The sequence below is a fragment of the Anas platyrhynchos genome, chromosome W, assembly GCF_047663525.1.
Source record: "Anas platyrhynchos isolate ZD024472 breed Pekin duck chromosome W, IASCAAS_PekinDuck_T2T, whole genome shotgun sequence".
Classification (NCBI taxonomy): Eukaryota; Metazoa; Chordata; class Aves; order Anseriformes; family Anatidae; genus Anas; species Anas platyrhynchos.
This window is the reverse complement of record NC_092620.1, coordinates 15,821,488-15,965,666: the sequence shown is the minus strand read 5'-3', so window position 1 is coordinate 15,965,666 and position 144,179 is coordinate 15,821,488. Positions and strand designations below refer to the sequence as shown.

The 144,179-nt window shown below is 41.2% G+C and overlaps 3 protein-coding genes and 1 long non-coding RNA gene across 13 annotated transcripts; 1 reads left to right on the top strand and 3 right to left on the bottom strand.

Annotated features, from left to right (window-relative positions):
- The first annotated feature begins 26,729 nt into the window (after window positions 1-26,729).
- Window positions 26,730-38,043, top strand: LOC119715137 (coiled-coil domain-containing protein 138). 2 transcript variants are annotated; one of them, XM_072030576.1, is made up of 7 exons: window positions 26,730-26,845; window positions 28,360-28,539; window positions 29,710-29,865; window positions 30,662-30,778; window positions 31,713-31,905; window positions 33,893-34,075; window positions 37,886-38,043. In XM_072030576.1, the coding sequence occupies exons 1-7, from the start codon at window positions 26,741-26,743 to the stop codon at window positions 38,026-38,028; spliced, it is 1,077 nt and encodes a 358-aa protein (XP_071886677.1). In that variant the 5' UTR covers window positions 26,730-26,740; the 3' UTR covers window positions 38,029-38,043. The 2 variants fall into 2 exon arrangements, with proteins under 2 accessions (XP_071886677.1, XP_071886676.1); XM_072030575.1 differs by having other exon boundaries at window positions 28,357-28,539.
- Window positions 38,044-54,226: 16,183 nt separating this feature from the next.
- Window positions 54,227-56,781, bottom strand: LOC140000532 (cysteine protease ATG4A-like). Its single transcript, XM_072030494.1, has 4 exons — window positions 56,624-56,781; window positions 56,436-56,514; window positions 55,405-55,550; window positions 54,227-54,324 (listed from the first exon to the last, which is right to left on the bottom strand). Exons 2-4 carry the CDS (start codon window positions 56,500-56,502, stop codon window positions 54,250-54,252), a joined length of 288 nt encoding a protein of 95 aa, XP_071886595.1. The 5' UTR covers window positions 56,503-56,514; window positions 56,624-56,781; the 3' UTR covers window positions 54,227-54,249.
- Window positions 56,782-57,323: 542 nt separating this feature from the next.
- LOC140000600 (uncharacterized) lies at window positions 57,324-60,691 on the bottom strand. The gene is made up of 4 exons (XR_011805654.1): window positions 60,289-60,691; window positions 59,394-59,495; window positions 58,766-58,838; window positions 57,324-57,429 (listed from the first exon to the last, which is right to left on the bottom strand). It is a non-coding gene; the product is annotated as an uncharacterized lncRNA (long non-coding RNA).
- A 6,130-nt stretch (window positions 60,692-66,821) lies between these two features.
- LOC140000536 (ubiquitin carboxyl-terminal hydrolase 42-like) lies at window positions 66,822-93,779 on the bottom strand. 9 transcript variants are annotated; one of them, XM_072030499.1, is made up of 21 exons: window positions 93,417-93,779; window positions 92,913-93,018; window positions 83,439-83,593; window positions 81,730-83,357; window positions 79,908-80,145; window positions 78,964-79,164; window positions 78,259-78,369; window positions 77,997-78,099; window positions 77,725-77,792; window positions 77,498-77,568; window positions 76,883-76,965; window positions 75,854-75,965; window positions 75,336-75,476; window positions 75,041-75,141; window positions 74,436-74,577; window positions 73,474-73,755; window positions 72,586-72,674; window positions 70,740-71,698; window positions 69,733-70,043; window positions 68,424-68,578; window positions 66,822-68,342 (listed from the first exon to the last, which is right to left on the bottom strand). In XM_072030499.1, exons 4-19 carry the CDS (start codon window positions 81,895-81,897, stop codon window positions 69,931-69,933), a joined length of 2,982 nt encoding a protein of 993 aa, XP_071886600.1. In that variant the 5' UTR covers window positions 81,898-83,357; window positions 83,439-83,593; window positions 92,913-93,018; window positions 93,417-93,779; the 3' UTR covers window positions 66,822-68,342; window positions 68,424-68,578; window positions 69,733-69,930. The 9 variants fall into 9 exon arrangements, with proteins under 9 accessions (XP_071886600.1, XP_071886604.1, XP_071886606.1 ...); XM_072030503.1 differs by having other exon boundaries at window positions 70,740-71,471; window positions 71,553-71,698; window positions 81,730-83,593; window positions 93,417-93,775; XM_072030505.1 differs by having other exon boundaries at window positions 81,747-81,846; window positions 82,976-83,593; window positions 93,417-93,773.
- Between the last annotated feature and the right edge of the window lie 50,400 nt (window positions 93,780-144,179).

Here is a 144,179-nt window from a genome sequence, read left to right as displayed (position 1 = left end):
GATTCAAAAAAGGGAGAATTGGGCATATTTGTGGTTAAAATGGATGCTAAAAAAAAAAAAGAGCTAAGTGTAAACAAAAGCTTTGACATTTGTTTTCATTCACAATTCTTTCCCACACCTGACTTAACTGAGGAATGTACAAGAGGATCAATGAGAAGATCTAGGTATTTTCTGGAAAAAAAAAAAAAAAGATCCATAGGCTGTACACCATGGCTCCCATTTTCTTTATATTTCTTCTTAATATGTGGTGTGGATGTTGCTTTCTTCACTACTGGTGGTATGTGCAGATTGGACCATGAAGAATTACAAATTTGATCTTTGAAAGTTTGTCCTGTTTTTTAACACTGAAATGGAACTTAGTTGGGAATTATTTCTAAAAAGACTCTTGTTAATCACGTTTTAAAATTTGATATTTCTCTAGCAGCATGAGACAAAAATGAGCCAACTGAGAGAAACCTTGAGAAAAATGACTGATGAAAATAACGAACTGAGGTCATCGCTTAACTCTCTGAGGGAAAATAACGAATTGCTAAAAACCCAGGCAAGATTAATTATTTCCTGTTACTAGCTTTACGAGTTACAGTCAAGTAGTCAAGCAGTACAGTCAAGTTTATAAGTAGCTTTGCAAGTTACAGTCAACAATTTTAAATGTTTGAACAAGTTGTTTGCAAAATTGCTGATTTTGTTTCTTTAAGACAAGAATTGTGTGAATGGTTGTAAATACTTTCTGCTTCGTTTTCTAGTACATGAAATTTAGTCTCTCAGAGCTTTTGCAGTATTAAAGACTTTAGAGTTAGTTATTTTTGAAAGTGTTAATTAAAGGAGTATTTTCTCTGTTCTTAAAGGCACGCTGAGACAGTGGTTCACAAGAATACAACGTTAAAGTTTTCTTCTCACTTGACTTAAATCTGACCTAAATGCTGACAAGCAAATTGCTGCCTAAACTCTTTTGACCGTTGCTCCTTCAGTGAATTGCAGTTCTGATGGTCTTGAGTATGATTAAAATCATCTGCTTCCTAGTCTCAGTAAAATCTTTCTTTCTCTTTCTCTTTTGTGCAAACTGAAGTATTCATAGAGGACTTACATGATGATCAGGATGCTTGTTGTATCCATAGAGTATGCTACTTATATCTAAATGGCGGTTATAGTTTGCCCCATATTGTTTTCTCACAGGTCATGCTCAGTAACAGTGTTATTTTCTGAAAACATTTGTTTTATACTCAGCTTCAAAGCCTCAGTGTTGTTTTTTTTTTCAGAATCTGCTGGAAAATATTTAATTATATTTCAAATTTCCAGTGAAGGGGAAAAAAGACACATTCCTTGGTTTCTTTTTCAAGGCACGCAGGTTTTTGACTGTTACAAGTAATTGTCGCTTCAATTTTCCTTTGTTGCAGTTTCTTTTGTCTGTTTTTGCTTATATTTTAATGGTATGTACTGGTATTAAATTATACTGTGGACTAATAATAACAACAAATATTAAAAGATTACTATCTTGAGTTTCACAATTATTTTTTTCCAATTCGATGAAATGTAGCACGTATTGGATACATTGCTGGACATTGCAGGACAGGTGTTTAAGTACAGGTGAACTAAAGCGTCTTAACTATCAGCAGTGAATAGTTAGAATATTTGAAAGATTCAAAAAAGGGAGAATTGGGCATATTTGTGGTTAAAATGGATGCTAAAAAAAAAAAAGAGCTAAGTGTAAACAAAAGCTTTGACATTTGTTTTCATTCACAATTCTTTCCCACACCTGACTTAACTGAGGAATGTACAAGAGGATCAATGAGAAGATCTAGGTATTTTCTGGAAAAAAAAAAAAAAGATCCATAGGCTGTACACCATGGCTCCCATTTTCTTTATATTTCTTCTTAATATGTGGTGTGGATGTTGCTTTCTTCACTACTGGTAGTATGTGCAGATTGGACCATGAAGAATTACAAATTTGATCTTTGAAAGTTTGTCCTGTTTTTTAACACTGAAATGGAACTTAGTTGGGAATTATTTCTAAAAAGACTCTCTTGTTAATCACGTTTTAAAATTTGATATTTCTCTAGCAGCATGAGACAAAAATGAGCCAACTGAGAGAAGCCTTGAGAAAAATGACTGATGAAAATAAGCAGCATGAGACAAAAATGAGCCAACTGAGAGAAACCTTGAGAAAAATGACTGATGAAAATAACGAACTGAGGTCATCGCTTAACTCTCTGAGGGAAAATAACGAATTGCTAAAAACCCAGGCAAGATTAATTATTTCCTGTTACTAGCTTTACGAGTTACAGTCAAGTAGTCAAGCAGTACAGTCAAGTTTATAAGTAGCTTTGCAAGTTACAGTCAACAATTTTAAATGTTTGAACAAGTTGTTTGCAAAATTGCTGATTTTGTTTCTTTAAGACAAGAATTGTGTGAATGGTTGTAAATACTTTCTGCTTCGTTTTCTAGTACATGAAATTTAGTCTCTCAGAGCTTTTGCAGTATTAAAGACTTTAGAGTTAGTTATTTTTGAAAGTGTTAATTAAAGGAGTATTTTCTCTGTTCTTAAAGGCACGCTGAGACAGTGGTTCACAAGAATACAACGTTAAAGTTTTCTTCTCACTTGACTTAAATCTGACCTAAATGCTGACAAGCAAATTGCTGCCTAAACTCTTTTGACCGTTGCTCCTTCAGTGAATTGCAGTTCTGATGGTCTTGAGTATGATTAAAATCATCTGCTTCCTAGTCTCAGTAAAATCTTTCTTTCTCTTTCTCTTTTGTGCAAACTGAAGTATTCATAGAGGACTTACATGATGATCAGGATGCTTGTTGTATCCATAGAGTATGCTACTTATATCTAAATGGCGGTTATAGTTTGCCCCATATTGTTTTCTCACAGGTCATGCTCAGTAACAGTGTTATTTTCTGAAAACATTTGTTTTATACTCAGCTTCAAAGCCTCAGTGTTGTTTTTTTTTTCAGAATCTGCTGGAAAATATTTAATTATATTTCAAATTTCCAGTGAAGGGGAAAAAAGACACATTCCTTGGTTTCTTTTTCAAGGCACGCAGGTTTTTGACTGTTACAAGTAATTGTCGCTTCAATTTTCCTTTGTTGCAGTTTCTTTTGTCTGTTTTTGCTTATATTTTAATGGTATGTACTGGTATTAAATTATACTGTGGACTAATAATAACAACAAATATTAAAAGATTACTATCTTGAGTTTCACAATTATTTTTTTCCAATTCGATGAAATGTAGCACGTATTGGATACATTGCTGGACATTGCAGGACAGGTGTTTAAGTACAGGTGAACTAAAGCGTCTTAACTATCAGCAGTGAATAGTTAGAATATTTGAAAGATTCAAAAAAGGGAGAATTGGGCATATTTGTGGTTAAAATGGATGCTAAAAAAAAAAAAAGAGCTAAGTGTAAACAAAAGCTTTGACATTTGTTTTCATTCACAATTCTTTCCCACACCTGACTTAACTGAGGAATGTACAAGAGGATCAATGAGAAGATCTAGGTATTTTCTGGAAAAAAAAAAAAAAAGATCCATAGGCTGTACACCATGGCTCCCATTTTCTTTATATTTCTTCTTAATATGTGGTGTGGATGTTGCTTTCTTCACTACTGGTAGTATGTGCAGATTGGACCATGAAGAATTACAAATTTGATCTTTGAAAGTTTGTCCTGTTTTTTAACACTGAAATGGAACTTAGTTGGGAATTATTTCTAAAAAGACTCTTGTTAATCACGTTTTAAAATTTGATATTTCTCTAGCAGCATGAGACAAAAATGAGCCAACTGAGAGAAACCTTGAGAAAAATGACTGATGAAAATAAGCAGCATGAGACAAAAATGAGCCAACTGAGAGAAACCTTGAGAAAAATGACTGATGAAAATAACGAACTGAGGTCATCGCTTAACTCTCTGAGGGAAAATAACGAATTGCTAAAAACCCAGGCAAGATTAATTATTTCCTGTTACTAGCTTTACGAGTTACAGTCAAGTAGTCAAGCAGTACAGTCAAGTTTATAAGTAGCTTTGCAAGTTACAGTCAACAATTTTAAATGTTTGAACAAGTTGTTTGCAAAATTGCTGATTTTGTTTCTTTAAGACAAGAATTGTGTGAATGGTTGTAAATACTTTCTGCTTCGTTTTCTAGTACATGAAATTTAGTCTCTCAGAGCTTTTGCAGTATTAAAGACTTTAGAGTTAGTTATTTTTGAAAGTGTTAATTAAAGGAGTATTTTCTCTGTTCTTAAAGGCACGCTGAGACAGTGGTTCACAAGAATACAACGTTAAAGTTTTCTTCTCACTTGACTTAAATCTGACCTAAATGCTGACAAGCAAATTGCTGCCTAAACTCTTTTGACCGTTGCTCCTTCAGTGAATTGCAGTTCTGATGGTCTTGAGTATGATTAAAATCATCTGCTTCCTAGTCTCAGTAAAATCTTTCTTTCTCTTTCTCTTTTGTGCAAACTGAAGTATTCATAGAGGACTTACATGATGATCAGGATGCTTGTTGTATCCATAGAGTATGCTACTTATATCTAAATGGCGGTTATAGTTTGCCCCATATTGTTTTCTCACAGGTCATGCTCAGTAACAGTGTTATTTTCTGAAAACATTTGTTTTATACTCAGCTTCAAAGCCTCAGTGTTGTTTTTTTTTTCAGAATCTGCTGGAAAATATTTAATTATATTTCAAATTTCCAGTGAAGGGGAAAAAAGACACATTCCTTGGTTTCTTTTTCAAGGCACGCAGGTTTTTGACTGTTACAAGTAATTGTCGCTTCAATTTTCCTTTGTTGCAGTTTCTTTTGTCTGTTTTTGCTTATATTTTAATGGTATGTACTGGTATTAAATTATACTGTGGACTAATAATAACAACAAATATTAAAAGATTACTATCTTGAGTTTCACAATTATTTTTTTCCAATTCGATGAAATGTAGCACGTATTGGATACATTGCTGGACATTGCAGGACAGGTGTTTAAGTACAGGTGAACTAAAGCGTCTTAACTATCAGCAGTGAATAGTTAGAATATTTGAAAGATTCAAAAAAGGGAGAATTGGGCATATTTGTGGTTAAAATGGATGCTAAAAAAAAAAAAAGAGCTAAGTGTAAACAAAAGCTTTGACATTTGTTTTCATTCACAATTCTTTCCCACACCTGACTTAACTGAGGAATGTACAAGAGGATCAATGAGAAGATCTAGGTATTTTCTGGAAAAAAAAAAAAAAAGATCCATAGGCTGTACACCATGGCTCCCATTTTCTTTATATTTCTTCTTAATATGTGGTGTGGATGTTGCTTTCTTCACTACTGGTAGTATGTGCAGATTGGACCATGAAGAATTACATATTTGATCTTTGAAAGTTTGTCCTGTTTTTTAACACTGAAATGGAACTTAGTTGGGAGTTATTTCTAAAAAGACTCTTGTTAATCACGTTTTAAAATTTGATATTTCTCTAGCAGCATGAGACAAAAATGAGCCAACTGAGAGAAACCTTGAGAAAAATGACTGATGAAAATAAGCAGCATGAGACAAAAATGAGCCAACTGAGAGAAACCTTGAGAAAAATGACTGATGAAAATAACGAACTGAGGTCATCGCTTAACTCTCTGAGGGAAAATAACGAATTGCTAAAAACCCAGGCAAGATTAATTATTTCCTGTTACTAGCTTTACGAGTTACAGTCAAGTAGTCAAGCAGTACAGTCAAGTTTATAAGTAGCTTTGCAAGTTACAGTCAACAATTTTAAATGTTTGAACAAGTTGTTTGCAAAATTGCTGATTTTGTTTCTTTAAGACAAGAATTGTGTGAATGGTTGTAAATACTTTCTGCTTCGTTTTCTAGTACATGAAATTTAGTCTCTCAGAGCTTTTGCAGTATTAAAGACTTTAGAGTTAGTTATTTTTGAAAGTGTTAATTAAAGGAGTATTTTCTCTGTTCTTAAAGGCACGCTGAGACAGTGGTTCACAAGAATACAACGTTAAAGTTTTCTTCTCACTTGACTTAAATCTGACCTAAATGCTGACAAGCAAATTGCTGCCTAAACTCTTTTGACCGTTGCTCCTTCAGTGAATTGCAGTTCTGATGGTCTTGAGTATGATTAAAATCATCTGCTTCCTAGTCTCAGTAAAATCTTTTTCTCTTTCTATTTTGTGCAAACTGAAGTATTCATAGAGGACTTACGTGATGATCAGGATGCTTGTTGTATCCATAGAGTATGCTACTTATATCTAAATGGCGGTTATAGTTTGCCCCATATTGTTTTCTCACAGGTCATGCTCAGTAACAGTGTTATTTTCTGAAAACATTTGTTTTATACTCAGCTTCAAAGCCTCAGTGTTGTTCTTTTTTTCAGAATCTGCTGGAAAATATTTAATTATATTTCAAATTTCCAGTGAAGGGGAAAAAAGACACATTCCTTGGTTTCTTTTTCAAGGCACGCAGGTTTTTGACTGTTACAAGTAATTGTCGCTTCAATTTTCCTTTGTTGCAGTTTCTTTTGTCTGTTTTTGCTTATATTTTAATGGTATGTACTGGTATTAAATTATACTGTGGACTAATAATAACAACAAATATTAAAAGATTACTATCTTGAGTTTCACAATTATTTTTTTCCAATTCGATGAAATGTAGCACGTATTGGATACATTGCTGGACATTGCAGGACAGGTGTTTAAGTACAGGTGAACTAAAGCGTCTTAACTATCAGCAGTGAATAGTTAGAATATTTGAAAGATTCAAAAAAGGGAGAATTGGGCATATTTGTGGTTAAAATGGATGCTAAAAAAAAAAAAGAGCTAAGTGTAAACAAAAGCTTTGACATTTGTTTTCATTCACAATTCTTTCCCACACCTGACTTAACTGAGGAATGTACAAGAGGATCAATGAGAAGATCTAGGTATTTTCTGGAAAAAAAAAAAAAAGATCCATAGGCTGTACACCATGGCTCCCATTTTCTTTATATTTCTTCTTAATATGTGGTGTGGATGTTGCTTTCTTCACTACTGGTGGTATGTGCAGATTGGACCATGAAGAATTACAAATTTGATCTTTGAAAGTTTGTCCTGTTTTTTAACACTGAAATGGAACTTAGTTGAGAATTATTTCTAAAAAGACTCTCTTGTTAATCACGTTTTAAAATTTGATATTTCTCTAGCAGCATGAGACAAAAATGAGCCAACTGAGAGAAGCCTTGAGAAAAATGACTGATGAAAATAAGCAGCATGAGACAAAAATGAGCCAACTGAGAGAAACCTTGAGAAAAATGACTGATGAAAATAACGAACTGAGGTCATCGCTTAACTCTCTGAGGGAAAATAACGAATTGCTAAAAACCCAGGCAAGATTAATTATTTCCTGTTACTAGCTTTACGAGTTACAGTCAAGTAGTCAAGCAGTACAGTCAAGTTTATAAGTAGCTTTGCAAGTTACAGTCAACAATTTTAAATGTTTGAACAAGTTGTTTGCAAAATTGCTGATTTTGTTTCTTTAAGACAAGAATTGTGTGAATGGTTGTAAATACTTTCTGCTTCGTTTTCTAGTACATGAAATTTAGTCTCTCAGAGCTTTTGCAGTATTAAAGACTTTAGAGTTAGTTATTTTTGAAAGTGTTAATTAAAGGAGTATTTTCTCTGTTCTTAAAGGCACGCTGAGACAGTGGTTCACAAGAATACAAAGTTAAAGTTTTCTTCTCACTTGACTTAAATCTGACCTAAATGCTGACAAGCAAATTGCTGCCTAAACTCTTTTGACCGTTGCTCCTTCGGTGAATTGCAGTTCTGATGCTCTTGAGTATGATTAAAATCATCTGCTTCCTAGTCTCAGTAAAATCTTTCTTTCTCTTTCTCTTTTGTGCAAACTGAAGTATTCATAGAGGACTTACATGATGATCAGGATGCTTGTTGTATCCATAGAGTATGCTACTTATATTTAAATGGCGGTTATAGTTTGCCCCATATTGTTTTCTCACAGGTCATGCTCAGTAACAGTGTTATTTTCTGAAAACATTTGTTTTATACTCAGCTTCAAAGCCTCAGTGTTGTTTTTTTTTTCAGAATCTGCTGGAAAATATTTAATTATATTTCAAATTTCCAGTGAAGGGGAAAAAAGACACATTCCTTGGTTTCTTTTTCAAGGCACGCAGGTTTTTGACTGTTACAAGTAATTGTCGCTTCAATTTTCCTTTGTTGCAGTTTCTTTTGTCTGTTTTTGCTTATATTTTAATGGTATGTACTGGTATTAAATTATATTGTGGACTAATAATAACAACAAATATTAAAAGATTACTATCTTGAGTTTCACAATTATTTTTTTCCAATTCGATGAAATGTAGCACGTATTGGATACATTGCTGGACATTGCAGGACAGGTGTTTAAGTACAGGTGAACTAAAGCGTCTTAACTATCAGCAGTGAATAGTTAGAATATTTGAAAGATTCAAAAAAGGGAGAATTGGGCATATTTGTGGTTAAAATGGATGCTAAAAAAAAAAAAAGAGCTAAGTGTAAACAAAAGCTTTGACATTTGTTTTCATTCACAATTCTTTCCCACACCTGACTTAACTGAGGAATGTACAAGAGGATCAATGAGAAGATCTAGGTATTTTCTGGAAAAAAAAAAAAAAGATCCATAGGCTGTACACCATGGCTCCCATTTTCTTTATATTTCTTCTTAATATGTGGTGTGGATGTTGCTTTCTTCACTACTGGTGGTATGTGCAGATTGGACCATGAAGAATTACAAATTTGATCTTTGAAAGTTTGTCCTGTTTTTTAACACTGAAATGGAACTTAGTTGAGAATTATTTCTAAAAAGACTCTCTTGTTAATCACGTTTTAAAATTTGATATTTCTCTAGCAGCATGAGACAAAAATGAGCCAACTGAGAGAAACCTTGAGAAAAATGACTGATGAAAATAAGCAGCATGAGACAAAAATGAGCCAACTGAGAGAAACCTTGAGAAAAATGACTGATGAAAATAACGAACTGAGGTCATCGCTTAACTCTCTGAGGGAAAATAACGAATTGCTAAAAACCCAGGCAAGATTAATTATTTCCTGTTACTAGCTTTACGAGTTACAGTCAAGTAGTCAAGCAGTACAGTCAAGTTTATAAGTAGCTTTGCAAGTTACAGTCAACAATTTTAAATGTTTGAACAAGTTGTTTTTAAAATTGCTGATTTTGTTTCCTTAAGACAAGAATTGTGTGAATGGTTGTAAATACTTTCTGCTTCGTTTTCTAGTACATGAAATTTAGTCTCTCAGAGCTTTTGCAGTATTAAAGACTTTAGAGTTAGTTATTTTTGAAAGTGTTAATTAAAGGAGTATTTTCTCTGTTCTTAAAGGCACGCTGAGACAGTGGTTCACAAGAATACAAAGTTAAAGTTTTCTTCTCACTTGACTTAAATCTGACCTAAATGCTGACAAGCAAATTGCTGCCTAAACTCTTTTGACCGTTGCTCCTTCAGTGAATTGCAGTTCTGATGGTCTTGAGTATGATTAAAATCATCTGCTTCCTAGTCTCAGTAAAATCTTTCTTTCTCTTTCTCTTTTGTGCAAACTGAAGTATTCATAGAGGACTTACGTGATGATCAGGATGCTTGTTGTATCCATAGAGTATGCTACTTATATCTAAATGGCGGTTATAGTTTGCCCCATATTGTTTTCTCACAGGTCATGCTCAGTAACAGTGTTATTTTCTGAAAACATTTGTTTTATACTCAGCTTCAAAGCCTCAGTGTTGTTTTTTTTTTCAGAATCTGCTGGAAAATATTTAATTATATTTCAAATTTCCAGTGAAGGGGAAAAAAGACACATTCCTTGGTTTCTTTTTCAAGGCACGCAGGTTTTTGACTGTTACAAGTAATTGTCGCTTCAATTTTCCTTTGTTGCAGTTTCTTTTGTCTGTTTTTGCTTATATTTTAATGGTATGTACTGGTATTAAATTATATTATGGACTAATAATAACAACAAATATTAAAAGATTACTATCTTGAGTTTCACAATTACTTTTTTCCAATTCGATGAAATGTAGCACGTATTGGATACATTGCTGGACATTGCAGGACAGGTGTTTAAGTACAGGTGAACTAAAGCGTCTTAACTATCAGCAGTGAATAGTTAGAATATTTGAAAGATTCAAAAAAGGGAGAATTGGGCATATTTGTGGTTAAAATGGATGCTAAAAAAAAAAAAGAGCTAAGTGTAAACAAAAGCTTTGACATTTGTTTTCATTCACAATTCTTTCCCACACCTGACTTAACTGAGGAATGTACAAGAGGATCAATGAGAAGATCTAGGTATTTTCTGGAAAAAAAAAAAAAAGATCCATAGGCTGTACACCATGGCTCCCATTTTCTTTATATTTCTTCTTAATATGTGGTGTGGATGTTGCTTTCTTCACTACTGGTGGTATGTGCAGATTGGACCATGAAGAATTACAAATTTGATCTTTGAAAGTTTGTCCTGTTTTTTAACACTGAAATGGAACTTAGTTGAGAATTATTTCTAAAAAGACTCTCTTGTTAATCACGTTTTAAAATTTGATATTTCTCTAGCAGCATGAGACAAAAATGAGCCAACTGAGAGAAACCTTGAGAAAAATGACTGATGAAAATAACGAACTGAGGTCATCGCTTAACTCTCTGAGGGAAAATAACGAATTGCTAAAAACCCAGGCAAGATTAATTATTTCCTGTTACTAGCTTTACGAGTTACAGTCAAGTAGTCAAGCAGTACAGTCAAGTTTATAAGTAGCTTTGCAAGTTACAGTCAACAATTTTAAATGTTTGAACAAGTTGTTTGCAAAATTGCTGATTTTGTTTCTTTAAGACAAGAATTGTGTGAATGGTTGTAAATACTTTCTGCTTCGTTTTCTAGTACATGAAATTTAGTCTCTCAGAGCTTTTGCAGTATTAAAGACTTTAGAGTTAGTTATTTTTGAAAGTGTTAATTAAAGGAGTATTTTCTCTGTTCTTAAAGGCACGCTGAGACAGTGGTTCACAAGAATACAAAGTTAAAGTTTTCTTCTCACTTGACTTAAATCTGACCTAAATGCTGACAAGCAAATTGCTGCCTAAACTCTTTTGACCGTTGCTCCTTCAGTGAATTGCAGTTCTGATGCTCTTGAGTATGATTAAAATCATCTGCTTCCTAGTCTCAGTAAAATCTTTCTTTCTCTTTCTCTTTTGTGCAAACTGAAGTATTCATAGAGGACTTACATGATGATCAGGATGCTTGTTGTATCCATAGAGTATGCTACTTATATTTAAATGGCGGTTATAGTTTGCCCCATATTGTTTTCTCACAGGTCATGCTCAGTAACAGTGTTATTTTCTGAAAACATTTGTTTTATACTCAGCTTCAAAGCCTCAGTGTTGTTTTTTTTTTCAGAATCTGCTGGAAAATATTTAATTATATTTCAAATTTCCAGTGAAGGGGAAAAAAGACACATTCCTTGGTTTCTTTTTCAAGGCACGCAGGTTTTTGACTGTTACAAGTAATTGTCGCTTCAATTTTCCTTTGTTGCAGTTTCTTTTGTCTGTTTTTGCTTATATTTTAATGGTATGTACTGGTATTAAATTATATTGTGGACTAATAATAACAACAAATATTAAAAGATTACTATCTTGAGTTTCACAATTATTTTTTTCCAATTCGATGAAATGTAGCACGTATTGGATACATTGCTGGACATTGCAAGACAGGTGTTTAAGTACAGGTGAACTAAAGCGTCTTAACTATCAGCAGTGAATAGTTAGAATATTTGAAAGATTCAAAAAAGGGAGAATTGGGCATATTTGTGGTTAAAATGGATGCTAAAAAAAAAAAAAGAGCTAAGTGTAAACAAAAGCTTTGACATTTGTTTTCATTCACAATTCTTTCCCACACCTGACTTAACTGAGGAATGTACAAGAGGATCAATGAGAAGATCTAGGTATTTTCTGGAAAAAAAAAAAAAAGATCCATAGGCTGTACACCATGGCTCCCATTTTCTTTATATTTCTTCTTAATATGTGGTGTGGATGTTGCTTTCTTCACTACTGGTGGTATGTGCAGATTGGACCATGAAGAATTACAAATTTGATCTTTGAAAGTTTGTCCTGTTTTTTAACACTGAAATGGAACTTAGTTGAGAATTGTTTCTAAAAAGACTCTCTTGTTAATCACGTTTTAAAATTTGATATTTCTCTAGCAGCATGAGACAAAAATGAGCCAACTGAGAGAAACCTTGAGAAAAATGACTGATGAAAATAAGCAGCATGAGACAAAAATGAGCCAACTGAGAGAAACCTTGAGAAAAATGACTGATGAAAATAACGAACTGAGGTCATCGCTTAACTCTCTGAGGGAAAATAACGAATTGCTAAAAACCCAGGCAAGATTAATTATTTCCTGTTACTAGCTTTACGAGTTACAGTCAAGTAGTCAAGCAGTACAGTCAAGTTTATAAGTAGCTTTGCAAGTTACAGTCAACAATTTTAAATGTTTGAACAAGTTGTTTTTAAAATTGCTGATTTTGTTTCCTTAAGACAAGAATTGTGTGAATGGTTGTAAATACTTTCTGCTTCGTTTTCTAGTACATGAAATTTAGTCTCTCAGAGCTTTTGCAGTATTAAAGACTTTAGAGTTAGTTATTTTTGAAAGTGTTAATTAAAGGAGTATTTTCTCTGTTCTTAAAGGCACGCTGAGACAGTGGTTCACAAGAATACAAAGTTAAAGTTTTCTTCTCACTTGACTTAAATCTGACCTAAATGCTGACAAGCAAATTGCTGCCTAAACTCTTTTGACCGTTGCTCCTTCAGTGAATTGCAGTTCTGATGGTCTTGAGTATGATTAAAATCATCTGCTTCCTAGTCTCAGTAAAATCTTTCTTTCTCTTTCTCTTTTGTGCAAACTGAAGTATTCATAGAGGACTTACGTGATGATCAGGATGCTTGTTGTATCCATAGAGTATGCTACTTATATCTAAATGGCGGTTATAGTTTGCCCCATATTGTTTTCTCACAGGTCATGCTCAGTAACAGTGTTATTTTCTGAAAACATTTGTTTTATACTCAGCTTCAAAGCCTCAGTGTTGTTTTTTTTTTCAGAATCTGCTGGAAAATATTTAATTATATTTCAAATTTCCAGTGAAGGGGAAAAAAGACACATTCCTTGGTTTCTTTTTCAAGGCACGCAGGTTTTTGACTGTTACAAGTAATTGTCGCTTCAATTTTCCTTTGTTGCAGTTTCTTTTGTCTGTTTTTGCTTATATTTTAATGGTATGTACTGGTATTAAATTATATTGTGGACTAATAATAACAACAAATATTAAAAGATTACTATCTTGAGTTTCACAATTATTTTTTTCCAATTCAATGAAATGTAGCACGTATTGGATACATTGCTGGACACTGCAGGACAGGTGTTTAAGTACAGGTGAACTAAAGCATCTTAACTATCAGCAGTGAATAGTTAGAATATTTGAAAGATTCAAAAAAGGGAGAATTGGGCATATTTGTGGTTAAAATGGATGCTAAAAAAAAAAAAGAGCTAAGTGTAAACAAAAGCTTTGACATTTGTTTTCATTCACAATTCTTTCCCACACCTGACTTAACTGAGGAATGTACAAGAGGATCAATGAGAAGATCTAGGTATTTTCTGGAAAAAAAAAAAAAAAGATCCATAGGCTGTACACCATGGCTCCCATTTTCTTTATATTTCTTCTTAATATGTGGTGTGGATGTTGCTTTCTTCACTACTGGTGGTATGTGCAGATTGGACCATGAAGAATTACAAATTTGATCTTTGAAAGTTTGTCCTGTTTTTTAACACTGAAATGGAACTTAGTTGGGAATTATTTCTAAAAAGACTCTCTTGTTAATCACGTTTTAAAATTTGATATTTCTCTAGCAGCATGGGACAAAAAGGAGCCAACTGAGACAACCCTTTAGAAAAATGACTGATGAAAATAATGAACTGAGGTCATCGCTTAACTCTCTGAGGGAAAATAACGAATTGCTAAAAACCCAGGCAAGATTAATTATTTCCTGTTACTAGCTTTACGAGTTACAGTCAAGTAGTCAAGCAGTACAGTCAAGTTTATAAGTAGCTTTGCAAGTTACAGTCAACAATTTTAAATGTTTGAACAAGTTGTTTGCAAAATTGCTGATTTTGTTTCTTTAAGACAAGAATTGTGTGAATGGTTGTAAATACTTTCTGCTTCGTTTTCTAGTACATGAAATTTAGTCTCTCAGAGCTTTTGCAGTATTAAAGACTTTAGAGTTAGTTATTTTTGAAAGTGTTAATTAAAGGAGTATTTTCTCTGTTCTTAAAGGCACGCTGAGACAGTGGTTCACAAGAATACAACGTTAAAGTTTTCTTCTCACTTGACTTAAATCTGACCTAAATGCTGACAAGCAAATTGCTGCCTAAACTCTTTTGACCGTTGCTCCTTCAGTGAATTGCAGTTCTGATGGTCTTGAGTATGATTAAAATCATCTGCTTCCTAGTCTCAGTAAAATCTTTCTTTCTCTTTCTCTTTTGTGCAAACTGAAGTATTCATAGAGGACTTACATGATGATCAGGATGCTTGTTGTATCCATAGAGTATGCTACTTATATCTAAATGGCGGTTATAGTTTGCCCCATATTGTTTTCTCACAGGTCATGCTCAGTAACAGTGTTATTTTCTGAAAACATTTGTTTTATACTCAGCTTCAAAGCCTCAGTGTTGGTTTTTTTTTCAGAATCTGCTGGAAAATATTTAATTATATTTCAAATTTCCAGTGAAGGGGAAAAAAGACACATTCCTTGGTTTCTTTTTCAAGGCACGCAGGTTTTTGACTGTTACAAGTAATTGTCGCTTCAATTTTCCTTTGTTGCAGTTTCTTTTGTCTGTTTTTGCTTATATTTTAATGGTATGTACTGGTATTAAATTATATTGTGGACTAATAATAATAACAAATATTAAAAGATTACTATCTTGAGTTTCACAATTATTTTTTTCCAATTCGATGAAATGTAGCACGTATTGGATACATTGCTGGACATTGCAGGACAGGTGTTTAAGTACAGGTGAACTAAAGCGTCTTAACTATCAGCAGTGAATAGTTAGAATATTTGAAAGATTCAAAAAAGGGAGAATTGGGCATATTTGTGGTTAAAATGGATGCTAAAAAGAAAAAAGAGCTAAGTGTAAACAAAAGCTTTGACATTTGTTTTCATTCACAATTCTTTCCCACACCTGATTTAACTGAGGAATGTACAAGAGGATCAATGAGAAGATCTAGGTATTTTCTGGAAAAAAAAAAAAAAGATCCATAGGCTGTACACCATGGCTCCCATTTTCTTTATATTTCTTCTTAATATGTGGTGTGGATGTTGCTTTCTTCACTACTGGTGGTATGTGCAGATTGGACCATGAAGAATTACAAATTTGATCTTTGAAAGTTTGTCCTGTTTTTTAACACTGAAATGGAACTTAGTTGAGAATTATTTCTAAAAAGACTCTCTTGTTAATCACGTTTTAAAATTTGATATTTCTCTAGCAGCATGAGACAAAAATGAGCCAACTGAGAGAAACCTTGAGAAAAATGACTGATGAAAATAAGCAGCATGAGACAAAAATGAGCCAACTGAGAGAAACCTTGAGAAAAATGACTGATGAAAATAACGAACTGAGGTCATCGCTTAACTCTCTGAGGGAAAATATCGAATTGCTAAAATCCCAGGCAAGATTAATTATTTCCTGTTACTAGCTTTACGAGTTACAGTCAAGTAGTCAAGCAGTACAGTCAAGTTTATAAGTAGCTTTGCAAGTTACAGTCAACAATTTTAAATGTTTGAACAAGTTGTTTGCAAAATTGCTGATTTTGTTTCTTTAAGACAAGAATTGTGTGAATGGTTGTAAATACTTTCTGCTTCGTTTTCTAGTACATGAAATTTAGTCTCTCAGAGCTTTTGCAGTATTAAAGACTTTAGAGTTAGTTATTTTTGAAAGTGTTAATTAGAGTATTTTCTCTGTTCTTAAAGGCACGCTGAGACAGTGGTTCACAAGAATACAACGTTAAAGTTTTCTTCTCACTTGACTTAAATCTGACCTAAATGCTGACAAGCAAATTGCTGCCTAAACTCTTTTGACCGTTGCTCCTTCAGTGAATTGCAGTTCTGATGGTCTTGAGTATGATTAAAATCATCTGCTTCCTAGTCTCAGTAAAATCTTTCTTTCTCTTTCTCTTTTGTGCAAACTGAAGTATTCATAGAGGACTTACATGATGATCAGGATGCTTGTTGTATCCATAGAGTATGCTACTTATATTTAAATGGCGGTTATAGTTTGCCCCATATTGTTTTCTCACAGGTCATGCTCAGTAACAGTGTTATTTTCTGAAAACATTTGTTTTATGCTCAGCTTCAAAGCCTCAGTGTTGGTTTTTTTTTCAGAATCTGCTGGAAAATATTTAATTATATTTCAAATTTCCAGTGAAGGGGAAAAAAGACACATTCCTTTGGTTCTTTTTCAAGGCACGCAGGTTTTTGACTGTTACAAGTAATTGTCGCTTCAATTTTCCTTTGTTGCAGTTTCTTTTGTCTGTTTTTGCTTATATTTTAATGGTATGTACTGGTATTAAATTATATTGTGGACTAATAATAACAACAAATATTAAAAGATTACTATCTTGAGTTTCACAATTTTTTTCCAATTCGATGAAATGTAGCACGTATTGGATACATTGCTGGACATTGCAGGACAGGTGTTTAAGTACAGGTGAACTAAAGCGTCTTAACTATCAGCAGTGAATAGTTAGAATATTTGAAAGATTCAAAAAAGGGAGAATTGGGCATATTTGTGGTTAAAATGGATGCTAAAAGAAAAAAGAGCTAAGTGTAAACAAAAGCTTTGACATTTGTTTTCATTCACAATTCTTTCCCACACCTGACTTAACTGAGGAATGTACAAGAGGATCAATGAGAAGATCTAGGTATTTTCTGGAAAAAAAAAAAAAGATCCATAGGCTGTACACCATGGCTCCCATTTTCTTTATATTTCTTCTTAATATGTGGTGTGGATGTTGCTTTCTTCACTACTGGTGGTATGTGCAGATTGGACCATGAAGAATTACAAATTTGATCTTTGAAAGTTTGTCCTGTTTTTTAACACTGAAATGGAACTTAGTTGAGAATTATTTCTAAAAAGACTCTCTTGTTAATCACGTTTTAAAATTTGATATTTCTCTAGCAGCATGAGACAAAAATGAGCCAACTGAGAGAAACCTTGAGAAAAATGACTGATGAAAATAAGCAGCATGAGACAAAAATGAGCCAACTGAGAGAAACCTTGAGAAAAATGACTGATGAAAATAACGAACTGAGGTCATCGCTTAACTCTCTGAGGGAAAATAACGAATTGCTAAAAACCCAGGCAAGATTAATTATTTCCTGTTACTAGCTTTACGAGTTACAGTCAAGTAGTCAAGCAGTACAGTCAAGTTTATAAGTAGCTTTGCAAGTTGATTCAAAGATCGAAGCTGAAATTCCTTTAAGTGGTATATTCTTTATTGCAGCGCTGGATGCACGGGGGATCTCTCCACCTATCGTGCATACCCAAAGCGGAAAGCAGTCTTGAATTTATACAATCAATCTATCAATATTCTACAAGCGCCTATACATATGCATTACCTATCCCCGCCTTCCCTCGCTTCTCATGCTAATTAGCCTTTTGGCACCTTGCGCCTGCGTAGAGCCTCCCAAGAATTGTGGGCAGGGGTCTTTGGGAGGAAGACCCCGAGTCTTCCTCACAGTGTACTTTTCACCTTTGGTCAGGAATCTGCTGAATTGGCACGTTTCTTAATTGCGAGAGCTGGTTGTTGCCAATTCTTCCGTTTGTTGTATCTTTATAATGAATTCCAATGTCCAATTTTGAGATTTATAGTCCTTACATTTGTTTCTCTGTCCGTCTGCCGCTTCCTTATCATGAGTTCCAGTGTCTTGTTTTGAGATATACTGTCCATGTCTGGGGATTGTCCTTGCCTCCCCAATGCCTCCCCAATACCTCCTTAATCAATCCCCCCTTTTCTTTTCCCATGCAAATTCTTTTGCATCAGATACTTTCATTATTTACAGTAACACAATAAAGCAGGCATCTAAACAACATGCACACAAATATTCCTAACACTACTAATGTGATAAGAGCAATGAACACTTGTTCCAACCATTGGAAGTTGGGCAACCAGGAGGTTAACTTATTCCATATTTCACTAAAACTCCATGAAAGATCATCTTTACTGATCTCATGTAGGACCCTTGTCTGCTTCCATATTTCTTCCAGGTCGGTAGAGATCCTTCCACTCTGATCTACATACATACAACAACTTGTATTTATTACTGTACAGACTCCCCCTTGAGCGGCCAGTAACAAGTCTAGGGCCATCCGATTTTGTAATACTACCTGTGATAAACTAGATATCTCTTCTTGTTGAGCCTTTATAGCATCCAGAGTTTTGTTTTCTAACTTCTCTATAATTGCAGAAATATTAACTATTGCCTTTTCCAATTCATTCACTCCTAACCATGGGATAAACCATCGAACAAAACTATGAAAAGCGGTGTGTCTCTCTATCAATGGATTGTTAATTTTTCGTCTAATTCTCCAGATATGATTTCTCAAGTAACCTCGAGGCACTACATCATGTACTGTCATACTGGGGACTACTGCTCCAAGAGTGCAAGTTCCCTTCCAGTTCTCGGGCAAGACCTTACGAGCTGTATCATTGCATAGCCAATACCACCCTTTTCCTTCTGGAACTGGCCAGCTGGTTGAATTTGCCCAACTGCTAGTTGTACTAATATCAATTGTTTGATTACAAGATGTCTGATTTCCCACATAAGTAGTACCCGTATTTATACAATCCTGTTTTCCCATACCCTTAGGCGGGTTACACCTTTGTACACATACATAGTAAGATTCCAATGGCACGAAGCTACTAACTTCTAGTTCCAAAACTTCTTCATATTTTTGACCCCAAGATGTGTTTTCCCACAAATTAGTCCAAGGTAAGTTTGCAGGCAAGGGAATCCTGATTAACGATACACCCTTATTCCCATGCTGTGGCAGATGGGTGCATACCCAACAGTTCGTCTTATTAATTACTTGAGAAATTGTTTGTATCAGGGACAGGTGTAAGTTCTCATCCCAAACTGCCCACCCCGAATCTGAGAACCACACCCCTGCAATCATTAGGATCTGGAAAACCATAATTTTGTTGGTCCAATTGGGGTCATGGTCCATATCCTTGCCAGGGCCTTCTTCACCCTTGAATCGTGGATCCAAGCTGCTTGCTCCTTAATCTTAATGGCGGTGCGTGTTGTCAGTAATACCTGGTATGGTCCCGTCCACTTTCCTTCCGTTTTTCCTCTAGGGGTTGTCCTGAAAAAGTCTTTATATATATAATCCCTGAGCTTAAAAGGGTGGATTGGTTGATCCAACCATCTAGCCCAGGTCCTGAGAACAAATTTATGTACTTTATTTAATTATTTCTGAAGTTCAGTTATATATGCATATAAATATTCTAATCCTAGCTGCATTAGATCCTCTCCACTAAATATAAATTGATATGGCCTTCCATATAAAATTTCAAAGGGACTCAAATTCCCTTATATTCTAGGTTTAACTCAAATTCTAAGTAATGCTAAAGGGAGGGATTGAGGTCATGACAAATTAGATTCTTGTCCAATTTTAGCTATTTGTTGTTTAATTAAATGTTTCATTTTTTCTACCTGTCCACTTGCCTGCGGTCTATAAAGAGTATGCAGTTGTCTTTAGAATATCTTTAGAATCTTATTTATCTGTTGTACCACTTGCACACAAAAATGTGAAACTCTATCAGAAGACATTGCTACTAGAATCCCAAAGCATGGTATTATTTCATTTAACAAGACTTTAACCACTTCTTCTTGCTTTGTTTGTTTGACAGGGAAAGGCTTCAGGCCTTCCTGAAATCATGTCAGTCAGAACCAGTAAATAACAATACCCCCCTTTTCTAGGGAGTTCTGAAAAATCAATTTGCCACAGTTGCCCCGAATAATTCCCTTTATCAATGACACCAAATGTCACCCTATTTCCTGTATTGGGATTATGACGCATACAGGTGTCACATTGTTGGGTTACCTGCCTTATTGTGGTATACAGATTTCTTGCTACCAAGACTCGATTTAATAGTTTATACAGGGCATCGGCTCCCCAGTGGGTTTTGTTGTGTTCCCCCAAAACCATAGGCCACACCAAATTAGAGGGCATAACAACCCTGTTGTCCTTCAAATGAGCCCACCCATCAACATTCAGCTTCCCTTTTAGATCCTCGATCAACTTTAAATCTTCTTTTGAATATTTAGGAGCCTGTCCTTTCTCTAATGTCTGAATTTTACCGTCTGGTATTAAAGCAAGCACTTCCACTTGACCTCTTTCCGGCTCCCTTCTTGCCTCTTTATCAGCCAATCTGTTCCCAATCTCGAAGTCAGTGGATCCTCTTTGATGCCCTCGGCAATGCATAATAGCCACTTTTTCTGGTTGTTTTACAGCCTCTAACAATTTTAAAATTTCTTCAGCATGTTTTATCTGTTTTCCCTGAGCAGTCAGTAATCCACGTTCTTTCCAAATCGCTCCATGAGCATGTACCATGCCGAATGCATATTTAGAATCTGTCCAAATATTTACCCTTCTTTTTCCAGCTGCCAGTTCCAATGCTCTCGTGAGAGCAACTATCTCCGCCTTTTGAGCTGATGTTCCAGGGGGTAAAGGCTTAGACTCAATTACCTGCTGAGTAGTTGTTATAGCATATCCAGCTTTACGTTGTCCTTGTGTAACAAAACTGCTCCCATCCGTGAACCAAGTTTCTTCTGCATCTTCCATGGGCTCCTCCTTAAGGTCTGGTTGGCTGGAATACACAGTCTCCATAGTTTCTAAACAATCGTGAATCACAGGTTCCGCCGGAGCATCACTAAGAAAAGAGGCTGGATTCACAATATTAGTTATCACAATTTCCACATCGTCCTGTTCTACCAATATTGCTTGATATTTCAAAAATCTCTGAGGAGATAACCAATGAGCCCCCTTTTGTTCTAAAACTGCTGACACAGTGTGTGAGACAAACACTGTTATCTTCTGCCCCATTGTAAATTTCCGGGCTTCTTGTATATTCATAATTACGGCTGCCACTGCTCGCAGGCAGCCTGGCCATCCTTTACTTACTTCATCCAATTGTTTAGAGAAATAAGCCACTGCCCTTTTGTAAGGTCCCAACTTTTGTGCTAGTACCCCTAAGGCCATACCCTGTCTTTCATAGGAGTATAACCAAAAGGGTTTAGACAAATCTGGTAAACCAAGAGCTGGGGCTCGCATCAACTCCATCTTAAACTTCTTAAAGGCTGCTCGGGCTTCTCCTGTCCATATTAGTCTTATGCAGTTATCTTTAATTAAATCATACAAAGGCCTTACAATTAATCCATAATTGTTGATCCATAATCTGCACCAACCTGTCATTCCTAGGAAAGTTCGTAATTCTTTAACAGTCTGTGGTTCTGGGGTACGACAGATTGCTTCCTTGCGTTCCGTCCCCAGTTCACGTTGTCCTCCTGAGATCTCAAATCCTAGGTATGTCACGTGGGTTTGAACCAATTGTGCCTTCTGTTGTGAAACCCGGTATCCATTCATTCCTAGGAAATTAAGGAGGCTCACCGTCCACTGTATGCAGCTTCCCCTGTCTTCGGTAGCAATCAAGAGATCATCAACATATTGCAGCAGGACCCCTGCAGAATTGGGGGCTTCCCAGGATTCAAGTTCCTTTGCAAGTTGATTACCAAAAATCGTAGGGCTATTTTTAAACCCCTGAGGAAGCACTGTCCATGTCAACTGGACTTTTCGTCCTGAGTCAGGATTTTCCCATTCAAAGGCAAAGAGGTTTCGGCTTTCTGGGGCCAAGGTTAAACAAAAGAAGGCATCCTTTAAATCCAGTACGGTAAACCAGACCAACTTGTCCCTTAACTTGGTCAATAGCGTATAAGGGTTTGCTACCACAGGGTGTATGTCTTCAGTGATCCTGTTTATTGCTCTCAAGTCCTGTACTAACCTATAACTCTTCCCATCCGGTTTCTTAATTGGTAAGATGGGAGTATTATATTCTGATTCACACTCGACCAGTAACCCATATTTCAAAAACTTATCTATTGTATCTTTTATTCCTCTTCTATCTTCTATTCTAAGGGGGTACTGCTTAACCTTTACTGGCTTCTCTCCTGGTTTTAATTTTACCATTATTGGTGCAGCATTCTTTGCTTTCCCAGGGACATCAGATTCCCACACCCCTGGATAAACCTGATCCTGGATTTCCGGAAGGGTTTCATTAAAAGAATCAGTTTGGATCAATACCAAACTTAGTGCACTTATAAGTCGGTCTTCTTTTACTCTTAACTCTACCCTTCCCTTTTCAAAAACAATTTCAGCTTCTAATTGCTCTAATAAATCCCGTCCCAATAAAGATCTAGGAGATCCCGGCAAATACAAAAACCTATGTATTCCCATTTGCTTCCCCAATTCATATTCTAATGGCTTTAAAAAGAAAGCTTTTTCGTGTCTACCCATTGCCCCCACCACTGTCACAAAATCTTTATCTTCTGGCATCAACTTCTGATTTAACACTGAATATGTAGCTCCTGTATCTACTAAAAATTCTACTTCCCGACCCAATTTCCCTAGCTTAATTTTAACCAGTGGATCTGCTAGGGTAGAGTCCCCCGGTCTCCTTCATTGTTTTGTAGCCATTAATAGCTTATTTTCCTCTTGCCGCTTCGGGCATTCCCTTTTCCAGTGTCCTATCTCTTTACAATAGGCACACTGTTCAGCCCGCAAGGGGAGTCGAATTACCTTCCCCCCCCCTTCTCCTGCCTCGAAAAGATTCTTCCTGCTTTCGCAGGGCTGCCACAGTGGCTGCTGCAATCGTCTCACCTAACTTTTGCCTTTCATTCCCCTCACGATTTCTAAACACTCTCCAGGCTTCTTCTACTAATCTTTCCAAATCCCTTACGTCTGGTTCTTTCATTTTCTGAAGTTTTCGTCTAATATCTTCCGCCGATTGACCCAAAAATAGAGATACTAATTGAAGTCTACCCCCCCTCAGAGGAAGGGTCTATAGTGGTAAACTTCTGCATTGCTGCCCTCAGCCTTTCAAGAAATTCGGATGGGGTTTCTTTTAGACCTTGTTGGAAGCATATTCTCAATTCCCAATTCATCCAGATTTTAGTATTTACTTAGCCGTTCATAATTTTAGGGATGATTAGGGTCTCAGTGGGGTCGGTCAGGGGAATGCAGTTGTCCACAGTTCCCTGAGCGGTCCCATCGGTAATCTGAGCTCACACATGAATTCAGGTTGTTTTAAGAGTTAACTGTTTTTCTGTTTCCATAACAACTCTCTCTCGGACCCATCATGATCCATTTGCCCCAAAGGGCTAACACCCATGATTTTAAGATCTCTGCCTAGAGCAGAGACAGAACTATTAACATTCCTACATCCTCTTTCCCTGCTCATTCAACTTCAAACACCTTTAACACTTTCAACAACCCTTTTAACACTTCCTTTATCTTTCTCCAGCCTGTACTTCTCTAATGCCAACATCAAAGGCTCAGTCAGGGGCCAACTTAATTCCGTACCTTTTCCCACCAAGATGCTGAAACAACATCAGTATACAACATTTCATCCTATTCTCCTTCTCAAAACCAACATTAACTGTAGCAAAACATTAGAGTTTAAAGTTCCATTTAGGGGCCACTTTTCTCCACATTCCAGCTTACAAAGCGGCCACCATTGATTACAATATTTTATCAATGTTTTCCTGTTCACACTTCCACCGGCAGATCCTCCAATATCCTTCCAGTGACTCAAAACACATCCTAACGCACTTTTCTTAGGAATTTCACTGCTTACTCGCCCCCCCATTTTCCAGTTTACACTTTCAGAATACACGTGTTACTTACAAAAGCGTATCACAAAAACGTATCACTCACAAAATTACAGGCACGCAATATCTTTCAGTAGCGATGTCACAAAGCTACTATTACCAGCAATATTGCTAAAATCACAATAACAATAGTCAGAGTCAAATTCCACATGCGATAAGTCAGAAAACCGAACTGTGTAACACCATAACGATATCTTTCTTATAACAATGCCACGAACCTACTATTACCACCAGAAAAATAGCCAAAATCACAGTAACAATAACCAGAGTTAAATACCGTACTCCATGAGTCAGAAAACCGAAATAAACAACACAATTCCAGATGGACCTTAAAGCGAGCTCTTTCCTTAAGGTCCCCAAATATACTTATGGTGCTTACCACAAAGTATATACCAAACACTGCCTCGCAGAAGATCACCTTCTGACTTACAGACAGTTCCAGATACAGATGGACCTCAAGGTCCCCAGATATACTTGTGGTACTAACCACAAAGTATATACCAAATACTGTCCTGCAGAAGTCACCTTCCGACTTACTGGACAGTCCCAGATGACCGGTCTACCAGAAAACCAAACCAGAATAAAGAATATACTCACTCACAATGATGGGGTCCTTGTCTGCCTCCGCAGTGATCCGGTGAGTCGAGGAGTCCCTCCGGGAAATCCCGGGGGTACCCTAGGGAGTCCTGTCCCCAGCGGGTCCTGCGGACCGGCAGAGAGGTAGTCCCATCTGGGGTGCCAGATTGATTCAAAGATCGAAGCCGAAATTCCTTTAAGTGGTATATTCTTTATTGCAGCGCTGGATGCACGGGGGATCTCTCCACCTATCGTGCATACCCAAAGCGGAAAGCAGTCTTGAATTTATACAATCAATCTATCAATATTCTACAAGCGCCTATACATATGCATTACCTATCCCCGCCTTCCCTCGCTTCTCATGCTAATTAGCCTTTTGGCACCTTGCGCCTGCGTAGAGCCTCCCAAGAATTGTGGGCAGGGGTCTTTGGGACGTGGGCAGGGGTCTTTGGGAGGAAGACCCCGAGTCTTCCTCACAGTGTACTTTTCACCTTTGGTCAGGAATCTGCTGAATTGGCACGTTTCTTAATTGCGAGAGCTGGTTGTTGCCAATTCTTCCGTTTGTTGTATCTTTATAATGAATTCCAATGTCCAATTTTGAGATTTATAGTCCTTACATTTGTTTCTCTGTCCATCTGCCGCTTCCTTATCATGAGTTCCAGTGTCTTGTTTTGAGATATACTGTCCATGTCTGGGGATTGTCCTTGCCTCCCCAATACCTCCCCAATACCTCCTTAATCAAAGTTACAGTCAACAATTTTAAATGTTTGAACAAATTGTTTGCAAAATTGCTGATTTTGTTTCTTTAAGACAAGAATTGTGTGAATGGTTGTAAATACTTTCTGCTTCGTTTTCTAGTACATGAAATTTAGTCTCTCAGAGCTTTTGCAGTATTAAAGACTTTAGAGTTAGTTATTTTTGAAAGTGTTAATTAAAGGAGTTTTTTCTCTGTTCTTAAAGGCACGCTGAGACAGTGGTTCACAAGAATACAAAGTTAAAGTTTTCTTCTCACTTGACTTAAATCTGACCTAAATGCTGACAAGCAAATTGCTGCCTAAACTCTTTTGACCGTTGCTCCTTCAGTGAATTGCAGTTCTGATGGTCTTGAGTATGATTAAAATCATCTGCTTCCTAGTCTCAGTAAAATCTTTCTTTCTCTTTCGTGCAAACTGAAGTATTCATAGAGGACTTACATGATGATCAGGATGCTTGTTGTATCCATAGAGTATGCTACTTATATTTAAATGGCGGTTATAGTTTGCCCCATATTGTTTTCTCACAGGTCATGCTCAGTAACAGTGTTATTTTCTGAAAACATTTGTTTTATGCTCAGCTTCAAAGCCTCAGTGTTGGTTTTTTTTTCAGAATCTGCTGGAAAATATTTAATTATATTACAAATTTCCAGTGAAGGGGAAAAAAGACACATTCCTTTGGTTCTTTTTCAAGGCAGAGAGGTTTTTGACTGTTACAAGTAATTGTCGCTTCAATTTTCCTTTGTTGCAGTTTCTTTTGTCTGTTTTTGCTTATATTTTAATGGTATGTACTGGTATTAAATTATATTATGGACTAATAATAACAACAAATATTAAAAGATTACTATCTTGAGTTTCACAATTATTTTTTTCCAATTCAATGAAATGTAGCACGTATTGGATACATTGCTGGACATTGCAGGGACAGGTGTTTAAGTACAGGTGAACTAAAGCGTCTTAACTATCAGCAGTGAATAGTTAGAATATTTGAAAGATTCAAAAAAGGGAGAATTGGGCATATTTGTGGTTAAAATGGATGCTAAAAAAAAAAAGAGCTAAGTGTAAACAAAAGCTTTGACATTTGTTTTCATTCACAATTCTTTCCCACACCTGACTTAACTGAGGAATGTACAAGAGGATCAATGAGAAGATCTAGGTATTTTCTGGAAAAAAAAAAAAGATCCATAGGCTGTACACCATGGCTCCCATTTTCTTTATATTTCTTCTTAATATGTGGTGTGGATGTTGCTTTCTTCACTACTGGTGGTATGTGCAGATTGGACCATGAAGAATTACAAATTTGATCTTTGAAAGTTTGTCCTATTTTTTAACACTGAAATGGAACTTAGTTGAGAATTATTTCTAAAAAGACTCTCTTGTTAATCACGTTTTAAAATTTGATATTTCTCTAGCAGCATGAGACAAAAATGAGCCAACTGAGAGAAACCTTGAGAAAAATGACTGATGAAACTAACGAACTGAGGTCATCGCTTAACTCTCTGAGGGAAAATATCGAATTGCTAAAAACCCAGGCAAGATTAATTATTTCCTGTTACTAGCTTTACGAGTTACAGTCAAGTAGTCAAGCAGTACAGTCAAGTTTATAAGTAGCTTTGCAAGTTACAGTCAACAATTTTAAATGTTTGAACAAGTTGTTTGCAAAATTGCTGATTTTGTTTCCTTAAGACAAGAATTGTGTGAATGGTTGTAAATACTTTCTGCTTCGTTTTCTAGTACATGAAATTTAGTCTCTCAGAGCTTTTGCAGTATTAAAGACTTTAGAGTTAGTTATTTTTGAAAGTGTTAATTAAAGGAGTTTTTTCTCTGTTCTTAAAGGCACGCTGAGACAGTGGTTCACAAGAATACAAAGTTAAAGTTTTCTTCTCACTTGACTTAAATCTGACCTAAATGCTGACAAGCAAATTGCTGCCTAAACTCTTTTGACCATTGCTCCTTCAGTGAATTGCAGTTCTGATGCTCTTGAGTATGATTAAAATCATCTGCTTCCTAGTCTCAGTAAAATCCTTCTTTCTCTTTTGTGCAAACTGAAGTATTCATAGAGGACTTACATGATGATCAGGATGCTTGTTGTATCCATAGAGTATGCTACTTATATTTAAATGGCGGTTATAGTTTGCCCCATATTGTTTTCTCACAGATCATGCTCAGTAACAGTGTTATTTTCTGAAAACATTTGTTTTATGCTCAGCTTCAAAGCCTCAGTGTTGGCTTTTTTTTTCAGAATCTGCTGGAAAATATTTAATTATATTACAAATTTCCAGTGAAGGGGAAAAAAGACACATTCCTTTGGTTCTTTTTCAAGGCACGCAGGTTTTTGACTGTTACAAGTAATTGTCGCTTCAATTTTCCTTTGTTGCAGTTTCTTTTGTCCGTTTTTGCTTATATTTCAATGGTATGTACTGGTATTAAATTATATTGTGGACTAATAATAATAACAAATATTAAAAGATTACTATCTTGAGTTTCACAATTATTTTTTTCCAATTCGATGAAATGTAGCACGTATTGGATACATTGCTGGACATTGCAGGACAGGTGTTTAAGTACAGGTGAACTAAAGCGTCTTAACTATCAGCAGTGAATAGTTAGAATATTTGAAAGATTCAAAAAAGGGAGAATTGGGCATATTTGTGGTTAAAATGGATGCTAAAAAAAAAAAAAGAGCTAAGTGTAAACAAAAGCTTTGACATTTGTTTTCATTCACAATTCTTTCCCACACCTGACTTAACTGAGGAATGTACAAGAGGATCAATGAGAAGATCTAGGTATTTTCTGGAAAAAAAAAAAAAGATCCATAGGCTGTACACCATGGCTCCCATTTTCTTTATATTTCTTCTTAATATGTGGTGTGGATGTTGCTTTCTTCACTACTGGTGGTATGTGCAGATTGGACCATGAAGAATTACAAATTTGATCTTTGAAAGTTTGTCCTGTTTTTTAACACTGAAATGGAACTTAGTTGAGAATTATTTCTAAAAAGACTCTCTTGTTAATCACGTTTTAAAATTTGATATTTCTCTAGCAGCATGAGACAAAAATGAGCCAACTGAGAGAAACCTTGAGAAAAATGACTGATGAAAATAAGCAGCATGAGACAAAAATGAGCCAACTGAGAGAAACCTTGAGAAAAATGACTGATGAAAATAACGAACTGAGGTCATCGCTTAACTCTCTGAGGGAAAATAACGAATTGCTAAAAACCCAGGCAAGATTAATTATTTCCTGTTACTAGCTTTACGAGTTACAGTCAAGTAGTCAAGCAGTACAGTCAAGTTTATAAGTAGCTTTGCAAGTTACAGTCAACAATTTTAAATGTTTGAACAAGTTGTTTTTAAAATTGCTGATTTTGTTTCTTTAAGACAAGAATTGTGTGAATGGTTGTAAATACTTTCTGCTTCGTTTTCTAGTACATGAAATTTAGTCTCTCAGAGCTTTTGCAGTATTAAAGACTTTAGAGTTAGTTATTTTTGAAAGTGTTAATTAAAGGAGTATTTTCTCTGTTCTTAAAGGCACGCTGAGACAGTGGTTCACACGAATACAAAGTTAAAGTTTTCTTCTCACTTGACTTAAATCTGACCTAAATGCTGACAAGCAAATTGCTGCCTAAACTCTTTTGACCGTTGCTCCTTCAGTGAATTGCAGTTCTGATGCTCTTGAGTATGATTAAAATCATCTGCTTCCTAGTCTCAGTAAAATCTTTCTTTCTCTTTCTCTTTTGTGCAAACTGAAGTATTCATAGAGGACTTACATGATGATCAGGATGCTTGTTGTATCCATAGAGTATGCTACTTATATTTAAATGGCGGTTATAGTTTGCCCCATATTCTTTTCTCACAGTCGCAAGTGATATATGAGCAGTATCAGTAGTTAGAATTCTGAGTGAAGAGAAGAACAGTTGTCTGAAGGTAGATACAAGAAAACTTGTGAAGGTTTTAGAGAGATGTTCGTGTAGTTTGTCTTCAGGAACGTCTGGATACCTTTCACAGAGCTTTTCTGTACAGTTGTAGCAGAGGGACAGAATGACAATTTCACGAAATCTTTATTCTTCCAACAATGCTAGTTACACAGTTAAAATTTAGCCTAAGTAGATTGTATGAAATAAAGCAAAGGAGTGTATTAAATGTATTAAAATGAGGATCATGCACAGATCATTAAATATTTTCTTTCTCCTATGATCCATTTAGTTAGAATTATAAAATAGAGTGATTTTGTATGTGAAAATCTCTTCCCAAGGCTTTCATAAACATTTGTTTAAGCACAAAATAAAGCATGTGCGTATTACTAATGTACTCGTATATTTTAGTCTATTGGTATTGTGGTTTAGAAAATCATAGACTTGAAAACTGAAATAACTGATGTTGTGGATGTGTTACAGTTACTACGGATTTCAAAAGTTTACGACCCCTTAACTATTCTTATGGACTGGATCTCAGACCAACACCTTAGCAAAATAGAAATACAAGAAGAGAGAGAGGGCAGTGAGAAAGCTCAGTGTGCTAAAGAAAACTACACTCTAGAAAATTGTATCAAGGTAAAGGCATTTGAATTTGTTTAGGTTGAAATGTTAAGATTCTTTGTATTATTTCTGAGTGTAACAGGTCTGCCTGTTTTACACACGCTTTGAATACATGAATTAAAAGAAAACAGCAGTTAATCCTTCAGTATTAATTCCAACAGTGAGATGTAATAGATAATTTTTCATACAGATATTTATACAGATCATTTTTAAGGAAATGTGTAGTGTGCAGTCTGACCTTGAGATTCCACCTGTCTTTCTATTTTAAGTCACTTTTCTCAGCTGATAATTTATCTCGTGTTTTATCTGTAATACTGTATGTAATTCCTTTTTCCTAAGGAGATACACACGTCTAATTTAAAGTATTTTAGTGCTGATACTAGGTATTAAAAGTTCAAGTTATGTCTTATAAAAGATGATACCGTGCTATACTTGTAACGCTTTTTTGGGATACCGAGGCTTGGAAATCAGTGAAGCGTTCAGGAAATCTGCTTTTTCTGTTTGTTTGTTTGTTTGTTTAATTATTATTCTATCTAAAATTTGTAGCCCTTGGTATTAGACTTCAGAGCTTGAGCTCACACAATGTCTTTCCACTTTTTGTGTAAACCTGTGTAAAATGTAAATTCAGTATATAATTCTGTTACCTGTACCAGATCTGCCCAGTGAGTATTTGTACATGTAGTCTGTTAAACTCCGGGAATACGTTGATTTTAGTTTGGTTTAGTTTTGCTTAGTTTGCTTTTTACTTGTGGTTAGCTTGTACTGTAAGTTCGTATACTGCACGTAACTTTGCCATTCTGTATTTTTACAGCTTTTGCCTATGGTCACTGGACAGCTCCAGTGGATGCCATTTGTGGATCCTAAACTACATATGTCTGTGATTCAATTTATCTACTGGTCTCTAAGGCAGATAGACACTGGTAGTCAGGTAAATTCCCAAGAGATATTTTGTATTATAAATGAGTATGAAAAGTAGATATTTTCAGGGAGTATATATAAAAGAAACTTTGCTGTCTTTGCAAAGCATACATGCCTACCACAGATACATAGCAAATGAAAAACTAATTCTCACCAAATTAACTTTCTCACATTCGTTGTAATATTTTGCACTGTGTCTGTAAACATATTTTTGCACACATATGTGATCTTTGTTGCAGTAGTGTGTAGCATCTCAGAAATGGTATTTTCCATATGTGCTTACAAAACTTGTGAACTAGGAAAAGAAATATATTTTTGTTCGCTTTATGCATGAGATTTGTTGAAATTGATGGCAACGTGTGGCAAAGTAGCAAAGGTATTTTGATTTCTTTGTTCTCTACTCAGTGTCTAACTGAATAGAACTAAGCTGGTGGTTCCAGTGCTAATGAGAAGGTATTTTAAATGAGCTTGTTATTAAGTTTGATTCTGAAGTAATATTTCTGCACCGGTTTTTGAAAAGTCCAATACATCTTACCTGTACAGTATTCTTAAGGGTCATGTTTAGACCTTAGTTCTGTAAACGCTTTTGTAGGACCTAGCTTCAGGCATCTTCACAAAAGAGGGTAGTGTAGTAGGCAGCACTGATTAAAGCTGAGTTTGAACTGACTTTATTCTGGAACCAGAGGCAAATTAAATAATGTCAGCATATCAGGGGCCCTGACTACCTTGTTTCTTTGTGAAGTGTGTGTTGACTAGGCCCTGTGCTAATGTTGTTCAACTGCTTGTGGAACGCAAAGTAGTATCCCATGTACAGACTATATTGCAATACACGGTCACGACATCTGCTATTTAATATTTAATCCTTAGGGGAACATACGTACTTAGCAGACAGGATTTTCATGTATTTTAATGTTTACGCTAAATGTGCACGTTGTTTGAAACAGGATGCAAGCATGACAGCAACAATGGAGAGACTTGCAGAAGTTATTCTCAAAGGCGCAGTACAAAAGGGAAGCATGCAAAAATGGACTAAAAAGTCTACACGGAGTAAACCAAAAGCTGCACATTTCTTTAAAAGCTCCTCTATGCCTTTGAGGTTTCTGTCAACTTTAGTTGTGCTTAGAACAGCAAAACGAAGTAAGTTCTGGTTTTTATTATGTCTTTTTTAAATTATCTTTTTCTTTTTCTTTTTTTTTTTTTTTTTTAAATCTTATTTTCAGGTATGTGCCCAGACAAAAAAACAAATGTACAAAATGCAGCAGTTCAATGATACTGTAGCATCTGTAATGCTTTAGTAGTAAAGGATGTTTTATTTGAATTTTACCACCTGATGAAGCATAATATAGGGAAGCAAGTATGAACCTTGCTATTATTCATGTCATAATTTGTGTGGTCATTTTAATATGCTTTATTTATGTCAGTGAGATCAACGTATTTTGTGACAAAGGGGAAAAGAGATGTTGGTAATTCTCTCAAGCAATCACCGTAGCAGTGATTTGTTTGTCAAGATCTGCACTGCATATAATGGTACAGCTAATTGCTCCTCAGTAAACTGAAATCAGTAGCAAATTCAGAACAGTTCTAGAATTTCATTGCTTTGTCAAAGTTTAATGTAAAGCTCATACTCTATCTAGCTCTTACCTCTCTGCTGTCTCCCCTTTTCTCCTACCAAGTCTGTCACTGCAAGTGGCTACCCATAAACATTATCAGCATTGAAGAATGCTACCATATGCTGATGCAGTATAGTAATGTATTTTGTTAACAGGCAAAAGCAAATGAGGTCGTACTTGTCTGGAGATATCGCAGTTCTTAGTGACTTTTGCTTCAGTTCATGAGAGTTACTCCGCTTGTGCAATTTCCAGGATGCCGTAGTATCTCTTCTCAGCAGCAGTTTCTTTAAAAACAAACAGGGCCTGAAAAGACAAAAAACGTTTTCTTTGAAGTGATGACAAAAATACTGACCTGTGCAGTATTTATACTGGTAGTACTTAGAATAAGTAGGATTTAAACATTCTGGAAGACCACCCTGTCACCATTAATAAACAAATACAGTATTTCAGCTGTTGGAGGGAAGAATCAGTGTATTTTCAATTTCAGTATCATATAGTTTCAGTCAGAATATTTTGGTGAAGCATGATTACCCTGAAATTGAAACTCACATTTCTAGAAATGTTTGATGAAAATGATGCAAATGAATTACAATACAAAAAAAGTACTTATTGCAGAGATTAACTATAAGCAGATGAAAGCTGTTGATCAGAATGAATCAGTTTAGCTTCTCATGGTCGGTTTTTACTGCGAGCCTATAGAACATGGAAAAAAATTACCTGTTAAATTTATGTTGAAACTTACCGTGTATGAATTTTCATCACTGACCACATGTCTAATGATCTAGCGATGACAAAGCAGCACATTCAGTTTAAACATATATATCCTGTTCCCTTCAAGATGCTAATATCCAGCAGATGGCACTGTAATTAAACTTTTGCTATGTGATAAATTTTTCCCTTACTCTTAATTTTCTGTGCTCCAGATGATCAATGCTATTCCAAGATATTGAGGAAGATTTGACATCATGAAATTAAGAAAACTGAATTGATTCACTTAATCTAAATTCTCTGAATAATTTAGTGTTCTCCAAAATGGATGCATATATAACGTGGATGCATATATAACTTAAACTACAGCTTTTTATGGAAAGGAATGTGAATAGTTGCTGTCATGGCAGTAATTGCAGTTATTCAGATGAATGAGCCTTTTACTCCTTTATTAGAGGCTTCCCAGATGTTGAAACCAATATAGTCCCAAACTATGCAGCTTGTGATTTCTTTTCTCTCTTAAGGAAGCGATTAGAAAGGTGTTATATTTGCAAATATATTTTGCTCAATTTGTGAGTTGTAACTTGTCTTTTTTTCCACTCACAACAATTTTTGTAAGGAATAAAAATAGGCAGAAGATGCATTTAAACAAATAAGTAAATTAATATTTTCAGCCATTTAATTTTTTTTTTTAATTAGTATATATCTGCAACAGTAACTCTTAGGATAAATATTCATGTATTTGTGATCATCTAATGGAACTGTGATTACATAATTTTTATTCCCTGTTTTCTGTTATCTTTCAGTGGATTACCTGACTCAGGCATTTCATTCCCTTTGCGTGGACTTGAAGACAGATGAAGGAAAGATCTTATTTTTGCAATACCGATGTGTGCCTATCATACTAAGCCACTTAACTATATCCAAAAAATGTCTCCTTTTTATTGCACTTAATACATTAGTTGAGATGGCCATGAACAACGATAAAAGTGAGTAATTGAAAAAAATACATACAAAGTTATGATGAAAGTAGGTGAGGTAAGCATAAATACCAAATCAAAAATAACGTGCTGCTTCTCTATAAATAACCTGATCTAGCATTAGCATTCATTTGTGTCATTTAAATTCATTAGAGATATAAAGTATGTTTCTGAATTGTCCGTCTCTTCTCACTGTCAGCATCCAAGCTTTACATCTTGTCCTGGTTGCTTTCTTAGTGGTGTGATTTTTTTTGATGTTTAGTTTAGCTTTTCTGTTTATTCCACTGGTTTACCTTGCTGATGTTTTGCCAATGAGTAATTTTCTTTTGAAGTAAGGCTGTGCCAGGGCAGCCATTTCATGAAATCCTGTTAGCAGGTGGAGATAAAATAAATAAATAAATAAATAAATAAACTTTTATCTTTTTTTACCCCCCTAATGTGAACAGCTCACCCGTAGCCATTTTTCACTTTAAAGTAATTGGAAATGGCACATCTGTAAGGGATGGTTATGTTTCAATGAGTTGTACTGTGGTGTGGTCCTATAAAAGGGTTAATAGTCTCCTTCACAGTGGTTTTCCAGGTGACACAGGCAAAGAATCAGTTGATAACAATCTGGATGAACACACAAGTAGTGAGCCATTCCAGTGTCATGTGGAACAATCCTTGTTAATTTTCTTAAAATAAAAAGTATTCATTGTTTTTTGGAACAGAAAAGGGAAGGAGAAGGGACTGCTGCTATTTGTGAAATGTATATTGTTGGCTTGGGGTATTTTGTTACCATGTACTATAGGGGCAAAAACAGAAAGCGTGTTTGACTTGGGATGGAACAACGTTGAGTTAGAAGGCATTTTGTAGTGAGATAAGTGGCAGAAAGATTTACCTGATGTTGTTTTCATCCTTTTTAAGACCGTGTGGTTAGTTTATCTATTTATTTTTTTTACACTAAAGTATTTCTAATCATCATAATTTTGATCGGTATAGTAACTGGGAAAGAAAAACCTAAGCAGGGTTGATGGTATCTGACATTACTTTGAAGAAAAATTCCACTAACAGTACATGTTCTGTTATCTAGTAGTAGTCATTTCGATCTGCTGGATGCCTAGATTTGGAAGAATAATGGAGATAAATTGTGACAAGTTCACATTTTGCCATGTTGCTTGTAACCTTGTTGCATGTCAAATGTAACCGTTCAGGTATTGGTACCATCTGTTTCCTATCTATACGTAGTATCTTAATGACAAATTAGAATTAATAGTCTTATTGCTGTTCATCTTTACTGGCACGCAGCTTTTCATGTACCACATCCCTGTTTGGTTCAGGTGTTTCACATCCAGAATCCTGTCAATCTGTCTTGTTATAAAGGTAGTTCCTGGCTTCCAAGGTGTAGGTTTTTGTTCTGGTCTTTTCTGATCTTTGTAAACTTCTGTTCAGTCCAACTTACTTCTGTGACATAAGGAATCCTGTTCTGTTTTTAACCTTTTTTATTGCTTTTTTTTGTGTGTGTATGTTTGTGATGGTCATTTAAGAATGATGGTGGCCTCCCGTACATCCTGTGTCATAGCTGCGTGAAGGTCTTGCACATCTAGGAAGCTGAAGAACAATTGATACCATCCTGAGGTCAACATGTACTGGGTGATGGGCTGGACCTGTCCTTGGGCTCTCTTAACTCGGGGTCACCCACGAAGGCATCCACACTCGAGGGGCCTTGCACTGACTGTTACCTCGCCTGCCCTCCGTTGTGCTATAACCACTGGCTCTTACCAGGCCCAGCTGTTGACGACGAGAATCAGTTAAACTCAGCAAATGGTTCCAATCTTGCCAGTGACTGTGTAAGAGACAGCAGCTCATCAGCAAGCTGTTCAGTGTAGTTACTGGTTCTTTTTCTGTGGTCCTTATGTAACTTTTCCACGAGCTAACTCTCTATCACTCTGTTGGGTTGGTCCGCTCTCCTGGCAGATCCACATGCAATTAGAAACGAGGCAAAACCGTAATGGTTAATTTGTTAAAACATGAACTTCAAGCTGGTGTTCCTGACAGTCTTCATTTTCTGAGGTGACAGAGCTTTAGCTATAAAACAGAAATTTCTGAATGACAATAGCTGGTGAGACTTGATGCTGTGAGTGACTGATCACTTTGAGGGTAAATTTCAGATGAGTTCTGTCAACAGTGATAAATTGCTCATTGTTCATTACAGTCTACCAATGAAGTTAAGTTAATGTAACTACCAAATGCTGCAATTTTTTATGGCTCCTATGGGAGGCTTTTGCAGATTATTTAAAATTGTGTCAAATCCTGACCGGATAGATTCCAAGTTAGTTTTTCTACAGTAGTTAATAAAAACAAAATCTGTGCAGAGATGATGCAGAAAAATATGTAAAAATACACAGTTTTTATTCTTCTAGTTCATCAGATAGACAGGCATTTAAATTATATGCTTATTTTGTACATTTGTGATGATTTAAAATCTATTCTGCAAAAGCTTATTTGAAATGAATATATAAAATGAATAGATAAACAATGTAGGAAAAATCTCTTTAAATGCATGTCTTTATCAGTTTGCTTTCATGTGATTGAACTTTGTGAAACTTGAGGTATTATTTCCACTTTGGCTCTTCTGCTTTATGGTAAAATTCCCTCAGCGTATTTTTTATATTGTTTTATAAACCTCACAGTTAAAACATTTTACAGTGTATCTGTATGTATATGTGTGTGTATATATATTAATAAAGTTTTCTTCAGATACCTTAAGACCGGTATTTTTAATAATAAAATAATACAGTATTATTGAGACCAGTAAGAACAAGCCAGCAAAGAAATGCCCAAGTAAGCAGAATATGGTATTTGTTTACACCTACAAAAAGGAATTTAAGGCATTTTTAGATATTTATAGGAATAAATTGTAGGACCTCCTTCTTCTACAGTAAAAGTAGAATAATATTACAATAACTATTAATTTAATGGCATATTCTAAGTAACTATATCCTGGGGCATACCAAGTGTGTTTATACGCTAAGGGCAGAGTGCAGTGAATAGTGACTTGTTTTGTTGGATTCCTAACAAATGTGTTCAGTTCTGTGACCTATTAAATCGGTACTTATGTTCTTTATGGTGTTGCTCTAAATCAGTCTGTACTATTAGAATCAAGAGTGAAATAACACAAGGGAACAGATTTTACTTTATTCTGAATTGACTAAGCTTTGGGGAGCAGGATAAATAGAAAAGATTATACTATATGGCCATGTTTAAAAATTATCCAGCATTTTACAGGAATTGTTTTGATATTCAGGTGTTCTTATCCAACTCTGACCTCTCAATTACGATTCTGCCTGTCTTGAAACGGTACGGTGACAGTTTTGATAATGAAAAGCTGTCTAGTCATCAGTGTCTACATGTACTATTTCCGTACGTCATTTTGCAGCAGCTTAAAATATTTCCTTGTCAGTTTTTTTAGCATAGCTTAGTGTTCTCCTCATGTCATCATAAGAAAAGGAGCATTGAATAAACATGTTGAAGATGAGATTTTTTTATCTGAGTTTAAAATTGCTCAGTGTCCTGTTTTCCTTTGTTCTCAAGGGAATAGGCCTTGTTTTAATACCACAAGTGCTGGTAATATCAGAATTCTTAGGAACTTGGGTGAGTTTTGTTCGCGGTTTTACCTGATTTTTGCATCACATGCCTAGAATATACCCAGTTAGTACATTGTTCTCATGGTTGCACAGCATGAGGCGCATATAAAACCCTCAAAAGCTATAAATCAATGATTTAGTTTTCCATGAGCCAAGTGCTGTGATTAAACTTTTTAACTATTTTCTTTTACAGTTTACTTAAAGATTTTCCTGGAAGACTGCAGTAATGAACGCTTTTTCCATACTTTGGCTGCATTGCTTCAGAATCGCGACCTAGACATTTCGATTTTGGAAAGGATTTGTTTTATATTACAGAAAGTCTCTGAAATAAAGTAATCCTTTACTACCGTTTTTCTGTTAATTGCCATTAGATCACTGAACTTGGGGACCTTTCTCTTTTTTTAAAAGCGCATCTCTGTTTTGACGTTCATTTGCTCCAATACAAATAATGCTGGACTTTCATTGTTAGCAATTATGTTTAAAATGTTTGTCACAGATATGTAAGATGAATCTCTCAATTTGCCTATATATCTGTGTAGTTCAGAATATGAACTAAAAAATAACTAGCCTAAAGAACATATATTCCTCATTTATTTAGATGACGAGAATGCTTAGAAGAAAACCCTTCTTTTCTTCCCCCGACCTTCGGTTTTACTGAGTTACTTGGTAAAAATGTCCTCTGAAAATTGTTTTGTATGTGACTTAAATTTCAGTTTTGTCAATTTTCATCTCTATCAAAACAAACAAACAAAACAAACAAAAAAACAACACACGGTTTAAAGTCTTGAGCCATTTAAGACTTTGGGGGAATGTTAACCTTTACAGAATAGGTTTCTGTTGCTTACTGGTTACTAATTTATTATAACAAAGACCTTCAGCATGTCAGTGGTAGAATGCTGCTGAGTTCCGTTGATGTGCATTATTTAATGGGATTGTTTCATTTATAAAAGCAGGTATTTACACTAAACTGTTGCTTACATTAGAGTTAGTTATTTACAAAACTGAGGGTTTTGTTTGATTTTTCTTAGGAACAAAATTGAACTCTGGGGGAAAAAAAAAAAAAACTTCCTGTAAAATACTCTAATTTAAATCATATTTTTCATCGGAAATAAACTAAAAGTGTATTCAGAAATCCAGATTTTTTAATTTGTTTAATTAAAAGACAACCTCACAGGTGGTGCCATAAATCTTAAGAAATGAACCTTGAAATATTCTTTAATTTTTTTATCCTTGGTTTTGTAGTAGTTCATTACTGTATTTGCCTCGATGTTATTGTGGATTTTCTGTACACATCCTGTTTCTGAAATCTTGCTTCTCACTGGGGAAATCCTTTTACAGGTTTTCCTTGATCTTCCACTGTACTACATGTAAATACCATTTAGTCAAGAGAAAGCATAGTTCTTGATGTGAGGAATGTTTTAAGAACTCCAATTCGTGTCCATAAATTCGTGTCCATAAAGAATAATTCTGTTTGAATCCTGTCTGCCTCTGGGCCCTGCACTGGCAATTTAGTTCTTGAACCACAGATGCAGTGTGTCCCAGTCTCCCCCTCATTCCAGTCAATTTATCACGTCTTCAGAAAACACTCCTTAAATTTATGAACCTGTTTGCTTTTGTTATTCCTGACTTCTAGTTCTAACAGTTACAGTTTTTTTTTTCTGTCTTCTTCGAGATTGATTTAACACTGCTATAGATGTTATGTAGATGACTGTAAATAGCTGGGAAAGAATGTTTTAATTGCTCGTGAGTCGTCAACCTGTTTGGGAGTTTCAGAACAACTGATAATAACTGGTGACTGCTGGTGACTGTTATGAGATCCTTGGTATCTGGCCAGGGGGGCCAAGAGATTAAGAGGAAGAGAAAAGAAGCTGAAGGACGGTTGGGAGACAAGACCTGTGGAGAGTGTACAGAGAGTGTTCCATAAACTTGGAATAGTGCCGAGTAAGTACAAAGGGTGAGAGGAAGACTACAAGCCTTCAGCATGAAAGACCCCTAGAGACCCCCAGAGGAGACTGATGCGCATGCTCCAGTAGGAGGAACTGGACCCCGGAAGCTAATTATAATAATCTATTTTTTTTTAGAAGTAGTAATGAATATGTATTAGTCTAGGCGCATGAAAATCAGCTGCTTGATGTAACTGGTGTGCGTCCTGGTGGAGCAGAGACTCCCGGTGCACCCAGCGCTGTTTGCTTACCTCTATTCCTTTATATTCTTTTAATAAATCCTATTTTTTTATTTAATCCTAATTTGAATCCTGAGCCATTTATAACAATTTGGGGGCTCGTCCGGGATGGTTATAGTTCCTGAATTCTGATTTAATCTAGGAGAGGTGCCCCACCATTTGGTGGCTCCTGTTTGAGTCAGATCGGGACTAATGCCATCCTGAACCTGAATAAAGGTAAGCAAAGAATTTGATTTTTTTTGAGCTCCCTTGTTGCCGGCTGTTTTTTGCCCGTAATTCTGCGCGCGAAGATTCGGACGAAGACGACAGAGTCGTTTGGATACCGTTCGGTTGGATTCCGGTGCCCGGAATCGAACCGGATGAAGACGACAGTCGTTTGGATACCGTCTGGTTCGATCCCAGACGAAGACAGCAGAGACGCTGGTGGATACCGTCCGATTGGAGTCTGGACGAAGACGACTGATTCGTAAGATACCGTCCGGTTGGGTAAGGGTACGGTTGCCAGTTTTTGTGTGTGAGAGTGTAACTGAGACTTCTAAAGTCAGCGTGGAGGTCTTTTTGTTTTCTCACTGGTTCTAATCTCCTGTCGGGGGGGCTGGACTGGTGAGAAGAGGGATACGTGGGTGGGTGATAGGTCCTAAACCCCCTGCAAGACACTCTCACTGGGCAACCAAGGGCTGTGCCACTAGTAAAATTCCCGGATGGGTCAGATAAAATCGAAGACCAAGGACCAGAAAGGGAGCAAATTACCAGATATATGACCAAAAAGTCCAATATGAATAATGATTAGAAATTGGAACAATAGGGGCCCCAGAAAATTAAAGAGTAAATTAAAAATGATCCAGTATTTTATGACAGAATGACCAAAAGAACCCTTAAGACCCCCTGTATTTTGATCCATGGAGGACGGGGTCTGTCAGGCTTTCAACATTAATAGTAGAATACCCGTGGATCCAGAAAAGAGCAAGCTGAAACATTGGAATTAGAAATTAGAGAGCAATTGATTAAGGATGAATAAGTGCTCCATTTGTGCCTGTGCTGCGCTTATACCACCAGATAACAGGAGCCTCTCGGACCCCAAGAACCAGATCAAAAACAACCTCATGGTTCAGACTTTAACCAAGGGGCCTAAGATAAGGAGGACTGTTCACAAAGGGACAGGTTATGTATATGTATAGGAATGTTTATGTATATGTAACTTTTTACTAAAGCAACGTTAGGCCTGCACGACTTTGGGGGGGACTACCCGCCCCGTGCTGCACGGCACTGAGTAAACATACCTACTTTACAATCCTACTGATTGTGGAGTCAGCTTTCTGAGAGTCATTTTGGTGAGCCAGGCAGGAGACACTCTGCTCGGCTGCGGGATCGGCTGCAGCATGGACGCCCCTAGGTGCACCCTGAGTGTTTTTGCTCGGAGGGGACTCCACTCTCAGCTGCTCACCGCAGGAGCAGAGATCTCCTGAAACTGCAGACAAACGGTATGTTTTCGGCTGCTGGAGGGATACTAACTGGAGTGTTAATAATTGTATGTGTTTTTATGTATGTATTTTGTGTTGAAAGTATTTGTGTAAATGTAAGGGTTTGAAACTGATTCAAAGATCGAAGCCGAAATTCCTTTAAGTGGTATATTCTTTATTGCAGCGCTGGATGCACGGGGGATCTCTCCACCTATCGTGCATACCCAAAGCGGAAAGCAGTCTTGAATTTATACAATCAATCTATCAATATTCTACAAGCGCCTATACATATGCATTACCTATCCCCGCCTTCCCTCGCTTCTCACCCGCCTTCCCTCGCTTCTCATGCTAATTAGCCTTTTGGCACCTTGCGCCTGCGTAGAGCCTCCCAAGAATTGTGGGCAGGGGTCTTTGGGAGGAAGACCCCGAGTCTTCCTCACAGTGTACTTTTCACCTTTGGTCAGGAATCTGCTGAATTGGCACGTTTCTTAATTGCGAGAGCTGGTTGTTGCCAATTCTTCCGTTTGTTGTATCTTTATAATGAATTCCAATGTCCAATTTTGAGATTTATAGTCCTTACATTTGTTTCTCTGTCCGTCTGCCGCTTCCTTATCATGAGTTCCAGTGTCTTGTTTTGAGATATATAGTCCATGTCTGGGGATTGTCCTTGCCTCCCCAATGCCTCCCCAATACCTCCTTAATCAATCCCCCCTTTTCTTTTCCCATGCAAATTCTTTTGCATCAGATACTTTCATTATTTACAGTAACAAAACAAAGCAGGCATCTAAACAACATGCACACAAATATTCCTAACACTACTAATGTTATAGACCAATGAACACTTGTTTCAAACATTGGAAATTGGGCAACCAGGAGGTTAACTTATTCCATATTTCACTAAAACTCCATGAAAGATCATCTTTACTGATCTCATGTAGGAACCTTGTCTGCTTCCATATTTCTTCCAGGTCGGTAGAGATCCTTCCACTCTGATCTACATACATACAACAACTTGTATTTATTACTGTACAGACTCCCCCTTGAGCGGCCAGTAACAAGTCTAGGGCCATCGGATTTTGTAATACTACCTGTGATAAACTAGGAATCTCTTCTTGTTGAGCCTTTATAGCATCCAGAGTTTTGTTTTCTAACTTCTCTATAATTGCAGAAATATTAACTATCGCCTTTTCCAATTCACTCACTCCTAACCATGTGATAAACCATCGAACAAAACTATGAAAAGCGGTGTGTCTCTCTATCAATGGATTGTTAATTTTTCGTCTAATTCTCCGGATATGATTTCTCAAATAACCTCGAGGCGCTACATCATGTATGGTCAAATTGGGGACTACTGCTCCAAGAGTGCAAGTTCCCTAGTTCCCTTCCAATTCTCGGGCAAGACCTTACGGGCTGTATCATTGCATAGCCAATACCACCCTTTTCCTTCTGGAACCAGCCAGCTGGTTGAATTTTCCCAACTGCTAATTGTACTAATATCAATTGTTTGATTACAAGATGTCTGATTTCCCACATAAGTAGTACCCGTATTTATACAATCCTGTTTTCCCATACCCTTAGGCGGGTTACACCTTTGTACACATACATAGTAAGATTCCAATGGCACAAAGCTACTAACTTCTAGTTCCAAAACTTCTTCATATTTTTTTGACCCAAGATGTGTTTTCCCACAAATTAGTCCAAGATAAGTTTGCAGGCAAGGGAATCCCAATTATCGATATACCCTTATTCCCATGCTGTGGCAGATGGGTGCATACCCAACAGTTCGTCTTATTAATCACTTGAGATGCAGTTTGTATTAAGGTCAGGTGTAAGTTCTCGTCCCAAGTTGCCCATCCCAAATCTGACAACCATATCCCCACAATCATTAGGATCTGGAAAAACACAATTTTGCTGGTCCAACTGGGGTCATGGTCCATATCCTCGCCGGGGCCTTTTTCACCTTTGAATCGTGGATCCAAGCTGCTTGCTCCTTAATCTTAATGGCGGTGTGTGTTGTCAGTAATACCTGGTATGGTCCCGTCCACTTTCCTTCCATTTTTCCTCTAGGGGTTGTCCTGAAAAAGTCTTCATATATATAATCCCTGAGCTTAAAAGGGTGGATTGGTTGATCCAACCATCTAGCCCAGGTCCTGAGAACAAATTTATGTACTTTATTTAATTATTTCTGAAGTTCAGTTATATATGCATATAAATATTCTAATCCTAACTGCGTTCGATCCTCTCCACTAAATAGAAATGGATATGGCCTTCCATATAAGATTTCAAAGGGACTCAAATTCCCTTTTTATTCTAGGTTTAACTCAAATTCTAAGTAATGCTAAAGGGAGGGATTGAGGTCATGACAAATTAGATTCTTGTCCGATTTTAGCTATTTGTTGTTTAATTGTTTCATTTTTTCTACCTGTCCACTTGCCTGCGGTCTATAAAGAGTATGCAGTTGTCTTTAGAATATCTTTAGAATCCTACTTATCTGTTGTACCACTTGCACACAAAAATGTGAAACTCTATCAGAAGACATTGCTACTAGAATCCCAAAGCATGGTATTATTTCATTTAACAAGACTTTAACCACTTCTTCTTGCTTTGTTTGTTCGACAGGGAAAGGCTTCAGGCCTTCCTGAAATCATGTCAGTCAGAACCAGTAAATAACAATACCCCCCTTTTCTAGGGAGTTCTGAAAAATCAATTTGCCACAGTTGCCCCGAATAATTCCCTTTACTGATTATTCCAAATTTTATTCTATTCTTGGTATTGGGGTTATTGTGTAAGCAAATGCTACATTGTTGAGGTATTTGTTTTATTGTTGTATATAAATTTTGTTCCACTAATGTCTGACTCAGGCTCTTATGCAATGTGTCAGCTCCCCGATGTGTTTTATTGTGTTCTGTAAGAACTATGGGCCATATCAAATTAGAGGGTATTATTACACAGTTATCTTTTAAATATACTCATCTATCTGGTTTCATTTTACCTTTCAAATCTTCAATTAATTTTAAGTCTTCTTTTGTATAATTTGGCTTTTTGGTTCATATATATAGTTTGGATTTTACCGTCTGGTATTAAAGACAATGCCTTCACCTCAGTTATTTCAGCTGCCTGTTTAGCCTCCTGATCTGCCAATCGATTTCCAATTTCAAAATCAGAGTTTCCCTTTTGGTGTCCTTGACAATGCATCATAGCTACCTTTTCTGATTGTTTTACAGCCTGTAATAATTTTAAAATTTCTTCAGCATGTTTTATCTGTTTTCCCTGAGCAGTCAGTAATCCACGTTCTTTCCAAATCGCTCCATGAGCATGTACCACGCCGAATGCATATTTAGAATCTGTCCAAATATTTACCCTTTTTCCAGCTGCCAGTTCCAATGCTCTCGTGAGAGCAACTATCTCCGCCTTTTGAGCTGATGTTCCAGGGGGTAAAGGCTTAGACTCAATTACCTGCTGAGTAGTTGTTATAGCATATCCAGCTTTACGTTGTCCTTGTGTAACAAAACTGCTCCCATCCGTGAACCAAGTTTCTTCTGCATCTTCCATGGGCTCCTCCTTAAGGTCTGGTCAGCTGGAATACACAGTCTCCATAGTTTCTAAACAATCATGAATCACAGGTTCCGCCGGAGCATCACTAAGAAAAGAGGCTGGATTCACAATATTAGTTATCACAATTTCCACATCGTCCTGTTCTACCAATATTGCTTGATATTTCAAAAATCTCTGAGGAGATAACCAATGAGCCCCCTTTTGTTCTAAAACTGCTGACACAGTGTGTGAGACAAACACTGTTATCTTCTGCCCCATTGTAAATTTCCGGGCTTCTTGTATATTCATAATTACGGCTGCCACTGCTCGCAGGCAGCCTGGCCATCCTTTACTTACTTCATCCAATTGTTTAGAGAAATAAGCCACTGCCCTTTTGTAAGGTCCCAACTTTTGTGCTAGTACCCCTAAGGTCATACCCTGTCTTTCATAGGAGTATAACCAAAAGGGTTTAGACAAATCTGGTAAACCAAGAGCTGGGGCTCGCATCAACTCCATCTTAAACTTCTTAAAGGCTGCTCGGGCTTCTCCTGTCCATATTAGTCTTATGCAGTTATCTTTAATTAAATCATACAAAGGCCTTACAATTAATCCATAATTGTTGATCCATAATCTGCACCAACCTGTCATTCCTAGGAAAGTTCGTAATTCTTTAACAGTCTGTGGTTCTGGGGTACGACAGATTGCTTCCTTGCGTTCCGTCCCCAGTTCACGTTGTCCTCCTGAGATCTCAAATCCTAGGTATGTCACGTGGGTTTGAACCAATTGTGCCTTCTGTTGTGAAACCCGGTATCCATTCATTCCTAGGAAATTAAGGAGGCTCACCGTCCACTGTATGCAGCTTCCCCTGTCTTCGGTAGCAATCAAGAGATCATCAACATATTGCAGCAGGACCCCTGCAGAATTGGGGGCTTCCCAGGATTCAAGTTCCTTTGCAAGTTGATTACCAAAAATCGTAGGGCTATTTTTAAACCCCTGAGGAAGCACTGTCCATGTCAACTGGACTTTTCGTCCTGAGTCAGGATTTTCCCATTCAAAGGCAAAGAGGTTTCGGCTTTCTGGGGCCAAGGTTAAACAAAAGAAGGCATCCTTTAAATCCAGTACGGTAAACCAGACCAACTTGTCCCTTAACTTGGTCAATAGCGTATAAGGGCTTGCTACCACAGGGTGTATGTCTTCAGTGATTTTACTTATGTCCCTCAAATCCTGAACTAACCTATAGCTTTTTTTCATCTGCCTTTTTAATTGGCAATATGGGTGTATTGTATTCTGATTCACATTCAATCAATAATCCATACTGTAAAAATTTATCAATTATCTCTTTAATTCCTTTCCTATCTTCTATCCTCAAAGGATATTACTTAACCTTAACGGGTTTCTCTCCTGGCTTTAATTTAATAATTATTAAGGTCACATTTTTGCTCTTCCAGGGACTTCGGTAGCCCAAACTCCTGGACATATTGATCTGTGATCTCTAAAGGTATTTCACTTTTAGGGTCAGTTTGTATTAGTGCCAAGCTTAACACATTTATTAGTTGTTCTTCTCCTATTCTTAATTTCATTTTCCCTTTTTCAACGACAATTTCTGCTCCTAATTGCTCTAATAAATCTCTACCTAAGAGTGCCCATGAGGAGTTAGGCATATATAAAAATCTGTGTATGCCCCATTGTTTCCCTAACTTGTACTTCAAAGGTTCACAAAAATAAGCCTTTTCGGTTACACCTTGTCCTGGTTTCAGTTAGAACAGAATTAATTTTCTTCCTAGTAGCTGGTGGAATGCTGTGTTTTGGCTTAGGATGAGAAGAGTGCTGATAACACCCCAATGCTTTAATTGTTGCAGAGCAGTGCTTATACCAAGCCAAGGACATCTCAGCTTCTTGCTCTGTCCTGCCAACGGGCAGGCTGGGGGTGCAGTAAGAGCTGGGAAGGGACAGACCCAGGACAGGTGACCCAAACTAGCCAAAGGGGTATTCCATACCATCTGACGTCATGCTAAACAATGTATAGGGGTGGCTAGCCAGGGGGAGGGGGCCGGACTGCTCGGGGTTAGGCTGGGCATTGGTCAGCGGGTGGTGAGCAATTGCATTGTGCATCACTTGTTTGTACACATTATTAGTAGTGGTACTATTATCATCATTGTATTATTACTATTATTATTATTATTATTATTATTTTGTCTTATTAAACTGTCTTTATCTCAACTCACGGGCTTCACTTTCCATTTCTCTCCCCCGTCCTAGAGAGGGAGGGGGAGGGTGAGCGAACGGCTGCGTGGTGTTTAACTGCCAGCCGGGTTAAACCACAACACACCTTTTACCCTAACATAATAATTCTGTGAGGGCATTAATGCTTGATTTAGAACTGAATACGTTGCCCCATATCAATAAGAAATTTCACTTCCATTCCTCCCCTAGCTTCATTATAATCAGTGGAGGATCCGCTAGGGTAGATTCCCCAGGTCCCCGTTATTCCTGTTGAAATCAGGGACCAATGATTACCCTAGAAAAAGGCTAGTCAATTTGTCCTCCGAAGCCAGGTCCAAACCATTTTGTTTTATTTATTTATTTATTTATTTTCATTACATTTCAGAGTTGGTCCAAAAATTCCGTAGGGGTTTCTTTTAGACCTTGTTGGAAGCATATTCTCAATTCCCAATTCATCCAGATTTTAGTATTTACTTAGCCATTCATAATTTTAGGGATGATTCGGGTCTCAGTGGGGTCGGTCAGGGGAATGCAGTTGTCCACAGTTCCCTGAGCGGTCCCATCGGTAATCTGAGCTCGCACATGAACTCAGGTTGTTTTAAGAGTTAACTGTTTTTCTGTTTCCATAACAACTCTCTCTCGGACCCATCATGATCCCTTTGCCCCAAAGGGCTAACACCCATGATTTTAAGATCTCTGCCTAGAGCAGAGACAGAACTATTAACATTCCTACATCCTCTTTCCCTGCTCATTCAACTTCAAACACCTTTAACACTTTCAACAACCCTTTTAACACTTCCTTTATCTTTCTCCAGCCTGTACTTCTCTAATGCCAACATCAAAGGCTCAGTCAGGGGCCAACTTAATTCCGTACCTTTTCCCACCAAGATGCTGAAACAACATCAGTATACAACATTTCATCCTATTCTCCTTCTCAAAACCAACATTAACTGTAGCAAAACATTAGAGTTTAAAGTTCCATTTAGGGGCCACTTTTCTCCACATTCCAGCTTATAAAGCGGCCACCATTGATTACAATATTTTATCAATGTTTTCCTGTTCACACTTCCACCGGCAGATCCTCCAATATCCTTCCAGTGACTCAAAACACATCCTAACGCACTTTTCTTAGGAATTTCACTGCTTACTCGCCCCCCCATTTTCCAGTTTACACTTTCAGAATACACGTGTTACTTACAAAAGCGTATCACAAAAACGTATCACTCACAAAATTACAGGCACGCAATATCTTTCAGTAGCGATGTCACAAAGCTACTATTACCAGCAATATTGCTAAAATCACAATAACAATAGTCAGAGTCAAATTCCACATGCGATAAGTCAGAAAACCGAACTGTGTAACACCATAACGATATCTTTCTTATAACAATGCCACGAACCTACTATTACCACCAGAAAAATAGCCAAAATCACAGTAACAATAACCAGAGTTAAATACCATACTCCATGAGTCAGAAAACCGAAATAAACAACACAATTCCAGATGGACCTTAAAGCGAGCTCTTTCCTTAAGGTCCCCAAACATACTTACGGTGCTTACCACAAAGTATATACCAAACACTGCCTCGCAGAAGATCATCTTCCGACTTACAGACAGTTCCAGATACAGATGGACCTCAAGGTCCCCAGATATACTTGTGGTACTAACCACAAAGTATATACCAAATACTGTCCTGCAGAAGTCACCTTCCGACTTACTGGACAGTCCCAGATGACCGGCCTACCAGAAAACCAAACCAGAATAAAGAATATACTCACTTACAATGATGGGGTCCTTGTCTGCCTCCGCAGTGATCCGGTGAGTCGAGGAGTCCCTCCGGGAAATCCCGGGGGTACCCTAGGGAGTCCTGTCCCCAGCGGGTCCTGCGGACCGGCAGAGAGGTAGTCCCATCTGGGGTGCCAGATTGATTCAAAGATCGAAGCCGAAATTCCTTTAAGTGGTATATTCTTTATTGCAGCGCTGGATGCACGGGGGATCTCTCCACCTATCGTGCATACCCAAAGCGGAAAGCAGTCTTGAATTTATACAATCAATCTATCAATATTCTACAAGCGCCTATACATATGCATTACCTATCCCCGCCTTCCCTCGCTTCTCATGCTAATTAGCCTTTTGGCACCTTGCGCCTGCGTAGAGCCTCCCAAGAATTGTGGGCAGGGGTCTTTGGGAGGAAGACCCCGAGTCTTCCTCACAGTGTACTTTTCACCTTTGGTCAGGAATCTGCTGAATTGGCACGTTTCTTAATTGCGAGAGCTGGTTGTTGCCAATTCTTCCGTTTGTTGTATCTTTATAATGAATTCCAATGTCCAATTTTGAGATTTATAGTCCTTACATTTGTTTCTCTGTCCGTCTGCCGCTTCCTTATCATGAGTTCCAGTGTCTTGTTTTGAGATATACAGTCCATGTCTGGGGATTGTCCTTGCCTCCCCAATGCCTCCCCAATACCTCCTTAATCAAAACAAAGTGTTACAAGTCACTTCACGAAGAACACAGTCAGAGACAATACTTGTTTGGTTAGTTATCATTCTAAATTATATTCCTGTGGTATGAATGAGATGTGCTGGAGGCCTCCATGTGCGATTGTGCTGTGTGAGTGAGACGCAGCGTTGCTGCAAAGCGAGTGCAGAGTTCCGATCTGTTGTTCCGTACTCTCCGCAAGGGGAGTGGGCAGAGACGAACAAAGTGCTTGACAGACTGAAAAGAAGTGCTGTTTTATCCAAGTTTTGAGTGGTGGTGCCTAATATATGGGCCTGGTGTATCTTGTGTATCCTATTTTTGCTCTTAAATGTTTTGACTGTGACAAGAAAAAGGCAGGAGCATGATATGACATGCTTCCTGCAACATATGAGGCCCGCACAGGGCGAGACCTGGACTCGCTGAGACCTGAACAGGCCGAGACCAGAGCAGTGCTGGGAGACCCGAGACACTACGGAGGGACTACCGCTGGACGGAGAGAGCCCTGAGAGACGCTGCGGAGCCACAGATGGCTCTGAGAGACACAGAATAGACCTGACAGAAGCTGCAAAACGCGGGGAAATTGAAGTAATTGCGGAACATCCGAGATCGAGTTGCTACGGGAGACCAGAGGCGTCAGTGGACACCGGTAGCTGACCCTCACCGTGTGGCGAGTCGGCACAGAGCAGAGGGGCGGACATCAGGACCCTGCAGCCTGTCTGACATAACCATGGAGGCAGCGGCAGCAGCGGCTGTGCTGCTTCACTCTGGCATTCTTTTTATAAAAGGTTTATCTTGCAATGCAAAAAAGACTATTCGTCCCCAGATCGGTGTTATAACTATTACTAATGACGACTTAGCTCTATTGCAGGGCAGGAGTGCAGAGACGCAGATTACACTGCCAAATGACCACCGGCAGGCTCTTTCACAAACCTAAGGTTGCAGCTGGCACTGCCTGCAGCCGTATAGCAGACGTTCCACTCTCTTTCCTAACTAGTAATCATGTGTCTCATCCATTTGTGGTGAATGGTCAGTGGCAAAAAGAAAAGGAGGATGCCACTGACACTAACAGCATGGGTAATAGGAGTAGTATAAGTGACACAGGTGACGGTGCGGGGTGCTGGGTGCTCTGCCTGCTGCTCACCTTCGCCTGACTGTGCACTGCTGCCGACGGTGCTAGAGTAAAATGTGAAGACTGCTCAGATGGCAGTGATGAGAGTGCTTGTGTGAAGAAGATGTGTACTGAATCTGACTTTGTGTGCATAGATATCAATAAAGTGTGTAACCAACAGAGAGACTGCAAGGACTGGGGTGATGAGCCCCTGAAGGAATGCAACAAAAATGAATGTGACTGTCCAGCTGGGAAACTGTGGAGATAGTGATGAATGCCAAAACCCTGGTATCTGTAGTCAAATCTGTATCAACCTGAAAGGCTATCAGATGAATCCTGCTACAGGAACCTGGAAAGGGCCATACGGCAAAGCAAATTAGATAACTGTTATTTAACTTGTCAGAAGATAAAAAAGAAAGTGTTTCAACAAGCAGCCACGGGAGGGAAGAATCACTGAACCCTCGGTGTGAGGGACTGTACCTTGTTTTACTGACTACTGAAACAGCTGTGAGAACCGCAGAAAGGGACCCATGCATCCAGAATAAAAGGACCAGTAACTACTGAAACTTGGAGGGTTGAGTCCGCTCCTGGGAAACTGAAACTCAAGCTAAGGAAGAACTAATATTCTGGCAACGAGGCTCTGCAGGCTCTGCATGAATTAAGGATGCCAAATAAAGGGGACAAGCCTGAAGGGAGGAAAGGGAGAAGGCAAGACCAGGGCAGGACCCTCCACTGTGGTGTGTATGGTCTACCGAGGGAGGCAACCCCTATGGGTATTGACTGCCGAGTGAGAGGGCCTCGACTGGACTTCTCCCACACTAAGGTCAGGTTGTCCTGAGAAAATAACATAAGAACCTTTTTTTTAACCTATATAAAATTGTGATTAATTTTCCAGGAGCTGGATCACCCTGACAGGCCGAACGGTAACACAAGCCTGAATCAACCCTGAAGGTGTTTGCCTATTATGATCCAGATACGTGGGCAGAAGACAGATCGTGGGACTATAGGACCCCAGTATATATACTTAATAGAATAATTAGGTTATTAGCTGTAATAGAAATAGTTATAAATGATGAGAACTGCTTTGTATCAAAATTGCCTAGCTTTGGATTATTTACTAGCACAAGAAGGAGAAGTCTGTGGAAAATTTAGCTTTAGTAATTGCTGTTTAAAGATTGATAAAAAGGGTGTTTCTTCCTAGTAGCTGATAGAATGTTATGTTCTGGTTTAGGATGAGAAGAATGTTAATAATATGCTGATGTTTTAATTGTTTTTAATTGTTACAGAGCAGTGCTTCCACCAAGCCAAGGACCAAGCCAAATTCAGCTTCTCACTGTCCTGCCAGCAGGCAGGCTGGGAGGAGGGCCGGACTGCTCGGGGTTAGGTTGGGCATCGGACAGCAGGTGGTGAGCAGTTGCATTGTGCATCACTTGTTTCGTATACATTATTACTAGTAGTAATATTATCATCATTATTATTGTTATTATTATTATTATTATTTTCTTGTTAACTCATAGGCTTCACTTTCCCATTTCTCTCTCCCATCCCAGAGAAGGAGAGGGGGGAGGTGAGCGAGCAAACACAAACCTGGAAGGATATGGAATGGGATTTATTTTCATGGCTGCCTGGTGGACCATGGGTTAAAAGAGTGTTATTTTTATTGTTATGTGGTGTAATGACGTTATTATTTGTACCTTGTATGATACCTTGTTTTACATTATCAATACGCCGGGTGATAAATAGTACATTGGTAATAACTTCATTAAAAAAGGAAGGGAATATGTCAATTATGATGCTTAAGGATTGGACCCTCCAAGAACAAACTGATGAAATCCAATTATTAATAACAGAAGAGACACGAATTGGGGATAGTAAAAAGAAGATAAGGGATTGTGAGGAATGTTTTAACAATTCCAATTCGTGTCCATAAATTCGTGTCCATAAAGAATAATTCTGTTTGAATCCTGTCTGCCTCTGGGCCCTGCACTGGCAATTTAGTTCTTGAATCCCAGATGCAGTGTGTCCCAGTCTCCCCCTCATTCTAGTCAATTTATCACGTCTTCAGAAAACACTCCTTAAATTTGTGAACCTGTTTGCTTTTGTTATTCCGGACTTCTATTTCTAACAGTTACAGCCTTTTTTCCTGTCTTCTTCGAGATTAACTTAACACTGCTATAGATGTGTCTGTGAATGGCTGGGGAAGAATGTTTTAATTACTCGTGAAGCGTCAAATAAGAAAGCTGTTTGTGTTTGATGTCTGGGAGTTTCAGAACAACTGATAACAACTAGTGACTGTTATGAGATCCTTGGTATCTGGCCAGGGGGTCCAAGAGATTAAGAGGAAGAAAAAAGAAGCTGAAGGACGGTTGGGAGACAAGACCTGTGGAGAGTGTACAGAGAGTGTTCCATAAACTTGGAATAGTGCCGAGTAAGTACAAAGGGTGAGAGGAAGACTACGAGCCTTCAGCATGAAAGACCCCTAGAGACCCCCAGAGGAGACTGGTGCGCATGCTCCAGTAGGAGGAACTGGACCCCGGAAGCTAATTATAATAATCTATTTTTTTTAGAAGTAGTAATGAATATGTATTAGTCTAGGTGCATAAAAATCAGCTGCTTGATGGAACTGGTGTGCGTCCTGGTGGAGCAGAGACTCCCGGTGCACCCAGCGCTGTTTGCTTACCTCTATTCCTTTATATTCTTTTAATAAATCCTATTTTTTTATTTAATCCTAATTTGAATCCTGAGCCATTTATAACAATATTTTCTGCTTTTTAAAAGAAAGTTGCTTGCATAGAACTCTCCTCAAGTTTTCTGTTGATCAATAGCACAAAAGACAGATCTATCAGCTCCTCCAAAGGGGAAAAAAAAAAAAAAAAACGCATCAGATTTTGAAGGACAGGTTTTGGTCAGGAAAAAAGGTGTTCCTGAAGCCAAACGCTATTCCTCTTCAAAGAGAAGTTACCTTCTGTCCTGTATTTCAGTTATTTACAAACTGATTTTTTTTTTTTTTAAATAAATGCCTTTAGAGGTTGATGGTACTTTACATTCAGACGTCTGGTGCTTAGCTTAACAGCTGCATGCAGAAACATCCTCAAGTCTGTTTCCTGTGGCAGCCAGCACCTTCTGTTCTCCCTAGATCAGCAGGAGCTAGAGGCCTGCAGCACTTACAGAATCAGATCTTTAAGATAGCAGGGACTAACAGTCATAATTAGAACACGCAATCTATTATGTCAAACAATAAAAAAGGATCAGGAAGCAAATCATTGATACATCACTACAATATGGCAGTTAAACCTTAGTCATTTAGTGAGAATTAGAAGTTAAAAGCAAGTGTCACCCAGTAACACCTTCAAGTGTGGATGTTTACACCCATTTTCCAACTGGCAGGGTTTGTGGCTGGTAAAGTGCTGAACAATTTCCAATTAGCAATTCAGTAGTATTGCCTTACCCTGATGCTTTAATGCATTCTTCTCCATGGCTCATACAATTTGTATACAAGGGAAAATGCAAAGGAAAATTTTACAAAAAACAAACAATAAAAACCAGACTTTATAAAGAACAAATCGAGATGCTAAGTTCCCACTCTTACCTTTTGTACAAGACTACACCGGTTATCAAAATCACATTCTTCTTTGCAAAAGAAGCCCTTAGGGGAAAAAACAAACACACAGAGTTTTACCTTTGCTGATGGTAGGTATGTGGTACCAGCAGGTAAGGCGGTTTGACCTCTGATACAGTAATGCCCTGTACGATCAGTAGATATAAGACTCCAAATATGTGGCAGCTCTAGGGAGAGAACCCACGGGGAGAACAAGGCCCTGCAAACCCCTAACGAAATAGTCAAGCAAAAAATAGCAGCAGCTCCTGTGTGCTCCTCCATGGAGCGCCACCCAGTTCCTACAGTCCAGGTATCAGCAGAAGCTGAAAACTTGTAGATGATGGACCACCTAAGGAACATTTCCATTCTGGTATCTATACTGAAAATATTTGCTCTTCCTTATGATTTTGTCTGTCTCGTTGCATCATGCCACATTTTGCACAGTTACGTAGTTAAGTATTAAAACAAAACAAAACAAAACAAAACAAAACAAAACAAAAAAACTTTCTAAAAAGCAGCAGTATTAAAAAACAGGTATGTGAATGAATGACAGATACCGGTATCTTTACAGATTAAAGCTTTAGAAACACATCCCACTGGTGACAACTGCCAATCACCCAATCACAGGATACTGGCATGGGATCAGATCCAATTTTTTCAAATACCACACTACCCCCATGACATTTTGGGTGAATTACAAATAATACATTTGTATTTGTAATTTGGGGTGAAATACAATAATTCCACTTAAACATTTTTAACTTATGATATAACGTAAGTTTAAGTAACTTGTCTTTAAGTAACTTTATGTTTGTGACCAAACCTAAAGTAGTGATAGAATAAAACACGTAAACCTGTTTCAGTTCCTTGCTCTGACCATTATAATGCCTCTTGAAAGAAGTAAAAGCTGCTCAGTAAAGAAAACAAAGCGAGCTCCCTACAGTACAGACAGCTCCCCACTTGCCCTAAGATTCTCCATGTAGTTATGTACAAACTACTATGTGTTGATCACAGAAGACAGCTTTGTGATCTTGGTTCTGTTCAAGGAGATGCATTGCTGCCCTTACCAATGTAGAGAGACATTACTTTGAGATAAAGTACATGCATTCCAGATTTCCTGACACTTACTAAAGCTACTGAAGGGTCCAAATTCATGATCTTCATTCTATGTGGGGCTTCCTGGCAGTGGAAACTCTCATCGTCAACCGTGCCATTTTCTTCTGAATCTACAAAGCTTTGAGTGGTGTGAGGGTCCAGATAGATCAGCTCATTGCCTGGATGGGTAAAAGCCGTATGTTAAAAATAAGCAAGTGACATTAATAAGCACTTGGTCCAGAACTGTAAAATAGAAATTAGATTGCCATCGCAGTCAGTATAATCTAGACTTTCCAGCTAGGGATTCTTTAAGAGAATCGGAAGGTTTAGACACAACGTTTCCCACAGGGTATTTAGTATAACTTCCTATTGTGACCTATTACTGTAATTTTTTGGTTGGTTATGTTCTATCTTTGTCACATACTTTTATTTTTCCATGTGAGATCCAGTACTTTTTTTTTTTTTTTTTTTTTTAAATCTCAAGTGTTGTAAACACTAACATTTGACAGATTAAAAGGTACAGGATGTTCACAGATGCAATCTGTAATCCCATTAGGCATTTATTCAGAAATTGGAACAAAAAAGCCTAACTAAAACAGGTTAGGTTTTACAAAAGGACAAAATAGGGTTGCAAAATTTTGGCCCAAAGTGGGGTGAAATCTGAAGGAATGCATTTTAAATTAATTAGAGCAATACTTAATAACAGAAGGTATGCAAAAGGTGAAAAAGATACTGCTATCAGAAACAGTTTTGAAATACAAGAAAATAAAAGTGACATTTGACCAATACACTTGTCAAATGCTATCAGCTATTCTTAGTATGCTGCTCTTGTTGATGTCATCACTTATTTTTACACCTAGCTTTGCTGTTAACTTTCTGCTCCTGTTAAGGATCATCTCATACTGTTTCTAAACTCTTTTAGATATGCTTCTTCATTTATTTTATTCTATTCTCATCTTTCTTTACTTCTAGAGGTTCACGCTTAGACTCCTTACTATTTCCCCTTCAAAAAATGTTCTCTTTTGATCATCTGCACATTTGGAATAAGTTTCTTTTTTCCTTACCTAAAAATCCTATGGAATAATAGGCATTATTTGGTTTCCCTCCTAATGCTCCCAAAGACTGTGGCATCTTAAAGCATTCCTAGGAGTTCAAAAGGAATAAAGGAAATTGTAATTCATTTCTTTACTGACATCACAGATACCCAAACTTATTTGACAGTAACGAGCAATGAATCGAAAGAAAACCTTACTTTAAATGCATCAATATATACGGGATTTATGTGATTTATCCCTAGTCGTAGAGGTATAATAAGCAAGAGGGGTTTCCAGCCTGTGCAGAGTCCTCCTGCGTTCTTGCTTCGGCCAAGAGCACTTCCGTGCAAATGTGCACTGCTGTGGGACGCGCTGCTGCTCTGAGGAGGGCACCAGCACATTTTTTCTGCGGGAATAAAACTAGAAATCAGTCAACGCACAGAGGAACACAAAGCAGATCTTCCTCTCAGTAGTGAATTAAGCTAGTTTGCCTGGGATCTTTATAGGGCACCCAAGACAAAACGAGCCGGGCATGGCAATTACAGCTATTTAGTAGAAGTGATTCTAGCAGACAGTATGTGCTGGCACGTCCAAGTGAGACGTTAGATAAATGATTGGGGGATGACAATTTAAGACTGCAGTGACATGTACTATTAATGTTATTAATAGTGTCAAGCTTTGCCTATAAAACGGCAGAGAAATGAAATGGCAGCAATGATGACAGTAGAAATTCTTCAAGGAGCTCTTCACATCCAGTGATGTGAGCACGAAGTTGGCATCAGGGATCAAAAAAACACAACTGAGTTTGTATGTCCTTCTTCCCTCTTCTTACCCTTGCAAGACAGAGCCATGGCCCCCCAAGTATTTGTTCATGTTTAGATACATGCTGGCAAATGGAGTCAAATCAGAAACTGTTACCAGAAAACTGATGAGGTGTCACTTCCTGATGTCTTCAATGACCACCGTATTGCCCATAGATACATAAACTGCTAATGAATTCCATTCATCAAATAAAGCAAGCTTCCTAGAAAACATTAAGGTACTAATTAATATAAACTAGTTGGATCAAAAGGGTAGCTTTACACTCAGAACCATTTGATTTATTTATTTTTTTTTCTTAAAAAAAAATTTCTTTCTGCATTTTTTAAAGTCTCCATGTAAGAAAAAGAAAACTTTAAACATTAAATGTTTAATATCTTTAGAAAAATAGGTACTGAGTGGTACCAGGAAAAACATATGCGCTGCACCATGTGCAAACTGTTTTGTCTTACTGCTAAGTGCAGTGACAGTAACAGTCCAACTACATCAAGTTTATTACTTTTTATTGCACTCGACAGTCTCTGCAATGGGTTCTTGCCCAGTTGTGTCTTTTCTCATCTGGAAAAGAAAAAAATTCCTATGCCAGTTTTGCAGATTACTTTTTGCTTAAGAAATTCCACTGAATTCAGTGGAATTACTTCTGCCTGAGCCTGCGTGCACAGCAGAAATGGGGCATTAAAAGCTAAATCAGCTAAGGGTTTGGGGCACCAAAACTTCAGTGGGAGACAGCAGCACACAGTTTTATGTCCACTTCTGCAAAATCCAAACCTTTGGGGAAGGGAGCTACACTCTTAAGCTGCACTGGCAGAATTAGCTGTTTCAAATAAGCCAGAAAGAAATGGGGGTGAGCGTTTCACCATGAAAAACTTGGCCATGAAAGATCTGGAGTCCAGGGCATGCTTCAGCTCCCCTCCCTCTTCAGATCATGTGCCTGTTCCAGGGTGTCAAAGACTTGCTGCTGAGCTCGCAGGACCTGTAGCCTAGCCCCTGCCTGAGGTAAGACACCTCCACGTACCCCTGGAGAACTGAGCAGCCTCAGTTCCTTTCAGTGTGGCTCCCAGACTATGAGGAGCTGCCCATCTTTATCCAGTAGCCTTGCTGGCAGAACTGCTGCTCAGAAAGGGAGGAATTGCAGCTCAGTTCCCTCCTCAGCCGAGATGGCTTCTCTCTGATGTTTCACACCACCACTCCGACCTACACGGTGGCACTCTCGACCTGCCAGAGCTGTGCCACTGTGCAGAAAGGAATATACATCTGTGGTGTGACTGGTGAGGGCATGCAGACGGCATAGCAGGAGACTTTCCTGCAGTTTCTTCTCCTCAGGCTCTTCCTTTATTAAAATTTAGAGGTCACCCATTCCCAACTCAGTACCTGCACACCGAGCTGTGGCATGACATTCCATGCTGCACTTGTAAATAGATGGCAAGTACATTCCTGACTGTGGGACAGGGGGAGATGCAGCCTTCAAAACTCTGCCTGGGCCTTGTCTTGGCTGCCCCAGGGGAGTACGTTCTGAATGAGACTGGTATGATCTCACTTACTTTAGTACTTGAGCAACTGTATTTGGTCCAAACCATTCTCCAATTGACTTCCCCTCTCCAACACCCACCTGTGCTGTTTTCACAGTGAAAAAAAGACACACGTACACAAAATCAAAGAAAAATGAGACCATAAAGAATGTGGGAACAATATACAGTAAATACCGTGACTGTCAAACATTCTAGAGTAACTGCAATCTGTATTTAGCAATAACAATTATTTTCTCAATCTATGCTCTTTTCAAAACTTAGGGAGTGCCAGTTTCTTTAATAAACAAAAGGCTTCTAAACTATAATGAGAATTACAAGTTAACAAATGTTAGTGCCCCTTATTACAAATTACAGCAATAAGCTACAAGACTGTCTATTCTAGCATTACTGACTCTGGTACCCAAGGCTTACAGAGCTTATCAAGAGCTAGATTCTAGTACATGGCTTTATTTAGGTCTCAGGGAATGTTTCTGTACTACTAGTCTTTGCGCCCATCTGCATACCTTTTTATTTTTGTATAAGCATACACATTGTCTTCACATCCACTTCTTAAAATTATGAATTAACATACTGCAAATTAGTGATTCAACACAGTAGAAATTTCAGTGGAAAAAACCTGAAAGTTTATGTTTGTTCTTACCCATCTGGTGGATTGAATAACAGCAAGCCTTCCTGTTGAGAAAGCATCGTAGGATTCTGTGATATTCTTCTGGTTGTTTTTTGTGTTTTTCCCATTGCCAATCTGAAAGGAAAAATTGATATAGAATAAAAAATGGTGACGTTTTCATTACACTGATCAAATGTCTAGACAGCAGAAAGCTTTATAATGAGATGTTAAAAGACATTTCAATTCATCTCGAATATTTACATTTTGTGTAGAGCTCCTAGAATTCCAAGCTTGTTATTTATCATCAAGCTGCACTTTATCATCATAGGCTAGATTGTAAAAACAGGGAAAATAAAACAAAACAAAAACATCAACTGCAAACATATTCTGACGGATCATGCTGCGTGTTGATAGCCATTCCAGTATCTCTGAGCTTCCAAGATTATTTAAAACTACAGGCTGTGTTTAGACCTTGTTGGATTTCTAAGCACCCATTAAATAACAACATAAGATCCATACAGAAAGTCCAAACACTCCACTGGCAGCATCCTGGGATGTGACATGCATGCTTAAGAGCTTGCACCAGGGGGGTTTGGACCTCGTGCTGCTGACAAGTGAGTAGTGAAGAGAAGGGTAAGAGCACTGTCCCACGGTGGCAGGTTTTCCCTTGGCCTCAACTTGGGTGTTACACTAAAAGGTTTATAAAATAATGGCGACAGGATTCCCCATTTGTTCTCCTTCTATGCCTATTTCTCTGCTTCAGGCTGGGATGATTACACCCAGCTGAATATGAATCGATTCATTAGGAACTGTTACCAGGGCATCAAAGAAAGTCTCACTAATAAATTCAGGGTTTGTGCTTTTAATGGAGTACTTACGAAGAAGCGTCTGCAGACAATACCGAAGTTCCCTCAGGACCAGCACTCACCTCTCCCTAAGTGTCTGCAGATCAGTGCTTGGGCCAGCATCATCTGCCCGCATCGCAGCATACATCCCCAGCCAGCGTCCGACGAAGGACCCGTGCCTCCTGTTAGGAAAGTTCAGCACAATCAGTGCAGGCTTTCAACTGGGTGCAGCACCACAGAGGACATTTCAGAGTGCTAGAAAACAGATAGGGCTGCTGAAGCCTCCATGAACTGTCCTACAGATAAAAGGCACAGAGCAAGACTTTGGTTCCATGCTGTTGGTCTAATTCTAATCTCTGCATTGCACAAATGAACAAAATTCATTTATTCCTTGTGGAGCTGACTTACTCTTCATTCTTCAAGCAGCATTCACAAACCATTTACTGCATGCTATACAACATGATCACCTGTTTACATACAGACCTAAATAAACACTGATTTTAATAATCTTCATGTTTGCATAAACAGTTAAAATGATGCTCAAAATGCGCTAATACTCTAGAAATATTTTCCCAGCCTACGATGCCATCACTTATCTTGCTATTTAATTTAGAACAATGCAGCAAATCTGCAGTATACTCACCAATAGGCGAAAACTTTCTTCTATACGTAAACCACACGTAAACCACAGTAAACCACACGTGAACACACCTTGGCTTATTGTCTGACTTTGGCTTATGGTGCGTCTGTTGCTGTGTCCAGCACAGTGCAGCCCCTAAATTGCTACCAAAACCTTGCCACAAACCTCAATCCCCCTGTTAAAAGAGACCCTCTTGTTTGTTGCCCTTCTTTCGACACTCTCTAACAGTTTTATGTCTTCATACATAAATATACAACAAAACATCAAAGAGCTCAGCAAGGTCCACCAAGGAGAGGAAGCAATGCAGGAGAAAGAAGACAGGACAACAGGGAGAATGGGCAGCATAAGGGAGGAGGCAGCCAGTGGCCTTAAAAACAAAGCCTAAAAAATAACTTCCACTAGTGGGACATAGTGAATTGGAGCTCTGGGGTCTGCATCTAGAGATGTCTTTTCTATTTATCGTGTTGTTGCGGAGATGGGTCCTCTGGCTTTGGTTGTGTTTTTTCATGTTGGGCAATTATCTCCCAAGAAGAACCCCCTGTTGGACAGAAAGGTAGAGGTGTGCTCCAGAAACACAGTGATGGCAAGGAGTCCTCCACTTCATTCTGGCATTTTTTTCCAGCTGGAAGCATTCCCAGTTGTCAACGGAATTGGTTTTGAGGAGTAGGAAAGACAGCATTGCTGGATTTCTGCTTTCTCCTCCATCCTATCAGACCACATCATGAGAGTTGTCTTTGTTTGATGTTCTTAAAGAGCAGGGCCTTGAGCGGCTAGCTCACCATGACAGAGCTCATTTCCTTCCCAGTAGCTGACAGGTGCCCTCTGGGGGCATTTCGGGGCTACAGCATGGGAAGACTTCCTTGGGGTGGGAAGCCATTGGGCTAGGAAATGGGCAATGTTCCCTAGGAAGGAAATCCCTGGGAAGCAAAAGCCTTGGGATGGGAAGTCTTGAATGGGGTGGGTACCATTCCCTGGGGAAGGAAGTGCTTGGAGAAGTCCTCCAAGAGAGAGGAATTCTTTGGGACGAGGTCTCTTTGGCTGAAGAAACGCTTCGTGTTGATGGGGCAGATTTCGTCTGGGTTGCTGGGAATGTGCCATGCAGTGAAATGGCAAGGATGGGCACTGCCGCTGAGGCCGAGAAGCTGGTCCTGGGCTGGGCAAGCCTTGGGCCGGGCAAGTGGTGGTGTGGAAGCGTCCTGGGCATGGCAAGTGCTGCGTGGGAGGGAAAGCCTGCTGGGGATGGCCAAGTCTTGCGCTGGGCAGCCTGCTTGGCTCCAAAGCCTGCAGTCCTCCCCAGGATGTCGGCGAGGGGCTGGTCAGCCGTTGGGACGGAACCCCCGTTGCCCGCGTTCCCCAAGCAACCGCCCCACTCTCCAGCCACCATGGCAGGTCCAGCAGCCGGCTCCCGCTCCTCCCGGGGCTGCGGCCCTGCTGGCGAGCCCAGCGCCCCAGAGCTCAGCCCAGCGCCCTTTTTCCCACAGAGGGTTTCCCCAGACGGCTTCCGCAGCTTCCGCAGACGCAAAACTCCCCCTTCGTCATCCCAGCCATGCCGCCAACGGTGGCTGCCTGGCTGCTTCCCTCCCTCTCCGGAGCGATGGCGCTGCCCTTGCAGCCCCCCCAGGTACCCACCCTCCCCTCCGCACTGCCCCAGGCCACCGTCTGGCACGTGGTGCCGGGGGTCCAGGGGCAGGTGCTGCAGCTCCCCGCCAGGGTGCAGCTGCCACCTGGGGGGCACCTCCCAGCCCAGGGGCACCACCTGCAGCTTGGGCAGCTCCCCGCCGGCGCCGTGGGGCAGCTCCCTGCTGTGGGGCAGCTCCCCCACAGCGCTCCTGTGGGTGCCCCCAGTGTCTCCCAGCCCCTGCTGATGTGGACGGGGACGCTGGTGCCCCAGGATGGTGCTCCCCTCTGCTTGGGGCCCAGGGCCGTGCTCCATGGGGAGCTCCTGCACCCCGCAGGCACCTGCCTGCTGCAGGCCCCTGCCTACCCCGGCCCCCCACCACTCCTCGTGCCGGGGCCTCCGCTGCGGGGGCAGGCGCTCCCCGCGCCCCGCACCCTCAGCAGCAGCCGGGGGCAGCTGCCGGAGCCCTGCTTGCATGCCGTGGGGCTCAGCGAGGACCAGGGGCCCCCGCTGCCCGGCCCCATCCCCCCGAGCCTGGCCAGGCTCCAGCGACTGCCAGCACCCAGACGGCGACGCCCGACGGTGAGTTTGGGGCTGGCCCAGCCGGCCGCTGGGCGCCCCACACCCAGGAGCCATGGCAAAGCTGGCAGCGGGGGATGCTTGGGGGATTGCATTGGCTTGCTTTTTCCTCAGCGGCGACACTTGCAGAGGTACCTGAGGAGCCACTGGAGCTGCTGGAGCTGGGCCCCGATGCCTTCGCCGAGGCCTTTCCCCAGCTGGCAGGGGACAGCCAGCAGCTGCAGCACCTGCAGGACCAGCTCCCGGCCGACCTGGACAGCTCCGGCTTGGAGGAGCTGCTCAGCTGCCTCGATGCCGTGGATGCCTTCGCCGCTGTCCCCAGCAGTCCTGTCCTCAAGCGCTTCCTCTCGCAGCTGCCCGACCTCTGCGAGGACATCGAGGAGCCCAGCACACAGGGACTGGCAGCCACCAGAGCGCTGGGTGAGGTCCCCTCAAGCCCTGGGCTGCACCCCGACAAGGTGCAGGCTGGGCGGGCGCTGCAGCCCCCTGCAGCTGCTGTGCCGCCACTCAGCTCCCCCCTCAAGCCTGCAGCCCGGCCCCAGCTCAGGAGAGCCCTGCCCAAAAGGCCCCCCCAGCAGGAATTCATCCCTGCCCGCAGGAGAACCCTGCCCCAGCCTCCCTTGGCTCCCCTCAAGAGGCGCCCCGACCCTGACTGCCTCCCTGCCCGCAAGAGACCCCTGCCCCAGCCTCCCCAGGCTCCCGTCCAGAGCCCCCCCGACCCTGACTTCCTCACTGCCCTCAGGAGAGCCCTGCCCAAGCCTCGCCTGAGTCCCCTCCAGAGACCCTCCGACCCTGCCCGCAGGAGACCCATGCCCAAGCCTCTCCCCAAAAGGCCCCCCCAGCAGGAATTCATCCCTGCCCGCAAGAGAACCCTGCCCCAGCCTCCCTTGGCTCCCCTCAAGAGGCCTCAACTTCTCCCAGCCCTCAGGAGAGCCCTGCCCAGTCCCCCTCGCAGTCCCCTCCAGAGCCCCCCGCTCTGGAGGGGACTGCCCACGGCTCTGCCTACGCAGCCGCGCACGCTGCAGCGTCCGGCGCAGCCCCGCGGGGACTACGTGCCCTGCGTGGGGCCCTGGGCGGGCGGCGACGCAGCGCCCACACCGCTGGAGGAGCAGGAGTCGTCGGTGCCCATCACGCCGCAGCAGCGTCCCGAGCGGGAGCGACTCAAGAAGCTGGCCCAGGAGGAGCGGCAGCGGGCGGCCCACCACATGAAGATCGGCCCCGGGCAATTCTTCGAGCAGCGGCAGAAGGACCACACCAGAGCCTACTCTTACGGCTACCCGTGACCGACCTCGGGCTTCTCCTCGACGGCCCCCGCAGCACCCAGGCCCGCTCAGCACGCAGGCAGGCACAGAGACCTCTGCAGGCACCTGCTCCAGCTTCAGCCACGCTCCTCAGCCCTTGCCCCTCTCGCTTGCCCTCTCCCCTCTCTCGTGCTGGACCTACGCACTGCTTGCCACTCTCAGGGATGGGCAACGGCAAATGCCAATGGCAAATGCGCGCGCGCCTCACCCAGGAAGGTGGCAATGGCAAGCTGGGGGGATGCTGGCAGCAGCTGGGCTGGGAAAGCTTGCCCATGGCAACTGCTGCTTGGGACACCAAAGGGCTGAGAGACAAGACTTAGCTCTTCTTTCGGGGCATTGCTCTTCTTTGCTGCCTTCTGGATGGGATGCTGGCAGCAGCTGGGCTGGGAAAGCTTGCCCATGGCAACCAAAGGGCTGAGAGACAAGACTTAGCTCTTCTTTCGGGGCATTGCTCTTCTTTGCTGCCTTCTGGATTACATTCCTCTCCTTAGGTGCTCACTCAGCAAGGCCTCTGCCTGCAGCTCTTCTTGCACTGGGACACCGAGGGGATCAGAACTGGGATGTTGTTGGGATAGGAAATGATCAGTGGGATGGGAAGTGATGATGGGGATAGGAACTCATTGGCACGGGAAAAATGGGTTTTATTTGTATTAAATTTACATTTTTAAATTTTATTTAATTTACTGGGTTTTATTTGTATTAAATTTACATTTTTAATTTTTATTTAAATTACTGAGTTTTATTTTTATTAAATTTACATTTTTAAATTTTATTTAATTTACTGGTTGTATTATTTATTTCATTAAATCCACTTTATTGACTGTGTTGTACAGTATGGCATTGTTTCATTATTAGAAAATGATAAGTATTTACTATTATTAATTAAACAATATTTACATATTTTATACATTATAAATTATCAATATTCTCATTTCTAATTTTGTTTGTTTTTATTCCTTTTCTACCCTATTAAACTCTCTTTATCCCAGTGCACTGCTTTGGACTTTAGTTTTCCTTCCGAGTCGTTGTGGATTCACTCCGGATGGGGGGACATTAGCGAACGCCTGTGTGCTTCAGATCCAAGGTCACCTTTGCCCTCAACTCAAGATCCATGTTTGCATCTGTTGTCATGAAGCAATGTTAACAACAGCAACAATTAAGTTACCTTATTTATTATTTCATGTTATTTCATAATTTCATGTTCAGTTATTTCATGCAGCCCGCTTCCGCTGCCCATGCTCAGGCCGGGCATGGATGTGGGCATGGCCAGCACGGACGGCAGAAAATGGGTGCATGGCTGGATGGATGGCTGGGTGGGAGTTGGGAATTCAGCCTTGGGATCAGAACTGGGAGGTTATTGGGATAGGAAATGATCAGTGGGATGGGAAGTGATGATGGGGATAGGAACTCATTGGGATGGGAAAAATGGGTTTTATTTGTATTAAATTTACATTTTTAAATTTTATTTAATTTCCTGGGTTTTATTATTTATTTAATTAAATCCACTTTATTGACTGTGTTGTACAGTATGGCATTGTTTCATTATTATAAAATGATAAGTATTTAATATTATTAATTAAACAATATTTATATATTTTATACTCGTAAGGGGGTGTCGAGAGGCAGGAGACCTTTTCTCCATTAACACCAGCGACAGGACCCACGGGAACGGGGTTAAGCTGAGGCAGGGGAAATTTAGGCTTGACATAAGGAGGGGGTTCTTCACAGAGAGGGTGGTTGCACACTGGAACGGGCTCCCCAGGGAAGTGGTCACTGCACCGAGCCTGTCTGAATTTAAGAAGAGATTGGACTGTGCACTTAGTCACATGGGCTGAACTTTTGGGTAGACCTGTGCGGTGTCAAGAGTTGGACTTGATGATCCTTAAGGGTCCCTTCCAACTCAGGATATTCTATGCTTCTATGATTCTATGATACATTATAAATTATCAATATTCTCATTTCTTATTTTGTTTGTTTTTATTCCTTTTGTACCCTATTAAACTCTCTTTATCACAGTGCACTGGTTTGTTCTTATACTTTTTCTTATACTGTGGAGCCCAAAACTGCACTCAGTACTCAGTACATGGAATAACAAGACAGACTGCCTGTCATTTTCTCTTCTCTGCAGAAGCCCTGTTGCTAACACTGTCCAGAAATCACCACTGTCACAGACAGTAGTAGCATTCCCTCCTCCCACAGTTGGTTCTTCCCCCCCAAGACTTAGACACCATCCAGAAAAATAAGAAGAATAATAGTAATAAAGTAAATAAAATAAAATAAAATAAAATAAAATAAAATAAAATAAAATAAAATAAAATAAAATAAAATAAAATAATAAAATTAATTAAAATAGTCAAAAGCCGTCAGGAAGGCAGTGGTGCAGACTGTGGAGAGCCTGGCTTCAAATCCTTCTTCTGTGAGGCTCTGAACCTATGTCTCTGCTAATTTATGGCAGGGAAAGGAGGAAGAAAGAACATATCTCCTGCACTTTCCATTTATTGTTGACTGACAATTCTGTAGAGTTATAAAGCCTCAATCAGTGAGATACAGGGTTCTTCTCACATTGTCTCACTGTGCCCTAAGCGGAACAGCTCTCATTTAATAGATGCTTCACCACAAAATCATGAGTCATCTGCAGTTTTGAACTTTTCTGGGATCAAGTCCCTTCAGATGGTTGAGGAATCTGCTCCAGCACCTATGTAAACTGGTGCTCTACTAAGCTAGTGAGTGAACAAGAGAGAAATCCTCTGCTAGATGGCTTTACAAATTGGGTCTGAAAATAGTGTTGAGGCAGAATAGTCCACGATTTTTGCCTTGGGTGCACAGAGGGATTGGGTGTTGTAGACTTCTTTTATTCTTCATTAAGATAAACATTTTCAAAAATGTGCTTGTTCAACCTTGCTCCCACTGTGTGCATGGGAGGGAGATAACTGAAGGTGGGGAGCGTTGCTTGGATCCTGCAAGTGGCTGAGGTCCAGTGGGGTTGGAGGCTTTCTTCCTCCTTTTGGAAATGCAAAGCAACCCTGCACCTCCCCTGCACTTGCAGGAGGATCATGACAGCCCAAAGCACAGCGGCTTTGTAATTGCTGCATACACTTCGATCGGATTTACGTGGCAAGGGTTTGGTAGCAGGGGCCTGCAGGGATGGCGTCTGTGAGAACAGTCCAGACAACAGCCAGCTCCAGATAGCTCCAAAAGGGCCCCGGCGCCCTTTTGTTCTGTCTGTCTGTCTGTCTCTCTTTCTCTGGGAGAAAAGCTCTTTTTTCTTTAGGAAGGCTGGGTTTCACTAGAACATTACTAGCCTGTAAGCCTCATGGCATCACCTTCCATCTTGACTGCTAAACCTCCTTGCTCCCTACTATCTTCTTTGCCAAGATACAGCTGTCCACGTTTACTTTTCCTACTTGGCTGGACTGAATATAAGAAGCGATCTTGCAACTCTTCCTCTTGTTGGACACTTAATCATCACACCAAATGAAAACTATTTGCCTTTCACCTCTTTATTTCAGGCCTTCTTTCCTAGTGGTCATGCAAAACTGGGAAAAAAATAGTCTACCAAGTCGGGTTTTTTTTGGATTTGATAATAAACCTGCAGACTGTTAAGTCATCAAGCACTTCAAGACTGTTTGAAATAATCTCTACATTAATAGAAAAGGAGTACTCCAAACTTCTGCTCAGGAAGAAAATCACGGAAAATGTAAACTTTGATTTTAGATGTTGAATTTGTTGCAGATACATCTTCCTCATCGCATGATTCTATTTGGATTTAAACCATAGTATCTATGGACAGACCAAGAGTAGGACAAGAACAGCACAGAGTTCAGCATGAAGCCCATCAGGAGCTCAAGTTTGTATTCTTTGTATTCAAGTTGATCCTTCTCTTGCTGGAAGGACCTGCTTTTTGACTCTCCTTCTCTTCACTAGGAGCATGTTCCCTCTTGCTTTGGTAATGCTCTTTCTCAGTGTTTTTAGTCTTGTCCTTTCTACCTTGGCATCTCTCTGCAATAGATGAGGAGGAAAGCTTTTTAGAGCTACATTCAGTGTCACACTTGAGAGAGGAAGTTTGCCGCAATTTCTCACCAGGCTCAGAAGACTCTTTGCCGTACAAAACGTTTTCTTTTGAAATGAGGTCACTTTCTTTTGATCTTCTTGGTTTCTCCTTGTCTCCACCGTCATCAAATCGGTACTCTGCGAGGTATTCATCATTCCCAGTAGATTTCAGAGGGTCCGTGACACTGCACAAAATAAAATCACATTTCTCACTTCTGCTGAAGGACGTGAAGATTAACAGTAAAACCTTCCAAAGGCAAACAAACAAACAAAAACCTCCGGACTACAGGAACACTCGCAAAGAAAGATATGCCATGTAGAAACCTCTCCTGCGATTAGGACACCTTCTCCAGCTCCCAGAGAAAGTGTTTTTTCCCCTCTTGCTTCTGAAGCCATTGCACTAAAAAAGCAAACGCATCTGTCTCCCTCCACATGCTGCTGCTCTGAATAAGAGCCAGAAGATTCAAAACCACCCTATTTGGTCTCCCAACATAGCCGAAAAAGACACCAGTTGAAACAGAGTTTTCTACCTCTCTCCCAAGAATTTACATTCACATATCCTGTGACTGCAAAAATAGAAGGCGGGGCTCAGGAAGAACAGCCAGTGTTGGAAATGAAAAAAAGCAGCCTCTTTCTTCAGAGTCTTAAGCCTATGCTACTAGGAAAACAGAACAAAACAAAACAAGAGGAGAGGAGAACAACAGCGGGAAATTTACCTATTCTCCAGGTGTTCAATTGCAAAGCCTCCTCTGGAGGATCAACAGCTGTGAATTCAGCGTGCTTAGGAGAAATCAGATCTACGTCTGAACCACAACTATTTCAGTAGCATCACTAACTTATGTTACTCTGAAGAAGCAGTCAGCACCCTTTCTATGTTAGGAAATAGCTGAACACAGTCTGTTATTCACAGGAATTATTCAGGCAGGCTTCTTTAGGAAGGCTGGGTTTCACTAGAACATTACTAGCCTGTAAGCCTCATGGCATCACCTTCCATCTTGACTGCTAAACCTCCTTGCTCCCTACTATCTTCTTTGCCAAGATACAGCTGTCCACGTTTACTTTTCCTACTTGGCTGGACTGAATTTAAGAAGGGATCCTGCAACTCTTCCTCTTGTTTGCCACTTAATCATCACACCAAATGAAAACTATTTGCCTTTCACCTCTTTATTTCAGGCCTTCTTTCCTAGTGGTCATTTAAAAACGGAAAGAAAAAGTCCATCAACTTTTTTTTTTTTTTAATATTCAGCAGACTCTTAAGTCATCAAGCACTTCAAGACTGTTTGAAATAATCTCTACATTAATAGAAAAGGAATTCCTCAGACACACTGCGGCCGCTTACCTTTAATACACTCGTTGGATGAGACGGAGCTGTATTTTTTGCTTTCGCCTGCACTGGAAGGCTTCCCTTCCTTGTAAGGTTGTTTACTGCTCTCACTTGTGCATTGCTCACATGAAGAGCCATCTGGAGGATGGGATTCTTCCTTCTTCTCCCGCGTTATCTTCTGGAAACGAGGATCTAAGTGTTCCAAGGAGCCCTTCACTTTCCTGGTGTTTCTCTTTTTTCTTCTTTTTCTTCTCCTTTTTCTTCTTTTTTTACGCTTGCGTTTGGCACTGTCAAAGTGGAGCGCACAGAAACACAAATCGTGAAGTCTGAAAGAAACATGCAAGTTTAAAAGAGAAAAAAAGATGTGGCACTTGTTGCCTATATGAAACTTTATTTATTTTACCACAGGTGATGATTTGCAGCATGTCAGCTATTTTGTGGTGCTTTGTGCACACGCAACTTACTTTAGATGTAGCAAACTTAAGCCCTCAGATTGAAGGACCATAGGTCCTGGTTTGTACACAGATCATTAACAATGGCTAGCTCTGGAATACGTGCAAGCAGAAAAAAACTTTTAACCTAATCCAGAATGGTGTACGGATGTGTTTCCAACTATGTGGTCCAAAGCTAGTGCTCTGACACAATTCAGCAATAGCTTTCCTATCTTCACCGATCAACCTAACAACATGATCCCCAGCCAGCTGATGCTATCTAAGTAACTTAGAAACTACCAGAACAAAAAAAAAAAAAAAAAAAAAAAGAAGAAGAAAATAGAGAAGAAAAAAAAAAGGAGAAAAAAAAAAGGAGAAAAAAAAAAAGGAATACATGAGAAGCACCCAGAAAAGAATTAGGATAAAAAATGCGGAGTATGCTGGAATCCTTGCTTACTTGGAATCCTTCTCTCCATGTTTATCCTTAGACTTCTTTTTCTTCTAGAACCTGTGATATTTTTGCATTTTTTTCACCACCTAAAAGCTCCTTTTCTATCTTTCTGTCTTTCCTTTCTATTTCACTTTCACTACCTTCTGCACGGGTACATTTTCTTTTTCTGTTTCCTTCTGTTTCATTTTTCTGGCGACAGTTCTCCAAATGAGCTGACACAGGTGGAAGCGCATGTCTTTCACGAGAATGTCTTCCAGAATGTTGCTGAGATACCGAGCAACGATGCAAGTCTGCTCGGGGTGTGCTAAAGCGACGTACATCTTCATCTCTCAAGAGGGAACCGTGAGGCCATCCACTTTTGTAATGATAATGCTTATGTGACCTGCCGTAGTAAGTTGCAGTCCATTTGTCAAAGGCTGCATCGCCGTGAGAGAACTTCCTCTCTCTACTGTCTCCTGTCGCATGAGGTGAATAGTAATCATTGGAATAGCTACATCTTTCCCATCTCCGTGCTTCATCTCGATAGTATCTTTCTCTGCTCCAACTTCTTTCCCCTTTGGATCGGTAATATCTATTGCTACCTTGTTCTGATCTTCCTCCGCTGCCAGATCTGGACTTTGAATATTTGACTGCTCTTCTGCCATTCTCAGGGCTGTTTCTTTCACCAGGGAAAGATCTGCACCTGCTTCCCTCCCAGTGCTCCTGCTTGTGACGCTTTTGCTCAACAACTTGCACGCTCTGAGAACACCTCCTCTTGCTGGAAGGACCTGCTTTTTGACTCTCCTTCTCTTCACTAGGAGCATGTTCCCTCTTGCTTTGGTAATGCTCTTTCTCAGTGTTTTTAGTCTTGTCCTTTCTACCTTGGCATCTCTCTGCAATAGATGAGGAGGAAAGCTTTTTAGAGCTACATTCAGTGTCACACTTGAGAGAGGAAGTTTGCCGCAATTTCTCACCACGCTCTTTGGCGTACAAAACGTTTTCTTTTGAAATGAGGTCACTTTCTTTTGATCTTCTTGGTTTCTCCTTGTCTCCACCGTCATCAAATCGGTACTCTGCGAGGTATTCATCATTCCCAGTAGATTTCGGAGGGTCCGCGACACTGCACAAAATAAAATCACATTTCTCACTTCTGCTGAAGGATGTGAAGATTAACAGTAAAACCTTCCAAAGGCAAACAAACAAACAAAAACCTCCGGACTACAGGAACACTTGCAAAGATATGCCATTTAGAAACCTCTCCTGTGATTAGGACACCTTCTCCAGCTCCCAGAGAAAGTGTTTTTTCCCCTCGTGCTTCTGAAGCCATTGCACTAAAAAAGCAAATACATCTGTCTCCCTCCACATGCTGCTGCTCTGAATAAGAGCCAGAAGGTTCAAAACCACTCGATTTGGTCTCCCCACATAGCCGAAAAAACCACCAGTTGAAACAGAGTTTTCTACCTCTCTCCCACAAATTTACATTCACATATCCTATGACTGCAAAAATAGAAGGCGGGGCTCAGGAAGAACAGCCAGTGTTGGAAATGAAAAAAAGCAGCCTCTTTCTTCAGAGTCTTAAGCCCTCGCAAAGATATGCCATTTAGAAACCTCTCCTGCGATTAGGACACCTTCTCCAGCTCCCAGAGAAAGTGCTTTTTCCCCTCTTGCTTCTGAAGCCATTGCACTAAAAAAGCAAACACATCCGTCTCCTTATACCTGCTGCTCTGAGAAAAAAGGCATAGGGGCAAGCGGGGAACAGCCAATGTTTCTCTAGACAGTGGAGAAAAATGGAAAAACATTCTATGAAGGAACACGAGTTCTCCTTGAGGCACCAACCTGCATCAGAGTGATATGCTCAGTGCTGATCATTAGTTCTGTTCGTAACGCTGGACATACAGTATGGAATTGTACTAATTTCAATCCTTCCATTAAATACTATTAGTAGACAGATAAAACCGTAACGAACTTCCAAAAGGTCTTGTCTTAATCAGACTGTGCTCATTTTACCTCGTTTCCTCTGACAAGCTGTTCAGCTGGCTGGCTGTGAGGGACTCCGTGATGACTTCTCGATTGACTGAAGGCATAGCTCCAGGCATCTGCAATCAAAACGCACAAGTCAGCAGACAAAAAAATACTATTTGTAGTAGTACTGAGGACCAGTCTTGTCAGAATTTCTCCATTAAATGGTAAGCAAGACCGTTTTGAGTTGTATGCATTATCTACACTTCAAAGATAACCCCAACTCACCTCCCAAAATCTACTTTATGAAACTTAGGAATTTTTATCTCAGCTGAGCTTAAGTTGGCAAGTTCTAATGTAAGCTCAGGTCTGCAAATTCTAATGGGATAATACCACAAAGTCTTACAATCACATTTGTGCTGTGTTTTCTCAGTATTTCACCTGAATTAGGAACACACTAAACACTCCCGAATACATCATAGGTGAGAAATTCTCGATGGAGCGAATCTATGTTTCAAGCAATCCGTTTGTTTTGGAAAAGAACATCTCAGAAGGTTTAACAGGTTCAACTCGGCAAGTGGAATCATCAAGTTTCAGTGCGTTTTCTTTAGATTCATTAACTAACCTAATAGCACCATTTAGTGAATTGGTTTTTGGCAGCTCATGCTGGGATCTTCCTTCGTCAGCATTCTGACAGGAAGAACTGGAATGCTGCAATGTACGGACTACCTTTCCAACCAAAATTCCATTAGAGGACATTGCATTGCAATTCCTTTTAAATAAGCCCTTTGACTCCTCCTCAGATTTTCCTGAAGATTCTGCACCGTAAGGGACTGTGTTATCAGAGCTGAGTTTAGGATTTTCATTCACTGTTGGCTCCACAAAAATCTCATCAGAAACTTTTTTGCTTGTTTGCATTTGCTTCATTTGCATTACCGAATTTGTAATTGTGGATGAAGGAACAGCCTGGTAGAGATCTTCATCCTCCGCAGCACTGCTAAGACAGTCAGGCTGTGACACAGTCCGACGAGCAGGCAATTTATTGTGAATACTGGTGGTGATCTTCTGTTTTCTTGACGGATCAGTAATTGAAGGCCTGGTAATTGTCTGGTTTTGAACACAGGCCATTGGTGGTGCTGAAGATGGCCTTTTTAGGGTGACACCAGTGGTCTTTGCGTCCTCTTTTATGGATCCATTTCCATTTAAACGGCTTGAATTCTGTATTTAAAAAGAAGAAATGGCAAGATGGATTAACGCAAACACTGCATTTAACATTTTGAAACACACAACTCTCCTACTGAGTATTTCTACAAATGGTCTTAACACCTACAAAGAAAAACACACTGCCCTTTAAAGATAAATGCAAGTCCAATAAGCGTATTCAATTCCTGCTTTTGGTTTACAGCCGATTGGAATCAAATTAACATCATCTTTGAAAACCAGCCAAACAACTTAACATTACCTGCTGCTATTCCCAAATATATTTATTTTCCCCTTTAAACATACCCTGAAAAGCCTGAAGTAATTGTTCTGGTGCTCAGGAATAAGACAATTAGTTTTCCCTGTCTTAGCTAAAGTGACAACGATAGGAAAAACAAGTCCTCTTTTAAATGATTCGAGGATTAGTACACTCTGCTTAAATTGTCAAAGAGCGTAGCTCTCTGTGCTTTAGAAAGCTGTCTTGGAGGTATTAAGTAATGGAGTCGCATGGCTGCACAATTTAGCAGTAACCACTGTTTGAATGACTCTGGCTGTAGCATGAGGGCTGTGGAGAAAGCTGCAGCATGGGAAGGAAAACAAAACTAAGATGCCGAAAACCAAACTAAAAACCCCACACCAAACCCCAAACCCACTAGCAGTTTGGTGCCGTTACCTGCCCTCCCACTTCCCTGAATTACCTTAATCATATGAGAAAGAAGTCGTGGTCCCATAAATCCAGCCTGCTTACTATTAGCCCCCTGCTGACCAGGAGGGAATGAACAGGGATAAGATGGTGCTGGCAAGTAAAACGCACGTTCTCCAAGTGTCAAATCATAGCGCCTTCAGAAAAGAGCAGTGATCGGAGTTTAGTTTTTCTTTCAGCCTACTCTTGGATTAAATCCCATCCTATAATTTTAGAGGAACAGTTCATACGATATGGAAGCCTTCTCTACAGAAGGCTTCGCCAAGACTACAAACTGAAAAGGAGAGAACAGTCTTCCTACTAAGACTATCACTTTCAGAGCAATAATTCATTCTTACACCACAGATGACCTTCATTTCTCTCCTTCTCTAAATTAGCCAGCTACAGGTAACACATAGATAGCAATTTACACAAGTGCTGCAGTTTCAGGCCAAGCAACAAAAGATAATAAATGACACAGAGAATTTCAGGTTAGACAGAACTGAATTAGACAAATAATAATCTTTCCCTGGGATAGCAAGAAAAACACTTGCAAAACAGAAAAATATCAATAACAAGAAAGTAAATCTCTTCTGAACACATGTTAAGATTTGTTATTACCTGATATAAAAAAGTATGTAAGGTTGCTGACCAAGAACTCTCTTAATGTCAGTACGGACTACTTTAGCATCATTCATCTGATACCAAAGTCCATTACCAGCCTGCAAATAAAGACAACCATTTCTTTAGGTGAATTGCACGTGTTCCAAATGAAATCACGGATAGGAACAAAATACACACGTGTCAAATAAAAATATAATGAAATCTTTTTCCCTAGAAACAGTAGCTGCTAGTCACGCTTTCATTGGTTTGCCAGCACAACCTTTACCCTGTTAGAAATGCTGTTGACTTCTACCTTTACATAGCATATATAGTGTCCTGAGTGACAGCTGACACCGTGATGTACCAGCACCGCGTATAAGGCATAGAGCACTGGTTCTCCCATTGACTGTAACATGTAGGCTCTCAGGTCCAAATACTCCGGGTATTTCACCTCCTAAAGAGAGACCAAGAAGATAGAAAAATTATCCCAGAGTACTTCGTGGACTAGCCAGAGAAAAACACTTCCAAAAAACACAGACTAGAATTTATTTCTAGAATATATTTCTAGAAGATATTTCTTGATTCACTACAAATAAGTCTTCCCATAAACAATGTTGAAGACTAGAAGTTGCAGAGAACTGTTTCCTGATGAATCAGCCTTCTCAGAGGAAAGCATATGCTTCTTGTCAAGCGGGAACTTTATTGATAGTAAGAGAAAGAATAAGCCATAGTCGTTAGTCTACAATTATTGTCTGAAAATATTAACAACTTTCAGCTTTGGGGGATGTCCCATTACACGATGATATAGTTGCATTACAGTGGTAAATATACCTTGTTGATCTTTCCACCTGTGAAATCTGCAAATCTTTTCAGTGATATTGTGAGAACCTTGGAAGAACGGTGTATGGTAAATCTCTTGGATGCAGGAACCATCTTTTTACACCTTAAAAACAAGCAGAGATAAGTGTTTGAAGGCATCTTCTTTTTTCGCCCCCAAAACAAACTCGTTTTAATGTCTCACGCATGCCTATGCTATTTGAATGACATTTACTTGCATAATAGGTTGGTCTTTTTTCTTTTCATAAACCCATGCACTGCGTGTCAGGTTTGTTAATACAGTGAAGAAGGTAAATTCTCCCAAAACCCCGGGCATAGCGGGAACAGGAATCTCTCACGAAAGGGTATTACCAGGTTGGATGGCAAGGTACCATTTCTTGGTCTACAAAAGTGGCTATTTGAACTCCAATCCTGAATACATTCTTTCAGCTTTCAAGGGAAATACAAATAATGAAAGTGGAACAAGAAGGCCTTGGTCCCCAGGACTAGAAATTGCAAATAATCTCCAACATGGGTCGTCTATCAACATCAAAAATACAACAGAAGCACGTGGTCATTCTACAGGAGGGAGACATTTAACAGTAGGAAGTCTTCATGTACTGAGCTTGTCTGGAAAGACACTGAAACTGTCTGCCATCCTTTGAAACACAATAGTTCAGTTTGATACATTGCCCGCTCCAAGGTAGGACCTACAGCGTAAGCAGTGAAAATTAGCCGCTAGCCCAGAGAACAACGGAAACTGGGCAGTTTACATCAAGAAAAGTACTGTCGAGAGCTAATAAATAGAAAGAACAAAAGTATCTCTTTTTGAATTCTGATGGCAAAATACGAGCCAGAGAATTGCAAACCCATAGGGAATGCCTCTGAACAAGACTTCCCCCCTCCAAAGAAACAAAAATCCAAGTGTTTTATAAACTTCCACAAAACTCGTAAGTAGATCCAAAGTTTAGAGGTAGTCCAACAGAGTCATGCAACATATAAAACTGACATCTAGGATTAAGACCTAATTCGTCAAAATCTTACTCGCTACATTTATAGCAATTCTCTCCACCCAGCTCTTCAGGTTTCACAAAGAGTTCCAGAGCTCTGGTAACAGATGAAACCGCCTAGAGGAGCGAGAAAGAAGAGCGTAAAGTCACCGTAAATTCAAAATTCCAGAGACGTACTAGTGGTTTATAAGAGAATCTTACTAACATACTCAAGCGATCTACTATGAGCACTGTGAAGAAGGAGGCAGAAAGAGCATGCTCAGCATTGACCTCACCTGGAAGTCATTTGACTTCGGAACAAATACTTTTCCAGTAGCCTAGACAGCATCTATAGTGTGCTTTGTCATCAATACTGGGGACAAATTCATCAGTCTAACAATTAGATGTACATTGGGGTAGAACAACAGAGAAGTATGACAGCATTATAATTTTTGCAGAAAGAGAATTCTTTGCCCTTAAACCCAATGCAAATGTGGAGACTATTTACATGGGTTCCACAGACGGACAAAGTCCAATCCACTTCCTTAGCACCACCAAGCTCTTACGTTTTAACATTATATGTGGTTTGGTTTTTTAAGGTAAACAAGTTTAATTTAGAAAGTTATGCATGTACTTAAACATCATGAATTATATTTAGAAAACATCTTACCTTTATATCCAAAGCGATATCAAGAAATGCCTCATACGTATCCGAAACTGCTTTGCAATTCAAGCACTTCACTGGAAGCAAAATATAAATGCTTAACCTTATGTGAAGGAGACTAACTGTCCAAATTCAAGTTGTTGACAGATACTACTTTAGACAAACTACAGACTGCTTTACTACCGACAAAAGACACAGATCAGTTCTAAGGACAGGAATATTTTTTAAAGTACCTCTCGATCTTAGAAATCCTCCAAATATTTGATGAATGATGGTGGTAGCTTGAGAAGATCTGTCCAATCTGGAAATAAATTAGAATCAGACCTCAGAAGATTTAAGGCGCACAGTTAACTCTTCAAAGAGTTTTATGAAAACTAAGGATGATGTAGACTTTCGTTGCTGATTGTAAATAAGGCACTAAAAGGTGCTAGAGATCATTTTTGATAGTAAATAAAGGACTAGAAGGTGCTAGAGAATGTATGAAAGTGAACTTGTTTATGCTTACTCGGTGCTTCCATTCAAGCACGCTTCCTGCATAGCATCAACAGTATAGCGCAAGAACTCGTGTGCGTCTTCTTGACTGCCAAAACGGAAATGTTGTCCTATTCCTAAAGAAGAAGATGATAGTATTCACCTCATTTAAAAATGAAATCATTCTTCTATTTCTAAAATCTCTCTTCTTTCTAGTGTTAAAACCACTTATACACATCAAATAAGTATTTGAAGATTACAAGCTATCGAAAAGAAACACATCTGAAGCCACTTACGACTGAGATTACTGATAACATGCGTAGGCTCGATGGCATCAACAGTGCAACGCAGGGCCTGGTTAATCTGAGTCTCCATTGTGCACATCATGCAAAAATCTTGTTCACGACCTGAAGAGTGAAAGAAGAAAGCATCCCAGTCCAGCAAAATATCCATAACTACAAACAAACATCTAAGTAAAATTTAAACTATAGATACGATATCCACTCTCCTTGCTACATTCTATTCTCCCAAGATGCCAATGTCCCAACAGTCTTGTAACATTTCATTTCACACAACTTTACAGAATAAAAATATCCACTAAGCCTGTATTCAAATGCATTTTGTGATGAGAAATCTAAAAGACTACTGCAAAGTCACATTTGTAAAGGCTGACAGGAATGTGAACTCCACAGGCTGAAAAATGTATTACTCTCTAAAATTACTACTAAATGCATTACTGTCCAATGCACTTCATTATTCCCACGAAGCAATAAATGATCCTTTAATAAATACATAAATAAATAAATACATAAATAAATTCATTAAACAAACATAGTGCATTAATTGCACTCCATATGCTATTCGGAGCCCACTGCTAATACAGTGCTCAAAGCCAGCTTCTACAGGTAAAATCAGGCAAACAAGTTTGTCTCAGAATCACTGCTGTTCTTTCACCTTCACAGCTGTCCAACAGATTCGAAATACTGTTAGAAAGTACTCACATGACTGGCCGTGCTCGAGAGAAAGCATGTAATTGGCAAGTGGGGGTGTGTAGGTCAAACACTGTAGAGTAGCATTAAGAAAACATGTGTTGCCAAGATTGTACAGGCCAACTCCAACACTTTGTGTTTCTCGCCAATCCATACAAATCTTCTCAGGTGGAAAAAGAATGCTCTGTGGTGGAGCAATTCCATCATTAACGACTGCAAGAAAGTTAAATTTAAAAAGAGATTTTGTTTGTTTGTTTCTAAGAAAGGTATTTAAAAAAATACTATTCTGCAGGAGCACCTAGAGGAGCTAGCTACAATCGCAGCCAGAAAAACTTATTGCAGACAGCTTTAATACCGCCAAATTCAAATTGGCTGGTCAACACAATGTTTTGGGGAAAAAAAAACAAAACAAACAACTTTCGTCAACCATTTTAATTTTTCTAAGGCAAGGCTAACTGCCATTCTGTTTGTAGTACCTAATGCCAAGTTCCTCTCCATCTATAATCTTTAACCTGATTAACTCAACTACTGTTTTTTTCCTTATTATAACTTAAACCACAAGCTTAGACTTGAAATTATACGGAAAAAAGGTAAAAAGTAGTAACTAGGAATGACGGTACCCCTACAGATACCAGATCTTTTCCTGAGCAATGTTATCATTCAAAAAACGTGTGAAAAATGGAAGCTGTGAATAGCAACAATCAAACACTTTTCTTTGCAAAACGGAAAAGACATGGATGAATCTGTGCATTACACAAAGCTCCCCAGATTTCTCTGTTGACTGTAAATATATCAAAATTAATTTCTGTAACATCAGTCACTTCAGCTGCCTCAGGGGATTTGCTTTTGAAGTCTTTGTTCACACTAGTCCCCTTCTCTATCAGTGCAACAAGTAAGAACTGCATTTTCTACTTTTGCTTTGAAGAAAATGGAGTCAGGATAAAGCTCACACTTACTTAGATCTCTTGGGGCAAAAGCCTTAGATTTTTCAGATGATCTACAGTAAAAAGCACCTCCACGTCCTTGGGCCACAGAGACTTGGCTTGAATCTTCTGCAGGCGGTATCTGGCCCCAGTTTGCGGTGCGTGACATCAGTATTTTAGTACTTGGTTTCTTGGATTTGCCAGACCGCCTTGAAGAGGGCTTTTTAGACTTTGAAGATTTGGGCTTCTTAACTACGGTCATTGTTGACATCTGCGACAGAGACAGAAGTTCTGGTTGACGTAAGAATATCAAGAAGCATTCCAAGAAGAAAAGAGTAGCAGAAGTCCTGTCACTTAATCTCAAAGAAACAGCCTTAAGAACTAAATCGCTGGTATGAATGATTTAAAAAGAATCCCCAAACTAAACACACAAAGTGAAAATTTCCATCTAAACTCTATCGGTATTACTTTTAGCTTCTGCAGAACTAGTGGCTGATGCCATTTCTTTCACTTCCGTAGGATTTTAATCCATTACAACTCTGGAGTCTTTTTAATATAAAAATGTAGAAGACATTCTCTGAGGGGAATCAGTTATTTATTGATTTCCAGAGTTGCACAATTATCTGTTAATTATTACCTATGATCTAATAGATAATTGTTGCAATTATCTATTGCTGGCGTTAGTAACGGAACACTATTACTTCACTGCCTGCGTTTTTCTGTTTCGTGTGCACAAAGGTACCCAGAACTCACTGCTCCTTTTCTTCTGTCTTTCCAGGGATCGCCCTCTACCTCACTGTCTACTGCACCAATCATGAGGGGGTTGTTGTTATTCTATAATGAGCCTAGCTTTTAAATACACCTTTTCTGGGCGTCACTTTGTGATAGCAAGTTAATTTGTGAGAGCTCCTCAGTCTACATCATGTGGTCGCTTTTTCCAGGTGAAAAAGCGGAGCCGTAAGTGGCAGTACACTAAAGCCCTGGCATGTTGAGATCCAAGAAGAGAGATGTTTGGCCTTCCTTCTCACTCCTGGGAACCATATACCTCAAAACCCACAGAGGATGGGCTATATCTCAGAGAAATCTTGGGAAAGGAGAGCATGAAGAGCACGTTTGCAAATTTATTTCTCCCTGGGCTTCTTCTGCTTCTCCAAGAAATACAAGTTTGAATAGAACTTTGGCAGCAGTACTTCTGGTGTTTTACTCCTACCACATTTAAAACTCCTACAAAAAACTGAAACGTTAGACTAAAAAGCAGCTCTTTCCGTTCTGCTTTCTAAAGTTGCACGTTTTCCTCATGCAAAACAACAGGGGAATGTAAGCTAGAAACGGAAATGCTGAATGTAAAACAAAACAAAACAAACCTCAGCCCTCCAGGACAAAAGCCAATAACTGCTACAAAGTCCTTTTTAAAATGCTGATTAGGTTTCAAGGTGATACCGCTTTAAATAAGCATAATTGTGTGTCCGTAGGCAGAAGCTGAATAATGACAGGATGAACTTCTATACTTCATGTTTTGTTACTGTCTTACTGTAGCACACAGGGACTTGTTACCTGTAGGGAAACCACTAACCTAATGGAGGGTTTAAAACATAAGCTAGTTTGTTATACCAAAATGACTGAGAGAACAAAGCATAAAGTGCTTTCAGATTTCTAGCACGCCTTGATTGCTATCCATTAAACTTCACACACGTTAAACAAAACACAGTAAATAAGAAAACTCCTAGTCCCACAGCTGGCAAATTGTGTGCAGAGGTTGTAACTAGAACTTTTTTCCCTTGACATTTTACATTTAAGATTGATTTTAAATCCATTCTATACACACTTCCCGTTCCTGAAAAAACAATACGCAAACCTGAAAAATGCATTTACACGAGAAATGAAGTCGTCCTTGTCCGATTGGAAGACTAAGGTGACAGCTCCTGGGCTCAGGGATTTTCAGATAAGCTCCGATCTTCACCAGTGACAGCTCCTTTTTTCGGATTGAAAGAGAAAATGTTTCAGCAACACACTGAAAACACATTTAAGGGACAAGAAACAAAATCAAGACTGCAGTGAGAAGGAGAACAGAAAAACAATACTGGGGAAGAAGAAAGGAAAAGGAAAAGGAAAAGGAAAAGGAAAAGGAAAAGGAAAAGGAAAAGGAAAAGGAAAAGGAAAAGGAAAAGGAAAAGGAAAAGGAAAAGGAAAAGGAAAAGGAAAAGGAAAAGGAAAAGGAAAAGGAAAAGGAAAAGGAAAAGGAAAAGGAAAAGGAAGAGGAAGAGGAAGAGGTAAAGGAAGAGGAAAAGGAAGAGGAAAAGGAAAAGGAAAAGGAAAAGGAAAAGGAAAAGGAAAAGGAAAAGGAAAAGGAAAAGGAAAAGGAAAAGGAAAAGGAAAAGGAAAAGGAAAAGGAAAAGGAAAAGGAAAAGGAAAAGGAAAAAAGGAAAGGCCTTGATCTTTATACTGACCAATGAGATAAGCCTTACACATTTTTAAGTTTATTTTTGACAACTGATTGAGGCATTACCAGGTATTAAGTACGATTCAAGAGCAAATATTAACACTAGAAAGAAGAAATCCGATCCACCACCACTTTTTCAAAATACATCCATTTCTAATGTGGAGATAACGTCTCTCTGACAAGGTAGTAGAAAAACTGTAAATACCGACAGAGCTTCCTCTCCCGATGTTCCATATACATACCGATGCTGTTCCTACACCTACGCTCTGAGCATAAATTTATGTTGACATGAGTATCGGGTGTTACTCCTCTCTTTGTTTGTCTTGAGAGACACACCTCTTGTCCACTGAAAAGTAAACTCAAGATTCCAGATCAGTTAAGACAGTTGCTATCCCCCCATTCAGAGTTCTGCAGCAGCACTGTTCAGATGTGTTTAGCAGTCTCTTTAGAAAACGTTATCACTTAGGACCTGCTTCTCAGTAGGTACGCGTTTGGCCTCCGCTTAGCGGAGAGTCAATCCCAGCTTAAGCTTTCGTACAAGAGCCCCTTCAAGAAACGGACTTGGGCCCTGACATAACTGAGCTTAACCTTTAACCTTGAAGCTTCCTTAAAGAAGGAAGCAGCACCCAGGCCAGGAAATAGAAATTAATCGTCACTTTACCCTGAAACGCAGTGAGCTATTCTGTGCTGGCAGGATTGCTGCCGGGCTGGCCGACGAGGCGGCGGGCAGCTCCCCGGGGCCACAGGGCCTGTCACAGGGAGCCACCGGGGGTCTCCAAGGTCCGGGAACAGTGGCAACAGCGGGGACAGAGGGGACAGCAGCGACAGCAGCAGCCACCTCAGCCAGGGCCGTCTCCACAACCGCCACAACGGCCTCGGAACGCCGCCGAACTCGGAGCTCCAGCGTGACGCCTTTTGAACCTGGCCGCTGGAAGGACCTGCTTTTTGACTCTCCTTCTCTTCACTAGGAGCATGTTCCCTCTTGCTTTGGTAATGCTCTTTCTCAGTGTTTTTAGTCTTGTCCTTTCTACCTTGGCATCTCTCTGCAATAGATGAGGAGGAAAGCTTTTTAGAGCTACATTCAGTGTCACACTTGAGAGAGGAAGTTTGCCGCAATTTCTCACCAGGCTCAGAAGACTCTTTGCCGTACAAAACGTTTTCTTTTGAAATGAGGTCACGTTCTTTTGATCTTCTTGGTTTCTCCTTGTCTCCACCGTCATCACATTGGTACTGTGCGAGGTATTCATCCTTCCCAGTAGATTTCAGAGGGTCCGTGACACTGCACAAAATAAAATCACATTTCTCACTTCTGCTGAAGGATGTGAAGATTAACAGTAAAACCTTCCAAAGGCAAACAAACAAACAAAAACCTCCGGACTACAGGAACACTCGCAAAGATATGCCATTTAGAAACCTCTCCTGTGATTAGGACACCTTCTCCAGCTCCCAGAGAAAGTGTTTTTTCCCCTCGTGCTTCTGAACCCATTGCACTAAAAATGCAAACGCATCTGTCTCCCTCCACATGCTGCTGCTCTGAATAAGAGCCAGAAGATTCAAAACCACCCTATTTGGTCTCCCCACATAGCCGAAAAAAACACCAGTTGAAACAGAGTTTTCTACCTCTCTCCCAAGAATTTACATTCACATATCCTGTGACTGCAAAAATAGAAGGCGGGGCTCAGGAAGAACAGCCAGTGTTGGAAATGAAAAAAAGCAGCCTCTTTCTTCAGAGTCTTAAGCCTATGCTACTAAGAAAAACAAAACAAAACAAAACAAAACAAAACAAAACAAAACAAGAGGAGAGGAGAACAGCAGTGGGAAATTTACCTGTTCTCCAGGTGTTCAATTGCAAAGCCTCCTCTGGAGGATCAACAGCTGTGAATTCAGCGTGCTTAGGAGAAATCAGATCTACGTCTGAACCACAACTATTTCAGTAGCATCACTAACTTATGTTACTCTGAAGAAGCAGTCAGCACCCTTTCTATGTTAGGAAATAGCTGAACACAGTCTGTTATTCACAGGAATTATTCAGGCAGGCTTCTTTAGGAAGGCTGGGTTTCACTAGAACATTACTCCGCAAGTCCCTTCTATTCCTTTTCCCCTTAGAATCTGGGGATGTTTCAGCTAAAAAGGAGGGCAGAAACACTCTCCGTAGGTCTCCACCATGTAGTAAAACAGCGCTGCGTACCTGGTTAACCTCTGCAGCCAGCAAAGCATTGCTATTTGCAGCAGTGCCCTGACCCCAGCCTCTTGCTGAGCTCCGTCCTGTGCTGCTCGGATGCTCCCGCTGCTCAGACACGGGGGCTTAGAGAGCCACCGGGCCAGCACAAGCCCCCGAGCTCACTGTCAAACTTCACTTTTGGCATCTTTCACTTCACCAGCGCCGCCGGACGAGGAGCCCAGCAATGCCTGACGCCGCTCCGGGCTCACCTAAACGCGGGGCAGGAAATTCGGATTCAAAGCTGCGAAGGTTTTTCTTAGTGAAAGCATGGAATGAGTGGCCATCGGTGACTAACCTTACAGGAAGGCATTCACTTTGTGAATGCTGCAGTGAGTGAAGACTGAAGGCGTTTTCTGAGTGACCTAAGGAGAGCCCTCCCCGAAAAGCAGGACGTTTTATTGTCTATGTAACATCTCCTTTGAAGGCTCGAGCACGAGATCCACCAGGTTTAAAGTCTCAAGACACGGATCTGCCACCACAGAAGCAATACATTTCATCTATGTGAGGAATGTTTTAACAATTCCAATTCGTGTCCATAAATTTGTGTCCATAAAGAATAATTCTGTTTGAATCCTGTCTGCCTCTGGGCCCTGCACTGGCAATTTAATTCTTGAACCACAGATGCAGTGTGCCCCAGCCTCCCCCTCATTCCAGTCAATTTATCACGTCTTCAGAAAACACTCCTTAAATTTATGAATCTGTTTGCTTTTGTTATTCCTGACTTCTAGTTCTAACAGTTACAGGGTTTTTTTTCTGTCTTCTTCGAGATTGATTTAACACTGCTATAGATGTTATGTAGATGACTGTAAATAGCTGGGAAAGAATGTTTTAATTGCTCGTGGTCGTCAACCTGTTTGGGAGTTTCAGAACAACTGATAATAACTGGTGACTGCTGGTGACTGTTATGAGATACTATGTGGATCCTTGGTATCTGGCCAGGGGGGGCCAAGAGATTAAGAGGAAGGAAAAAGAAGCTGAAGGACGGTTGGGAGACAAGACCTGTGGAGAGTGTACAGAGAGTGTTCCATAAACTTGGAATAGTGCCGAGTAAGTACAAAGGGTGAGAGGAAGACTACGAGCCTTCAGCATGAAAGACCCCTAGAGACCCCCAGAGGAGACTGATGCGCATGCTCCAGTAGGAGGAACTGGACCCCGGAAGCTAATTATAATAATCTACTTTTTTAGAAGTAGTAATGAATATGTATTAGTCTAGGCGCATAAAAATAAGCTGCTTGATGGAACTGGTGTGCGTCCTGGTGGAGCAGAGACTCCCGGTGCACCCAGCGCTGTTTGCTTACCTCTATTCCTTTATATTCTTTTAATAAATCCTATTTTTTTATTTAATCCTAATTTGAATCCTGAGCCATTTATAACATCTACTAAGCCTAAATACCGTATTTTGCCGCCTCTGTAGGTTTAAAAAAACACGGCCACGCTTGAAGGAATGCATTCTCAGATATTCTACGTATTTACAGTGCTTTAATTAATACCACAGACATGTTGTGCTGTTTAGGGGAATTTGCAATTACATTTGCATTTCCAACCAAACGCAGCCTGACACAAATTGGGAGCAACAGGAACTAATCATCTGGAAGCCGGGATATGCATCATTCGCCATTTTCTAAGAAAATGACAAAAATATAAAACCCCAGCAGTCTGAGAACGTGAGCACTGAGGTAAAGGCCTGATCAAACAAACGCGCACAACTATGATTTGTCCTTTTAACTCAGCAAAAGTCTGCAAACTGCCATGGTAGCAAATGAGGAGAAGGAGCTGGTATTTACAGAAGTTGCAGCTGAAGATTCAGATAAACCATTCGGGTCGATGCTCCCTTCCTGCAGGTTTAAGCTGCGGTCACATCACCTATTTCAAACCCTTTTGATTTCTACCAGTCACCCCACCTATTTTGCACGTTTTCCAATCAATGAATTCGCTACATGATTTATGGGGCACAAGAGCAGGCCTGGTGAAGAGGAGCATGCCTGGGGCCATCATTCAATCAAATCAAAAGCGTCCAGGAGAAGCCCGGGGTGTGGTACTCACAGGGAATGTTTGCGAGCGGCCAAGTTCAGCAGAAGAGAAAAGGCAGGACTGGAAGCCCAGGGGAACGAGATGCATCTGTTGCTGCAGGCAGCCCCAGCAAAATGTTACAGCTTCACTAGCCTGGGGCATGATTCCCCCCTTCCCTTTTCGCAGCCAAGTACAATATTAGCTTGCCTTTTCTTTTTTTTTTTTTTTATTATTATTATTTTTATTTCTTTTTGCCATCGTCAGGCTGAGGCCGGCTGAGAATATTCTGTGTCTAGACTAATAAATGTTTGTGCGGATTTTGCAAGAGCGGCTTATGGGAACAGAATCCACTTTTTGTTTTCTGCTGGAGGAAAAAAAATAAAATAAAAATAAAGGAGGAGCATTAAAAGCAACCAAGCACCCCCGTGCATTTGTTTGAAATTGCATATTACGGTGCTTCTATTTTATGTGCAATCAATACATAATTTGGAAGAAAAAAATGCTTTTAAAATTCAGAGCTATCCCTGAGCAGCTAAGGTTCTCTTGGAAACTGAAGGAGGAGTCTGAAATGATTGTTCTTGTGTTTGCATCCCCCAGTGGGAAAGGCAGCACACAAGTAGAAGCCACTGTGCTTTGAGGCGGCATGAATCATTAAGAATAAAGATCCCCCCCCATTTAAACATGAGATATTAAAACTGAATCTAGGACAAAGGTAAACTAAACAGACTCCTTCCTTCCCGGGCAGTCAGTGGGTTAAATCAAATATCAAAGGGGCAACATCAACCTTATAACTTCCTCTGCCGAAATTAAAAAAAAAAATAAAGGTAACTTCTATTTTGCCTGCCCCGACCCCAATCGCATCGCCCAAATGGGTGCAAACTGCTGGGATATGTGAGGGCCCAAGCCTACATTTTCCCTTTTTCGTATTTGTTGGAGGAGGGCGGGGTATCTCCAGATGAAATGGCTGACCGAGTTTTTTATTTCCTCGCTTTGGGTGGAAATGACTGAATCTTTCCAGGCAGCGGAGCAGTGCTCGACCGACTCCCTCGGCCTCCCCGCGTGGGAAGAGCCCTGCCGGGAGCAGCCCGCGTAACCCTCAGATGCCAGCCCCATCAGGATTAGGTCCGGCAATGGGATGTTGGCTCCTCTAAGTGAGGACGCATCCTCTCGAAACACATACACAGAGATTTAAATGAGATATTCCCAAGAACACCTGCCTATTCTTTCAGCACATGTGCAAAGAGTAAATTCATTTTACTTCATTCCTCTTTTTCTCAACTCTCCCCTCCTTCCTCCGGAAGGAAACAGCCAAGCAATATTAGCAGGGCCTTCCTTTTCCCCTGGTGGAGTCCAAGAACGCGAGAATTGAGAAAAGCGACTTGTCAGGAATCAAGTTTAAGAAGAGTGTTTGTGGACTGCGAGGTAAAATACCGGAAGCTGTAATCAGAAACACAACTTTTAACTAAAAAAAGCTTCTTTCCATTGTAAATTATTCCAGTTATTGAAATAACAAATTAGTTCTCTGCTCAGCCACAGCCTCCTCCACCAAATTTAAGTAGAACCTGCAAAGAAGTTGAAGTTGTAAAACATTTGTCAGATGCAAGGGGCAGCGCTGCGTGGGTTAGCATCACGCTCAGATGCCCACAGTACCAACAGGTGCTTTCTTTCCAGAGGCACCAGCTCCTCCAAGAGTTCCCCGCACGAAGAACTGAAGAAGCTGCAGGCAGGGTGAGCCTTCCTCAGTCCTCATCCTCACAGCGAGGAGTACTGGGGACGGGGAGCTGTGTTTCGGCTTGCTAATGTGAGGAATGTTTTAACAATTCCAATTCGTGTCCATAAATTCGTGTCCATAAAGAATAATTCTGTTTGAATCCTGTCTGCCTGGGCCCTGCACTGGCAATTTAGTTCTTGAACCACAGATGCAGTGTGTCCCAGTCTCCCCCTCATTCCAGTCAATTTATCACGTCTTCAGAAAACACTCCTTAAATTTATGAACCTGTTTGCTTTTGTTATTCCTGACTTCTAGTTCTAACAGTTACAATTTTTCTTTTCTGTCTTCTTCGAGATTGATTTAACACTGCTATAGATGTTATGTAGATGACTGTGAATAGCTGGGAAAGAATGTTTTAATTGCTCGTGAGTCGCCAACCTGTTTGGGAGTTTCAGAAGAACTGATAATAACCGGTGACTGCTGGTGACTGTTATGGGATCCTTGGTATCTGGCCAGGGGGGCCAAGAGATTAAGAGGAAGAGAAAAGAAGCTGAAGGACGGTTGGGAGACAAGACCTGTGGAGAGTGTACAGAGAGTGTTCCATAAACTTGGAATAGTGCCGAGTAAGTACAAAGGGTGAGAGGAAGACTACGAGCCTTCAGCATGAAAGACCCCTAGAGACCCCCAGAGGAGACTGATGCGCATGCTCCAGTAGGAGGAACTGGACCCCGGAAGCTAATTATAATAATCTACTTTTTTAGAAGTAGTAATGAATATGTATTAGTCTAGGTGCATAAAAATCAGCTGCTTGATGTAACTGGTGTGCGTCCTGGTGGAGCGGAGACTCCCAGTGCAACCAGCGCTGTTTGCTTACCTCTATTCCTTTATATTCTTCTAATAAATCCTATTTTTTTTATTTAATCCTAATTTGAATCCTGAGCCATTTATAACACTAAGAAGCAGTAACCCCCCGAGTTTTCAGGCGGGCTCCGCTCAGCTCCCCTTGTGACTGCTGCTCGGGACACGACCCTGCCTTGCTCAGCACCCTCGACTCCAGCAGGTGCTGCTGCTGGCAGCTGCCCTATGTATACAAAAAAAAAAGAAACCAACACAGTATTTTCCTGCTTTTAAAGTATATCCCGAAGATTTACTAGGCATTGTGACGTTCTGCAGAAGCCCACAGCTGTAACTAAGGTTTGTGGGGTGTAGAGGGGCTGGGGGCTAAACAAGGCCAACAAGAGCCACATCTCCTCCCCGGTTGTCTCCCCTGTACTCTTTTTAGGACATCCAACATTCCCAGATCTCGTTTTGTCCCAGTGACCAAACAGGAGCCTGGCACTCATGCACTACGCCTTAAAACCTCTACAAACCGTGCGCCTAAGTCACAGCACTCATTATAAGCCTGTTGAGGGATTTCTTGAAACAGCAAAAATCCCATGGCTTGCTGTAGCTGAGCAAACCAAGCTACCAGGGCAACTATGAGAAGTTCCCATGACAGTGTTCCCACATCGCCCAATTGAGGAATTCAGAAAAATATTGTTACCAGTAGCTGGCTTCAAGGACAAGGTCTATGTGACTGCTAATCACAAGGGGGTTGTTTTCTTGCAGGTGGGGTTGTTTTCTTGCAGTTGTTTGTCTGAGTGCTTTTGACCAATAATCTTGTGTGAAACACTGTCCACCCCTGTTAAGTTCTCTATAAAAGTTAGGCTATTCGGGCAATAAAATGGAGCATGATCTGACTCTACTGTGTGTCTGTCGTGCTTTCGGCCGTGCTTCCTGCAACATAAGCCGGCAGCTCTTTCTGGTCTCACAAACTATATGTGGCTTGAGAGATGCTCTCCAGATTCAGGGCGCTGAACACCTGCAGCCTTTGCCATAACCATGACAAAGTTCAGGAGCTCCCTGCTGGCTCCAAGGCTGGCTCCAGCAGCGGCTTCAAGCTGTGGGTCAAGAAGGCCAAGACACCCAACGAGAACCTGCAACACCAAGTGGCTTTCTGGAACGGCTCCAAACACAACTGGAAGCCTGTTGGTTTTTTTGGAAGTGAGCTCTTCTGGACCTGTTAGGTGCAAGCAGAAGTCAAACTTTCAAAGCATGTTTGCATCATTAAGCTCTCCATGATCCATCTCCAAGGTCTTCTAAGAGCTAGTAGCAACGTGGTCAGAGTTCTTGCCTGTTTTTCCCTTCACGTTCTCCCACGTCAGCAGCCGTGTGCTCCCTTTGGGCTGACTTCCAGAGCTGGGTAGAAAGGATCCCCTGGAAGCAGAGATGCTGCTTTATGCAACACCTTGCAGCTCACTGCACTCTGAAGGGTACACGAAAAGAGGTGAGTGGTCCTGGTGTGGTTCCTTCCAGCTCTCAGAAAGGCAAGAGAACTGGAAATGAACCATCAGCCAAAGGGAGGCACGGCGCAGCGTTACGAAATGCCATCTGGCTGCTACAGGATAAGGAAAGGAGGCATTTTTGGTGGCTCCCATCTCCACAGAAAAAGAAACAACTATTTATGCAGCAGAGTGGTTGGAGTATTTCAGGAGGCCCTGAGCTACCCCAAAAACCAACAACGAAACCACAAACCAAACCGAAACCAAACCAAACTAACATGATGGACTGCAATAAAAGATGAACATCAGAATTAATACTACCAATGACAATAAAGATGTTGAAAACTTGAGTCATCACATCCCTTGTGTAGACTGCAGGAGGAAGCACCTTTAGTGCCTGATGTGACAGTGTCAGAAAGTTAATTAACAACACCACAAAACTGGATTCCTGTGAGCACACACTCGGCAAAGGTGATACAACCGACAGCCGGACTTGAACACTGATACTGGTACCTGACTGGGAAATAGCGAGGAAACAAAGGGAGGAGGGGAAACCGTGCTATCCTGAAAATTGCATCACTTGTTTACAAGTCACCGGCAACTCCGAGGCAAACCATCTCGGGCATTTATGGATCAGTGACCTCACGTCTCTGGCACAGGACGGAGAGGGAATACCGACCGTGAGTTCACAGAAGGGAACAGCGCGTCCAGGCCCTCCTGCACTGCGCCAAATGTGGTCAGAATGTCCCCTCCCCTCATCACCCCAAAACTTATCACGTAGGACTTCTATTAAACAGACCCCAAAGAGCTCGTTCTGTCAATTTTGCAACAGGCTCAGGATTTCTCAGAATTAGAGAGGCTAATTTCATAATATACAAAAAGACTGCATCTGGCACAGGGGAATTCTCAGCTAGACTTCAGCCTTGAGACACAAAGCGAAACTGACCATAGAAATAGAGATTGGCCAGAGCTCAGCCACAAGAGAGTATGCCTCGGTTATATTTATTACCTGCAAGCAGAACTAGAAAAACAGTTTACACTGACTTGCTGCTTTAGAAGTTAGTTCCATAAAGACGGAAGAAATTCTCAACTCAAACTTGAAGAAAGCATCAGACTTCAAAACCAGTCGTAGATCTTTGAAGTAAGACTGTTATGAATTCAGAAGTCACATCCAAACAAAAAGATCATTTATATTAATGGTAACTAGATTAAAAAAAAATTAATCCTGTCCCTCAGGCTTTGTAAGTGACTGGGGAGAAAACAGCGCAAGGATAGTAATAAGCCTAAGTGAAACACCACAAACTGCTAAGGGAAGCAAAAGACCCAAGGAAACAGCCTTTTTGGTACATTAGGAACAAAAGGAATCCTAACAACAGCACAAAGTCCATCACTTGACAGAAATTCTTCAGCGTAGAGAAATTTACAAAAGGCAGAACCGTTCAAAAGCCAGCTCTAACAGGCTCCAGGGACGCGTGGACACGCAGCGATAAACATCGGTTTTCCCAGTAATAACCAGCAGAGATAAATGACGACAATTACGGCTAGCAAACGGAGCGCTGGATGCAGCTGAAGCAGGCACAGGTCATCGAGGGCTTGGCAAGAGAAGAGAGAGCCCAGGAGAGCCACAAGAAGCATTCAAGGAGTAGGAAAGCCTCACAAAGAGAATGCGTGCCCTACCTCCAAGTGTTATGTCTCAAACTTGTCTTTGTTAAACAAGCACAGTGCACAGGTGCTTTACGGAAATGCAGAGGGCTTTTTGGCTGAGGAAAGCTAGTAGGACTGCCAGCCTGAAGTTAGCAGTCACCTCGTTTAGAAAAAATGGCACCTCCTTCTAACGAGCTCCGGGGAACCCAATTAACAGCGTAACTGGAAGAGGCTGCCTTGCTGGCAATGTTTCAAGACGGTAACAAATGGGTTTTCTACTTAATGTCTGCTTGTTCGGGGAGGTTTGGACTTACAGCCTATGGCATTTGGGTCCTGGGGTTTGCCTCATACAGGTTGTTCTCCACAGCTGGACCAGGTTCCTCAGAGCACCCACCAGCTCCTCGTGCGTGAAACCCCTCTGAGCAAACACCAACGCAGCACAGGCTGCTGCTTAACACCAGCAGCGCAGCTTTCCAAACTCCCCTCTCCTTTCCCCCTCCAGCGGGCTGCTCGTGTTCACCTCAGGCCTTCCACAACAAAGCCCCCTTTGCACGGATCGCCGTGCACTTTGACAGCCCCAAGGCGCTCTCTGGGGCGCCTGTCCCGGCTGGGACCGCCACCTCAGCCTTGACTCACCCTTCAACGAAGCCAAACTCCTCCGTCAAGCCTGACGGGGAGCCCCAGCACCTACCGGGCAGCGCTGACAGCCGCAGCCTCTCCGCTCCCTCAGCGCCCCGCCGCCGCCTCCATTAGGCGCCTCGCCCCGCCGGCTGCCGATCTCCAGCGCCGCGCAGCACCTGGGGGACAGCCGGGCGTCAGGGCGGCCCCCGGCACCGCAAAAACCCCCGGCAGGGCTGGGGACATGGCCCCGCTCCCCTCCCACCGCCACACCGAGCGCGTGTGTGTATATAGAGAGGGGGGGGAGCCCGGTCTCGGCTGGCTCCGTCCCGGTTCAAGGCACGGAAAGCGAAGTTGCTCGCCCTGCCCGAGTGCCCCCCATACCCCCGGCTCTGTCACAGCCCAACCGCGCCCCGTTCCCCCCTCACAGAGCCGGGGAAGGGGTGCTCGCAGCCGCCCCTCTCCTCAGGGCCGGCCGGGGGAGCGCCTCGCCTTCTCCCCGGGGGTCTCCCGTGGCCGCTTGGGGTCGCCTCCCGCAGCCGCCTCGCCCCCCTCTCCTCTCAGCCCCGCCACCTGCCTCCTCCTCCGCCGCCGCCGTTTTGTGTCTCTGGGAGTCGTCCGCTGCCGGCGGGGCGGGCGCTGAGCCGTCGCCGAGTCCCAGCTCCGCCGGCCGCCCGGGCCCTCGCCTCGCAGCCCGCGGCGCCCACTCGCATCCTCCCGGCGCCTCGCAGCCTCCCCGCCCCGTCCCCGGGAGGGTTTGAGAGCCGGGCAGGGCCGGGCAGGGCCGGGCAGCGGCGGGCAGCGGCGGGCCGCGGTGCCTCAGCCTCCCCCGGCAGGGAGCGGGGCGGAGCCGCTCCGCCCGGCAGGCGGCGGCCGGCCCGGCCCGGCTCGGCTCGCCTCGGCTCAGGGCATAAAGGCGCTGAGGGCGCCCGGCTCCCCGACCTCGGCTTCTTCTCCAGCCCCGAGTTCCCCTCAGGTGCCCGGTGCTGAGGGAGGAATGCCCTCCGGGGCTGGCTGGGACACCCCCAAAACCTTTGGAGAAAAAACAAACAAACAGCGAACAAACAAAAAACCCACCCCCAACCCCCTTTTTTTCCACCTCCAAGTTGAATAAAGAGGAGCTCTTCCTTCAGTACGTGTCCAGATATCTTAGTCTACGTTTTAACTCCCACTACGTACTTCTCTTCAATACGCTGTGTTTCCACATACCGCTGCTTTTAGCAATGTTTTTACCTCAGACGCTAAAAGTTGATCTTTTCCCCAAGTCAGAAAAAACAGAATGGGGCTTCTGGGAACCCTTAGTTGTGACAGCTGTTCATGTACAACCGAGATTTACGCCTTTATATATATTTAACTGTGAAGGTCTTCTTCTCTCCCGACTAATAACGGGGAGAAGTTTGCCCAAAACTTCGAAGAGCAAAAGTTTTGATGCCAGGAACGCTCCTGCTTCCTCGTTGCCTGTCATTCCCTTTTAAGTATGAAATTTTCCAGTTGCAATGCAATGAGCTGACTGTGGTTCCATAGGTAAAGATGCATTTAGGATACCAGGTTTTCAACATCGTCTTGAAGTGGATAAGAAGAAACACATTTTTGCCTCAGTGATATGTTTTTTTCCTCTCCTTTGCCTGGAGATGCAATGAAAGCTTCCTGTTGTCCGCTCAACACAGGCATCTTCTTCACGGTAGCTTTTTAAATACAGTGCTAACAACACAGCTCTTTGTTCCCTTCTGTACGTCTACTGAAACGCAGATTAGGTGCCAGGCGTAGGTCAGTCTTGGAAAAAGCTGCCACCCCTAATGTTATAAGTTAGACCACACAATTTTCTGGTCTATTGAAATTATTTTATTAATCAAGTAAGCAGACACAAGCAAAACAGTGCTGGGTGGCTGGGGAGTCTCCGCTCCACCACAGCACGCAACTTCCCCTTTCCAGTGTCGCTGTTTTAGAGCATTCAAGTTCTGGCTTGTCGAGACTTGACCTGTCGACTTGTCGACTTGTCGAGACTTGTTCTGAGGCTGCGCAGTCTGTTGTTGGGGGTCGTTATTCTTCCTCCGGTGATCATGCGTTGTGCTTGTGTTCAGGTGGGGGCAAAATAGGATGTCTTGAGGTGGGTGGGTGGTATCTTACAAAATCCTTGTTTTAACAAGGATGTTTACCCAACCCCCCTTCCCCATTTGTCCCCATGTTACAATGCTGTGAGTTGTGAAACCTTATCTCCTCAGTAGATTCTTTAAATTCTCAAGGACAATGAACAAGCCCCTACTAATTTATCACAATCCCTCCTTTTTCTTTTTCTAACATATTTTGTTCATTGAATTTTTGCAATATTTTCTTGCTGAGCATCAAAGTTTCTGCGTCGTCCTCCTCCTGCTCAAGAGATTCATACTTAGCATACACAAGCATAAGATGAGCAGCTTCCAATTGTCTTTTCACAATTGCAATTACTCGATTGAATATACATGGTCCAAAAGTCAGTGTTAATATAAGTAACAACAAGGGCCCCGCTATGGTTGTTAGCAGTGTAGTAAGCTAAGGTGAGTAATTAAACCAGGATTCATACCAATTCTGAGGAGCCTCATTTTCCCTTTTGCGTTTTTCTGATCCTTCCCGCAATTTAGTCATTGTATCTCTTACCACCCCAGTATGATGTTTACCAGATGGTATTCAGCCACTGTGTGATGGGTATACATATACTCTTCAGTGTGGTATAGAATCCTTGGTATAATGACCACCTGTACACAAAAATTGTGAGATGTGTTAAACAATTTTAAAGATAGGCAAGGAGTGACTCTCAACAATGAACATACCCACCTAGTGTTATTTGCAGGAATTAATCATTTGTGTGTTTGGTACTTTTTTTTTTTTTTTCAGTGGCATGGCACAGATCATTTTTATCTCTTGGAACTGTGCCGATACATCTACCTTTTCCCATAACTTGAGTCAAAGTTATCCCAATTTCCTGACCCCAACTGCACTTGGAAGGATTTGACTCGTTTGAATATTCAGACCTCCCCATATCTCCTATAGCTTCATAATATGGGGGCTTAACACTTACACATAGCCAGCACCCTTCAGTTATCTCAAGATTAGTTCGATTTAGTACCTGGAAACTAGCATTTATAACTTTCCACATACTACTCTCGGGTACAACCCCTTTCTTTTTTTTTTTTTTTTTTTTTTTCACAATGCTTGGAAGCAGTGTGGGTAAGGATAACTCTGTTGACTTATTAGAAAACACTGTAGTAGGTTGGGCAGTCCCAGGTATCTTTACAGTCTGGACAACCAAACCTTCCCCTAATAACTCTTTATTAGGCCCGACTACCTTGGAAGTCTCGGGTTTTTCCTTCTTTATTGGTATGAGTCCTCCCCTATCTGTTCCATGTTAGTAAAATCTGACATTTTTCCCTAGTACCCAGCTAGTATCGTCTGAGTTTGTTATATTTATATACAGAACCTTGCAAATTTCTTTATTTCCGTGGAAGGTTCCTGTATACCCTATACCATGCCCTCGCCACCTGTAACAAGGATCCAATTGTCGGTTACAACCTTGCAGCCCATATCCCACTTGTAAGAATTTATCCTGACCAGCCCCGAGTGTCCAGTCTGTAGCAATGGTTTCACACCCCCGGTATGCACAATAATACACATTCAGGCATTTACAGTACCCCTTTCCCAGGTTAGAACTTGGGCAGAAATAAAATCCCATATATTCCCAGCATCAGGGCCTCGAGATCAGCTGACATAGTGTAGAAGTAAAGCTTGGCCCCCCCCCGATGTTATCTGGGTTGCAATAACCTGTTGATCTTCGAATCGACTTAAAGTCCATTAAAAGGTTGGTGGGGGTGGTGTTGAGTCACTATGCAGGATGAAATCACTGCGAGAACCCCCAAATACCGATAGGAATGGCTGAGGCCCATTTCTTTCCCCACTTATTCACTCCTCTGCCTCACTCGTCAGTTGGGTTGCAGCCAACTACGAGGTTTTAGTTCTTCTCGGCAGCAGTAGTGTTCTTCAGGGGAGAGCCTCTACCTTAACCCACGGTACCTATCGAGTTCGTCACAATGTGAGCTTCAGGTCTTTGTTTCCTGGAGCGATCTCCCACTTCTTGTCACAGATGGGTCCTTTAACACGGATGGCATGTGTCCATCCTTTCTCTGCAGTCCGGACGACTGTTTCTGTAGTAAGCAAAACAACATAGGGGCCTTCCCCATCGTGGTGTTAAAAAAAGTCTCTTTCCAAGTCTTAATTAGAATTGAGGGTGATCAAGTGGCAATTCCAAGTCATAGGGCATACCATACAGCATTTCAAAAGGAGAAATTCCTACATCAGTTCTGGGCTGTGTCCATATGTTTAACAGTGCAAGGGGTAAACATTTTACCCAAGAAGACTTAGTTTCCAGCATAAGTTTTGTTAGTTGTTTCTTAATTTCACCATTCATTCGCTCTACATTTCCAGAAGAGAAGGGGTGCCAGGGGCTGTGAAAATCCCACTCAATCTCTAAGGCCTGCTTTAATCCTTGCAGTAAAGCTTTACACCCATTCAGTCACGTGGTCAATTAGGACAAACAAGTAACTCAGTAAAGTCTACCTGTATACTTAGGAAAGGTCAAAGCCCTGGCTCCCGTCCCCCTCTAGATGGGTTACAGAAGACCTTTTTATTTACCTTTTGACATATAGTACATCCTCTGCATGTGTGTTTCCCTAAAGTATATATTCCTACACAGACATGCTTTCTTAGAACAACATCACACATTGCTTGCACCTCCCAATGACTCTTCTGATGTAAAACAGTTAATATTTGCCTCATTATCACTTTATTCAGCATTTCTCTCCCATCAGGGAGTATCGATTTTCCTTAAAATGATCCACATATTTGTAACATTAATACCTCCTTGGGAGGTTGTAATTGCTCCAAAATCTTTTTTTAGAATTTACCCAAATAGATAGGTGGCCCTGTATAGCCCTGAGGTAAAATTGTCCACCTATATTGTTGCTTCTGCCCCCATTTCAGGGTCTTTCCAGTCAGAGGTGAATATACATGTATGTTTGCTCTCAGGGCCAGAGAGCACTCCATTAATAACACTGTTATTCCAGTCTAACAATTTACTATTTGAATGCCCAATTTAATCATCAAATCCCTTCCCATCAAGTTAGTCCCTGCCTTGGATACATACAATAATTGTCCAGTGATCATTTTATCCCCTGGTCTCAGCTTAGTATTCCCCAAAAGTGGCACTGTTATCCCAGTCCCTTCTACCCCCATCACATTTAGGGTTTCATTAGTTAATTTAATCCCTGATACTTTACAAGTCAGTAATCACTTAGCTGCTCCAGTGTATTGGGTTTGATGGCAAGGTTCTGGGGGGGGGGGGGGGGTGATGGGTGTGGGGGTGGGAAACTGCAGTGGCAGCCCCCGTGAGAAAAACCCAGAAACCTCCCCGTGATAGATAAGGGACAATTTCATCTGGCCCCAAAGGGGCCCACTGCTGCCCAGAGCCAAGCCATAAGCAACACAGTCCGTGCCTCTGTGAGAGCACATCCACGAAAACAAACAAAGAAACAAACAAAAGCCTGCTGCTCAACAGCAGTTGGGAGAGCGAGAAACCCTCCCGCAGACACCAAAGTCAGTGCAGAAGGAGGGGGAGGAGGCGCTCCAGGCGCTGGAGCCGAAGCCCCCCTGCGGCCGCTGGAGAGGCCCCTGGTGGAGCAGGCTGTTCCCCCCTCCCCAATGCTTGGGAAACTGAACAAACACCACAGCAAATATACCAAAACTTCTAGACTGTTACTTTTTATAATGCCTACATCACCTTTCCCTGCTCATTCAATTTCAAATAGCTCTGTTAAATACTGCATGCCACACCTTTAACACCTTCAGCAACCCTTTTAACACTTCCTTTATCTTTCTCCAGCCTGTACTTTTCTAATACCAGCACCAAAGGCTCAGTCAGAGTCCAACTTAATTCCATACCTTTTCCCTCCAAGATACTGAAACAACATATCAATCAATATACCATATTTCATCCCATTTTTCTTCTTTCCACAAAAACAACATTGACTGTAATATGGTGTTATAATTAATAGTTCCATTTAGGGGCCACTCTGCTCCATCCTCTAGTTTATAAAGTGGCCACCACTGATTACAATATTTGATAAGAGTTCTTTTACTTTCTGTACCCTTTCACCCCACTATATCCCTCCAATGTGTTAGTATACATCCTAGAGGGCTTTTCCTCGGGATTTCTTTGCTTTGAACTTTTCCTATTGTAATCTACAGTGGTCAATATTCCACTGTTTTCCTAGAAGCTCTTTAGTAGTCAATCCCAATCCCTCCAAAATCCACAATATATAGATACACAAGTAAAATCAGACCACTGTAAATTAACTGCCTCTTGACAATTACACTGAGGACATTTAAACCTGATGAGCCGATAATATGCCTGGGCAAATTTTGTTCCCTTAGACATACACCTCAATGGCAGTCCTTATATTTACATATTTACATATTAACATATGTATAAAAGTGTACTTTAACAAAAATGCCCGGGCTTTTATATATATACAATATACAATGTACAGTTATTATTCCAGTTAGAATTATTCCTCAGCAGCTGCAAACATGCCAGTTGCCATTAAAGCTCGCTTACCCTCCTCCTGTCCTTTTCTTAAAATCTCAGACATCCCCAGAGTTAATGGGGATGGCCACATATTCCATTCCTGGCTGGGATCCCCCCATCACTATTTCTCGTAGGGGATATAATCCCTCCCTTAAAGCAGATTTCTGATTTCTTGCCCTGCTTCTGGTTACCGGCCCCTGTGTTTCATGATCCGATTCCGATTCTCCTGGATTAGCTAATTCGGGGAGTCCATTAAGGACAGGAGCTGTTAGTGCGGGCGGTGGAATGTAGAGTGGGGGCGGTGTTAGGACTTCTAAGTCCTTTCTCTTTTTATCCTGCCCTCCTTTTTCTTTTAGAGATGTAGATGCGTCCTCATATCTGAATTTATCCAGAGGTGCGCATACTCACTTTCGGACAATCTTTTCTACAAATTTCGGACAATCTTTTACTACTAACCAATCTATCACATCAATGGTTGTAATTGCAAGTCGACTGCTCCCAAAGCAGCAGGGAATGACACGATCCTCTTTGTAGGACAGCTGCTGCCACAGCAAAGCCACTGTTGCATTTCATTAGAGAAGCATTGCAGCAGCGCGGGGCACTGTAAAAAGGCTGCAGATCTTGTAGATACAGCTGTGCCAGCTGGAAAAGGAAGCACCCTTAGGTGATTACCTTTACCCACGTGTGCCATGCCTACAACTCTGCTGGCAGAACAGATTGCTCAAACGCCCAGAGCAAAGGTGGATTAGTTTGCTCAATCCTACCTTTAAATTCAGGGGTGGGTAAATAGCAAAGCGACTGCTTGTAGCAATCACCTCTCTCTCACACAGTCATTTCTATTACCAAAGATGCAGAGATGATAATCTCTGGCACAGCAACAGTGACAAGCTAGTGGCAGCACCTTCTTCCACTGCCACAGCTGTCCATTACCTGTGTGAGCCTGCAAGCATGTAGCTTTAGGGAGCAGCCATACCAAATGGAAATACTGCTGCCCCCTGGAAATAATGCTGCTTATCATCTTATCAGCAAACTCTGCCTCCCTCATGTATATATATATATATATACACACACACACACAATATAAGAAATTCTAATACTGCACTTTCAAGGAATTTCAGAAAAGTAGTCACTTCTCCATGGCTAGCTAGTTTACGTCAACCTGCTAACTTCAGGTTTAATATCATCACTGCAAGAAATAAAGATCCTTTTCAGGTTCTTAATACATCAAAGCATGAAAAAAAATCCCCAAATAAAAGCCCTCAAACCCATCATAAGAATTATGAATCATTAAAATGATATCCATAATAGTACTAGCAGGTTGTCAGTGTGGTATTTTAAAATTCAGCAAGGCCTTTTGTCTTAAACATTAGGCAAAGAATCTGTCTCCTAAACTACAGATGACCAGAAGCAAATGGTAGCCTACAGAAATCTCCATGAGGTGTGGAAACTAAACAGTCACAGTGCATTACAGGCTGAATTATTTCACTATCTGTATGTCCTTCCAATTAATTGTTTTAATTGGCATTGGTGAACAATGGGCTTAATTTGCAATTTTACATGACGCAGGAATATGTCCTATTTGAGCATTAAAAAAAAGCTGAAATTAGACATACTTTGAGCTCATAGCGATCCACAATAACTATGTAGTCTGTCTCTGTAGGGACTTGTACAGTGTTCTCATCACTTACCTGTTGTTGGTCTTCTTCCCAAGAACGTTCAGGAGTCACCGCTTGAAATGCCCAGGAATCTGGAAGGACACAGATTTCTTCAGTCAGGTTTTCTGTTTATCTAGAATACAGTCTCAGTGAAGTATCCTGTACCTGCCAAACAGTCTCTTTCTACAAATACAGAGACAGAATTGTTATCGTCTTCACTGAGAAATACTTGGCTTCTCCCTTCTTTCCAGCTAAAGTCACTGCTCCATAAAAATCAGAAACTAAGACAAAAAAAGCAAACAAAAATACCCACAAACAAACCAAAAGCACTAATGAAAAGCTTAATATTGGAAAAAAATAGTCATGTTGCCAATTCAGGGCTCAGAGTCTCAGAGCGCGTGGTGAAAGGTGACCCCCAGCTGGCTGCTGGAGGAAGCTGAGGCAGCGTTCAGCTCTAACCTTTGCCTTCTTGGCTGGCATCTTTGCACTCCTGCTGTCAGTGGGTGTTGAGTGTCCTTCCCCCCAGCCTCAGCACGTGCCCTCAGATGTAGGCAGCGTTTAGCAGCTAGAATTCACTCCAATATAAAGAGTACAAATCATGCGTTTTCTGCTTTTGCTTTGGAACTCTTAGCTTGAGGTTTTCCTGCAGGCCATGAGGTTTCTTGCAGCAGCAGGGATGAGTTCTGTTAGCAAGAGGCTGTTCTGTGCTTCGACTGTGGGAAGACAAATGGTTACCTGTGCACCGTGAAATAGAACTTGACACCTAGCACACCGCACTTGCAGCCTGTGGGGTGCTTTAACAAGCAGGTAAATCAGCAGAGGCTGTTTTGCAGCCGGGGTGATGCTGGGTGATTAAAAAGCAGGGGCAGAACAAGGAGTTTCTAGTGTTTGTTCTTGCTTGTCATCCGACTCTCCACTTCCACTGTTCGTTAGAAAAAAAAACAAAAAACAAACAACAAAAAACAAGGGGTAAGCATCTTAATATCTTTATTGTAAATGGAAGGCACAAAACAGACCAGCAACAGAGACTGTCCAAGAGAAATACTTGGTGCTTTATAAACAAACAAGGAAGTACCCTTAGGTAGGTGTGATAATCCTCCTCTAACGCGTTTTTGGAGTGCAAAAATAGATTTGTTCCTTTCTTGCTCTTCTCTCCAGGACAAAGGCAGAATAGCCAACTGCAAAGTTAGACCAGGGAGGTCAGTTTGTTCCATACTGAGAAAGACAAGCCTGTAAAACAAACTAGACAGATTTTCTTTGTGTTATTTGTCTTCCTTCAGCAAAGGCAAAGCTTATGCCACTTCTTGGTGTGTATTTCCAGAATTTGGGAAAAAGGCTTTGCTCTCTTTGAGAGACTGATAACTTGATTTGATTAACTGAAGAAAGCTGGAAAACTGTTCGTTCCTCATTATTTTTCACTTGTTACTTTCTTTAGGGTTACTTTTAAAAAGAAGATTTCACTGATCACAAGCCAGTAGAAGACTTTCAGCCCAAGCAAGGGTGAAGACAGCTCTCTCCAAGAGCAGAGGAAGTCCCTGTGGAGAGAAGCCGAGCTTGTTAGCAGAACTCGTCGGCATGTCTAAACAAGGAGACGATTGCTACTTCTATTTCTATTCTACCTGTACCAAGGTATGGCTGGCTTTCCTTTGCTTTGCTTTTTTTTCCCATTTTTTTCAGGAAGGAGTAGATTAGGAGGAGGAAGCATGCTGGTCTTTGGTTAACTTGAGAACCAGATAGATTCTGAATTCAGTTGTAGCAACATTAGGCAGCAGCATGGCCATTTTTGAGGCTGTACTCTGTTTTCCTTGTTGGTTTCCTTTTGGTTCCAGGGAGACAAATGTGCCTACCGCCACTGCGAAGCTGCTCTGGGCAATGAGACGGTCTGCAAGCTGTGGCAGGAGGGTCGTTGTTTCAGGAACGTCTGCCGATTCAGACACATGGAAATTGACGTGAGTGCCTAACGATGTGTTCTCAAAATCAATCAACAAAAGCATTTTTCAGTGCCGTAGGTGTACTGATTGTGCTTTTGCAGGATAGATTCGTTTGCTTCAAAATCATACTGGTTTCTGTTACCAAGAGAGGGGGTGGGAGGAAGCAGAGGGAAATAAAATCAATGCCTTAGGTGTGTCTTAGCAAGATATATATATATATATATTTTTATTAGATGCTGACAGTTTTCTCAACAGATGCAGAATAGCTGTTAAATAGACTGCTAAAACCTGCTGGAGCAGGGGGGTAATAAACAGGCTGTTCTATCGTCATGGGAGCAGGCTTGATAATGAACTCTCAGGTCTCTTCTGACCCACAGTCCTTCCGATAACGCTGTTCTAGCTGCCTGGGGTAGGAAGTGGGGAAAGTTAAAGGTGCAGAAGAACTAAGTCTCCAAGAAGTAGTTCTAGACAGGGTTAACCTAGGCAATTTCAGATGTTCTTTTTCCCTCTGAATAATGCTAGTATAATCCTAGGTGTATTAGTTTAACCCACCCTCAACTGGTGTCTGAGAGTGCCTGTCTTCTCTAACTGAATGATGACAAATCTAAATGTGCATAGTGGTTGCAGCTTATGCAAACTTTGTGAATATGCCCAGAAATACTCCACTGAACTGAGAACCTGATCTTTGGAATGATGTTTCAGCACTGTGTTGTGACAGCTGTCATGATCTGGAGCTGCGCATCTCTTTGCAAGCCTCACGTGCATGTTATCACGAGCTTTTCTTTCTTTCTGTCTTCAGAAAAAGCGCAGTGAGATTCCTTGCTACTGGGAGAAGCAGCCGGGAGGCTGTCAGAAAGCCAACTGTGCTTTTCATCATGCAAAGGGATGTTACATCGATGGACAATTCTTCCCACCAAGCAAGAGTGAGTTTAGGTCCTTTTTCTTGAAGCGCTGAAGACTTAATTTGGAGTATTACTTAGTGGGTGCCAATCCTGTAGGGGCCATCAGGTAACTGTTCATTTGTGAGTGCAGGAAAAGGTCTGCAGTCATAGGTGTACTGCACCGAGTGTACTGCTGGTGTTTGTTTTCTGCTTTCGTGCTCAGCTTCTCTTGGCTTTGTGTGATGTTTGCCTTGCAGTTTGCTTCCTGTTGTTTCATCTTTTGCTGGGTGGTAGGGAGATGTGTTGCTGTTCGAAGGGAAGTCATTGTTGACGGTGTAAACAGTGATGGGATGGGCAAAAGGAGATGATGAATTCATTGTCTATGCGGGTTATCTGCCTTTCCTACCACCTCTTTGCTAAATTGTGGTCAAAGTTTTAAACTGCCATATTACCGATGATCCTCCTCTTCCTCTAGCTACACTGCCAAGTCCGCCTGAGTCCGCGGACGATGATTTGAAAGTGGCTCAGATGTCACTGCAGCAAAAGAAACTTTCTGTCCAGTCAAATCCCTCTCCACAGCTAAGGGGGTGATGAAAGTGGAAAACTCTGAAAATGTCCCAAGCCCTACACACCCTTCAGTTGTAATCAATGCTGCAGATGATGATGAAGATGATGATGGTGAGCATGTTTTGGTTCTTGGAAGGAATTTGTGCTGTAAATGATTGTGTAGATCTTTGGTTCTTGAAGGAATCTGTGCTGTAAAGGAATGTAGAAATCACAGATGACCCGAGGTCTGACTAGCGATAGGGCAGGCAGTGTGGCCAGGTCACTGGTGGCTTTGTCCGGCAGTCAGTGGACAGAACCTGAAACGTTGGAGGAAAGCTTAGAACCACTCCTGGCTTTAGCTGGTCTGTTGTGTAAAGTTCTATGTGAAACTAGGAAGGAAATTTCTTTTTTCTGTCTGAAGAGCAATGTGTTGTGTAATAGTTAAAGCTGCAGAGAGAATCTAGAGAGTCCTAGATGTTTTGTCCTAGTGTATTCTACTTAGGAGTCCATCAGGTCAATGTAGCTCTTTAAAAAACAAAACAAAACAAAAGAGCAACAAAGTTTTTTATATGAAGCATGGGCTGAAGTGTCACTGCATGAGCTACGTAATCATGAACAATCTTGTCTATGCATAACTGAATAGATTTTTCCCCTTCAGACCAACTTTCTGAGGAAAAAGAAACTAAAACTCCTGTCCAGCAACCAGCTGCGGAAGGCAAAAATGGATTACGGGTGATTTCCACTCGCAAAGGCAGTTCTACTGCTACTAAACAAGGTATTCCAGCACCTTAGTAGGATAAATCAGAAGAACTTGACAGTTAACTCAAAAGCAGTGTGGTGTAAAAACACAACAAAATGTAGGGGTGCTGAATGGACTCGGTTATTTCCATGATCTCATTTCTGCCATGAATACCATCATGTGCCCATTGGGTCAGAAAGGTGAACTCCTTTTCTTTACTTTTGGAGAACAAAACAGGGCCACAGCATGGAGTTGAAATGGCTGCACGTGCAGCCTTGCAACCACTGTTGATAAGCCATATCTAACGATAGAGGGATCTAATATCGTGTAAATGGATTAAAATTAAAACTACATTTTTAAGCCTGAAGGATGAAAGGAGGGGCAAAATGCCCTTGGTTCTCTGGCTCTTTCACTTGTGAGGAGTGTTGACACGCTTTATTCTAAATACTTCAGAAAGTTGCTGAGCGCTAAGAAGCCTGAGGAGCTGTGGTCCTCAGTGAGTGCCTCTAAGCCAGTCTCATGAACTGTTTCCTATTTTCAGAGGGCAATCTGAATTTTGGAATAAAAACACTTGAGGAAATCAAATCTCAGAAGATGAAGGAAAAAAATAAGAGACACAGTGGTGAGTTAGTACAGTCAGTACTTTAGGTGTTAGCTGAGCATGTGTTTCGATGATAGATGGTGGCAAATAAGCATGTTAGTAATAGACACAAGGAGACAGCGTGTGGGAAGATGCTCTTTTCAAAGTTCTTGGAAATCTGTGGCTTTATTAGTTTAGTTGAAGATGGAAGTGGTTCAAGAGGAACTGAGTTGTGTTTTTGGGCTATTCAGCGTATTTTCCTTGAAACAGTAGATCACCGTATTTAAAGCTATGTGGTTATTCCACAAATGCTTGAAAGTCTGCTCCTAATGTCAGCCTAGAGTCCTAAATTGTGATGTGCTGCTCATTTCTTTGTGGTGTTTGAACATTTGCCAGTTAACTGTAAATTCATGCATGTATACAAAGCTGTACGCAGACCAGGAAGCTGCTGATGCTCCAACTGAGTTTCTGGGTGTGCATTACGCTCCTCTTAACATGTGTGTTGGGGGCTTACAGCAGTGCTTACAGTAGAGCTATTTGACCTGCAGTGTGGGTTAAGGTGGGTAACATAGAAAAGGGATTCGGTGTTACTGAAACACTGGATATGTTACTTTTATCATAGTTAGCTTTGTTACATCATGTCTAAAACTAGACTGAAGCTCTTCAGGGCATTGTCCTGTCTTCTGTTTCTGAGAAGTACTTAAATGCTTTAGGGAACTGAAGCTAGAAATACACCCTTTTGTTTCAGTCATTTCACAGTTTAGCTTTCTAAATGTCTCTTTGTTTATCAAGTCTTTAGGGTGGAGTAAGCTCTGTATACTTACAAATTGCTGCATCAGACATGCTAAAGCAGTGTTCCATGTCATTAGTGGGACCGACTTGTCTTATCTGTTGTTTTAATATAAAAATCTGAAATAATCCATTCACGTATGCTGACATGGTTTGTAGAAAAGCATGACCTACAAATGAGTAAAGCACTAAATAAATAAATAAATAAATTACTACTTGCTAGAAATAACCATTGCTATAATGTTTCCTTAAAATTATATGGTACATGTATATAATGCTCATCTTCTGTTGGTGATGCATGAATCTGAGTAACAGGTACTTTTGGCTGCAGGAGCTGTGTTCACAACTCTTACTGCTTGGAGCAGACTGCACAGAGAGTTGCACTAACAGCCTGCTAGTGATATGCAGATCAGAACGTTTGGGAACTGGGTCATTTATGGGAGCTGTCAATCCATGCCATGATGGTGTTGCAAGTTGGATTATTGAGGGATCTTTTTGTAACGGGGTTACTTACTTCCTTGACACATTAGTGAAAGCCTTCTCTCAAGACTATGGCTCTTGCTAATACATGACACAAATGGAAACAATTTCAAATACTTGCCAGCAGGCTTTGCTTCCTTTTACCTTCATGCGGATTTTTCCTGTAGCCTATGTAGTAGGGAATATTGTGTTCAGATAAATAGGGTTTGGGCAACAGGCTGTTATTTACTTCCAATATTTTACCGCACTTCAAAACTCTTCCTTGAAAACTACTGTAGAAGTTGAAATGATGCTTCAGGTCATAGTTTGATCTGTGGAATTATGAAACTCCTTGTGGTATTTGATTAAGGAGGCATTGGGGAGGCATTGGGGAGGCAAGGACAATCCCCAGACAAGGACTGTATATCTCGAAACAAGACGCTGCAACTCAGGATAAGGAAGCGGTAGACAGACAGAGAAACAAATGGAAGGACTATGAATCTCAAAACTGGACATTGGAATTCATTATAAAGATACAACAACTGGAAGAATTAGCAACAACCAGCGCTTGCAATTAAGAAACATGCCAGCTCAGCAGATTCCTGACCAAAGGTGAAAAGTACACTGTGAGGAAGACTCGGGGTCTTCCTCCCAAAGACCCCTGCCCACATCCCAAAGACCCCTGCCCACAATTCTTGCGAGGCTCTACGCAGGTGCAAGGTGCCAAAAGGCTAATTAGCATGAGAAGCGAGGGAAGGCGGGGATAGGTAATGCATATGTATAGGCGCTTGTAGAATATTGAGAGATTGATTGTATAAATTCAAGACTGCTTTCCGCCTTGGGTATGCACGATAGGTGGAGAGATCCCCTGTGCATCATCCAGCGCTGCAATAAAGACTATACCACTTAAAGGAATTCCGGCTTTGATCTTTGAATCATATTTGAACACTTTCTTTCTGTGATCAAAAAGCTTCCTTAAACACAGCCTCAAGCTCAATTACACCAGTGTGTTTTTAATTTTCTACGGCTGGTTATTTCTATAGCAATACAGAATAACACTGCTCATAATTCCTGAGGTGGGGGGAACTATACCAGCCTCTGAAAGGGTGCTAGCAAGCACCTCTAATTAGCTGAAAGCTTTTGAGGTATCAGCCCATTGTTTTTTCAGGGAGGGGGGAATGGGAGCCATACTTTGAAACTGAAGTGCTAGGTGCTTAATAAAATGGGTCTGCCAGAATTGTAGGTGTGGTGCTAAAATATGAAGCCTGGCATGGTGGTAGGCCTTGGTGAATCACTGGATCCATCTTTAGGTGTTGCAGAAGTGGGATAATTTGATCCTGCTGTAATATGAATAATATTGAAATGTCCTACCAACTGAATTAGCAATGTTAACAACTATCTGCGACTCAACTAGAAAATAACCTGCAATCTCATGTATTTGCAATTCACTTTATAAACTCATTGCCATCCATGATGATGATGATGATGTAGAAACACCGAATTCAGGAATAAGGTTTTGTAAATTGATATCATGTTGTCACTGTAGTATTTCAGTGAATTGGAACAGCAGAATTCCATGGGTAGTACTTGTTAAATGTACTTGTCAGCTGGGCTCTTAATTGCATGCCAACTACGATAAGACAGCAAAGGTATACTTACTGGTGTATTTATATTGGTGTATTTATAGACGAAAGAAGGGAGTTTGCAGCCACTTTATGTACCTGTGTAGAGGTTCAGCTACGTGTAATTGTTTTCAGATTGTATGTGCAAAAAGAAGGATTTGGCAGCATTAGCCACTGCTGCCACTGTACAAATAAAGACTGTTGTGCCGTTGTACTGTTTACATTAACTATAAATACACCACAGTAGAGAGAGACTAGAAATTCCAAGCTTTTACTGAAGAGTCATACTATAGTTCTTTTTTTTTTTTTCTTAAGCCAAGCACAGCAGGGAGTCTGCAGACAAAACTTTGAGTGTTGTCTGCTTTAGAGCAACATCCAGCATCATAAGTTCTTGTGGAACATGACTGAGCACTTTTATCTGGTGCTTTTTCTTGCTGTAAAGATGCACCTGTAATCTTTTCTCTGAGCTTCAAGTTTCAACATATTTTGTGTCCAGCTAGTAAGAGCATGAAGTCTCTCAACTTTAACTGATTTCCTCAGCTGGTTAACTATATAGTTATTTAGCATTAAAATATTTGTCAATGTATGCACACGTGTGCATATGTGCACAGTCTTGTCTGCACAAAGATCCAAATGTATCTGTTGCCGACGGAAGGAAGACCCAGCACATCAATATGAGTGAACAGTGAACTTCAACCTTAATGGATAGCTCAGTCGTCTTTTATCTAGTTCGAACATAATCAACTCATACATATTGCAGAAACTAAGCTCAGGATTGGTTAACACTTCCCGGGCTTTTCAGTCTGGTCCTCCTTCTTTTGGCTACTTGTCCCACCTTAGGGACTTTCCCGATGGCCCAAGGGCATCGTGTCCTTGAGCCTGATTGGCTCTCAGCCAGCGGTGTACGTGCCAAGGCTCATGTGAGTTGAGTACGGTGCTTCACCAGCCCATTGTCTCCCAACTGCTCAACATTCACATGTCCTGCCTCACTTAACGATTCCTCCACAATTCCCCCGTTTTTATTTTGCAGCAACTATAATCAATATAACTATAAGTAGAAAACGAAGTTCCTCTTTGACGAAGAAAAAACCATCCACCCATGTTCCCAAAAACAGATTTAAACCAACCTTCAAACCAACTATCTTGTACTACAATTTTTTGCGTATGATCCCTTAACCATTTCAAACATAATCAACTCATCAACAAAAGGATCAGACGCAGAAGCGAGGAATAGGCAAAATGAACTTTGTCTGGTTTAATTTGCCCAAGTGACCCACATATTGGTTTGAGGATCAATTTTGCTTAGGATGGCACTATTACGTCCAACCGTCATTGTCAAAGGTAATGCAACCAGAATCCGTTGTGCCGTTAGATCAGCCATGGTTGCTGTTATTCGTACTTGATGACTTTTCTTCAATGGCTGGTTTAACACACCGACTAGGCACCCAGGTTGGCCCTGTAGGGGAAGAGATACACACATAACCTCGCCCCATATAAATCACGTCAGCAGGCCCCAGCCATTGTCCCGTTTTCATATCTCGGTATAGTACTCTCATAATACATTTATTATCATTTTCAGACTTAATGTAATGACGTGTTGCGGGTGGTTCCTCATCATCTCCATGCTATGAACCCCTAAACCCTGCTTAGCAGCGTCATTGTAATCACAGGTGTTCTTTGTACTTTTGTACAGGTATGGCCTTTTCCAGGTTCCTGTAGCAGGAATCATCTGATATCCAGGGCTACGTTCACATTTGTAGCCACCTTTCAGGTTGATACATATTTGACTACAGATACCAGGGTTTTGACATTTATCAAAATCTCCACAGTTTCTCTTGTCTACAAACTCAAACCCAGCTGGACAGTCACATTCATTTATGTTGCATTCCCTCAGGGGCTCATCACCCCAGTCCTTGCAGTCTCTCTGCTGGTTACACACTTTATTGATATCTATGCATTCTCCACTTCTGCACTTGAATTTGCCAGGTCCAGAGCACTGAATAACATTGTTACAGTTTGCTTCATCAGTGCCATCCAGACAGTCTCTCACACCACTGCACTGCCTACTCCTATAAACACAGTTCCCATCTTCACATCTGAACTGGTCTGGCCTGCAAGTCTGAGAAGGGCAGTTAATTTCATCACTTCCATCCTTGCAATCAGGATCTCTGTCATAGTCTTTTTCACCTGAGCCGCACTGCACCTCACTCACGTAACACTTCACCAGAGGTGCAGGCTGGCGGCCACACTGCTCCAAAGATACATCCGAGTGGTCGGAGCAGTCACCTTGACCATTGCAGACAAAGCTTTTGGAAATACATTGCCCACTACTGCATGTAAATTCTGCTGCACTACAAGTCACAATGCCGCAATTCTCTTCATCTTCTGCACTGTCACAGTCCTTTTCACCATCACATTTCCAGGACACTGGTGCCTGCCGCCCCGCACCTGTGTCACTTATACTACTGCTATTACCCGTGCCGTCAGTGTCAGTGGCATCCTCCTGGTACCGTTTCTGTCTTTGCCGCCCCTTACTCTCCCCCTTTTCTTTTTGCCACTGACCATTCACCACAAATGGATGAGACACATGATTACTAGTTAGGAAAGAGCATGTAACATCTGCTATACAGCTGCAGGCGATCTGCTGGTTTTGGTAATACTCTAGCTGCCTCTCTGCCAGGTCCATGCGCTGCAGCAGGTTCTCAATGAAGTGCTGGAGCCTGGCTTTTCCCTGCAATTCTTTTTCTGTCTCCTCCTCGAACTTGCTGAGGCGCTGCTTTAAGGCCGCGATCATCTCCACTGCCATGTCCACCTGCCTGCTGAGCACCTGCTCCCTCCGCTGCACCTCCTGCTGCTTCTGCGAGAGCTGCACAAAGGCCTCCCGCACCTCCAGCAGCTCCGCCGTCTTCTGGGCCAGCTCCCCGGTCAGCCTGTCAAGCCGCTTCTCCTTCGTCTTGTCCATGGCCTCCACCATCCTGCTGAACTTCACCCTGACACGTGCACCGCAGTCGAACCGTCCGCGCTCCCCGTGGCGCGGGCGGCAGAACGGCAGCACCGGGCCGCCCACGGGCAGCGGCTCCGGCCACGGGAAGCCGCCCCGCTCCGCGCCGTCCTGCTGCATCCTCCGCCTCCGCCTCGGCAGGGCGGGCTTGGGAAACTTCGGGCACAGGGACCGAGACCGGCCCTGTGGCCGCCCACGGCCGTGCTGCCCCAGCCGGTGCCGGGGTCGGGGCCGGGAGTGGAGCGGCCACGGGAGGCGTTTGCGACTCTTGCCGCTGTTCCGGCCGTTTCCCAGCATGTTGCGTCGACATGCCGCTTCCTTGTGATTGTTCGACTGACAATTTGAGCACCATACTGCCCCAGCTTTGCAGTGTCGTCTCACGTGTCCAAAAGCACCACAACGATAACATCGGCAGCGGTGTGGTAATTGGTTACTAGGGGGTGGTACTGGACCACCGGCGGTTTGCAAAGGAGCAAGAGCTGCAAGGACCTGACTCTGTGTAGACTGAACATGCTCTTTCACAGCCTGTGCCTGTTCTCGCATGCTGTCACCTAATTGTTTTACTGCCTCTACTAACATAGCCTGTGGGCCTACTGGTACCTGAGCCATTCTTTCCAACCCTTCCTCGATTGTCCAAGTTCCCGGTAACGTAGCTAATATACTACGAGTTGAAGGGTTGCAGTTTTGAATTGCACACTGCTTTAGAATAGTGCCCTTTAGATAATCAGGTACCCCAGCCGCTTGTATTGCGTTTGCTACTCGATCAATAAACAACCCAAATGGTTCCTCCCTTCCTTGCTTGATGCCCATATAGGATGGTATCCCCCCTGGCTCTCTAATTTGGTCCAAGGCTCTTCGAGCCAATCTCATTGATTCTTTAGCTTTGTCTGGACCCAGCAACGCTTGTGTCTCTAATCTATAATATGGTCCAAGTCCCATCAATTCCTCCAACGTGACACCATACAACGGATCTCCAGGTGCCCTTATCACAGCTACTGCCTCTTGACAAACACTTTGCCAATGCGCATTAAAAAGAAGCTGTTGATGTTGTGTTAGGATCAGCTTCATTATACCACGTATGTCCCCGGGGAGCAATATATTTGTTCCCCAAATATAATCTAACATTTGCCGAGTAGGTTCCCCCTTTAAACCAGAATCATTTACGGTAGATCGCAATTGAGTTAATAGTTTCCAATCTAAATTTGTCATATTAACGGTCACATTACCCTGTGCATCTGTTGGCGAGTATACTACCGGAAAAGCTTGTGTTAACTGTGCTGCCGTTTCATAATTCCCTTCACGCAGTGCCTCATTTGCTATTTGCCTCCATCGCTCAACAGGGGGCGTAACAGCAAAGGCCTTCGATGGCTGCAGACCTTCTCTTCCCTGCGCCCCCGTTGTGAAGGGATTTATATTTGATAGAAATGAGTTAGCACTGGTCCTTTCACTTGCTCCTTTCTCACTTTCTATTGGAGCAGTTGGAGCTGTTGGTAGTGAAAGCTCCTCCTCTGCTACAGAGGACATTGTCACAGGCATCCCCGAAATTCCCGAGGCCCCCTGTGTAATAGTAGAAGTTCTAACGGAAGGTGGCAACGGGCAATCTGTTCCTTCCATATTTATTTGCTGTGGATTAACATTATTAACCCTGCTTGGTGGTCCTAACCACTCTGTTGCAGCAGCGGCAACTCTTTGTTCATCTTTATGTGTGGCTAATGCATTAGCCACTACTCTCCATGGCCTCATCAAATCTCCCAGTAAACTTAACATCGTTCCTAACATCATCAAACAATTTATTTCCAAATTTACGTCACTCTGTTTGTTCAAAAACTGTATCAGGACTTGTAAAACAACCCTTAGCTATCCCATATACTAATAACCCTGGCAAATCTTTTTCTACAATCTGTATCTAAAATGCTCCGCTTTTCTAAAAAGCATTTGAGCAAATAATACGCCGCTTATCTTTTCATACCTTTATATACGTCGGTTGCAGCCTTTGCAAAGACCTCGGCGGCGCTTTTCCGGCGGGACCCTAAATAGGCTCATCCCGGGTGCGGGGACTCCCTTTCACCTTCGCGCGCACCTTCCCGGCGCGGGTGCGGGGATTCTTGTCCCTTCCACCTCCTGGGCTGCGTTGCAGGACCGGCTTCTCCTTTATTCCGTCCAACCGTGGCCGTGGATCACTGCCAGCAGTGTCCAAATCCTGTTCAGACTGGTCCCTGTTCGGGCGCCAATTTGTTGCCGACGGAAGGAAGACCCAGCACATCAATATGAGTGAACAGTGAACTTCAACCTTAATGGATAGCTCAGTCGTCTTTTATCTAGTTCGAACATAATCAACTCATACATATTGCAGAAACTAAGCTCAGGATTGGTTAACACATCCCGGGCTTTTCAGTCTGGTCCTCCTTCTTTTGGCTACTTGTCCCACCTTAGGGACTTTCCCGATGGCCCAAGGGCATCGTGTCCTTGAGCCTGATTGGCTCTCAGCCAGCGGTGTACGTGCCAAGGCTCATGTGAGTTGAGTACGGTGCTTCACCAGCCCATTGTCTCCCAACTGCTCAACATTCACATGTCCTGCCTCACTTAACGATTCCTCCACATGTATCCTGTTCTGTCATTTAAAGAGTGACAAATATGAATTACTTATGATGTAGATATGATTGACCTGTATTTTCTAGATACATAGTTGTGGTCTGATCAGCTAATCTGAATATCAGCATCAAGTAGATTCACAGCTCAATGGCCGTTTTCTCCTAAGATGACCAGCTTCATTTTCTCTTCTTTTGAGAGAAATGGAGTTGAGTAACTTTGTGTGACGAGAATGCTCTTTTCTGTAACCTTTTTGTCTCCTGTAAACTTAAGAGTAGAGCATGGTTCTTTCATCTCTGAAAAGTGAAATGACATATTCCTTTTAAATCATTATTTTGGGGAATGGTCTCTGCCATGCTATTGTTGCATGTTGACATACCTGAGTATATATGGAGCACCTATACAATTTTGGACTGGAGAAATTCTGGAGTTAAGTGGTAAAGAGAGCCTGTGGAAACTTCTGCAGAGTCTCATGTTCTTTTGTAATAGTACTTAATAAGGAACAGATTTGTAGGTTATCTAAGCAGATAACTCAAGAACTTGTTTCAAACTCTAAAGATTCCTTTTGAACAGTAATTTCAAGAAGTATGTATTATCTCACTACACCTCTGTCATAATATGTCAGCATATCTAGATGTCTGTTTTCTATGAAATTTGTAATCAGAGATGGATATCATCACTTTCAATACTCTGCTAACTGACCAAACTCTGCATGGAAAAACTGCAGTTGGACAAACATAGATATACCCAGGATCTAGCTTTAATGTTAGGTAAATGATTTGATCTTTAGAATGGTGTCCCAGGGATGTACATGTTGCTTTTAGCTACAGGCAACAACAGAAGGCATAAGTGTTGCTTAGTTCCGTCTCCCCCCAGCGTATCCTCTGTGTCTTGCTGTAAGAACAGGTGAACTTGATGTTTGTGGACGGTACCAGCTGAAATGCTGGGTTCACCTCCCTGTGGAGAAAACTGCTTGCTGAATCTCCAGTGCATTGCAAACAAAATTAAACTCCTTGTAAAAGAAGAGATAAGGCTGCTTACCCCAAACTGGAGCTTGCGTATGTGTATTATCTACTTCATTTTTAAATTGTGTTTGTCAGGCTCTGGGGATGGCATCTGAAATAGTTTTTAAGCACTAAATTATTCTATTCTATTCTATTGTGTCTTTTTCCGCCCAGAACATGAAGACCAGCTTCTTTTAGAGCCACCTTTTTTTTCCACAAAATCTCTCAAGAGCGAATGTATTAGCCTAAAATGTGTTTGGTAGATTGTTGTTGTTGTTTTTTTTTTTTTTTTTTTTATGTAATTCTTCTTTATTTACCTAAGGTAATACAGTGTAGTCAGTTACAATATAAATAAATTATACTGTATCTTTTTGATTTCTCCCTCATTCCCCCAATTCCAGCCCTGTCTTATGCTTTTTGAGCCAAAAAAAAAAAAACACTTCTGTGGTTTAATGATATGAATTATTGTTTGTTTGATCAAACAATGTTTTCATTCTACCTTCTGTGCTACTTTCCCAGGAAACTGATAATTAAAAGAAGCCAGCTCAGTAGAATTTCAGACATGGCAACGGAATCTGCTCTAATCAGTTCAGTCCCTACCACTGCATCTCGTTTTGCCTTACTACAACTGGAAAGTGATACTGATTCAGAGCCTGGAAAAGGCAGAAGTGGCCGACGTGCTGGTAAATCTCTAGCTTCAGAGTGTAGATCTACAAATGTGAAGAAAAGAGAGAAAAGAAGAAAAAGGAGAGAACAGCAGCAGAGTGAGGCCAATGATGTAAAGGGATTATATTTTCAACAGTGAGTAAGGTTGTTGTCTCATCAAGAGTTTTTGCTGTCCCTGAAAAGTCATTGGTTTTGGTTTTCCCTGTGAAAGAAGAACTACTTAATCACAGATTACATCTTTACATTGTCCTGTCTTCTGTTTCTGAAAAGTACTTACACGCTTTAGGGAACTGAAGCTGGAAATACACCCTTTTGTTTCAGTCATTTCACAGCTTAGCTTTCTAAATGTCTCTTTGTTTATCAAGTCTTTAGGGTGGAGTAAGCTCTGTGCACTTACAAATTGCTAAAGCAGTGTTCCATGTCATGAATGGGACCGACTCGGTCTTCTCTGTTGTTTTTCATATACAAATCGGACAGAATCCGTTCGCGTTTTGCTCCTTGAGCTCTGTCGGCATTGTGTCTACAGATGTGTCTGTGTGTGGACGTGTGCCTGGGCACTCCCGGCGGCTGCTGGGCCAGCAGCTGCGAGCAGTTGTGAGCGTGGCTCGCCTACTTGGAGACCGCTTGTGTTTGAGGGAAAACTCAGCCTTTACCGCTGAGCTCCACCGGAGCCGTGAGGAGACGCTCTCCTCCATGACGAGCGCGGCGATGGAAGCCGCATTTCGCACCCCTGCTTTGACCACAAGCAGACGGCCCCCTCCACCCTCCCCAGGACTCGAGGGCGAGCTGTGCGCGTCCCTGGGGGCCGGGGGCTGCCCCCCGGTGTCCCCTCACACCCACCCCTCAACCCCCGCTCCGCCCGCGCCCTCCTGCCGCGGGGGGCCGCTGTGCGCGGCGGGGCGGCGCCGCCGAAGGTTGCGGCCGTTGCCTAGCGAGGCGCTGTCACCAGCAGCGCGGGCGGCCCAGGCGCGGCCCGCCGGCCCCTCAGCCCGCCCGGAGGCTGCCTCCCGCCGCCCGGAGCAGGTTTGGAGCGGGGAGCGACGGGGCCGGGGTCGGGGCCGGGGCTGGGGCTGGGGGGAGCCGCCCCACAGCGCCGCTGAGCCGGCATTTTGCTTGGTGTTTGTTTGAGGAAGTAGGAAATGGGATCTCTCCCCTCCTCCGCCCCTCCCCTCCCGCGACTGGTTTGGGTGTCATTTTGGGAGGGGGGGGGAGTCAGTAAGTTTTCAGTATGTGCTCGTGATTGCCGTGCCCTTTCTGAAATGAGCAGGATTTCAGGCTCTTGCAAAGCCTCCTTGACTGAGAATCAGCAAGAGAAGAGCAGAAGATGTGTTTGGGATCCGGCAGCATTTGATACCCATCGAGGCTTTGGAGTGTTTCTGGTAGACATTTGTAAAGAAATCCTATTCGATGCTTCTTCTTGTGCTTCAGAATTAATCCGTGGGGGGCAGTATAAGGAGCCATGGTTGCTGAAATATATAACTAATAAAAAATAGTTCCATATGGGCATAAAGAGACGGATTAAAATCAGAGGAATGCTTGGTGTGTAGTAATCACAACTATTTAAAATCATACCCCCCATGTAAGCAACACGACAGCTTTCTGTGCTTCTGAAATTCTAAATACTTGGCCCTTGTAAGCAGAAGATGGCTTTCAAGCACGTGTGTGTCTATAGGTATTAATTCCGGATAAAAAGGTTTTTTTGAATAATTTCTGTTGCCTATGCATCGGTACTGTAGCAGTGAGAAAATAAGGTTCATTGTAAGTCTATGCTTTATCAAGAGTTCATTAACAAGATCTTACAATATTGTTGCTTCATCCGGCAGTATAACGTCCAAACAGAAAGTCTGACCACTTTCAGACCAAAGGTTAAGTCTGCTAGCTTAGAAGGTAATAGAAGCAAAATTAGTTTCTGCACTGGTTTAACAGTTGTTAACATATCTGCTTTTTTATCACAGTTCCTTTCCAGGGTGTAATGTTGCTTATGTGCATCACTCTTCATGCTGATAAATATTTTAAATTACAAACAAACTTTGATTATCATACTTATCCACTTATCCAAAGCATAGAGAAGCATAACTAGAAACATGGGAAAATGATATGCATAAAAGCAACAGACAAATGCAGCAAGCATAATTTAGGTGATTTAAAATGTAAGGATTTGGACCTAAGAAATATTCTGCCAAAAGTCTGTAAAAGTTGGTTTTATTATTTACTGAACTATAAAATACAAAGTTTAGAAATGTAAATTTTGCACAGTGCAGATGACACACGATGTGAAAGTAAGCAAGTCACTATCACATTCCTTCAGAGACTGATGACGTCTAGTTGCATGATAAATGTGCCTTAGGGAGGCTGTGGTAAGCTCTCATAGGACTAACATGAAGATCAGTGTTTGCCTTGTGGCAAGCAGGTGTTGGAATAATTCGTTAAGTTTTCCTTTAAGAGCACTGTGTAAAAACAATAAGGCTATGCAAAGGAATAGTAAATGTTGTGAAATAAAAGGAAGCTGATTATGCTAGGTGAAAGGCCACAATCTCCTTTAAGCACCTGCAAGAACAACTGCAAAAATGCTGATGTTTATAAAGTAGCCTGCTGGGACTATAATGAAGATGTCAAAACCTCAGGCGGGCAGCCTTTCTTTAGTCCCCTTAAACCATCTGTGGATAATGTGTGGAGGGGGGGATGATCTCACAAACCATGTAATCACAAATTTCGTGTCTTTTAGTCTCTTAAAACAAATATAAAAACAAAGATCAAAGCCACCATCTAGACTGTGCTGATTGACTTTTTGAAGAACAGCCCAAAGCTAGCATAAGCAAGCATTCAGAGTTCTAAACAATCAGTATCAAAAAAGACTAAACAAGAACATGTTTATCTACCAAATATCTTCTTGTATCCTTTTTCTGTTTAAATCTTCAGCCAGCTGGACATTCAATTTATTGAAAGCATGCCTTCATTTACTAAGAACATGAGTATATTCTTATGGATATGAAAATATATATTTATAGACAAAGTAGAGAGAAAATACATATTAAGCTGTACATAAAATGAGGCAAATGGCTGAGAAAATATGTACTCAGGCAATGCATCAGCTGGTTATCTTTATTTTTTCTTTTTTTTCTTTCTTTTTTTTTTTTTTAAATGGGAAGTTTTTATTACAACTTATTACATAGCTTGTAAAGTAATGTAAAATCTCTGATGTAAAGTCTTATATTTCATATTGAAATGCAAAGAACCTGGAATTAAAACTACCACTTAAAGATGATATTTTTATGGAAACTTGAATCCTATCACTGTTTTTGATTCGAAGTGTTCTGAATCATTATTTCTCATAATTACATGCAAATTAACATCTCATATGAACACATGGATTTCTATTTTATTTCATTAAGAGACAGAAAATAGCAATCACAAACAAAAAGTAACTGAACTCTTTCCAAAGTCTGAAAGTCTACAGACAAAATTTGCTTTGGTCTTTCAATAACCCAAGCACTTGCCCAAATTTTTAATCTTTCTGGATCCTGCTTCTCTGCAAGTCTTCCAATGTTTTTGCTAGACATAGCCTGATTTCATATGGCAATAAATATTTAAAACAAGAACAGACCCAAAAGCACAGATTTCCTGCAACAGACACCGAGATTTAACTCTGAGTTTTTCACTAATCCAGGAGCTCCAATCGTCAAAAATAATTTACAGCCTTTTTTGTCTTGGTCCCTCATTAGCTATGCTAAATGTCCTTGGCATCAAGAAATGAAGTAGCCATTTGCTCACTGTAGTATCCTTTGAATGGCTGTAAACCAGTAACATCAGGAAAGGTACTGCTTTGCCTCATTAGATTTATTGAACTAGCAGGGAACCATTCTGTTGCATGACTGAAGTCACTATTTGACTAAGTAAACATTTAATGTATTTTAACTAATGTTTCATGCCTACTCACAGCTTACAACTATTGCAACTATATATTTCAGCCATTTTCCTTTTTTTTCCATAACTGCCTCTGATTTTCTTCAGTCTAAACAAGACAAACTATAAAAAGGTCTTGCTCTGCCAAACTGCCAACCTGCATTGGTAATTTACATATTAATAATTACATACATAAAAGAGTAAAGCATTACTTAGCACAATTCATTAACAAAAAGCAGTTTGCATGTTGCCAGAGTTGAACATCACACAAGAATTGCAAGACCTGTCGCCTTTACATTAATATGCAATGCAGGACTTCAGCAGGTGCTCTACCTCCTGAAATCATTTTCATGAACAATTCGTCATGAAAAGTATTCTGATGGAAATATAATTTGCAATAGAGACCAGTGAAAAAATCAGATGTTGTCTCTGGCAACTGTACCAAAATTTCCAGTCACTTGTATGGGTCAAAAAAAAAATTAAATCCAGTTCCATACCCTCACGTCAAATAAAAAGATAAACTTATTAAGTACTGTCCATAAGGATATGAGTGTTTTTATCTGCTTTTCATGAAAAACAAAGAAAGAAAAACACACGCACCCTATCCCAAAGTATCACCTCTCCTAAGGCTTGAAATTTGCTTTTAATTGAAGTTTTAACACATCTGTGCTCCATTCCTACCTCATCTCTGTGTGCCAATGGTGTCCATACAGAAATACATACTTCATAAGAGAAAAAGAAAGATGATGACAGTTCCCTTGATCAATTTTTAGCAGGCTCCTCTAGGCAGCTGTAGCTTTAATCCCAGAGTCAGAAATTAAGACTAAATCTGTGAAGAAGTGCATTAAACAAATTTCACCCACTATGAGGGTGGTGAGGCAGTGGTACAGGCTGCCCAGAGGAGCTGTGGGTGCCCCATCCCTGGAAGTGCCCAAGGCCAGGCTGGATGGGACTTTGAGCAACCTGGTCTGGTGGGAGGTATCCCTGCCCATGGCAGAAGGGGTGGAACCAGGTGGTTTTAAGGGCCCTTCCAATGCAAACCATTCTGTGATTCTATGAATTGTTGGAACTGTACTGTACCAGCCAAGCTTTGTGTACTGGGTACACATGGTAAGGGTTTGGCTGCAGGGGTGAGCAGAGCCCAGCAGCTGCCTCATGTCAGAGCAGAGCTAGCTCCGGCTGGCTCCAAAAGGTTCTGGCTGCTGGCCAGAGCTGAGCCAGAAAGTTTAAATCACGAATTTAAACTTTCCACTTACCACAGCAAACTTCTATGTATGTCACCTCTTGGTTGCTTAGATCTCTTCCTGATGCACAGTAGCGCAAGGCTCAATTTTAAAAAGTCCCTTATTAGGAAACCAGGATGAATGTGACAAGGAGGGAACAGTTTATCACTTCATTCTTTCTCTAACTATCTCCCATTCTTCACTTCTAGGGCAGGACGCTCAATTCACTATAAGCAGTAAAAAAAAAAAAAAAAAAAAAAGGCAACAGGCTGTAGCCACCAGGAAAAAAACAGCTATGATGGAAAGCCTTCAAGGTAAATCATTAGCTCCTAGACCTTTTTAAGTCCAGTCAACTGATCTCGTCATAAAATGAAGATGAAAGACATGGTCAATACAAATTCAGAAAATGGTAGAACAATCTGTTTCTTCAGACACAGAACATCTGCATCCAGCTAGTTTGCAAGTAATCCGATGTGCACAGGAGGATCAGGTGGAGCAGTCAGTTTACTGCAATACCACTTTTCTCAACTTATAACTTTGTAAGTGCCTTGTTTTATCTCTGCTTGTCAAGCCTTTTGTACCAGGTATGTTTTTGTACCGTGCCTTCTGCCTATTCAGGAGAAAGCAGAATGATAAGGACAATATGCTTGCTTGCCTACTGCATGCTACAGTAGACAAATCATGGAAACCTTAAACATGGAAGTTAAAATTTTCATGAACGTCTTAAAAACAATAATAGGAAACTTCTTTAATAGTTGCTATGATCAATCTAAGCACAACTTTTAATTTCCAGACCACTTGTTTTCAATTTTTCATTTCTAGACTATGTCTTTCTAACTGTGGGATGGGAAGTGGACAATAAAATTAAAAAGAATCATGGATGGATTGAAGATAAATTAATACTGATGAAGATATATTTGTATTAACAGGCTATGAGCTGTGTCTATTTTCAGATTAAAGTTTGCTATAAAAATACGAAGCCAGCATAAGTTTAAAGCCTTCAAATATATTTTGGGTATTTGCATAATTACACTTGCAAATTAAAATTCCACTATTAAATACATATATATACAAGCACACCTTTTTATTACTTTTTTTTTTTTTTAATGGATTGGCACTGGACATTTTCTGTAACAAATCTTTAAATGACGTTTAGATGTAGAGCTTAGTGATATGGTTTAGTGGAGGACTTGTTAGTGTTAGGTCAGAGGTTGGAATAGGTGATACTGGAGTCCTCTTCCAACCTAGATGATTCTGTGATTCTGTAAAATATGAATGACCGTGATTTTACCACACTTATTACAAACAATTAAATATCATGCCAAGTTTATTACATCAAGGCACATATCTTTGTTGAAGAAGATAACCACAATGCAATTTTAACATTTAAATGATAGTACCCAGAACCTCAATTAACCTAGTGCTCATGGCACTGAAAGGAAAAAAAAAAGACAAAGAACTCCATATGCATCTGCACATTTCTTAGCAAACAGCAAATTAATTCTGAGTGAGCAGTTTTGAAGTTAGATACATCATGCATTTGTGTCTCTTGGTAAGAAGTCAGTTTCTCTCGTATGCACGGTTGAGCTACAAAATAAGGAATTACCAAGCACCTGACCTGTTGTATGTCCACACAGATATGGAAATCAAGCTGAATTGTTTGCAGTTTCTATCTTTTCTAGAAACCCTAACAGAACGCAATGAGGATAACACAGGTTTAATTCCTATTTTCCAGACAAATGGCAGTCCTCCCTCTAACATAGTCTATACTTACGGGTTTAGCTTTAGACAAGTGTACTTCAGAGAACTGAAAGGATTGGCCATCTTAATGGTAACAAAGGAATTTCTCAGAATTACTGACCACAGAGATTCATAGGAGCAAAGAGTAAGAAAAGATTTTGTAAAGGTTTGTGTACTCTAGGAGACCACAATCTCTTTGTCCCCTCCCCCCCCCCCACCGCTATAGCCAGAATTGCAAATGGCTCTGTAAATGTTATGGAGAGCTTTTCTGAAATCAATTCTAATAGCTTTGAATATAACTATAATCAGATTTTGTTTAAAGCTCTTGATATGTTCTTTGCACAGGATGGCTATTGGGCACATATAATTGAACATTATATAATAAAGAAAAAATACATTGGCTTTTTGTTCTAGGCACTAGTTTCCATGGACTACTTCTCATTGTATATTACCATTTTCATAAAAGCAGCTCCAAACAGTTGCAAAGACTTATATATGTAGTCATTTTTTTGCAACGCCCACAAGCTTTAACATTTCAGTTGTTCAGAATCTTACTGGCCTATGCCCCTTTCCCCAACAAAGGAAATAAGGGCACAAAAATAATTTCTCTTCTTGTTTTCTAATGTCTTAGAACAACACATATTCTACCTACACCTGAAGAGGCAACAAGTCACCAAATTTCAGGAAGCATAAAGCATTTAAGCAGGGAAGTCATGCATACACTATTTGGCATGTGTGAAAACCATTCAATTTCAAACATTCTTATCTGTATGGAGAATTTAGGCACTTCAGCAATTCCATGCAAATGGTCCAATACTGCTTTCACCATGTTCTCTCTTAAATAATGTTAACCTCATTCATCTCCAGAATCACAAAATTGGTGCAGTTTACTAAAATTTTGAATGAATTCTCCACCTATTTCCAACACTTGCTTGGAAACAGAGCTGAGAGTGACACCTTACCAAATATGTTTCATTTAGAAAAGATTAGAAGACAAAACGTAAGTTTACTGCAAGGAAGTACATAAATTTTAAATTAGTTAGAAATATTAGTACACACAAAAAGCAATATACTATTTTGAATAAATTCCTGGTGCATTACTAAGTAACTTTAGGTAAAATAATGTTTATCTAAGAGAAACACGGAATTGCTTTACAGGCAAGGAGTAACCTAAAGAGGGGAGGCTTAGTTTAGATATAAAGAAGAAATTATTTGCTCTGAGGGTGGAGAGGTACAGCAACAGGTTGCCCAGAGAAGCTGTGGATGCACTTACCCACAGAGAAGATGTGGAACACTTCCCCACCCCTGGAAGTATTCAAGGCCAGGCTGGATGGGTCCTTGGGCAACCTGGTCCTTGGGCACCAGGGAGGTGTCCCTGCCCTTGTCAGGGGGCTTGGAACTCAATTATCTTTAAGGTACCTTCCAAACCAAACCATTCTATGATTCTGGGATTCTCACATCCTCTTTCCTTACTACCCTTTTGGAAGTCAGTACTCTTCAGACAGCTGCAGGCCCTCTTTCAACTTACATTTCTGGGAACAAAAACAAATTTTCATGTTGAATTTATGTCTCACTTTTGAGTATTTGGGCTCCTCAGTGTTGTATTTGTAAATATTTCATTTCTCTGAGTTTGCCCTTTAAAAACCAAGGGCATTAAAGATCTCTTCCTGTTTACCCATTTAAGTTAAAGCAAATCAATGAAGAATCATAGGATCTAAAGTTCTTTTGTTTTTTCCTAAATTTTTTCTTAATCCTCAATATCAGATTTGTCATGGCAAAGAAATCAATGAAGATACTGGTTGAATGTCAGTACCTAGGCTCTTGGATTATTACTACCATTTTTTTCCCCATAATCCATATTTAGAAAGCTAAAATGTCATATATGACTAGAGTGAACACTCCTATCTACTTTTTTCCCTTTAATACTGTTAGAGAGATCTACAGTTTCCAAAAACTACCTCATCAGAAATTCCTTAGTATCTCTTCCAGACTTCACTGACTCAAGAAACAATGTTATTGACCACACATCTTAGCTTCCTTTCTATTTTCTCTGAACATCATCTTAATTTTTGTAATTACTTTCGTTAGTTAACCTATAGAGCTGGGGTTCAAGCAGATCAAGTTCCTATGTCTAGACATATGTTCCTATGTCTATGAGACTTCCCCCATTCCACACGAACACCTCTATAGTGGCATGCTGACCACAACTAATTAATAATCAAATCCATTCTTCAATGGAGTTACATATCTGGTTATCCCTATTATCAGTATTTATATCTTCCTTTTTCCCTTGCCACTTCTCCTATTACTCTTTTGCTATTTTTACTACATTTGCCATTTTCTTTTTTTAATTCTTCTTAAGTACTAAGTTAGTTTAAAAGAATTCATTACTTCTTCCGAAGTCTCATTTTTGACACTTTCTTTTACTATTTTTCCACTCTCAATTTGAAGATTACACTATTGCAGTGGAATCTATCCATCATGAAGAGCTTGATTTCGTTGAATGTTACCTTGTAGTCAGGTATTCTAAATGAATCTTGAAGTGATTTTTGTTTCTTTTTTAACTTTTATTTATTTATTTATTTATTAAGGGGATTAAAATAATTTCACCCATATAGCCCCAGCACCTTTCCTAATCTTGGGCAATTACTCGTTAGAGCAAATAATTGTCATTTGTTCCAAGTACCAGTCTTTGCTAGTAGTGACATTGTTACCAGCTTACCGTCCCCCTCCATACTAGACACCCAAAATTTTCTTTTTAAGTGAAAGAATGTCCTTCTAGAGAATGGAAGTTTTTACCCTGACATCTTTTAAGGCACTGATCCTTTATTTCCGTCTTACTATTCTAATCTTACTAATTACTATTTAACCCCCAAACTACTCTTTCCCATTATGTTTTTGTTTGTTTGTTTGTTTGTTTTTAACATAATTTGCAAATTGCTTTCAGCAAGACATTAAAGATAATGTTATTTCATTAATTTAAAATTAGTCAAGGTGATTCTCATGATATTTTCTGTTGTTCTTATGCACAAATTGCAAAACACAACTTTTGTTAGCCTCACACTGAATTACTTAATTACAGGATGAAATCATATTCAGTAATAACAACTAAAGCACTTAGCCGTGTTCAAGAATGAAGTGAAAATCATTTAGATTCTTGCAAGTGGGTTCTCAGAGTTCCAATACATTTTTAAAGATACTTTTATATCACATAAAATGCATTCTTTTATATGATAGGACAATCCATAACAGAAGAAAATGAAGATCTTCATCCACTACAGCACTCTTTACTCTGAAAGAGAATGTCATGCTATAACCATTACAAAGAATTTCATTATTCTCTCAACCACAGCAGCCACCCAGTGGCTACTCTTTTTAATACTCAGACACGCATAAAACCAGGAATTTAGGAGATGGTCAGAACTTGCAATTTTCAGTGATAGCCTCTTGCATTAAATATTCCTTTTATGTGAAAGAGGAAATAAAGCCATCAACATTTTTTCTTTGGAAGCAGACTCTACACAAACATTCAGAAGAAGAGGAAGAAGAAAAAAACAAAGATATGGATGTAAATGTTGTGAGGCTCTTTTGTCATTACTGTTTATATATATATATATATAAACATATATATAAACATATATAGTGTCTGTTTGCTTTTCTTTAAATAAGAGACTGTTAATAAGAAGATATATTGTTAATAAAGTTTTAATAGGAAAATATTTCTGTGTGATAGGCTATTTTTTTTCTTTAAACTATAAATCTAGAGAGAAAAAAAAAGTTATTAAATGGAAAAAAAGTTATTAATGGATGTTAAAAGTATCAAGAAATTTAGACCAACAGCACTGACAGATGTTTCTGAACTACATTATAACTCGTTATGAAAGTTTTGCAACAGTTCTCAATCTTGCAGGAACATAAGAGAATTTATTTCATGCCTTATTTAAGTGTCTTTTTGCGTAGGTGCCAGAAAATGGCTTCATATCCAAAAGCTTGCCTGTTTTTTTTTTAACTGTATTGGTCTAGCTAAAAATGTTACTCTCCCTGCCATTTTTGCCTTGAAGATATCCGTAAACCTTCACAGTTTCAATATTAGTGATTATTAGACACTTTAATATTTATAAAGCAATTATATACAGCCAAAGAGGAACTTAAATAATAAAATTCATTTAAGATGACAAGAAGCATGAAGTTCTTCATCCACATTCTTATGATCTTCCAAATACTCTACTTGAAACCACTTCTTTCCATTTTCTAAGTTCCAAGTTTAACAAAATCTGTGTACATAATGTTTCAATAATGAGGAAAACCTCTATAAAATTCAAAAACTATAACAAATATAAATTATTATCAATGAATAATGCATGTTACTACCAGACAAGAAGTGACAGACGATTACAAAGAAAAGAACCAATACACTTTGTTGTAAATGGCATCGGTTTCTGCTGTGCATACCTAAGTATGTTGGAAGATATATACTTATTGTTACAGGAGTTCCCTCCAGCAATCTTAATATTTGGAAACTGCTATAGTGCACTCTCATTTCAATTGAATGAATGCCATTCTTTGATATTCCTGTATAAGAAACAGAATCAGGAATGATTCTTTGAAATATAAACTTGTGTAATAATTTTGCGTTCTTTCACGTTATTACTAGCCTCTACAACTGTATTACTTGTGCTTTCAGTAAACTGATAAAATTTTTTGCCATTTCATCTATAATGATAATGATCTCTAGGAAACAAAATACATAATTAAAAAATCATAAGCTGACCTTCAATGTATGTTTGACCAAAGTCTGGAATTTCTCTTTGAACTGAATCTGATAATTGTGTTCTGTGCTAGAGACGATCACGTACAGTCAGGACTATGCTGCAGCTTCCTTGACACAAAGCTACACAGTCAGTGTCACCAGTCTTCCATACATGTGTAGGACAAGCCCACTTTCTGCATCAAGCTGAGTGAAGGTCTACATGAAGTCTTTTAGCAGCACCTACAGATTCCTGTTTTTTTTTTTTTGTTTGTTTGTTTTGTTTTGTTTTTCTCTCAGAGATAGCCACTTCTTTTTGTCACATTTTCTGCTTACTTAAATTTCTTTTTCTTCTCCATCATTATTAGCCCCCAACTTCAAGATGACCCATTTATTTCTGCCCATTTTTCTTTGTAGAGGGTTCAGAACCTCTAACTGAGAACCCAGGAATCAAACATTTTGACACATCTACTTGTTGGTTTGACACCTGGAATTTGATATATAAGTTCAGGTTGAGGAACTGGTATGTTCTCCAAAGCAGACTGCAGGCAACACACAAAAAGTTAATGGAAATATGTAATTTCTTCATACATCATCCCTTCTCATGGAGGAAAGTAGTTACTAACTTATCTTTGTTCAACTCCTTAACCTGAAACTACTTGCTCTCAATAATTTATATTTGACTTTAATTACGTTTCAGTTCTAAGTTCCAATGAATTCTGATAGACCATATTACTGAAAACATTTGCTTAGTGTTTGCATCATTTAACCAAGGCTAGGGTTGATAAATATTAGCTAGCAGTAGGCCTACAGTCCTAATTTTTATTTTTTTTTAAATTCCTTCTGCTGGACTACAGTACTACCTGAAGCTATGACTTCAGTTTTTCCACTGCAACATGCTTAGCCACTGACAGACTAGGCTGTTGTATGGATAATACCCTTGCCAGAATTTTAAACCCTGCCCAGTGAGATTCAATTTTTATTGGACATTGGAATTAATAATGAAATCAGTTCTTAACTGAATTTAGCAAATCCCAAAGACCTTAAATTCTCTAATACTTGATTTTTTATTTTCCACTTGGAGTTTCTGAAACAAAATGAGAATAATATTAATAAAGTAGTGGAAGTAAACAAAACCAAGCATTAATATTGGATTAATATTAATGATCCAATTAATGGAGCAGTTTGTCATTCACTGATGGATCATCAGATTAGCCATAAAACATGCAACATGTTACAAAGAAGGGTTCAACATATCCACTATATAGAATAAACAACTGATGTAGTGTATGCCTCTGTACCTGATGTACGTAGTGTATAAGTGAATGAGAAATTTGGAAGAAGCACTAAAGTAGAGTGAGCCAGAGCACAAGACGGTATGAGAGATGAAGAGGGACAATGTGACTGTGTAAGAAAAAGACTTGGGCAACACACAAGACTAAGCATGAAGAAGCACGTGTGAGAAAGACAGAGCAAGAGAGCACGTGCCCATGACTGAACACAAAGGAGCATACAGAAGACTGACGAACAGCAAGTGAAAGGGCAAGAGCCAAGACAATGAGAGACAGCAAGTGAGCCAGAGGTAAAATGAAGAGAGTGCGTAACAGAGGGCACACGGGGGAAGGGGTGCACACCCAATGATGGCATGAGAGCACAACAGAGATACAGAGCACAAGGTCTCTTCTCTGGTATCTCTTTCAAAAATCAGCACATTATAGCATCCAGATATTTTCTCATATTAGGAAAAATCAGGCAATGTTACCCACATGAGTGATCACCACTCAAACACTGTAACTTCACATAGCATTTGGCATGAAAGGCAAATTACTGGTTTGGAAGGTGGGGGGGTTAAATCTGACAGGGAGCTAACACACACACAAGTGAAAGAGGAACTCTTCACACGCTACTTTCGTGTACAAACAAGAATTTCATCACAGTGGAGCAAAAACATATAGTAGCAATAGCACAGGTGTCCTATGATCAGCAATATCAACAATAAAACCACAATCTTACCAAAGACAGGAGAGAATATTTAAGGTTTTAAAAACAGAGTCAAAAGTTAGTAATTATTTAAAAAAAAATGACTCACCCACTCACCTAGTGCATTTTAAATTGGAGAGCAAAGTTAGGAGGAAGACAGCAGCTGTCTCTTTCACCAATTACCTGCCAGTGCTAAAGTACTACATTTGCATCCACAAAATGCAATGCAAAACTAAATTTTACTGCATTAAGAGAACTGCTTAGTCTATCGCTTCACAGTTCAGAGAAAACATAGAAGACCCAGAACAGAATCTTGATGCACTTCTGTTTTAAAATGCAAGTCCTGACAACCTGACAATGTTTCATGTAGCCCCTTTATCTCAAAAAATATATAATAATAATAAAAATTAAAATTAAAAATCTCTCTCTCATATGAAACTTGAGCTATCCCAGAATGTATTGTTTCATTTCCAGCACACATGAAATGTAACAAGATATTGCACTTTGGTTGCCTTTTAAAAACAGAAGCACAGCAGAACTCAACATTATCCATAATCCTTTCATTCACATATTTCCTCTCACCTCTTTCATTTTTTAATCAGAGAATTGAATTATTATTGGCCTTAAAAGGCTGATACTTTACCACATCTTGCAAAGTACAAAAGCAACTTTACCTTTTCCCTGCTGCAGCCTGCCTTTTGTTCTTCTTAGATTAGTCATTTTTAAAATCTTCTCCACTGTGAAATCAAACAGGTCGCGCAGGCAGGGCGAGCAGGAAGGGAGGAGAGCAACCCCCGCCCACACGAACGCCTCTTAACGACGGTCTTTAGCTAGGCGATAATGGTCTCCACAAGGCACGGAGCGCTCTGCAGGAGGTCGGTACACACCCAGACCGACTGCCCGTTAAAGAATGCAGCGGTTCAGGTCACCGGATGCAGGGAGTGTCAGAGCCTGCTGCTGCCGTCGGCGGGAGGCAGAGACACTGCGTGCGTGAGATGTGAGCAAGTGGATGACCTGATCCGCATGGTGGCGGAGCTCAAGGAGGAGGTGGAGAGGCTGAGGGCCATCAGGGAATGTGAGCGGGAGATAGACTCCTGGAGCAACTCCCTGCAGGGCCTCAAGGAGAGGTACCGGGGTGAGACACCCCAAACGGGGGTGGACCCCCTGCCCTGTCGCCGTCGGACAGAGGGAGGGGATCTGGGAGTTGAGGAGGAGTGGAGACAGGTCCCTGCGCGACATGGCAGGCGATGCCCTCCCCTTCCGGCCCCACCTTCCCAGGTGCCCTTACAAAACAGGTTTGAGGCCCTGGAGACTGAGAGACCAGCAACTGAGGAAGAGATAGAAAGTGTTCCCAGGAGGATGCCTAGGGCGAGGAGGTTGACTCCACGCATCAGGACTGCCTCCACCAAGAAAGAAAGAAGGGTGATTGTCGTGGGAGACTCTATCCTTAGGGGGACAGAGGGCCCTATTTGTCGGCCTGACCCTACCCGTAGGGAAGTCTGCTGCCTCCCTGGGGCCAGGGTCAGGGACGTTGCCAGGAAGCTCCCCAACCTGGTACGCCCCTCAGACTATTATCCTCTCCTGATAGTCCAGGCGGGCAGTGATGACATTGATGACAGAAGCCTGAAGGCTATCAAAAGAGACTTTAGGGGGCTGGGACGGTTAGTGGACGGAGCAGGAGTGCAGGTAGTATTTTCGTCCATCCCTACGTTGATAGGGAGGGGTACGGAGAGGACAAGGAAAGCCCACTTGTTAAACACGTGGCTCCGGGGCTGGTGCCTACGCAGAAATCTTGGGTTTTTCGACCATGGGGCAGTTTACTCAGCACCTGGCCTGATGGCTGTAGACGGGTCCCTATCCTTTAGGGGAAAAAGGATCCTGGGCCAGGAGCTGGCGGGGCTCATTGATAGGGCTTTAAACTAGGTAAGAAGGGGGATGGGGCTGAAGCAAGGATTGTTGGGGCTGTGCCAGGGGGAGCAATGGCAAGGCCGGAGGATAAGGCAATGGCCCAGCTGAAGTGCATCTACACCAATGCACGCAGCATGGGTAACAAACAGGAGGAGCTGGAAGCCATCGTGCAGCGGGCAGGCTACGACTTGGTTGCCATCACGGAAACGTGGTGGGACCAGTCTCATGACTGGAGTGCTGCGATGCCTGGCTATAGGCTCTTCAGAAGGGACAGGCAGCACAGAGGGGGTGGCGGTGTGGCTCTCTATATTAGAGAGTCTTTCGATGTTGTAGAACTCGAGGCTAGGAATGACAAGATCGAGTCCCTTTGGGTTAGGATCGGCAGGGACAACAAGGCTAGTGTCCTGGTCGGGGTCTGCTATAGACCGCCGAACCAGGATGAGGAGACGGATGAGGAGTTCTACAGGCAGCTGACAGAAGTTGCGAAATCGTCGGCGCTTGTACTCGTGGGGGACTTCAACTTCCCAGACATATCCTGGAAGCACAACACAGCCCAGAGGAAGCAGTCTAGGAGGTTTCTGGAGAGCGTGGAAGATAGCTTCCTGACGCAGCTGATTAGTGAACCTACCAGGGGTGGTGCCCTGCTAGACCTTCTCTTCACAAACAGAGAAGGACTGGTGGAGGATGTGATTGTCGGGAACAGTCTTGGGCAGAGTGACCACGAAATGGTGGAGTTCACTATTCTTGGCGGGGCCAGGAAGGGAACCAGTAAAACCACTGTATTGGACTTCCGGAGGGCTGACTTTGGGCTGCTCAGGACACTGGTTAGTGGAGTCCCATGGGAGGCGGTTCTGAAGGGCAGAGGGGTCCAGAAAGGCTGGGCGCTCTTTAAGAGGCAAATCCTAATGGCGCAGGAGCGGTCTATTCCCATGCGCCCAAAGATGAGCCAGCGGGGAAGAAGACCAGCCTGGCTCAACAGAGAATTGTGGCTTGAGCTAAGGAGAAAAAAGAGGGTTTATAATCTTTGGAAAATTGGGCAGGCCACTAAGGAGGACTATAAGGATGTAGCGAGGCTGTGCAGGGACAAGATTAGGAAGGCCAAAGCTCATCTGGAGCTCAATCTGGCTACTGCCGTTAAAGATAACAAAAAACGCTTTTATAAATACATCAACACCAAAAGGAGGACTAGGGAGAATCTCCATCCTTTACTGGATGCGGGGGGAAACTTAGTTACAAGAGATGAGGAAAAGGCGGAGGTGCTTAATGCCTTCTTTGCCTCAGTCTTTAGCGGCAAAACCGGTTGCTCTCTGGATACCCAGTACCCAGAACTGGTGGAAGGGGACGGGGAGCAGGATGTGGCCCTCACCATCCACGAAGAACTAGTTGGTGACCTGCTACGGCACTTGGATGTGCACAAATCGATGGGGCCGGATGGGATCCACCCGAGGGTACTGAGAGAACTGGCAGAGGAGCTGGCCAAGCCCCTATCCATCATTTATCAGCAGTCCTGGCTATCGGGGGAGGTCCCAGCTGACTGGCGACTAGCAAATGTGACGCCCATCTACAAGAAGGGCCGGAGGGCAGACCCGGGGAACTACAGGCCGGTCAGTTTGACCTCAGTACCAGGGAAGCTCATGGAGCAGATCCTCTTGGGAGTCATCATGCAGCACTTGAAGGGCAAGCAGGCGATCAGGCCCAGCCAGCATGGGTTTATGGAAGGCAGGTCCTGCTTGACGAACCTGATCTCCTTCTACGACAAAGTGACGCGCTGGGTGGACGAGGGAAAGGCTGTGGATGTGGTCTACCTTGACTTCAGCAAGGCTTTTGACACCGTCTCCCACAGCATTCTCCTCAAGAAACTGGCTGCTCTTGGCTTGGACTGGCGCACGCTTCATTGGGTTAGAAACTGGCTGGATAGCCGGGCCCAAAGAGTTGTGGTAAATGGAGCCAAGTCCAGTTGGAGGCCAGTCACTAGTGGCGTCCCCCAGGGCTCGGTGCTGGGGCCGGTCCTCTTTAACATCTTCATCAATGATCTGGATGATGGCATTGAGTGCACCCTCAGTAAGTTCGCAGATGACACCAAGCTAGCTGCGTGTGTCGATCTGCTCGAGGGTAGGAAGGCTCTGCAGGAGGATCTGGATAGGCTGCACCGATGGGCTGAGGTCAACTGTATGAAGTTCAACAAGGCCAAGTGCCGGGTCCTGCACCTGGGGCGCAATAACCCCAAGCAGAGCTACAGGCTGGGAGAGGAATGGTTGGAGAGCTGCCAGGCAGAGAAGGACCTGGGAGTGATGGTGGACAGTCGGCTGAATATGAGCCAGCAGTGTGCTCAGGTGGCCAAGAAGGCCAACGGCATCCTGGCTTGTACCAGAAACACTGTGACCAGCAGGGCTAGGGAGGTGATCGTCCCCCTGTACTCGGCTCTGGTGAGGCCGCACCTCGAGTACTGTGTTCAGTTTTGGGCCCCTCGCTACAAGAAGGACATCGAGGTGCTTGAGCGGGTCCAAAGAAGGGCGACGAAGCTGGTGAGGGGCCTGGAGAGCAAGTCCTATGAGGAGCGGCTGAAGGAGCTGGGCTTGTTCAGCCTAGAGAAGAGGAGGCTCAGGGGTGACCTTATTGCTATGTATAAGTACATTAAAGGAGGCTGTAGAGAGGTGGGGGTTGGCCTGTTCTCTCATGTGCCTGGTGACAGGACGAGGGGGAATGGGCTAAAGTTGCGCCAGGGGAGTTTTAGGTTAGATGTTAGGAAGAATTTCTTTACTGAAACGGTTGTGAGGCACTGGAACGGGCTGCCCAGGGAGGTGGTGGAGTCACCATCCCTGGAAGTCTTCAAAAGACGTTTAGATGTAGAGCTTAAGGATATGGTTTAGTGGGGACTGTTAGTGTTAGGTTAGAGGTTGGACTCGATGATCTTGAGGTCTCTTCCAACCTAGAAATTCTGTGAAATTCTGTGAAATAGGACCTCAGCAATAGGACCTCAGCAATAGGACCTCAGTATTGTGACCTCAGCAATAGGACCACAGCATTGTGACCTCAGCTATAGGACCTCAGCAATAAGGCCTCAGCATTTTGACCTCAGCAATAGTACCTCAGCAATAGGACCTCAGCATCGTGATCTCAGCATTGTGACCTCAGCAATAGGACCTCAGCAATAGGACCTCAGCATTGTGACCTCAGCATTGTGACCTCAGCAATAGGACCTCAGAATTGTGACCTCTGCATTGTGACCTCAGCAATAGGACCTCAGTCTTGCGACCTCAGCAATAGGACCTCAGCAATAGGACCTCAGCATAGTGATCTCAGCATTGTGACCTCAGCAACAGGACCTCAGCAATAGGACCTCAGCATTGTCACCTCAGCAATAGGACCTCAGCAATAGGACCTCAGCATTGTGACCTCAGCAATAGGACCTCAGAACTGTGACCTCTGCAATAGGACCTCAGCCTTGCGACCTCAGCAATAGGACCTCAGCAATAGGACCTCAGCATAGTGATCTCAGCATTGTGACCTCAGCAATAGGACCTCAGCATTGAGACCTCAGCATTTTGACCTCAACAATAGGACCTCAGCATTGTGACCTCAGCATTGTGACCTCAGCAATAGGACCTCTGCATTGTGACCTCTGCATTGTGACCTCTGCATTGTGACCTCAGCATTGTGACCTCAGCATTGTGACCTCAGCATTGTGACCTCAGCATTGTGACCTCAGCATTGTGACCTCAGCATTGTGACCTCAGCAATAGGACCTCAGCAATAGGACCTCAGCAATAGGACCTCAGCATTGTGACCTCAGAAATAGGACCTCATCAATAGGACCAAAGCAATAAGACCTCAGCAATAGGACCTCAGCAATAGGACCTCAGCATTGTGACCTCAGCATTGTGACCTCAGCATTGTGACCTCAGCATTGTGACCTCAGCAATAGGACCTCAGAATAGTGACATCTGCATTGTGACCTCAGCAATAGGACCTCAGCAATAGGACCTCAGAATTGTGACCTCTGCATTGTGACCTCTGCATTGTGACCTCAGCAATACGACCTCAGAATTGTGACCTCTGCATTGTGACATCTTCATTGTGACCTCAGCAATAGGACCTCAGCAATAGGACCTCAGCATTGTGACCTCAGCATTGTGACCTCAGAAATAGTACCTCATCAATAGGACCAAAGCAATAAGACCTCAGCATTGTGACCTCAGCAATAGGACCTCAGCAATAGGACCTCAGCAATAGGACCTCAGCATTGTGACCTCAGCAATAGGACCTCAGCATTGTGACCTCAGCAATAAGGCCTCAGCATTTTGACCTCAGCAATAGGACCTCAGCAATAGGACCTCAGCAACAGGACATCAACAATAGGACCTCAGCATTGTGACCTCAGCATTGTGACCTCAGCAATAGGACCTCAGCATTGTGACCTCAGCAATAGGACCTCAGCAATAGGACTTCAGCATTGTGACCTCAGCATTGTGACCTCAGCATTGTGACCTCAGCATTGTGACCTCAGCATTGTGACCTCAGCAGTAGGACCTCAGCAGTAGGACCTCAGTGTTTTAAATATCTCAGGATTCAAATTAGGATTAAATAAAAAAATAGGATTTATTAAAATAATATAAAGAAATAGAGGTAAGCCATCAGCGCTGCGTGCACCGGGAGTCTGCTCCACCAGGACGCACACCAGTTACATCAAGCAGCTGATTTTTATGCGCCTAGACTAATACATATTCATTACTACTTCTAAAAAAAAATAGATTATTATAATTAGGTTCCAGGGTCCAGTCCCTCCTACTGGAGCATGCGCATCAGTCTCCTCTGGGGGTCTCTAGGGGTCTTTCATGCTGAAGGCTCGTAGTCTTCCTCTCACCCTTTGTACTTACTCGGCACTATTCCAAGTTTATGGAACACTCTCTGTACACTCTCCACAGGTCTTGTCTCCCAACCGTCCTTCAGCTTCTTTTTTCTTCCTCTTAATCTCTTGGCCCCCCTGGCCAGATACCAAGGATCCTCATAGTATCCCATAACAGTCACTAGTTGTTATCAGTTGTTCTGAAACTCCCAGACATCAAACACAAACAGCTTTCTTATTTGACGCTTCACGAGTAATTAAAACTTTCTTCCCCAGCCATTCACAGACACATCTATAGCAGTGTTAAGTTAATCTCGAAGAAGACAGGAAAAAAAGGCTGTAACTGTTAGAAATAGAAGTCCAGAATAACAAAAGCAAACAGGTTCATAAATTTAGGGAGTGTTTTCTGAAGACGTGATAAATTGACTGGAATGAGGGGGAGACTGGGATACACTGCATCTGTGGTTCAAGAATTAAATTGCCAGTGCAGGGCCCAGAGGCAGACAGGATTCAAACAGAATTGTTCTTTATGGACATGAATTTATGGACACGAATTGGAATTGTTAAAACATTCCTCACAATCCCTTATCTTCTTTTTAATATCCCCAATTCGTTTCTCTTCTGTTATTAATAATTGGATTTCATCAGTTTGTTCTTGGAGGGTCCAATCCTTAAGCATCATAATTGACATATTCCCTTCCTTTTTTAATGAAGTTATTACCAATGTACTATTTATCACCCGGTGTATTGATAATGTAAGACAAGGTATCATACAAGGTATAGACAATAACATCTTTACACCACATAACAATAAAAATAACACTCTTTTAACCCATGGTCCACCAGGCAGCCATGAAAATAAATCCCATTCCATATCCTTCCAGGTTTGTGTTTGCTCGCTCACCTCCCCCCTCTCCTTCTCTGGGATGGGAGAGAGAAAGGGGAAAGTGAAGCCTGTGAGTTGAGATAACAAGAAAATAATAATAATAATAACAATAATAATGATGATAATATTACTACTAGGAATAATGTATACGAAACAAGTGATGCACAATGCAATTGCTCACCACCTGCTGTCCGATGCCCAACCCAACCCCGAGCAGTCCGGCCCTCCTCCCAGCCTGCCTGCTGGCAGGACAGTGAGAAGCTGAATTTGGCTTGGTCCTTGGCTTGGTGTAAGCACTGCTCTGTAACAATTAAAAACAATTAAAACATCAGCATATTATTAACATTCTTCTCATCCTAAACCAGAACATAACATTCTATCAGCTACTAGGAAGAAACACCCTTTTTATCAATCTTTAAACAGCAATTACTAAAGCTAAATTTTCCACAGACTTCTCCTTCTTGTGCTAGTAAATAATCCAAAGCTAGGCAATTTTGATACAAAGCAGTTCTCATCATTTATAACTATTTCTATTACAGCTAATAACCTAATTATTCTATTAAATATATATACTGGGGTCCTATAGTCCCACGATCTGTCTTCTGCCCACGTATCTGGATCATAATAGGCAAACACCTTCAGGGTTGATTCAGGCTTGTGTTACCGTTCGGCCTGTCAGGGTGATCCAGCTCCTGGAAAACGAATCACAAATTTATATAGGTTAAAATAAAGGTTCTTATGTTATTTTCTCAGGACAACCTGACCTTAGTGTGGGAGAAGTCCAGTCGAGGCCCTCTCACTCGGCAGTCAATACCCATAGGGGTTGCCTCCCTCGGTAGACCATACACACCACAGTGGAGGGTCCTGCCCTGGTCTTGCCTTCTCCCTTCCCTCACTTCAAGCTTGTCCCCTTTATTTGGCATCCTTAATTCATGCAGAGCCTCGTTGCCAGAATATTAGTTCTTCCTTAGCTTGAGTTTCAGTTTCCCAGGAGCGGACTCAACCCTCCGAGTTTCAGTAGTTACTGGTCCTTTTATTCTGGATGCATGGGTCCCTTTCTGCGGTTCTCACAGCTGTTTCAGTAGTCAGTAAAACAAGGTACAGTCCCTCACACCGAGGGTTCAGTGATTCTTCCCTCCCGTGGCTGCTTGTTGAAACACTTTCTTTTTTATCTTCTGACAAGTTAAATAACAGTTATCTAATTTGCTTTGCCGTATGGCCCTTTCCAGGTTCCTGTAGCAGGATTCATCTGATAGCCTTTCAGGTTGATACAGATTTGACTACAGATACCAGGGTTTTGGCATTCATCACTAACTCCACAGTTTCCCAGCTGGACAGTCACATTCATTTATGTTGCATTCCTTCAGGGGCTTATCACTCCAGTCCTTGCAGTCTCTCTGCTGGTTACACACTTTATTGATATCTATGCATTCTCCACTTCTGCACTTGAATTTGCCAGGTCCAGAGCATTGAATAACATTGTTACAGTTTGCTTCATCAGTGCCATCCAGACAGTCTCTCACACCATTGCACTGCCTACTCCCATGGACACAGTTCCCATCTTCACATCTGAACTGGTCTGGTCCACAGGTCCAAGAAGGGCAGTTAATTTCATCACTTCCATCCTTGCAATCAGGATCTCTGTCACATCACCACTTCTTGTGGATACATTCACCTGAGCCGCACTGCACCTCACTCACAGAACACTTCACCGGAGGTGCAGGCTGGCGGCCACACTGCTCCAAAGATTCATCCGAGGGGTCGGAGCAGTCACCTTGACCATTGCAGACAAAATTTTTTTGTCTGCATTGCTTTTGGAAATACATTGTCCACTACTGCATGTGAACTCTGCTGCACTACAAGTCACATTGCCACAATTCTCTTCATCCTCTCCACTGTCACAGTCTCTTTCACCATCACATTTCCATGACACTGTTCTCATATGACACAGCTCAGCACTTTTGTCAGACCCATCTTCACAATCCGGATCCCCATCACACTGCCATCTGTTTAGCACACACTGACCACTGTTGCACACAAAATCAGATTCAGCACACATCTTTTTCACATATCTTCTTCACACAAGCACTCTCATCACTGCCATCTGAGCAGTCTTCACATTTTACTCTAGCACCGTTGGCAGCAGTGCACAGTCAGGCGAAGGCGAGCAGCAGGCAGAGCGCCCCACACCATCACCTGTGTCACTTATACTACTCCTATTACCCATGCTGTTAGTGTCAGTGGCATCCTCCTTTTCTTTTTGCCACTGACCATTCACCACAAATGGATGAGACACATGATTACTAGTTAGGAAAGAGAGTGGAACGTCTGCTATACGGCTGCAGGCAGTGCCAGCTGCAACCTTAGGTTTGTGAAAGAGCCTGCCGGTGGTCATTTGGCAGTGTGATCTGCGTCTCTGCACTCCTGCCCTGCAATAGAGCTAAGTCGTCATTAGCAATAGTTATAACACCGATCTGGGGACGAATAGTCTTTTTTGCATTGCAAGATAAACCTTTTATAAAAAGAATGCCAGAGTGAAGCAGCACAGCCGCTGCTGCCGCTGCCTCCATGGTTATGTCAGACAGGCTGCAGGGTCCTGATGTCCGCCCCTCTGCTCTGTGCCGACTCGCCACACGGTGAGGGTCAGCTACCGGTGTCCACTGACGCCTCTGGTCTCCCGTAGCAACTCGATCTCGGATGTTCCGCAATTACTTCAATTTCCCCGCGTTTTGCAGCTTCTGTCAGGTCTATTCTGTGTCTCTCAGAGCCGTCCGTGGCTCCGCAGCGTCTCTCAGGGCTCTCTCCGTCCAGCGGTAGTCCCTCCGTAGTGTCTCGGGTCTCCCAGCACTGCTCTGGTCTCAGCCTGTTCAGGTCTCAGCGAGTCCAGGTCTCGGCCTGTGCGGGCCTCATATGTTGCAGGAAGCATGTCATGTCATGCTCCTGCCTTTTTCTTGTCACAGTCAAAACATTTAAGAGCAAAAATAGGATACACAAGATACACAAGATACACCGGGCCCATATATTAGGCACCACCACTCAAAACTTGGATAAAACAGCACTTCTTTTCAGTCTGTCAAGCACTTCGTTCGTCTCTGCCCACTCCCCTTGCGGAGAGTACGGAACAACGGATCGGAACTCTGCACTCGCTTTGCAGCAACGCTGCGTCTCACTCACACAGCACCATCGCACACGGAGGCCTCCAGCACATCTCATTCATACCACAGGAATATAATTTAGAATGATAACCAACCAAACAAGTATTGTCTCTGACTGTGTTCTTCGTGAAGTGACTTGTAACACTTTGTTTCAAACCCTTACATTTACACAAATACTTTCAACACAAAATACATACATAAAAACACATACAATTATTAACACTCCAGTTAGTATCCCTCCAGCAGCCGAAAACATACCGTTTGTCTGCAGTTTCAGGAGATCCTTGCTCCTGCGGTGAGCAGCTGAGAGTGGAGTCCCCTCCGAGCAAAAACGCTCAGGGTGCACCTAGGGGCGTCCACGCTGCAGCCGATCCCGCAGCCGAGCAGAGTGTCTCCTGCCTGGCTCACCAAAATGACTCTCAGAAAGCTGACTCCACAGTCAGTAGGATTGTAAAGTAGGTATGTTTACTCAGTTCCGTGCAGCACGGGGCGGGTAGTCCCCCCCAAAGTCGTGCAGGCCTAACGTTGCTTTAGTAAAAAGTTACATATACATAAACATTCCTATACACACACATAACCTGTCCCTTTGTGAACACTCCTCCTTATCTTAGACCCCTCGGTTAAAGTCTGAACCATGAGGTTGTTTTTGATCTGGTTCTCGGGGTCCGAGAGGCTCCTGTTATCTGGTGGTATAAGCGCAGCACAGGCACAAACGGAGCACATATTCATTCTTAATCAATTGCTCTCTAATTTCTAATTCCAATGTTTCAGCTTGCTCTTTTCTGGATCCACGGGTATTCTACTATTAGTGTTCAAAGCCTGACAGACCCCGTCCTCCGTGGATCAAAATACAGGGGGTCTTAAGGGTTCTTTTGGTCATTCTGTCATAAAATACTGGATCATTTTTAATTTACTCTTCAATTTTCTGGGGCCCCTATTGTTCCAATTTCTAATCATTATTCATATTGGACTTTTTGGTCATATATCTGGTAATTTTCTCCCTTTCTGGTCCTCGGTCTTCGATTTTATCTGACCCATCCGGGAATTTTACTAGTGGCAATTCTCACAGCCCTTGGTTGCCCAGTGAGAGTGTCTTGCAGGGGGTTTAGGACCTATCACCCACCCACGTATCCCTCTTCTCACCGGTCCAGCCCCCCCGACAGGAGATTAGAACCAGTGAGAAAACAAAAAGACCTCCACGCTGACTTTAGAAGTCTCAGTTACACTCTCACACACAAAAACTGGCAACCGTACCCTTACCCAACCGGACGGTATCTTACGAATCAGTCGTCTTCGTCCAGACTCCAATCGGACGGTATCCACCAGCGTCTCTGCTGTCTTCGTCTGGGATCGAACCAGACGGTACCCAAACGACTGTCGTCTTCATCCGGTTCGATTCCGGGCACCGGAATCCAACCGAACGGTATCCAAACGACTCTGTCGTCTTCGTCCGGATCTTTGCGCGCAGAATTACGGGCAAAAAACAGCCGGCAACAAGGGAGCTCAAAAAAAATCAAATTCTTTGCTTACCTTTATTCAGGTTCAGGATGGCATTAGTCCCGATCTGACTCAAACAGGAGCCACCAAATGGTGGGGCACCTCTCCTAGATTAAATCAGAATTCAGGAACTATAACCATCCCGGACGAGCCCCCAAATTGTTATAAATGGCTCAGGATTCAAATTAGGATTAAATAAAAAAAATAGGATTTATTAAAAGAATATAAAGGAATAGAGGTAAGCAAACAGCGCTGGCTGCACCGGGAGTCTCTGCTCCACCAGGATGCACACCAGTTACATCAAGCAGCTGATTTTTATGCGCCTAGACTAATACATATTCATTACTACTTCTAAAAAAAATAGATTATTATAATTAACTTCCGGGGTCCAGTTCCTCCTACTGGAGCATGCGCATCAGTCTCCTCTGGGGGTCTCTAGGGGTCTTTCATGCTGAAGGCTCGTAGTCTTCCTCTCACCCTTTGTACTTACTCGGCACTATTCCAAGTTTATGGAACACTCTCTGTACACTCTCCACAGGTCTTGTCTCCCAACCGTCCTTCAGCTTCTTTTTTCTTCCTCTTAATCTCTTGGCCCCCCTGGCCAGATACCAAGGATCTCATAACAGTCACCAGCAGTCACCAGTTATTATCAGTTGTTCTGAAACTCCCAAACAGGTTGACGACTCACGAGCAATTAAAACATTCTTTCCCAGCTATTTACAGTCATCTACATAACATCTATAGCAGTGTTAAATCAATCTCGAAGAAGACAGAAAAAAACCTGTAACTGTTAGAACTAGAAGTCAGGAATAACAAAAGCAAACAGGTTCATAAATTTAAGGAGTGTTTTCTGAAGACGTGATAAATTGACTAGAATGAGGGGGAGACTGGGACACACTGCATCTGTGGTTCAAGAACTAAATTGCCAGTGCAGGGCCCAGAGGCAGACAGGATTCAAACAGAATTATTCTTTATGGACACGAATTTATGGACACGAATTGGAATTGTTAAAACATTCCTCACATCAAGAACTATGCTTTCTCTTGACTAAATGGTATTTACATGTAGTACAGTGGAAGATCAAGGAAAACCTGTAAAAGGATTTCCCCAGTGAGAAGCAAGATTTCAGAAACAGGACGTGTACAGAAAATCCACAATAACATCGAGGCAAATACAGTAATGAACTACTACAAAACCAAGGATAAAACAATTAAAGAATATTTCAAGGTTCATTTCTTAAGATTTATGGCACCACCTGTGAGGTTGCCTTTTAATTAAACAAATTAAAAAATCTGGATTTCTGAGTACACTTTTAGTTTATTTCCAATGAAAAATATGATTAAATTAGAGTATTTTACAGGAAGTTTTTTGTTGTTTTTTTTTTCCCCCAGAGTTCAATTTTGTTCCTAAGAAAAATCAAACAAAACCCTCAGTTTTGTAAATAACTAACTCTAATGTAAGCAACAGTTTAGTGTAAATACCTGCTTTTATAAATGAAACAATCCCATTAAATAATGTACATCAACGGAACTCAGCAGCATTCTACCACTGACATGCTGAAGCTCTTTGTTATAATAAATTAGTAACCAGTAAGCAACAGAAACCTATTCTGTAAAGGTTAACATTCCCCCAAAGTCTTAAATGGCTCAAGACTTTAAACCGTGTGTTATTTTTTTGTTTGTTTTGTTTGTTTGTTTTGATAGAGATGAAAATTGACAAAACTGAAATTTAAGTCACATACAAAACAATTTTCAGAGGACATTTTTACCAAGTAACTCAGTAAAACTGAAGGTCGGGGGAAGAAAAGAAGGGTTTTCTTCTAAGCATTCTCGTCATCTAAATAAATGAGGAATATATGTTCTTTAGGCTAGTTATTTTTTAGTTCATATTCTGAACTACACAGATATATAGGCAAATTGAGAGATTCATCTTACATATCTGTGACAAACATTTTAAACATAATTGCTAACAATGAAAGTCCAGCATTATTTGTATTGGAGCAAATGAACGTCAAAACAGAGATGAGCTTTTAAAAAAAGAGAAAGGTCCCCAAGTTCAGTGATCTAATGGCAATTAACAGAAAAACGGTAGTAAAGGATTACTTTATTTCGGAGAGTTTCTGTAATATAAAACAAATCCTTTCCAAAATCGAAATGTCTAGCTCGCGATTCTGAAGCAATGCAGCCAAAGTATGGAAAAAGCGTTCATTACTGCAGTCTTCCAGGAAAATCTTTAAGTAAACTGTAAAAGAAAATAGTTAAAAAGTTCAATCACAGCACTTGGCTCATGGAAAACTAAATCATTGATTTATAGCTTTTGAGGGTTTTATATGCGCCTCATGCTGTGCAACCATGAGAACAATGTACTAACTGGGTATATT

What these genes read in the sequence shown, in the direction of transcription:
- LOC140000536 (XM_072030498.1), bottom strand. Translation starts at nt 81,897, where the DNA reads ATGTGTTTTCAGTGTGTTGCTGAAACATTTTCTCTTTCAATCCGAAAA. An exon ending in TGCTTGAATGGAAGCACCGA is followed by an intron (nt 77,793 to 77,996) that starts GTAAGCATAAAC and finishes ATTTATTTCCAG; the next exon opens with ATTGGACAGATCTTCTCAAG. An exon ending in ACTATATATGCTATGTAAAG is followed by an intron (nt 75,142 to 75,335) that starts GTAGAAGTCAAC and finishes CTTTATTTGCAG; the next exon opens with GCTGGTAATGGACTTTGGTA.
- LOC119715137 (XM_072030575.1), top strand. Translation starts at nt 26,741, where the DNA reads ATGAGCCAACTGAGAGAAACCTTGAGAAAAATGACTGATGAAACTAAC. An exon ending in ACGAATTGCTAAAAACCCAG is followed by an intron (nt 28,540 to 29,709) that starts GCAAGATTAATT and finishes GATGTGTTACAG; the next exon opens with TTACTACGGATTTCAAAAGT. An exon ending in CTCTAGAAAATTGTATCAAG is followed by an intron (nt 29,866 to 30,661) that starts GTAAAGGCATTT and finishes GTATTTTTACAG; the next exon opens with CTTTTGCCTATGGTCACTGG.
- LOC140000532 (XM_072030494.1), bottom strand. Translation starts at nt 56,502, where the DNA reads ATGCCACAGTCTTTGGGAGCATTAGGAGGGAAACCAAATAATGCCTAT. An exon ending in TTATTCCATAGGATTTTTAG is followed by an intron (nt 55,551 to 56,435) that starts GTAAGGAAAAAA and finishes TTACCCATCCAG; the next exon opens with GCAATGAGCTGATCTATCTG. An exon ending in TGGACCCTTCAGTAGCTTTA is followed by an intron (nt 54,325 to 55,404) that starts GTAAGTGTCAGG and finishes TTTTCCCCTAAG; the next exon opens with GGCTTCTTTTGCAAAGAAGA.